The sequence below is a fragment of the Pinus tabuliformis genome, chromosome 7 (assembly GCF_031772625.1).
Source record: "Pinus tabuliformis cultivar Carrire ecotype Pingquan chromosome 7, CPIR1, whole genome shotgun sequence".
NCBI lineage: Eukaryota > Viridiplantae > Streptophyta > Pinopsida > Pinales > Pinaceae > Pinus > Pinus tabuliformis.
The window spans coordinates 1,475,292,000-1,475,436,178 of NC_142293.1; positions in this window are offsets into that span (position 1 = coordinate 1,475,292,000).

Consider the following 144,179-nt stretch of genomic DNA (forward strand, 5'->3'; position numbering starts at 1 on the left):
GCCTCGTTAAATTGTCTCCTTCGGTCAAAAACTGAATTTCCAAAAAGATGCATATTGTTTTTTTAATAACAAAAAAATATAAAAAAAGGGGGGTGGTGGCCACCAACCCCGCCACCCCCTTCGCTCATAACCAACGCATATAACATGTTTTGTGGAGGGGCAGGCCACGACCCCCGACCCCTCCCACAGAACCACCGTGCACCATTACATTAATGGGTGGTGGGCCAGCCCTTAGGGCACGAACCCAACCACACCCCCAAATAAAACACGACCAGTGGAGGTACGGTGGGCGGGCCACCCAAGGTGGGCCCGACACAACCAAGTGTATTTAAAAAAAAATCTTTTTATGTGTAAAAAAAGGAGGAGGCAGGGTTTGACCGCCCGACCTCCTCCCTATTAAACAGGCCCTCAACCAACACGCCACAATCGTCTTCTTGTTTAATCCACCACCCATTTTCTATTTAAATGCAGTTTGTTAGTGCGCCCAGGGAAGATGGACGAACCGAAAGTGGGCACAAATTTTGAGGCAGAGGAAGGAAGTACATGCCATTCGAGGAAAAATTTTGCAGGAGGGCCGAATTTTTACTTTGTCAGAATTTGACAAATTTTATATGGTTTCAGCACTTTTTGATGCCACGAACGCAATGGTGTTGTCTATTTCTCCATCAAAGTTCTGAATTTTTCGGCCATTTTTTAGTATGCAGGTGGAACCATGATTGCTGCAAAAACAGGGAGTGAAACCATGATCCTTGCAATTTTCCTGAGGAGGTAATTTTTCTCCATGTCGGAATATAGTCAAGTTTACAGTCGTTTTTCATGGTTTTCCACAGGGATCGCAATGGCAAGGTTAGATTCGCCTTTGGAGTTGTAGATTTCCAGTCCACCCATGGAGCAGAATCTTTAAGGAATCTAAGGGGAATCTAAAAGATTCGTTGAGCCCCAGATTCTTAATTTCTCGGAATTCAAAAATTGGACAGTTGATTTTGCATTATTCGACATCACAAATCTGATGGTACATTCAGATTTCTCATTTTCTGATTTCATTTTCCAACCATTTTTCTAAGTGGAGTGCAAGTGTCAACATCCGTGTGCGAGCAGTCATGCGATTGATGCTATGAGATCGATGGTTTGAATAGCTTCAACAGTTTGACATCCACTTCTTCAAATGGCCCTTGGTTGTGAGGTATATGTAGTGTTCATGTACTTCTTTTGCTATGCATTGTGCTGCACCGGTCCTTGATTTATATTTGATGTGGGATCCTGTTTCTTACTCATTTTCATGATTCCTTCTTGATGTGATGCGAAATCATCTGTGTGATGTACTTATTGTCATGTTGTGTTTTGAGATCCCTTTGTGGTATGTTGATGGGATACTCATGTGTCGCCATGCGCGTTTGCTTTGAGATCCCTTTTATGCCATGTTGGCGAGATGCTCATTGTGCATGAGTTTTGTGTCATACTGATAGGAGTCTTTTGACTGAGAGTTCCTGTAGTGGAACATCTTTTGGTGCCACTCATGCATGAGGGCATTTTCCTAGTATGATAACAACATCACCTTTTATGTACATCATTACTATTGATAGCACTTAATGAAGTAGCCTACACCATCTTGACACCGAGGCCTGAAGACGTAGTCCCTCCTAGATGAACTCTGTTATCAACGCTTATGTTTTTATGTTGTTGATGATTGACATGTTCCTCTTCTTTATAGCATGCACATGTATTCATTTATGTTCTTTTAAAAATGTAATTTAACACATCACAAAAGTAAAAGGTCTTAGAAGGGTCCTTCGTCACACCTGGACCTGGATCAAGTGGTATCAGAGCGGGCTTTGCATTGATGTGAATTGCAGCGTGAACAATGGAATGTGCAACAACAGAGGATGAAAGAGCGATGTACGAGACCATGTTCAACATTTCCAAAAGGGTGGAAATAATGTATGAAACTCTACAGAAAGAGATAGAGGAAAAGGAGCGGTTGCAGCGTTAGTTGCGAGCCACGGAAAAGGCCCTGGAAGAACTGAAGCACAATAACCAAAACCTTCAAACAAAGAACACTAAATTGAAGATGCTTCTACATGAAGGGAAAGAGGAAAAACAAAGTTTGCTACGATAGCTGCAAGCAAAGGACGAGGCCTTGGAAAAGCTGCAACATGACCCATGTGAGGTAAAATGTAATCCTCTGAATTCATGTATGTGTCTTGATGATGATTTCGCTGTTTTTGAAAATCATACCACATGAATTGGCTCCAAACTGTTGAAGAAAATGGGGTATGAAGGAAAAGGCTTGGGCGTTAATGGCCAAGGCATTGTCAACCCCATCAAAGTAGAAGAATTACCCCATCAGGCAGGACTTGGATATGTCAGAAAGGAAGTTGGGGAATGTGCCGAGACAGCTAACAAACCAACAACAACAGATAATGAGAAGCTCTCATCAGTTCTTTCCAAATCAACAGAGGAGGTAAAAGATGTTGATTTCCTTTCGGTTTCGTATTCACATAGTATGCTTTCTGTTGGAGATGTAGAGATCCCAATTACAGGGACAAACATGAGGCTCCTTACCAGGATGAGGCGTGAGGAGGAAAAAGAACTTGGTGTTAATAACCAAGGCATAACTCAACCATTAGAGGTTATGCAGAGACCTCAATTTGCAGGCTCAAGATACACCAAAGGAGAATGCTTGTAGGTGTCAGATTCTTCTGAGACATTGTCGAAATCGTCGAGGAAAGAGAATGATGGGAACACATCCCAATCATCCCATGGTATCACCCTATGCAGAGAAAGAGCTAAGGTGAGATCTCATCACCATAATGACACGAGAGATAGCAAGGAAAGTTATAACCACTCTCGACATTTGAATGTTTATTTTGATTATGATCATGTTGTTAATGATGAACATAAAACATGGCATCGAAAGACATGTACCTTTTACGGATTACATATCCACACATTTTCTAAGTGTTGGAAAAGAATGGCATCACACAAAAGGATGAAGTGTGAAAGACCCTCTCAACAATAGGTAAAGAAACATGTTAAGCAGATCTGGAGGAAGAAGACCTATTGCAGTCATTGCGACAGAAATGGCCATCAAAGAGCCACTTGTTGGAGGCTCCATCCAAAGCAGCGCCTTAAAGACAAAGCGTCAGTGCATGAACCAGGTGAAACAATTGTTCGACAAGCAAAACCACCACAGGGGGATGACCCATTCATAGTGATAAGTGAAAAATGGTTTCTAGACATGTTGTCATTTCATGGTCATGCTTTTGTGAATCATTTGTTGCATTTTAAAATGTAAAAGTGATGATGTGTTTTCCATCACTTGTTCAGCAACAATGATGTTTGGTCTTATTTTGTGTTGCATGATAAACTTTGAAAGTGATGTCGTGTTTCCATCACTTGTCAAGACAATGGTGTTTGGCCTTATGATTGTAAATCATATGTTGCAGTGATGATGTGTTTTCCATCACTTGTTGAAGCAACAATGATATGTTGGCCTTATTGCTGTAGCTGGGGTATTATGTCCATCTTGATGTAAACTTGATCACCGAGTATGTGTTTTAACTCGTGGCAAGTATGGGATGCTTGGGTCATTAGTTGGTCATGAAATTCAAGCATGTAATTTGCAAAACAATATACTAAAAGTTGCATAGATTGCAGGTGTCAGCTCATCTCTTAAGGCTTCGAAGAACAAAGGTGAAGGAGATGGAAGTGAGACCTTTTAGGACGCTTGTGGGGAGGATTGATCCAGGTGGCTATAGAGACACACACAGGACAAAGAGGACTCTGGAAATATCAAAAATAAAAGTGTTTGGATTATGCTCGAACCAGGACCGTAGATCTCGTCGTTCTGATCACGACAGTGTGAACGGTTTGTCAATCCGAGTTCGGATGAAGGAGATAGAGGTAGTCAAAGTTGGGTTGACTTTTGTTGACTGGGCAGGCTTAAGGAGGCTGCAATTTCGACCTTTTCTGGTAGACGGAATCCGACCAACTTTGGCCAGATTTCGGGCAAAATCACGGCCTCGTTAAATTGTCTCCTTCAGTCAAAAACCGAATTTCCAAAAAGTTGCATATTGTTTTCTTAATAAAAAAAAAAATATAAAAAAAAGGGGGGGTGGGGGCCACCAACCCCGCCACCCCCTCCACTCATAACCAATGCATATAACATGTTTTGTGGAGGGGCGGGCCACGACCCCCGGCCCCTCCCATGGAACCACCGCGCACCGTTACATTAATGGGTGGTGGGCCGGCCCTTGGGGCACGGACCCAACCACACCCCCAAATAAAACATGACCAATGGAGGTATGGTGGGTAGGCCACCCAAGGCGGGCCCGACCCAACCAAATTTATTTAAAAAAAAATCTTGTTATGTGTAAAAAAAGGAGGAGGCGGGGTTTGACCACCCGACCTCCTCCCTATTAAACAGGCCCTCAACCAATGCACCACAACCGTCTTCTTGTTTAATCCGCCACCCATTTTCTATTTAAATGCAGTTTGTTAGTGTGCCCGGGGCAGATGGAGGAACCAGGAGCGGGCATGAATTTTGAGGCAGAGGAAGGCAGTACATGCCATTCGAGGCAAAATTTTGCAGGAGGGCCGAATTTTCACTTTGTCAAAATTTGACAAATTTTATATGGTTTCAGCACTTCTCGACGCCACAAATGCAATGGAGTTGTCCATTTCTCCATCAAAGTTCTGCATTTTTTGGCCATTTTTCAATATGTAGGTGGAACCATGATTGCTGCAAAAACAGGGAGTGGAACCATGATCCTTGCAATTTTCCTGAGGAGGTAATTTTTCTCCATGTCGAAATATAGTCAAATTTACAGTCGTTTTTCATGGTTTTCCGCAGGGATCGCAATGGTGAGGTCAAATTCACCTTTGGAGTTGCAGATTTCCAATCCACCCATGGAGTAGCATCTTTGAGGAATCTAGGGGGAATCTAAAAGATTCCTTGAGCCCCAGATTCTTAATTTCTCGGAATTCAAAAATTGGACAGTCGATTTTGCACTATTGGACGTCACAAATCTGATGGTACATTTAGATTTCTCATTTCTCATTTCATTTTCCAGCCACTTTTCTAAGTGGAGTACAAGTGTCAACATCCATGTGCGAGCAGTGATGCGATTGATGCTGTGAGATCGATGGTCCAAACAGCGTCAACAATTTGACATCCGCTTCTTCAGATGGCACTTGGTTGTGAGGTATATGTAGTGTTCATGTACTTCTTTTGCTATGCATTGTACTGCACAGTTCCTTGATTGATGTTTGATGTGGGATCCTGTTTCTTACTCATTTTCATGATTTCTGCTTGATGTGATGCGAAATCATATGTGTGATGTACTTATTGTCATGTTGTGTTTTGAGATCCCTTTGTGGTATGTTGATGGGATACTCGTGTGTCGCCATGCATGTTTGCTTTGAGATCCCTTTTATGCCATGTTGGTGGGATGCTCATCATGCATGAGTTTTGTGTCATACTGATAGGAGTCTTTTGACTGAGAGTTCCTGTAGTGGAACATATTTTGGTGCCACTCGTGTGTGAGGGAATTTTCCTAGTATGATAATGACATCACCTTTTATGTACATCATTACTATTGACAGCACTTAATGCAGTGGTCTACACCATCTTGACACCAAGGCCCAGAGACGTAGTCCCTCTTGGATGAACTCTGTTATCAATACTTATATTTTTATGTTGCTGATGATTGACATGTTCCTCTTCTTTATAGCATGCACATGTATTCATTTATGTTCTTTTAAAAATGCAATTTAACACATCACGAAAGTAAAAGGTCTTGGAAGGGTCCTTCGTCACACCCGGACCTAGATCATATACGAAATTATAATTCATCGAATGACCAAGCAAATCAAATCCAAATTAGATGGGAAATTTTTTTTTATTGACTATGATGTCTTAGGCCCCCATTCCAAGTGGAATCACTCAAAAATATCTCTCTTAACCCATGCTAAAAAATAGAAAGACATTACTAGTCGAAAATCTAGAAATTCGAGAACTAGTGAGCTAGTAAATCTAAAAAATGCCTAACCTAATTAAGTGCAAATGAAGTGGGGGAATTTTTTTTATGAAATAGAATGTTTTTTTGATCTAATGCAAGTGGAAAAAACTAGATTGAATCTCGTTAGCATGCTCTAAAAAATAGCAGAAATTTACTGTTCTTTGCCACAAAGGAGTTCCAGAAATCTAGATTTGGGAATAAGAAAGCTAATCCAAGTAGCTCAATGATTACTATGACCTTCCAAAGATTTTACAAGGATGAAATTATGCTTGTGATCCTACAAAAGAACTTACATTAACCATTTAACTCAATCCTACAACAAGAAATCATTAATACTAAATGCAGAAGTAGAAGGAAATAAAAAAAAGAGATGCATGTGAATAAGAAGTGAAAAGAAGGAAAGAAAATTATACAAAAGGGCTCTGAGGCTCCTAGGATGGCCAAGCCCAAGGAAACTCAGAGACCTATGGAGGAGAACAAGATTTAGAAGTTGAACATGACACCAATCTTCATTATTTTCATCAATACAATTACATCCTTGCAAGAAAATACAATGGAGCTGCAGAAATATGAGTTCTCTCCACAAAGAGACTAATGAAAATCTCCCCCTAGAGGCAAATTCGACTTGGTACTTATACAAAATGATTAGGAATCATTCCCCATGAATGGAGGAAGCTTTCCCCACCAAAATCCCTTGATTAGTGGATCTGGTCCCCAATACTAGGAATCTACATTAAATGGCAGGAAACACATTCCTAGATTTTCTCAATCATTAGAGTTCCATAATAAGGGCCATAATTCCATAATATCTTGTTGATTTATTATTTATTATTGATCTTCTTGTAGTAGGGAGCAAGTCCCTAAATTATCTCCTCCCCCAGATCTTCATAATCTACCTAATATTCTCATAATATTCCACAAAAATAAATAATATTAGGCACAAATATGCAATTATTCATAAACCTTCCTAATGAATATATTAAAGTTAAAAATACATTATCTAATGCAAGAAGAGAGGTTTAATACGCCGAAGGATGGTTAGATGGACCTTAATTTATGTTTAATTTATAAGCATGGGCCTTGATTTATGTCTAATTTAGAGGCCCATCATACCCCTATTGAAAGTGTTGCTTATCCTCTCAGCAACTTAGTGACCTCATTGTGCCTCATCCATGGCCCTGGTGGCCTCTCTCATTTGCATTAAGAATATTGGCTGTAAGTTCTACAAGGACAAGCCCAAAAACATAATTGTGCAAAGAAAAATCATTGTTTCTTGAGACCATTAGCTTGCATTCTTCCCCTCATTCAAGATGGGTTCTTGAATATTTTTCAGTTTAGCAAGGTCTTCCACATCCTTATCAACCTTCTGCTACCTTGTTCCACCATTTGGGCACCACTGAAACCTTCAAAATGTCTCTAGATGAGAACTAGGACATCCTATAGTAATTCCTATCAAAACTACAAGAAACCTACAGGTAACCGTTTTTGAGCATAAATGATATTCTGAGCCTAGGAAAGGCCCTCAACTTGACTCCCATGCATTTTCCCCATTTTTAGGCCTTGGACAAAAGATAGAAAGAGATTGGAGACCTTTTGGAAAACATATTTTCATGACTACAGTGTGAGTTTTGTTTTGATGGTGAATGCCTCATTTTCTTTTGTTGCCTTCTTCTTCTCTCTTGTGGCCTAGATGATTGCCTAATGGTCTTGGAGTTCTCTGTTTTGATTAGGTCTATCTTAAGCTCTGCCATCTTGGGGGTTAACATAATTTGTTCATTTCTTCCTTCTTATAGTAACATTTTTCCTTCTTGTAGTAGTCATTCCTCCTCTTTCAGGGTCTTCTAACTGTATGGGAGTGATGAGAAATGATGAAGAGGGATTGGATGATGATGCTAGGGCTCAAAGGGAGTAGTGTAGGTTTGTGAAAATGGAGAGGATGCTCTGTTTGTTTTTTTTTTAAGAATGAAATGGGATGGATGAATGATGAATAGATAGTGAATATGAAGTGGATGGAGGGCTTGGAGTGCTGTGGTGACTTGGCCTTTGCAAAAATTTATTCTTTTAACTGTTGTCCTCATTCCTTGAAATCATCACCCTTCATAATTTGACTTTTCAACATTGCATGAGTGAAGGAGTGAGCTGCAATTAACTAGTTGAAGGTGGCTAAGACTGCTAACCCATCCTTAGCTTATAAAACCTCATCTCTCATGCATTGACAACAAATTTCTAACTATAATATGCTCAAGAGAAGAGGTTAAGAATATTGCATACCTGTACCTACCTGATGGTTGTTGGAGAGACATCCATGCTGCTGTTGAGTTGATGTTGATATGTAGGTGTTGGGGGACCTATATCAACCTTCCTAAAGAATATCTGACCCATTTCTTCATCATATTTCCTCTTGTATATTCTTCTCGGCCTTCCTATAGATGTTCTTTGTTGGAGAGTGAAGTCCTTGCTTGTATTTGTTGCATGTGTTTTTCTCTTCTTTTTTTCTCTAATGTTTTTCCTTGATGTGCAAGTACTCGATGGTGATGCTGATGATCCTGATGCTGCTGTTAAGATCTGGAGGAGCTTATTTGACCTCTGGATCTCCATGTTGAAGCTGACTGCAACCTATGATTTTTTGTTTTGTGGGACAGGATGCTACAAGATTTCCTACAGGATGTCTTGTAGCTGCCTCTCCCTCAAAAATTTTAATCATTTCTTCACTTCTGGAGCATGAGGATGGTTGGCATGGGTAGAGAAGGGGTCTAGGGATTGGTGAATGAGAGGTATAGCTTTCAGGTGTTGTCCCCTTGTTCTCTGTCTTCATCCTCTTTTGTCTGTTTTTTTTTTTAAACTATAAGTTTTTTGAAACTGACTTTATTGGATGAATGCAGGGGTGATCATGGTGGAGAGAGGCATGGTGATGAGTTGGTGAGGTAGAAATTTAATTTTTTGACATAAGCAAGTCATCCCCTTGCTCTAGGGTTACTTTTTTTGGGATTCCCAAGCCACTGTAATTCCTACAGGATCATCCTATAGGTTTTCAAGGAATCTTGTAGGTTTACAGGGAATCTTGTAGAAAACACAGAACCCTTGCAAACTGAGCTAAATGAGTAGAAAAATGGAGGGAATGATGGAATGATGAAGGATGTGGAATGGAGAAATGAAAACATGAACTGTATAGGTCCCCTTTGATCCTCTCTTGTTGCTTTGATCCTCCTCTTGCTGACCTGCAAACAATATTTTCAAAATTTAGGGCAACCTCTTGTAGCAGACTTATTTTGTCCATATCTCCCAAACGGTAGAATGGATTGCCTTGAAACTTTCTGAGAATGTTTCTATCATCATTATGCACCTCCCCATAAAAAAAAATAGGTCAATGGTGTTAGAGTCGGTCTAGTCAGTCCTCCGTCAGAGATCAAAACTCTTTATGCATTTCATTTTTAGGTGTCCCGCTCCATTCACTCAGCTGCATTCCGCTAGGGGCATGCCATGATCTGACGGATAAGGTCATGCTAGTCATCTCCCCTCATGTCTGGCTCCTACTAGCTTAGGTCTTGTGTCAATAATCACCAAAGTCCATGACAGTCAAGGTCTGGTCCTTCAACGGACAAAGGTCATTTTTGCTCATTTGGTCTAGGAATTAAACAATTTGGTATTTAATATGTCCAGTAAAGCCATGCAGGCTAGAGTGATGACCTTGCAAAGTAATGATCTGCAGAGTTTCATCGTCATATTGATAAACTTCGACTGTTCTTCAAAACTCTGTTTTGAAGAAAAGTCAAACGGTGCTATTTGTGACAAAATTTTCAAAAGGGTCGACAGTTGATTTCTTCAGGTGCATTCATGGTTTCCGTGGCCAAATGCTCTATCATGCAATCCCTGCAAAAAGTGTCGAAAATTTCATCATTTGAGCCAAAATTCAGAGAAAAAGTGAAAATCAGGGTTGTATTAAAGTCAGTGAAAAAGTGTCAAACAGGACATTAGAAAAGTGGGTTTTTTGAAAAATAAAATTTAAAACATGACCTCCAAGCCTATATACACAAGTTTCCATCATAAATCCAAGTCATTGTGCAATCAAAGAGCTTAGAGAAGCATTGCAAGGTCGTGGAGTGTGAAATCGCGCGATTTGGAGCAGTTGGAGGAAGTTTCAGGGTGCGCGGCGCACACAGGCAGGGGCGTGGCGCACACACAGGGCGCGGCGCACACAGAGCCCGCCCGCAGTGTTAATTTCTAACCAGCGTGGCGCACAGAGACAAAGCACCCAGAACGTGCCAAAACTCCCTCAAATCTTTGGTGAAGCCCCTCTAATTGCAAGGTAGGCTCTCAAACTCACTTGTTCATCAAATTGGATAAAGATATGGTGGTTTTTATGCCCATGATTGAAATGAAACAAAACTCTTAAAGCAACCACAAAAAGACACCAAGAAACCATCTTGCTAGGGTTGTGCCATTGTGTTGTTGCTGCCAAGGTTTTATTTTCCCTACCCTACCCCTGTTCCTTATTCCCTTATGCCATTTTTCCTATTATCACTACCCTAAACACTACCAAATCCTACTACCTTTCCCCTCCTCCTATTGCTCAATAAAAACCCCAAACCCTAACCTATCAAAATACCCAAAATCCCTAAACAAAATTCTCCCTATAACCCCTATTCCCATTACATTACTCCCCTCCTAATACTCCCTTGTTTCATTGTTCCCCTTGGTGGCAGATATCACAAACAACACCCAACTTCACCATCATCAAAGGGGCAGCCTAAAATACAGTTTATAAACAACAGTCATGGCATCTGAGGGTTCATTAGAGTATGAGGTGGAAACTCATAGTGATACAGCTTCAGGAGAACAGGCTCCCAGGAGACATCATAGGAGTGGCAAACATGTTAGGGATGAGCCAAACACCTTCACTGAGTTGCAGGCATGCCCTCTTGCTATGTCATGTTTCTAGCACCTAGCATGTTTTGAATTTTGTCAAAGGGTGGCAAATGTTAGAGTTCATCATGAGTTGGCCCGTCTTTTTGTGCTTCACTTACATGGAGGTTAGTCTACCTTGGCCGGGGTCACCTTCAAATTGACACTCGAAACTATCTCAGTGGCAACGGGCATACCAAATGTTGGAGAACAGTGGCATAAGAAGAAGAAGGTAGATAGGCATCATTATGAGCCTTACATTAAGGCCAGTTGTTTGAGGCAGCTCACGAGAGTTTTCCCATTCAGATTTTTGAGAGATGAGTATGCTCCGCTCATGAAATTGATCATGAAATACTTCAGTTGTGAGGGGAGGTTTTCTCGCCTTTATACCTATCACATCAGGTTGCTCATGCACTTTACCAGGGTGCGGATGATGAACCTCCCATTTTTCATTTGCAGGAACATAGAGAGGATGAAAAATTTCATGCAGCATAAGACCCCTCGGCAGCAGCTCAACAGTGTTTATCACTTTGCTCTTATCCGGATTTTGGTGGATCATCAGTTGGGATTGCAGGGTATTGCTTGGGAAGACTTCATCTCCTGTGACTTCTTCAGCGCTCCACAGGTAGTATCAGAGGCAGAACATGAGATAGGTGGTCCTTCACATCAGTATGAGCGCCATGAGACTGCTACTATGCCAGTATTCATCACCTATCAGAGAGGTAGTAGACATTTGTTTGCGGCGGCAAAGCGAGTGTTATCTCCACCCGGGGTGGAAGGGGCCTCACTTCCTACATCGACGACTCAGGATCAGGACAGAGGTAAGGAGCCAGTGCAAGAGGAAGGGCCATCAGGTGAACGAGAGACCGAATTCGTTCTCCTCCATGATGATGAGACAGATACAAAACCAACAAATGCAAAGCTTACAGAGATCATCCAGGAGCAGCAATCAATGATTGAGGCCTTATCCCTTGACTTGGAGAGGGCTAAGTGGAACATGAAATACCTGGAGCAGAGGAACAAATAGCTAGAGGATCAGCGGGCAATCGTGGAGCTACAAAACATTCGTGAGCATCGCCAAGCTGCACAAAGAAGAAGATTTGAGCTCACGTCATTGGAGCAAGAGATCAATGAGGATTGGGAGGCCAATCTCGAGAGAATCAACATGCATTTGGAGAGGCTGCTAGACAAGGCCAATCAAGACCTTGCCTTACTGAGACACATGGCTTTCCATTACAGGGCATGAAACATGAGTGCAAAGGCCCGAATAAGGAGCTTGAAGGCAAAATTGAGCAAAGCAACAAAAGAGGCAAAAGAGGCAAAAGAACAAGATCGGCTTTGAATCTTGGCTGAGGATTCTTTGGCATAGCATAACACCCCATAGAGAACCTCCAGCCCAAATTTCAAGGAATTTGTGGAAATTTTGGTCACATGACAAATTTTTGGGCAAAACACAAGTTTTTTCTCCCTGTGGCGTGGTGCTAAAAATCGGGAGCTCCAAATGAAGAATGGTTTGCATTTTTGGATTCAGCATGGAAAATCACAACTACTGGTGCTTGGACAAGAAATTTGGGCAAGATCTGAGTCTCCAGGAGGTCAAAAACACCCAAAAAATGGCCTCTCTACCCCTTTTTTGACACACAGGAAGCAGTCTTGGGAGAATGAAGATTTGGAGGGGCAAATGAGCACCAAATTCAGAAATTCCAGTTGGGTTAGAAAGTAGATAGGACAGGCTTTCCAACAATCTCACGTGGACACATTTTGGACACCTTCAAGTGCCCCAAAACAGGCCCCAAAGTAGCATGGCGCACAGAGAAAATGGCGCGGCGCACATAGGGAAAATTGCCAAATTTGCTTCCGTTTGCGAAATTTCGATTCGCGACTTCTCTAAGTGGGGCCGCTCATCTACACTTTGGTTTTTTGGCACCTAAGGTGACATTTAAAGTATTTTTTCCCCAGATTGGCTTCTATCCAAGTGGCGAAGGAAGGCAAACGGTCACCCAAGCCATTTGTCATGTTTGTAACGCTGCACCTGTAGCTGATGGTTGGCTCTTCATCTCCATTTTGTAATGATTCGAGTAACTCCCCAACCCTTGGGTGTTCTATCTCTTCATGGCACATTCTATATATTGTATACAAGCTATTTGCAAAGGGTTGGTTGGCTTGTAACTTCTGGGAGACTATGGGAAAGAAACTCTGTTTCTTCACTGTATATTTTTGACAGAGAATTAATGAAAGGCAGCGGCTCTGTTTCATGAGATTCTTGTGGTTGTGAGTGTAGCAAATGTGTCTCTTATGTTTTCATATGTATTTCATTATGTTTCATAATTCAATTCATGTTCATTTCCAGTGAAATTTTCTGAGTGAGATTAGGTAGAATTCAATTTTATTGCTCTGCCTGTGGGAAAATTTCATGTTCAGTGTTCTTCTTCTGTTGAAAAGGATTCATGTTTCCTATGCCCTTTTCACACTCCTCAGCAATCTCTCCGTTCCATGTTATCCCAAACTAAATTGCTACACTTTCCGCCTGCCTTGCCTCACGAAGTAATCTGTGCCTTTGTATTAAATTCTCTGTTCATTGCTGTCCGTTGGTCCCATACCATCCCAGAAGCTCGGTCATTCATAAAAATTGTTTCTCGTATCCTTATTCACTTACTAGCCTAAGATCAATATTCCACTGTAAGTCATCTCAGACCGTTTTTTGCTTATCTATTCACTGAGCGTGACTCGGAGAGAGCCCTCTCCTATTCTGGTAGGGCTAGCTACCAGACTGAGCGTGGTTTGTGGTTACCTTGAATTTTTCCTTCCTTCCTTCAGCCTAGGGCAGATTTAGGTGCTAACATAGTGGTGACTCCACTGGGGAAACAAAACTGAAATCAAATCCCCTTGTTTCATAATAATTCTAAGCTTGAGCTTAGGATTGGAAAGGCTGAGTAAGTTGGTTGTGTCCTGTGATTTTTCTCAATAGCACGCTGGCTTCGAGACGATATACCAGAGCCAATCCAGACCCAGATCCTCCTCATATTTACGAAAATCCCAATTTGATTCCAAGACTCCTTCGTCAAGAAAGCACCATAACTCCCGTGTTCAAGTCTCATTCATGTCCTGATATTTTTGAGTATCTTGAAGAGCTTGAGTTTGACGAATGGTTTGAAATATCATTGTTTGAGTCTAAGTCCGAAAGGGCTGTTGATTATACTGTCCCCAATCCTCAATTTCTTGTAGATCTAGAAATAGAAAGAGCTAACCGATTAATTGATAATTATATTGCGGCACAGCCTCAAACTCCAATTGCCAGCCCCTTACAAACTGTGCACACTCCTCCAACACCTCCAAGGCCAAATCCACCAAGAGTGATGGCTGCCCGTTTCGCACCCCTTGTTCTGCCCCAAGTTCTAGATGATATGCCCTCATATTATCAAAGCAAAATCCCGTTTTTTGATGGCACTCCTAACAGCATTACTGCTCAACAGCATGTAGATAAAATGGCAGACTTCTATGAACTTCATGAGATAGATGCGGAGAATGTGGCAATGAGACTCTTTGTACAGACATTTGCAGGTGAAGTGAGGAAATGGTTCAGAGGTTTGCTAGCAGCACGTATCACTACCTTGGCTGAACTACAAAGACAATTTTTAAACCGATGGGAAGTGAAAAAGAATCCCCTTCAAATTCTGGCTGAATATGAGCAAATCAAACGAAACGTTGGTGAGTCGGTCCAAGATTATTGTGTTAGATTCAATGCAGTTTACAACGAAATTCCAGATCATCTAAAGCCACCCATGGGACTAGCTATGATGAAATTTTTGGATGGTTTTGATGCTGACATGGCCTACCAATTAAGAGAGAGAGAACTGGCCACAATGGAAGACATGCAGAAAATTGCGGTCAGCGTTGAAGCAAATATGTTGTCCAAGAGAGCTAGAGCGAAAGCATAAAAGAAAGTCACGGTTAAGGAAGAGTCTTCTTCAATGGATCAATTACTCAAAAAGGTAGAGCAGATGCTTGAAAGGGTGAAGCTCGACAAGCCTGAGCCACAAGTTAGGAATCCTAACTTCTGTGGCCAGCAACAGCCACAATATAGAATAAGACAGAGAGATCAGCGAACCCAAGAGCAGGCAGCACAACAGCCAGTACAGACACCTTTGCAGCAGAATTTTGTGCATGGACTGGAGTCAGATGAGGACGGGAATGTAATAGGTGAAGAAAACCACCTCTTTACTCCAGATGAGCTGCCTACTTACATTACCGAAGAAGAAGAGTGTGCGGTGAGTTCAGCTGCGCACAAAGATGCAGATTTCATTCTAGCTAGTGACACTGTTTTACAAGAAGAATCAGAGGAATATCAAAGGGGGTATATGAATGCTCTGTCCGCACAACAGCAACGATATTCACTTAGAAACAGAGATGTGCCGGCCAAACCAATTCAGAAAAAGAAGGAGGTTGAAACAGCAAAGAATGATTCATCAGCTACACAAAAGAAAGGAAAGGAGGCGGTTTGTTCGGAGAGCAGTAAATCAAAATCAGCAGAACAATCACAGTAGCAAGTTGCAGCGAAAGAAAAGGAAAAGAAGGAAATCCTAGTCAAAGAAGTAGAGAAGATTCCTGCTTTTAACTTGGAGAATGAGATTTCTAAGTTAAAAGTATCCATCCCCTTGACCGAAATAATGAAGAACAATAGTTATAGAGGACAAATATCTAAGATGTTGAATTTGGACCCAATGTCCGACATGGTGAATGTTGAAGACGATCAGCCTGAAATGATTTATGGGCCAACATCAAATGGTGAGTCTCCTGATAGCGATGTGCCACCCTTTTATATCAGTTTAAGATTGCATGATTTTGTGTTACATAATGCCATGTTCGATTTCGGAGCCTCTCACAATCTCATGCCCAAGGCTATCATGGATAAGCTCGGTCTGGACATCACCCGACAATACCACGATCTCTATTCATTTGATTCCAGCAGAGTAAGATGTATAGGACTCATCAAAGACTTGGTTGTGAGTTTGGATCAGCTTCCCATGAAAAATGTTTTGATGGATGTGGTGGTAGCAGATATTCCTCCAAGGTTTGGGATGCTTCTTTCCAGGTCTTGGGTAGCGAAATTGAAAGGGACACTACAACTAGATTTCTCCTATGCAACGATTCCGGTGTTTGGACAAATGAGGAAATTATATCGGGAACAAAAAATGAAATATATGATCACCAGTAAGGAGAAACCAATAAATCATCCAATTAACTATGTACATACAGATTTAGAGTCTTTTGTTTTGTATTCAGATAGTTTAAATGATATAGATAGTCAGTTAGTAGAAGCAGATGATATTCCGGAAATAACAGAAAATTTCAGAGAAATTTTAAAGAAAGAAGGACAAGAACAGCAGAACAATGTTGGGCAATCAGCTGAAAGTAATGGATAGCAAGCAGACAAGGCACAACAAATAGATTTCCAGCACTTGCAAGAGGATGAAGAAGGTTTGTGGACCATGGATTTTGATGGAGCAGTGGGAAATGATGGCGCTGGAATTGGAATTTGGGTACGCAGTCCTTTCTCCGCCCCAAACAAAGTGCCTAGCAGTGTGAGGGTTTGCTCTTACAAGTTGGCTTTTGAGTGTTCAAACAATGAAGCTGAATATGAAGCTATGATTGCTGGCCTGAAGATTTTAAAAAAGCTGAACGCTAAAAGGATTTCGGTATATGGCGACTCCGAATTGGTAATAAAGCAGGTCAGAGGCGAGTATCAAGAAAAGCATCCTAGGATGCGGGCCTACCGTAATGCAGTTCTAGACATCCTAAAATTATTTTCAGAATACACCTTGACATGTGTGCCTCGTATACAAAATAGTATTGCTGACACTCTTGCCAAGGCAGCAAGTAGTTTGAAGATCCCAGTGAATTCCAGCAATAAATTTGAAATCCATGTCAAGCATCCTCCAACCATTCCAGACAATCAGAGATATTGGCAAGTGTTTCAAGACGATGAGGAGATTAAGGATTTTTTGCAAAACAAAGGCAAGTTCAAAGAAACCTCGATTGATGTAGAAAATGACGGTGGTAAAGGGAATGGTACAGATGAAGTGCAGATCAATGAAATGGACGTGTTGCAGCTGAAGAATAACATTATTCTTAAAGGCTTGATACCTTTAGAAGAACTTTTTGATCAAGATGATGTAGCCTGCAAGCCAACATTGCAGCCAATAGAGAAGGGTGTAGAAGAGGTCAACATCGGAACAGCTGCCAATCCTAAGTTGGTAAAATTATCTAAAGCATTGCCGCCAAAGATCAAGGACAAATACATCAGTTTGATGGCTTCATTTGCAGATGTGTTTGCTTGGGACTATTCTGATTTAAAGACATATGACACCAATATAATTCAGCACACTATACCCATCAAGCCCAATCAAAAACCATTCAGACAGAAGCTGAGAAGGATAAATCCAAAGTTGCTGCCATCTATTGAAAAGGAGGTAAATAGGCTGTATAAGTCAGGTATCATTGTGCCCATCAGATTTTCAGATTGGATCTCTAACTTGGTGCCCGTACTGTTAGGATATTCCGACACATAGGAAATAGTTAAGTACAACTTGGTCTAGTATAGAGTTAGGTATAGAGTTAGGTAAAGTGTGTTTCTTTACTATGTACATTTTGTAACTTACAATCTGACGGTCACGATATGTAGTGATCCGACGGTTCATTCTCTCCTCGGTATTACCGACACTTGATCCGTGGCTTAACACCCAATTGGTCCATAATCTCTATTTAAAGAGCATGGAGGGTCATTTGTAGGTTAACTATTCATGAGAGAAGCTTATGTAAATTTTCATTCTTTTATTAATAAATTGCCTGAAGTGGCCGCGTTGGCTCAGGCCATGGACTGTTTCCCTCTTTGAGGGTTTTAACCATGTCAAAAGTACTGGTGTATTGATCTGCGATCTGTTTGTGAGCGGTGTCCTTTGGTGTTCTGTCTGAGGAACTTACCCTGTAAATTCCTACATGGTATCAGAGCTATTTGAGGGCCGCGTCCGTTGGTGATCCAAATCTGAAGCTGGTAGAACTGCATCCGACTGCCGTTTCCTAGATCTACTATTTTTGACTGCTTTCGGGCCGAGAGGACTACTCTGTTGTGTTGGGAGCATTTTTTCGAGTGAGGAACCCCTTTCGTTTCACACGAAAAGATTTCCGGTAGCCCTAGCTGCATCATTTTTAAGATTTGGAGGTATACAGTGTTTATTTGTAGTTTACAGTTATTTTCTCTCTGTTTATTTCGGTTTCGGTTTATTTAGCTTTTTTTTATTACCAGATCTGAACCTTTCATTTCTACGTATGCTCTTTGCCCTGCGACTCTGTGCGATTTGGGCAAATCAAAAACAGAAAGGTAGGATTTTTCTCATGCGTATGCTCTTTTCCGCTGCGCCTTAGTGTGATCTCGGAAAATCAGAAACATTGAGGAAAATATTTAGTTTCCAGCTAAAGCTAACTTCGAGCCGCAAGGTTCGTTTTTGAAAATATTTAGTTTTCAGCTAAAGCTAACTTCGAGTCGCAATGTTCGGTTTTTGTATGTCCGTGTTGGGTTTTGTGTTTTTGTTTTGTAGGAAAAAAAAGAGCTTTCTCAAAGCAAGCACGCAACCCAAAGCATCAACCCCCCCCCCCCCCCCCCCCCTCTCTCTCTCAAACTTTTTGTGGGGGCGGATTTTTCATTTCTGCACATTCCCGCACTTTGTCGGCGACTTCATCAAATTTTCTTCAAAAGCCATAACTTCTTCATCCGGAAGCCGTTTTCAGAACCGTTTTTTTTTAAACAGCCTAATTTTTCGAGCTCTTTCCATTGGTACACTTAGTTTCAGCGTCTATAGCTTTAGTTTTTTTTTTTTTTAAAATGGAAAGTCCATGCCAAGTTATTCTTGACAGCACCAACTACTTCCAATGGTGCTCCTACATTGTGGATTTACTTAGAAGTAAAGGTCTTTACAGAATAGCCACAGGCCAAGAGACCAAACCGAAAGATGAAGACAAGGCAGCTAAATGGGAAAATAGGCAATACCAAGCACGTGGGTTGATAGGGATGTCTATTTCTCCAGATCTTAGATTCCATATTGCAGAACTTGATACTCCTGATGAAGCAATGAAACAGATTACTAAAGTCTTTGGAATAAAAAATGAACTTAAAGCCCATCAACTTGAAAATGAATTGCTTACATTGGGCCCCAATAATTTTTCTTGCATTGAAGATTTTTTGTCGAAGTTCAAGACCCTTAGACTTCTCTTGGAAGGTGTTAAGGTTAAGAAAGAAGATAGTAGCCTTATCTACTCCATTCTTACTAAGTTGGGACCAGCCTATTCTATGTTTGTTTCCACCTTCCATTCTACAAGAGAAGCCTTCATTTCTCAAGGACAAGCCTACAAGTCCCCTTCCTTTGATTCCTTTTGTGATTCTTTAATAAGAGAACAAGAAAAACTCTTACACCTTGGTCTTCTTCATCTTGGAAACTCTTCTAAGAAAGCGTTAGCCGCCCAGCAACAACCAAATTCAAAGAATCCTAAGAAGTCATATCCTAAAAGGAATGGTCCTAAACCAAACAAGGGTCCTAAGCAATTTCCGCCTCAAAATGAAAAATCATTTCAACAAAATGATAACACAAATAAAAACAAATGGAAGAAGACTGATAGACATTGCAACTTTTGTAATCGAGATGGCCACTTAGAATCCAAATGCTTTAAGAAGATGGAAGCCTTGGAAGCAGCAATGAAGAAGCATAACATCCATTTGGAGCAATCTTCAACTTCAACTTCATCTTCAGGAATGGCACTTTCTGCATGTGGTTGTCAAGCATCTCGGTCTGGCTATGCACTAAATGTATCTTCTTCTTCTCATTCTCATGAGTGGCTCATTGATTCTGGAGCTTCTTATCACATGGCCAAAAACAAAGCCATGTTTTCTTCTTTAAATGATTGTAACACCAAAAATATATATGTTGGTGATGATAGATCTCTTAGTGTTGTAGGGACTGGAATTGTTCATCTAGACAATGGTCAGTTTAATGATGTATTATGTGTTCCAACCTTATCTTACAACCTTCTATCTGTATATCAGATAACCCATTCAGGTGAAGGTAAAATTGTTGAATTTTCACCTCACGATGTTGTAATTAAGGACCTAAGAGATCCTAGACAGATTTTAGCTACTGGCATTGTTGATGATTCTACAAGGTTGTATAAGTTTCACAACTTTGGGTCATTAAATCTTCCCTCAGTATTTGTTGCTCATAATGATGAAGTGAGCAAACTTTGGCATGAGCGATTTGGTCACTTAAACTATTGCTCTCTTCAGAATCTATGTAAAGAAAATATGGTGACAGGCCTTCGAATGGTATCTTGCAGAGATGGTGTTTGTTCCGGATGTGTACTCGGAAAACATCATCGGGACAGTTTTGAAAAACGTGCCTCTTGGCACGCCTCAGCCCCTTTATAGCTCGTGCATAGTGATTTATGTGGTCCACTTCCAATTGCTTCATTCTCTGGCTACAAGTATTTCTTAACTTTCATTGATGATTTCTCCAGACGCACTTGGGTATACTTCTTAAAACTCAAGAGTGAAGTATTTAACATGTTCTTGGCCTTTAAGGCCTTTGTTGAAAAACAATCTGGACATCAAATTCTTAAGCTAAGATCTGATAATGGCGGAGAATATGTTAAAAACACATTCATCAACTTTTGCACTGAGAATGGAATTCAAATGCAACATACTGTTCCATATACTCCACAACAAAATGGTGTAGCTGAAAGGAAGAATCACACCTTAAAGGAAATGGCTAATTGTATGCTTCAATCTAAAGGACTTAGTCTTAATTATTGGGCAGAAGCAATTAACTGTGCAAATTACATAATAAATCGCACTCCTACTAAGGTTTTAAAGAATATCACTCCAGAAGAAGCATGGAGCTCAATCAAACCAGATGTAAGTCACTTTCGTGTTTTTGGAAGTGAAGCATGGGCCCATATTCCAGATGAGAAACATAAAGCTTTAGAACCTAAGAGTGAAAAATGTATTTTTGTTGGATATTCTGAAGATGTCAAAGGATATAGACTTATTCCACTTAAGTCCAAAAATGTTATCATTAGAAGAGATGTAAATTTTGATGAAAATATATCGGCCGGCGAGTCTAGTTCGGCAGATGTGCCACTTCTCCCTATCTCTTCTACTTTTAAAAATATTTCTTCTTCAGATGATGAAAGCGAGGATGAAAATCCTCCCCCACCTTCTCAGGATCCTCCTTTAGCTCGTCAGCTTCCAAAATGGGTCCGTGCTACTCGGGATGCAGCAGGTGATCTTGCCGATGATCCTACAGATCAGCGACGTACACGTTTTCAGTTCGAGAGAGCCTCTTCTTTACTGGCTCAAGCTTCAGTGAATTATGATCCTGACACCTTTGCAGAAGCTTCAGGCCATCCAGATTGGGAAGCAGTTATGAATGAAGAATATCATTCATTATTGGCAAATGATACATGGGATCTTGTTCCTCTACCAAAGGGACGAAAACTTGTTAGATGCAAATGGGTTTACAGAACCAAGTATGGACCAGATGGGAAAGTTGATAAACATAAAGCTCGTCTTGTTGCTAAGGGTTTTTCACAAGTTGAAGGCATTGACTATACTGAAACCTTCTCCCCTGTTGCCAAAATGAACTCTATCCGCCTTGTTCTTTCCCTTGCTGCCTCTTTCAAATGGGAAGTCCATCAGATGGATGTTAAATCCGCCTTCTTGCATGGGGACTTGCATGAAGAAATCTATATGGAACAACCTATTGGCTTTATACAAACAGACTCCAGCCTTGTATGTCGTCTTAAGAAATCCCTTTATGGTCTCAAGCAAGCTCCTCGAGCTTGGTATGCCAAAATGGATAACTTTCTTTTAGAATCTGGCTTTTCTAGGTGTCATTCTGACAATACTGTCTACACCAAGAAAGTGGGCAAGTCTCTTATCATTCTTTTTCTTTATGTTGATGATCTTATGCTGACTGGTAGTGATCCCAACCTTATAAACCATGTGAAGTCTAGCCTTAAAAGGAAGTTTGAAATGACAGACTTAGGACACTTACATTATTTTCTCGGTCTTCAAGTCTTGCAATCCAAGGAAGGTATTTCCCTTTCCCAATCCAAGTATGCCTGTGATATTCTACGCCATTTTCACATGGAAGACTATAAACCAGCCCCTTCTCCCTTTCAGTCTGGAGTCAAACTTTCAGTCACTTGTACTTCTCTTGAAGTTGATGCTACCCTATACATACGAAAGAAGACAGGTGAGATCTGCTTGTGCATTGATTTCAGAAATCTCAATAAAGTTTCATTGAAGGACAACTATCCACTGCCCAAGATGGACCATATACTTCAGCGAGTAGTGGGGGCATCTCGTATGTCACTACTTGATGGTTATTCCGGATATAACCAAATTTCTGTCCATGAGGATGACCGAGACAAGACAGCATTCACCACTCCATGGGGAACCTTTCATTACGCCAAAATGCCTTTCGGTTTAAAGAATGCAGGTGCCACATTTCAGCGTGCAATGGACTTGGCTTTTGCAAATGAGAAGGATGTCTTTTTGGTGGTGTACCTGGATGATTTGATAGTGTTTTCCAAATCTGATGAAGAACACATGCACCATCTAAAAACTGTCTTTCAAAAGTGCAGAAAATATGGCTTGTCGCTGAATCCAAAGAAGAGCTTGTTCGCCATGGAGGAAGGCAAATTACTCGGGCATATTATCTCAAAAGATGGCATTCGTATTGACCTAGCACATGTGCAAGCAATTCAGCAAATTGATCTGCCCCAGAATAAAAAAGAGATACAATCGTTCAATGGTAAGATGAATTTTCTGCGTCGCTTTGTGCCTAATCTTGCTGAACACTTAAGAGAGATGACCAACATGCTCAAGAAGGACAGCCAAGTGAAATGGACAGAGGAGGCTGTAAAATCTTTCAATTTGGTCAAATTGGCCCTTTCTTCAGCTCCAGTTCTAGTCAGCCCGGACTACACTCAGGATTTCATATTGTTTTCATTTGCTTCGGAGCACACTATGGCAGCAGTATTATTGCAGAAAAGAGATGATCACGAAAGACCCATAGCATTCTTTAGCAGGGCTATAAGAGATGCAGCTTTAAAGTACAACATCATTGAGAAGCAAGCCCTGGCACTGGTGAAGGCATTGAAGGATTTCCGGGTATATATTCTACATTCTCATATTCTGGCCTATGTTCCTAACGCTGCTGTAAAAGATGTTCTAGTGCAGACCGATCCGGAAGGAAGAAGAGGCAAATGGATTGCAGCCCTGCTGGAATATGATGTGGAAATAAAGCCCACAAAGCTGGTCAAAGGACAGGGGTTGGCGAAGTTAATGGCCGAATCAAACTTGCATGCCTTGGACATAAATCTGATCGCTGCTATGTCCGATGAGAACGAGGAAATATCATCCATTCAGGTATCTGAAATGTTTGCTCTGTCCCCATGGTATTCAGATATAATATATGTGCTAAAAAATCTATCACCACCGCCCGGCATGACTAGAAATAAAGTGAGAACACTCAAGTTGAAGGCTGCCAAGTTTTGCATTCTAAATTTTGCGCTGTATTGGAAAGATCTCGGTGGCATTTTGTTAAATTTTTTGGTGGAAGAGGAGGCAAAGAAAGTCATGGAGGATTTCCACAGAGGAGAGTGTGGTGGTCACCTTTTTTGGAAGTCAACAACAAATAAAATTTTGAGAGCAGGGTACTATTGGCCTACATTGTTTGCTGATGTGTACAAGATGGTCAAGCGCTGTCATAAATGTCAGATTTTCGAAGGAAAACAGAAATTACAGCCTTTGCCACTTAAGCCTATTGAGGTGAGCGCTCCTTTCCAGCAGTGGGGGTTGGATTTCATTGGTGAAATTCATCCCGCTTCTTCCGGTCAGCATAGATGGATCCTCACAGCGACAGATTATTTCACAAAATGGATTGAGGCAACTCCCACCAGACAAGCTACAGATGTGGTAATCATTTCATTTCTTGAAAATAACATCTTGTCTCGCTTTGGTTGTCCGAATAAGTTAATCACCGATAATGCAGCAACTTTCAAATCAAAAAGGATGGTAGAATTTTGTCATAAATATCATATCATTTTGGGTCACTCAACTGCCTATCATCCACAAGGCAATGGATTGGCAGAGTCTTCGAACAAATCATTGGTCAACATCATTAAAAAGCTACTGGAAATAAATAAAAAGAGCTGGAATAAGAGGTTGGTCCATGCGCTTTGGGCAGATCGGATCAGTCAGAAAAAATCCATTGGTATGTCACCGTTTGAGCTTGTTTATGGAGTTGATACAATATTTCCTACCTCTCTCGCTGCCCCGGTAGTCAAACTTCTTCAGGAGGTCGGCAGTGAAGAAGATCCCATGCAGAGAAGGTTGAATCAAATGGTCCACTTGCAACAAACAAGAGAAGAAGTTTTCAAGAACACATCCAAATTGCAGGAGAAGATAAAGAAAATTTATGACAGAAAAGCAAAGGCAGATAAATTTCAGTTGGATGATGTGGTGCTGAAGTGGGATGCAAGGAATGAAGAGAAAGGTAAGCACGAAAGTTCGAGAATCTTTGGAAAGGTCCTTTCAAGATTGCAGCATATAGGGGTCATAATGCCTTTCTTCTGAAGGAAATGAATGGGGAAGATTGTCCAGGAGGGCTGATCAATGGTCGACTACTCAAGCGGTACCACTATTGAGTTATTAACGCTGCTTCCACTATCATTGTAAATACCATTTTTATTTCAGTTTGGTTTCAGTCTGTCAAGTTAGTTTTTGAGTCATTTCAATGTCAAGTTTGAGTCAATTTTTGGTCATTTTAATTTCATAAATGAGTCAGAGTCCTGTGTTGTTAGTCGAAATGATGACTCCATAGCCCAATGGACAAAAGGCACTGTCTAGCTCCTCCAGAGATCTGCTATTCTTGGCACCTCCAAGGAGCTACCATCCCCCATTGGAGCCAATGTTAGAGTCGGTCTGGTCAGTCCTCCGTCAGAGATCAAAACTCTTTATGCATTTCATTTTTAGGTGTCCCGCTCCATTCACTCAGCTGCATTCCGCTAGGGGCATGCCATGATCTGACGGAGAAGGTCATGCTAGTCATCTCCCCTCATGTCTGGCTCCTGCTGGCTTAGGTCTTGTGTCAATAATCACCAAAGTCCATGACAGTCAAGGTCTGGTCCTTCAACGGACAAAGGTCATTTTTGGTCATTTGGTCTAGGAATTAAACAATTTGGTCTTTAATATGTCCAGTAAAGCCATGCAGGCTAGAGTGATGACCTTGCAAAGTAATGATCCGCAGAGTTTCATCGTCATATTGATAAACTTCGACTGTTCTTCAAAACTCTGTTTTGAAGAAAAGTCAAACAGTGCTATTTGTGAACAAAATTTCAAAAGGGTCGACAGTTGATTTCTTCAGGTGCATTCATGGTTTCCGTGGCCAAATGCTCTATCATGCAATCCTTGCAAAAAGTGTCGAAAATTTCATCATTTGAGCCAAAATTCAGAGAAAAAGTGAAAATCAGGGTTGTATTAAAGTCAGTGAAAAAGTGTCAAACAGGACATTAGAAAAGTGGGTTTTTTGAAAAAGCAAATTTAAAACATGACCTCCAAGCCTATATACACAAGTTTCCATCATCAATCCAAGTCATTGTGCAATCAAAGAGCTTAGAGAAGCATTGCAAGGTCGCGGAGTGTGAAATCGCGCGATTTGGAGCAGTTGGAGGAAGTTTCAGGGTGCGCGACGCACACAGAGCCCGCCCACAGTGTTAATTTCTAACCAGCGTGGTGCACAGAGACAAAGCACCCAAAACGTGCCAAAACTCCCTCAAATCTTTGGTGAAGCCCCTCTAATTGCAAGGTAGGCTCTCAAACTCACTTGTTCATCAAATTGGATAAAGATATGGTGGTTTTTATGCCCATGATTGAAATGAAACAAAACTCTTAAAGCAACCAAAAAAAGACACCAAGAAACCATCTTGCTAGGGTTGTGCCATTGTGTTGTTGCTGCCAAGGTTTTATTTTCCCTACCCTACCCCTGTTCCTTATTCCCTTATGCCATTTTTCCTATTATCACTACCCTAAACACTACCAAATCCTACTACCTTTCCCCTCCTCCTATTGCTCAATAAAAACCCCAAACCCTACCTTATTAAAACCCCAAACCCTAACCTATCAAAATACCCAAAATCCCTACAAATCCCTAAACAAAATTCTCCCTATAACCCCTATTCCCATTACATTACTCCCCTCCTAATACTCCCTTGTTTCATTGTTCCCCTTGGTGGCAGATATCACAAACAACACCCAGCTTCACCATCATCAAAGGGGCAGCCTAAAATACAGTTTATAAACAACAGTCATGGCATCTGAGGGTTCATCAGAGCATGAGGTGGAAACTCATAGTGATACAGCTTCAGGAGAACAGGCTCCCAGGAAACATCATAGGAGTGGCAAACATGTTAGCGATGAGCCAAACACCCCCACTGAATTGAAGGCATGCCTTCTTGCTATGTCATGTTTCTAGCACCTAGCATGTTTTGAATTTTGTCAAAGGGTGGCAAATGTTAGAGTTCATCATGAGTTGGCCCGTCTTTTTGTGCTTCACTTACATGGAGGTTAGTCTACCTTGGCCGGGGTCACCTTCACATTGACACCCGAAACTATCTCAGTGGCAACATGCATACCAAATGTTGGAGAACAGTGGCATAAGAAGAAGGTAGATACGCATCATTATGAGCCTTACATTAAGGCCAATTGTTTGAGGTAGCTCACGAGAGTTTTCCCATTCAGATTTTTGAGAGATGAGTATGCTGCTCTCATGAAATTGATCATGAAATACTTCAGTTGTGAGGGGAGGTTTTCTCGCCTTTATACCTATCACATCAGGTTGCTCATGCACTTTACCAGGGTGCGGATGATGAACCTCCCATTTTTCATTTGTGGGAACATAGAGAGGATGAAAAATTTCATGCAGCATAAGACCCCTCGGCAGCAGCTCAACAGTGTTTATCACTTTGCTCTTATCCAGATTTTGGTGGATCATCAGTTGGGATTGCAGGGTATTGCTTGGGAAGACTTCATCTCACGTGACTTCTTCAGTGCTCCATAGGTAGTATCAGAGGCAGAACATGAGATAGGTGGTCCTTCACATCAGTATGAGCGCCATGAGACTGCTACTATGCCAGTATTCATCACCTATCAGAGAGGCAATATACATTTGTTTACGGTGACAAAGCGAGTGTTATCTCCACCCGGGGTGGAAGGGGCCTCGCTTCCTACATCGACGACTTAGGATCAGGACAAAGGTAAGGAGCAAGTGCAAGAGGAAGGGCCATCAGGTGAACGAGAGACCGAATTTGTTCTCCTCCATGATGATGAGACAGATACAGAACCAACAAATGCAGAGCTTACAGAGATCATCCAGGAGCAGCAATCAGTAATTGAGGCCTTATCCCTTGACTTGGAGAGGGATAAGTGGAACATGAAATACCTGGAGAAGAGGAAAAAATAGCTGGAGGATCAGCGGGCGATCGTGGAGCTACAAAACATTCGTGAGTATCGCCAAGCTGCACAAAGAAGAAGAGTTGAGCTCACGTCATTGGAGCAATAGATCAATGAGGATCGGGAGGCCAATATCGAGAGAATCAACATGCATTTGGAGAGGCTGCTAGATAAGGCCGATCAGGACCTTGCCTTACTGAGACACATGGCTTTCCATTACAGGGCACGAAACATGAGTGCAAAGGCCCGAATAAGGAGCTTGAAGGCAAAATTGAGCAAAGCAACAAAAGAGGCAAAAGAGCAAGATCGGCTTCGAATCTTGGCTGAGGCTTCTTTGGCATAGCATAGCACCCCATAGAGAACCTCCAGCCCAAATTTCAAGGAATTTGGGGAAATTTTGGTCACATGACAAATTTTTGGGCAAAACACAGGTTTTTTCTCCCTGTGGCGCAGCGCTAAAAATCGGGAGCTCCAAATGAAGAATGGTTTGCATTTTTGGATTCAGCATGGAAAATCACGACTACTGGTGCTTGGACAAGAAATTTGGGCAAGATCTGAGTCTCCAGGAGGTCAAAAACACCCAAACAATGGCCTCTCTGCCCCTTTTTTGACATATAGGAAGCAGTCTTGGGAGAATGAGGATTTGGAGGGGCAAATGAGCACCAAATTCAGAAATTCTAGTTGGGTTAGAAAGTAGACAGGGCAGGCTTTCCAACAAGCCCACTTGGGCACATTTTAGACACCTGCAAGTGCTCCAAAATAGGCCCCAAAGTAGCACGGCGCACACAGGAAAAATTGCCAAATTTGCTTCCGTTTCGCAACATTTCGATTCGCGACTTCTCCAAGTGGGCCCGCTCATCTACACTTCGGTTTTTTGGCACCTAAGGCGGCATTTAAAGTATTTTTTCCCCAGATTGGCTTCTATCCAAGTGGCGAAGGAAGGCAAATGGTCACCCAAGCCATTTGTCATGTTTGTAGCGCTGCACCTATAGCTGATGGTTGGCTCTTCATCTCCATTTTGTAATGATTTGAGTAACTCCCCAACCCTTGGGTGTTCTATCTCTTCATGCCACATTCTATATATTGTATGCAAGCTATATATTGTATTCTATATTGGTTGGCTTGTAACTTCTGGGAGACTGTGGGAAAGAAACTCTGTTTCTTCACTGTATATTTTTGACAGAGAATTAATGAAAGGCAGCGGCTCTGTTTCATGAGATTCTTGTGGTTGTGAGTGTAGCATATGTGTCTCTTATGTTTTCATATGTATTTCGTTATGTTTCATAATTCAATTCATGTTCATTTCCAGTGAAATTTTCTGAGTGAGATTAGGTAGAATTCAATTTTATTGCTCTACCTGTGGGAAAATTTCATGTTCAGTGTTATTCTTCTGTTGAAAAGGATTCATGTTTCCTATGCCCTTTTCACACTCCTTAGCAATCTCTCTGTTTCGCGTTATCTCAAACTAAATTGCTACACTTTCCGCCTGACTTGCCTCACGAAGTAATCTGTGCCTTTGTATTAAATTCTCTGTTCATTGTTGTCCGTTGGTCCCATACCATCCCAGAATCTCGGTCATTCATAAAAATTGTTTCTCGTATCCTTATTCACTTACTAGCCTAAGATCAATATTCCACTGTAAGTCATCTCAAACCATTTTTTGCTTATCTATTCACTGAGTGTGACTCGGAGAGAGCCCTCTCCTGTTTTGATAGGGCTAGCTACCAGACTGAGCGTGGTTTGTGGTTACCCTAAATTTTGCCTTCCTTCAGCCTAGGGCAGATTTAGGTGCTAACAAATGGATGAATGGATCTCGAGAAAAACTAAAAATGGCTGAAGTTGATGGAGGCCGATTTCTTGAAAATTGGGCACTGGAATTTTTTGAAATTACTTGGCCATGTTATCATCATCCATATGCATCTCCCATGAAACAAAATTTTAAATGGATGCACGGATATCGAGAAAATGCAAAAATGGCTCTAGGTGATAGAGGCTGATTTCTCGAAAACTGTGCGTTGGAATTTGTTGAAATTGCTAGAGCATGTTACCATCATCCATATGCATCTCCCCCCAAAACAACTTGGCAAATGGATGCATGGTTTTCAAGTTATGGAAAAAAATAAATTCTTCTCTATGTATTTTTGTTTCCTGTAGTAAAACAAAGCGTCCCTGTAGCTTTTTAGGGCAACAAGCAAATTGAATGGGAAAATATTGAGAATTATGGGTGGATGATGAAAATAGATGAGGGTGATGGATTGGCATGGTCTTGTTGGAGCATTTGATTAAAGGAGGAGAAAGTCAAAATTTGACTTATTTTGATTAGGTTTGACCAATTTTTTCTTTTGGTACCAACTTGTTTTTTCTTTTTCTTTTTTGCTTGCAGATGTTGGAGTGCTCCTACATTCATCAAAGAGATACATGGAGGAAGGTTTTATTATTTTTCCCTTTTTTTCTTCTAGGCCTACTAGCCGCCTCAAGGAGGTTTTCAACCAGTAGGTCTGCCTAGGCGCCTCGAACGAGGTTTTCACCTAGGATATTTTCTTTTTTCTCTTTTATCCTTTTTTCCAACCCATTGACCACCTCATGGAGGTTTTCAATCAATGAGCCAATCTGAGGCACCTCCAAGGAGGTTTTCACCTGAGATTTTTTTTTTTTTTTTCTTCTACCCTACCTACTTGAAAAACAAAATCACTTTCAAGTATAAGAATACTTCCAATGGAGCCATGTGCACATCAAGATGACATACAAAATGATGTGGAAGTTTGAAATGTATGCTTTGACATGTACCTAGATTTGAGTGATCAAATGCTTTGACTTTGATGATATCAAGCACAATTGAAGAAGAGAGTATTGTTGCAACTTAGTGACTGTCTGGAACCATATTTCAATATAGTTGTGATGCCTTTGGTCCACTTGCTGATTTGGATCATCTTGGATGTCTTCTTCTACCATGACCTTCAATTGTTCCTCTTTTTGCTGATTGATCTCTTGAATACATGGAGGATTTGATAGTAACCATGAGGGAGCTTTCTCAATCTCTGATTTTGATGTCTTCTCTTCATCAAGTGCAGCCCATGATTCTTTGATCTTCTCTTTCGAATCTTCTTTTTCTGGATGTGGTCCTTCAATGATATCAAGATAATCTCTTTTTTGCAATACTCTTCCTGAGCTATGGTGAATACCATTGATCTCAAGAGGAGATGTTTGGAAGTGTTGTACCTCAACATTGTAAGTGGGTTGATCTACTTCAATGTGTGGGTTTGGAAATGGTGGTACAGGTAGTTGAGTGGGAGTGGATATTTGAGATGGATGTGGTTGGGATTGGGGTTGTGGTGAAGGTGAATTGTAAGGATAACATGGAGTTTGGTATGGAGGATATTGAGGAAAATACTGAGGATATTGTGGATGGCTCCCATAAGTTCCTTGCCAACCTTGTTGCCAAGATTGGTTTTGGGGTTGAGATGGCCAATGTTGCCAAGGAAAGGGTGTGTTTCAATTACTTTGAGGTGGATATACATAACCTTGGAATTGTGAATTAGGCTTTTGCATCATACTAATTTGACTAGACTGCCATGGTCCTCTTGGAGCTACATAACATAGTTGCATTGGTAATTGACTTGCTCCATTGTCCTCTTGGTGAACTTCCTTCAACCTTGGTAATGAGGAGCAACATTTAACATCATGTGATTCTGCATGGACAACACAAACATCTTCTTTTTGCTCATTTTGTATTCTTAACATTTCTACTTGTTCGGTTAGATTGCTAAGAATTTATGTTTTAAAGTCATCAAACAAATTTCCAAGTTTATCTTGACTTACCGATCTTGATGTTGATTGACTTACTCTTTCCCTTCCTCTTGATACCTCTACTCATGAGATTAAGGAGATCAATCCATTCATCCCTAATTGTTCTAAGTAAGAGGGTTTTTAGTGTGTTAGATCCTAGATGATGTAGTTTTACCCTCTTAACATTATACATGAACCTCTCTTTAGATCCTCTAGACTCTCATCTTATTTTTGATTCATTTTAAAGATTTCTTCTTTAATATCACGATCTTTATATTTTTCTAGAAATATCTTTTGTATATCATTCCATGATCTTATTGAATTAGTCCCTACAATCATGAACCATTTAAGAACTTTATCCTTCAATGTTGTTGGAAACAATCTCAGTTTTTGAGTTTTTAATAAGTAACCATAAGATCTACAAATAATTTCAAATTTAAAGAGAAAGGTTTATGGATCCTCTGACCTTAGACCATGAAATTTTGGAAGAAAATATGGAGGGATGTTCTTCATGTGCACACTACCATCAGTATCTTGAATGGGAAATCTGAGAGGATCTTCCTCATTGTCATTGTATCCATCCATTTCTTCTATATTCTTTGCCATCTTCTTCTTCTACCTGCAAAAGTGAATGGTGTTGTGGCTCTTACTGCACCATGTGATCAAATGGGGGGTGGGTTGGTGTTGGATATATATATATATATATATATATATATATATATATATATATATATATGTTTAATGACTGAATGAAGACTATAATGAAATGCAATTTTATACTTTTGAAATTAAATATGCCTTATGCAAATATTTTTTTGTTTTTGCAAAAAGTAAAAAGAAATGAATCAACTAGGGAAGAAAACAATACATACTTTGACACCTCCGTAAAAACGGCACCAAAAAGTGATGAGCCTCGGTATTGCAGCAAGAATGTTGCAACTCCCAAGGCTACCGACTTTAATTATCAACCCGAGGTTCATACAAACTTAAGAGGTATCAGCACTATATCTGCAACATACAATGTGTCCTTCCTTTGCTGTCACGAGAGAAAATAAATGATGCCTATTCGTAGGAATGAAAGATTGAATTTAAAAATGCTTGTATAGTAACATGAAATCCTCTATCTACTTATTAACACACTTTGCTCGCAAAAGAACCCTATTTTAATCCTATTTGTGACATGTGATGTTTTAACTAATTTAAGCATGAAATATTATCTAGATAGTACTAACTATTGTGTGCATGTGTCAATTTAAAAGAACTCATTTTTTAATCTTTTTGCTTTATAAATGCAAATGCTAATCTTTCCTTGATCTTTGGCAGGGGAGACAAGCGTGGAGGAAGAGGGATACAATGATTTTGATGGATTGGAGGTCAAGTAGGGGCCTAATCCTAGCTTCAATGATGATTTTTCTCAATTTGAGCTCAAAACAAGATTTCCTACAAGATGTTACAGGATTTCCTATAGGATCCCCTGATTTACTACATGATGTTACAAATTTACCATACAAAATTATAATTCATCAAATGACCAAGAAAATCAAATCCAAATTAGATGGGACAATTTTATTATTGACTAGGATGTCTTAGGTCCACATTCCAAGTGGAATCACTCAAAAATGCCTCTGTTAACCCATGCTAAAAAATAGAAAGACATTACTAGTCGAAAATCTAGAAATTCGAGAACTAGTGAGCTAGTAAATCTAAAAAATTCCTAACCAAATTAAATGCAAATGAAGTGGGGTAATTTTTTTTATGAACTAGAATTTTTTTTTTGATGTAATGCAAGTCGAACCAACTCGATTGAATCTCGTTATCATGCTCTAAAAAATAGCATAAATTTACTATTCTTTGCCACAAAGGAGTTCCATAAATCTAGATTTGGGAATAAGAAAGCTAATCCAAGTAGCTCAATGATTACTATGACCTTCTGTTGTGGCCAGCAACACCCCCCCTAGTTCATTTAAGTATCAACCAAGATACTTAAATGAATGGGGACCCTTAGTTAATTTTTAGGAAAAGCAAGAGTTTCTTTTTGAGGTTACAATCATATGCTTAGGAAAAGCCTCTTGGATATTTTAAGCCTAAGTTTATGATGAAAAGAAAATCTTTAAAGTCGCGTTGCAAAAGGATAGGAAATACCTTCATTTCTCTTTGAAAAATCGATATGCGCATGACCCTCGTGTTAACAATAACATCGCATCGCAACAAAGTAGTGCCCATAAAGAAAAACTTAAAGATTCACCGATCTGCGATAACGCCGATCGCTAGATCGCATATCGCAGAAATGAGTCGGCTAGATTTGGCAAACATCAAATTTCTGCGATCTGCGATGTTGCGATCGCTGCGATGCTACATCCTTGCGATTTGCGATGATGCGATTAGCGATCGCGCGATATGCGAGGTTACGTCAGCAAATCATAAATCACTTCAGTACAAATCCTCCGGGCGCGCCATTCAAAGAAAAGCCACTTACCATAATCTGACCCGAAATCATGCGCTTTTAATGATAGTAAATGAATTAGTTGTCAGTTATTAAATGGATTAAAGACGCGTGCCTTGGTAGAGATTTACTTCACGTAAGGTGGCATATTTGATTTATCTGCTGCATTTAAAACTCTCCCATCACCTTTCTGGATCAGTCATTTCCATTTCACTTGTAATCTGCAGGAACGAAGAGCTAAGATGACTCAGACACAAACGCAGAGAGAAATGGGAAAGAAAAATAAAGCTCAAAGCTCCGAAGCAAAGGAGAAGACTAAGGAGATGGCGCCTCTATATACAGACACAGCCTGTAACAGAGATGCGGGGATATCAACATGGGAAAGCATGTACAGGCTGCTAGAAGAGGAAAAACCTAGAATAATGAAGGTTGCTGCTGTCGCGGGTGCACCACGCTCTTCTGAGGCGTCCTTAGAGGACCTAGCATGTTCATTCCTTCACAGAATAGCGGCAAGACCCAAAATTCTACCATATACAGACATAATCAAGTGGATACTGGATGATACAGACTTGAACAACAGACAATTCAAAGTTCATGGACATGGGCTCATCGGATCGTTTGTTGCGCAAGATTTGAAGCTTATGTATCATCTTCCAGAACCACAAGCGACCTATAACGCACAATTTGTTAAGAAGTTCGCAGCGGAGAATCCAGATCTATCAGACACCACTAAAGAATGGTCTAGAAGAGATGAGCTGCTAAAAAAGGATAAAAACGGTATGTACAGCACTGGTTCCCTCACCTCTCCATATTGTTTTGTTGCGGCCATGCTCTGTAGGTTATTTGGGATGCCGGATATCAACAAGTTTTCGTCCGAATGGCTACCATTAATTGATGCTGCCATAAACGCCGACATTATAGATTGGGCCAAAATTCTTTCTGATAATCTATACACAGCTGTTATCAATTACCGGTCTAAAAGATCCTTGTCTCAAAGGGTCTATCCTCCTTTTTATCTGTCTGCATATATTATGGATTCTGTTTGTCTCGTGTCTAAATTCCCTACTATGGGTTGGAAATGGACTACCCAAGACCCATTGCCCATCCATGTTTATCATAAGGTATTATGGGATTCCCAGTTTGCCCCTCACTTTTACCAGATTTTCCATGGGCTTATTTTTCCCCTATATAAAATAATGTATGATAAAGACCCCCCACTCTGGAAAGAAAGATTTGTTTGATGATCTGTTTCAGAATAAGAGTTCGCTCCAAGAAATTTTGCGGGAAGCTCAGTCGAGGTTGTCTCCAGGTGACCTCCAAAAATTCACGTTATACAGAGAAAGAAGGCTGGCCAGTATTCTTCTCGAGAAGCTGCGACTACCTGGTAGAGAACCAACTCCAAGCATCAGCCTCAGTGAAAACTCTAGCACTTCCAGATCTAAGTCCAACGCTGTGCAAGAAGTATCTGAGCATCCTGAAGAGTCTGTTTACGACCAAGAAAAAAATGAAGAAACAACCAAAGATACAACTCAGTCAAGTGCAATGTCTCAACAGCAAGTTATCGCCTCCCCACCAAGAAATCTCCCCCCTCCTGTCATCGAAACACCACTTGTCACAACAGAGCTAGATAAAGAGTGGGAAGCCTTCAATGAATTGATCAATCTTGAAGGGCAAGCCCCGAAAACACCTGTGAATAATACACAGGTGGTGCAAGAAGTGGTTTCGACCATTAGTAGTGCCGCAGAAGCAGAACACCTTCCTATCGCTCCACCTTCAGAGCTTCTACTTAATGTAGAAGAAATTACCCCACTGGATGTATTCTATAGTCCCCAACACAAAGCAGTTGTAAGGAGACAGAGAAAGAAAAGAAAACTAGAGAATACACTGTCGCAAGATGCTGAACATTTGGACGTCTTATGGAAAGACCTCAATAATAATCCGACTGAAAATCTCACGAAGCTGTCTCAGATTGCAGGTGCATATGCTTCTGCAACTATTGACAAGGCCTCGGAAGTTCAGCAACTATTGAAGGAACAAGAAAATCATATACAACTACTACAACAACAGTTGCAACAAGCCAACACTAACATTAAAGCTTCCAGACAGCTCGAGAAACTACAGGAAGACTTTCAACAAATGCAGGTAGGCTATCAAAGGAGTCTCGAAGAGAAAGAAAAACAATTGTAGACTTTATAAGAAATGCATAAAGATGAGCCCAAGCTGGCAGAATTCATTTCAGAATCTATTGGCTTGAACGAGCAACTACTGCAGCAACAGGAAGAGTTGGGACGTAAAATATCACAGTGGAGTCACTATTGTGAGCTGAGCAACAAAATCACCAGTCAAGTGGTGGACTTGCGGAGTGACTATGATCAGAATGACAAGAAGGTGATAGAATATTTGATTTGGCAAGATAATGATGAAGGCAAAAGGGCAGGTGCACCCAGGATAAATGAAAATCATAAGGAGTTGCTCTTTAATAAATGGGACGATCAGATCAAGCAGGCGGAGCAAGCAGCAGAGACAGTGGCAACTCAGGCAAGTATTCTTATCGACTGTGTAAATGAGAATTTACACAGGGCCAATTTAATTTCAAAGACCACCCCGGGATACCTACCAAATAAGTCACAACTGGAAACAGAATGGAGGCAGAAAGCGCAGGCAAAAGGGAAAGCAATCCAAGCATTGGCCAGGTTGAATTGGGAATGTTACTGGACGTACTTGGTTAAACCGCACAGCCAATGGATGACAGTGAAATGCATTACAAACGCAGCCGAAAAGTTAGCGCCAGCTCTCGTAGATGCCGTTTTCGCAGCCCAGCTCAGCGCAGAAATCAGTCATCCGACTCTTCTCAAGCCTATGCTGAACACTTGCAACTTTAAGGACCAAGTTCATAAGTGACTTCATTTAGAATGTTGTTTTTTTTCCTTCAACTAGATTAGAAAAAGGACGGTCGTTTGAAAACCGCATCCTAAATTTTGTAATAATACTATTATTAGAATTAGGAAGTAGTATTTTAACCCTTCTCATTGCATTGGAGAAGGGTCCAGAAATTTGTCAAAAACTTGTCCTCGGAACATGCACTTCTGCACCCTCAGAGGAGGTTTTGATAAATGGATGGATCGAGATTTATTTATGTTTGCATTTTAATGTCTGCTACTGATGTTGCACTTCTGTACTCTTAGTAGATATTAGAACAAGTAGAGATAAATCGTTATTGCTTGAAGTTTGTGAGTGAAATCAGTCATAAATGGTACTTTTATCTCTTGACCAATTTCTGCTTATATTCTTAGAGTGATATGCAGTTTTAGTTGTTTTATATGTTAATGTATGAATGTGTGGGTTACCATTTGGCACTTCTGTACGGTGGAATCATTTATTTGTGCTTGACACATGAATAACTTATTATGCGATATGCTGTTCACAATTGTTTTGCCTAACTTTTTATGCAGAATGGTTTATCTTAATTGATTTATATTCTTATGATAGCTAAATGATCTTTATTACCAGTTATTGTTCAAAATCTTTTTAGATCGCATAATAGAAGAAATATACCCCGGGTTAGCGTAGATTAGATGTGTTGTTTTCATTAGATTACAATAGCATAGAGTCAGTTTAGGAGTTAGAATTGAATTAGCTCTAAAATTACTTCTAGATCAGCATCATCAAACTCTACACACACACACACCCCTTACATTGGGAAACTGGTCCCATTATCCCCAGTCGGACCCGCTATACCAAACGGACAAGGAGCTGCCAACCAAGTTCCGGACCGGGTGGGTATCCCCCTTGTTGTTGACCCGATTTCCGGGCCCTCAACATATTTGGCGCTAGAAGGAGGGCCTGAAACATAGTGTCTGTTGGAACGATTTTCAATTGTAAAATTGGAATCAGGATGGCTGCTCATAAAATTCCCATTTGGAGTTGCATCCAAGTTCCTACCTCTTCCAACACTCCACCAGATGTGGTAAGACTCTTGTCTCAGGTAAAATTCAACGGTAAGAATAATTCTTCTGCCTTTAATCATGCCCTTCAGTTTATTCAAAAAGTTTCAGGTTCTGATATTTAGAGAATTGATGAAGGCGTTTTGTGCAGGATTTTTACTCTTACATTCACAGCGGAAGCTAGAAAATGGCGTAGAACCCTCCCAGTTGCATCAATTCACAGCTGGGACCAATTCGTCAAGACTTTCATTTTGGAATTTGATTGTTATGACTACGACCGGGTATATGATGAAATTGATTATCTACGGAAGCAAGATGAACCCGTAAGGGATTTTAATATGCGATTTCATCTTAAATGTCTAAAGTATGATCTTGAGAGTGAGCTCACGGATGAAGAATCTTCAGATTATGATGAGTATTCCCTACCTCCTATGTCTGATCAAGCAGAAATTAGTTCAACCTTTGTTTCATTTTCTTCTAATATGAATGAGGATTCCAAGTTGAATACACAAATCATCCATAATGAAGAAAATCTACAAAGCCTAGGAGTCATGCATGCTCTAATGCAAGAAGACAAAAACGAGAATGCTGAAGGAGAAACTACCTTGGAACCAGGAGATGACTCTGATACAAGGTCAGACAATATCATTACAAACCAACAAATGCAGATGCCAAGGTTAGAACAGCAAACTATTTCTCTTTCAAAAAGTGTCAGCACACAAAGGTATGATCTAAAACCCGATGTCTATGATGAATCTGATGAACAAAGTTTTTTCCATGATGTTTTCAAATGCATTGTTCCAGATTCGCATTTTTCTCTTTATCCCGATGTTTTTAGTGATGATAATTTCTCCCCTCTCAATATTAAAGATATCTCAAAAAACACAGAGGGTTATTCAAATGACTCATCATTAGGTTTTCAAGATAAAGAGACAGCTTTAGCACATCCTTTGACCAATGTCAAACAAGAGCCGCTTGACCTCCCTTGTCTGAAAATATATAATGAAAAAGAGAAGCCTAGGGAGATCTGTAAAATCATTTGTGATAGTTACTTTGACAACGATGATGTTGTTGAGTTATCCCAAGTAACTCAACTAGGTTCAGATAATGAGAAACATCCTAAATCAGAAATCATATCAGTCGACCCTCATTTCAAAGTAAAAGATCAGTTGCATGATTTTACTATCCAAGACGATACCCCGATCTATGATTCATATCATGAGGAAAGCTCCATACCTGTTCGCAATCATAACTCATCTCCTGATTCACAAGACCTGGCCAGTTCTTGTGAGGAGCAAGATGTTACAAGTAAATCCCAGTTGTGCTGTAACACTATCTGTACAAATAGTCATTCCTTTCTTTCTCACTTGCACTCATTTTGTACAAAATCGGATTTCGTTTTAAATTTTCAAACTTTTGATAGACTATGTTTTAGCGATTTATATATGGGAACTTTCATTTCAAACGAAATCGCTAAAAGCTCAGCGTTAACAAACAGTAGGTTACAAGCCATTGAAACTAAAAAATCATCTTCACAACCTGGCTTGTTATCCTTCCTATTACGAGATCATCAATTCATAACAGAAATTCATCCTAATTTTTATGATCCAATAGGTATCCAGTTGGAAAGAAGTTCTCATGAGAAAGGAAAATCAGACATAATTCCAGCTGAGGTTATATATTCTTATTCCACAGCCAACATTTACGGTCCAAGGAAAATTTGGTTCTTTACACTGATGTTTGGAAGTTTCATACGGCTAGGAATAAAAATGAATAGATGGTTCCATTGGAAATATCATTTCACATAGTTTATTTTCTATATATAGCTAGAATAGGAGTAGGAGTAATTTAGCTAAGTTATTAGGTTTGCTTTTGATAATTGATAGGCAAAATTATACCTATTCTGTACATAACCCTAGGGAATGTCTACCTCTCATTGCATTAAATATTTTTCTCCATAATGACATTTGCTTTGGTTAACGGCATTTGACATTTACTAAAGACACCTTTTCTCTGTCAAAGATTTTGAACTTCTACTTCTATGAACAACAAATCTTTTAGAAACTTGATCTTTATTATCAATAGAACTTTAACCCAGATATGATGATAGTTTCAACTCCAAGAAATTTGAAGAAAGCTATCTCAGTGAAGAATTTGTTTTAGGTCAGCACAATGAAAGGTATCAATAATAAAATAAAGATTCTCTGTAGAAACAGCCATAACCAAACAACTCTATCATTGTCGTCCAGATCTTTCTTAAGGAAAGAAAATTTGACTTCCTCCCTACTAAAGGAAAATGCAACATTCAGAGGAACAATCCAAAAAGACTCTATATCTCAAAGAATAAGAGGTCTCATCACGAGCCGGCTTATCATGATCACAGATATTATAACTTGCTGACTTTGCCAAAACTGTCTATCAAAACAGGGCAATGACTCAAGATTGTTGCAATCAAAAGACAAGGGGTCTCATCACGAGCCAGCTTGTTCAGCAAAAGTGTAAATCAAGTGAATGATTGTGTCATAATTTGGCCACCAAACCAAGACATTGTTCTTTAGAGAATAAAAAAGGAAAAAGTGTCAAAAAGGGTTTTTCTCTGAAAAAGTTGTAAATAACCTTAAGCAGGATAAAGGATCATTGCTGGGTAATAGGTAACCCTGTCGAGGCTATGGACGCCTGCTGGCAGCAGAGGCTCTACCTGCGACAAAGGAGCATATTTAAAGGAGGCTGTTACATAGGGAAGACTTTATTTTTTATTTTACAAAACCAAGTAATGACTGATTTAAATGCAAGGACAAACTGAGGATGCAAGTAATTGAAATAGAAAGGGGTTGAAACAAAACATCATTGACAGTTTGAAGTATCATTTGCTTTATCTTTTTATAATAAAGTTCAAGTTTTCTGGAAAAAAAAATTTCAGGAGTTTGAAAGCGTCAATAGAAAATCAGAGATAACTGGTTCTCCCAAGTGAATCGCCAATTGTTGTGGCCAGCAACACCCCCCCTAGTTCATTTAAGTATCAACCAAGATACTTAAATGAATGGGGACCCTTAGTTAATTTTTAGGAAAAGCAAGAGTTTCTTTTTGAGGTTACAATCATATGCTTAGGAAAAGCCTCTTGGATATTTTAAGCCTAAGTTTATGATGAAAAGAAAATCTTTAAAGTCGCGTTGCAAAAGGATAGGAAATACCTTCATTTCTCTTTGAAAAATCGATATGCGCACGACCCTCGTGTTAACAATAACATCGCATCACAACAAAGTAGTGCCCATAAAGAAAAACTTAAAGATTCACCGATCTGCGATAACGTCGATCGCTAGATCGCATATCGTAGAAATGAGTCGGCTAGATTTGGCAAACATCAAATTTCTGCGATCTGCGATGTTGCGATCGCTGCGATGTTGCGATCGCTGCGATGCTACATCCTTGCGATTTGCGATGATGCGATTAGCGATCGCGCGATATGCGAGGTTACGTCAGCAAATCATAAATCACTTCAGTACGAATCCTCCGGGTGCGCCATTCAAAGAAAAGCCACTTACCATAATCTGACCCGAAATCATGCGCTTTTAATGATAGTAAATGAATTAGTTGTCAGTTATTAAATGGATTAAAGACGCGTGCCTTGGTAGAGATTTACTTCACGTAAGGTGGCATATTTGATTTATCTGCTGCATTTAAAACTCTCCCATCACCTTTCTGGATCAGTCATTTCCATTTCACTCGTAATCTGCAGGAACGAAGAGCTAAGACGACTCAGACACAAACACAAAGAGAAATGGGAAAGAAAAATAAAGCTCAAAGCTCCGAAGCAAAGGAGAAGACTAAGGAGATGGCGCCTCTATATACAGACACAGCCTGTAACAGAGATGCAGGGATATCAACATGGGAAAGCATGTACAGGCTGCTAGAAGAGGAAAAACCTAGAATAATGAAGGTTGCTGCTGTCGCGGGTGCACCACGCTCTTCTGAGGCGTCCTTAGAGGACCTAGCATGTTCATTCCTTCACAGAATAGCGGCAAGACCCAAAATTCTACCATATACAGACATGATCAAGTGGATACTGGATGATGCAGACTTGAACAACAGACAATTCAAAGTTCATGGACATGGGCTCATCGGATCGTTTGCTGCGCAAGATTTGAAGCTTATGTATCATCTTCCAGAACCGCAAGCGACCTATAACGCACAATTTGTTAAGAAGTTCGCGGCGGAGAATCCAGATCTATCAGACACCACTAAAGAATGGTCTAGAAGAGACGAGCCGCTAAAAAAGGATAAAAATGGTATGTACAGCACTGGTTCCCTCACCTCTCCATATTGTTTTGCTGCGGCCATGCTCTGTAGGTTATTTGGGATGCCGGATATCAACAAGTTTTCGTCCGAATGGCTACCATTAATTGATGCTGCCACAAACGCCGACATTATAGATTGGGCCAAAATTCTTTCTGATAATCTATACACAGCTGTTATCAATTACCGGTCTAAAAGATCCTTGTCTCAAAGGGTCTATCCTCCTTTTTATCTGTCTGCATATATTATGGATTCTGTTTGTCTTGTATCTAAATTCCCTACTATGGGTTGGAAATGGACTACCCAAGACCCATTGCCCATCCATGTTTATCATAAGGTATTATGGGATTCCCAGTTTGCCCCTCACTTTTACCAGATTTTCCATGGGCTTATTTTGCCCCTATATAGAATAATGTATGATAAAGACCTCCCACTCTGGAAAGAAAGATTTGTTTGATGATCTGTTTCAGAATAAGAGTTCGCTCCAAGAAATTTTGCGGGAAGCTCAGTCGAGGTTGTCTCCAGGTGACCTCCAAAAATTCACGTTATACAGAGAAAGAAGGTTGGCCAGTATTCCGCTCAAGAAGCTGCGACTGCCTGCTAGAGAACCAACTCCAAGCATCAACCTCAGTGAAAACTCTAGCACTTCCAGATCTAAGTCCAACGCCGTGCAAGAAGTATCTGAGCATCCTGAAGAGTCTGTTTACGACCAAGAAAAAAATGAAGAAACAACCAAAGATACAGCTCAGTCAAGTGCAATGTCTCAACAGCAAGTTATCGCCTCCCCACCAAGAAATCTCCCCCCTCCTGTCATCGAAACACCACATGTCACAACAGAGCTAGATAAAGAGTGGGAAACCTTCAATGAATTGATCAATCTTGAAGGGCAAGCCCCAAAAACACCTGTGAATAATACACAGGTGGTGAAAGAAGTGGTTTCGACCATAGTCAGTAGTGCCGCAGAAGCAGAACACCTTCCTATCGCTCCACCTTCAGAGCTTCTACTTAACGTAGAAGAAATTCCCCCACTGGATGTATTCTATAGTCCCCAACATAAAGCAGTTGTAAGGAGACAGAGAAAGAAAAGAAAACTAGAGAATACACTGTCGCAAGATGCTGAACATTTGGACGTCTTATGGAAAGACCCCAATAATAATCCGACTGAAAATCTCACGAAGCTGTCTCAGATTGCAGGAGCATATGCTTCTGCAACTATTGACAAGGCCTCGGAAGTTCAGCAACTATTGAAGGAACAAGAAAATCATATACAACTACTACAACAACAGTTGCAACAAGCCAATGCTAACACTGAAGCTTCCAGACAGCTCGAGAAACTACAGGAAGACTTTCAACAAATGCAGGTAGGCTATCAAAGGAGTCTCGAAGAGAAAGAAAAACAATTGCAGACTTTACAAGAAATGCATAAAGATGAGCCCAAGCTGGCAGAATTCATTTCAGAATCTATTGGCTTGAACGAGCAACTACTGCAGCAACAGGAAGAGTTGGGACGTAAAATATCACAGTGGAGTCACTATTGTGAGCTGAGCGACAAAATCACCAGTCAAGTGGTGGACTTGCGGAGTGACTATGATCAGAATGACAAGAAGGTGACAGAATATTTGATTTGGCAAGATAATGATGAAGGCAAAAGGGCAGGTGCACCCAGGATAAATGAAAATTATAAGGAGTTGCTCTTTAATAAATGGGACGATCAGATCAAGCAGGCGGAGCAAGCAGCAGAGACAGCGGTAACTCAGGCAAGTATTCTTATCGACTGTGTAAATGAGAATTTACACAGGGCCAATTTAATTGCAGAGACCACCCCGGGATACCTACCAAATAAGTCACAACTGGAAACAGAATGGAGGCAGAAAGCACAGGCAAAAGGGAAAGCAATCCAAGCATTGGCCAGGTTGAATTGGGAATGTTACTGGACGTACTTGGTTAAACCGCACAGCCAATGGATGACGGTGAAATGCATTACAAATGCAGCCGAAAAGTTAGCGCCAGCTCTCGTAGATGCCGTTTTCATAGCCCAGCTCAGCGCAGAAATCAGTCAGCCGACTCTTCTCAAGCCTATGCTGAACACTTGCAACTTTAAGGACCAAGTTCATAAGTGACTTCATTTAGAATGTTGTTTTTTTTCCTTCAACTAGATTAGAAAAAGGACGGTCGTTTGAAAACCGCATCCTAAATTTTGTAATAATACTATTATTAGAATTAGGAAGTAGTATTTTAACCCTTCTCATTGCATTGGAGAAGGGTCCAGAAATTTGTCAAAAACTTGTCCTCGGAACATGCACTTCTGCACCCTCAGAGGAGGTTTTGATAAATGGATGGATCGAGATTTATTTATGTTTGCATTTTAATGTCTGCTACTGATGTTGCACTTCTGTACTCTTAGTAGATATTAGAACAAGTAGAGATAAATCGTTATTGCTTGAAGTTTGTGAGTGAAATCAGTCATAAATGGTACTTTTATCTCTTGACCAATTTCTGCTTATATTCTTAGAGTGATATGCAGTTTTAGTTGTTTTATATGTTAATGTATGAATGTGTGGGTTACCATTTGGCACTTCTGTACGGTGGAATCATTTATTTGTGCTTGACATATGAATAACTTATTATGCGATATGCTGTTCACAACTGTTTTGCCTAACTTTTTATGCAGAATGGTTTATCTTAATTGATTTATATTCTTATGATAGCTGAATGATATTTATTACCAGTTATTGTTCGAAATCTTTTTAGATCGCATAATAGAAGAAATATACCCCGGGTTAGCGTGCATTAGATATGTTGTTTTCATTAGATTACAATAGCATAGAGTCAGTTTAGGAGTTAGAATTGAATTAGCTCTAAAATTACTTCTAGATGAGCATCATCAAACTCTACACACACACACACCCCTTACATTGGGAAACTGGTCCCATTATCCCCAGTCGGACCCGCTATACCAAACGGACAAGGAGCTGCCAACCAAGTTCCGGACCGGGTGGGTATCCCCCTTGTTGTTGACCTGATTTCCGGGCCCTCAACACCTTCCAAAGATTTTACAAGGATGAAATGATGCTTGTGATCCTAAAAAAGAACTTACATTAACCATTTAACTCAATCCCACAACAAGAAATCATTAATACTAAATGCATAAGTAGAAGGAAGTAAAAACAAGAGATGCATGTGAATGAGAAGTGAAAAGAATGAAAGAAAATTATAAAAAAGGGATTTAAGGCTCCTGGGATGGCCAAGCCCAAGCAAAATCAGAGACATACGGAGGAGAACAAGATTTAGAAGTTGAACATGACACCAATCTTCATTATTTTCATCAATAGAATTACATCCCTGCAAGAAAATACAATGGAGCTGTAGAAATACGAGTTCTATCCACAAGGAGACTAATGAAAATATCCCCCTAGAGGAAAATTCGAATTGGTTCTTATACAAAATTATTATGAATCATTCCCCCTGAATGGAGGAAGATTCCCCACCAAATTTCCTTGATTAGTGGATCTGGTCCCCAATACTAGGAATCTGCTTTAAATAGCCGGGAACACATTCCTAGATTTTCTTAATCATTGGAATTCCACAATAAGTGCCATAATTCCATAATATCTTGTTGATTTATTATTTATTATTGATCCTCATGTAGTAGGGAGCAAGTCCCCAAATTATCTCCTCCTCCAAATCTTCATAATCTACCCAATAATCTCATAATATTCCACAAAAATAAATAATATTAGGCACAAATATGCAATTATTCATAAACCTTCATAATGAATATATTAAAGTTAAAAATACATTATCTAATGCAAGAAGAGAGGTTTAATATGCCGAAGGATGGTTAGATGGACCTTAATTTATGTTTAATTTATAGGCATGAGCTTTAATTTATGTCTAATTTAGAGGCCCATCAATTATGCTAAAAAATGAAAGTCATCAAAATGGTGTGGAACATGAACGACCACGTAGTTCTCATCATCTTGAATCTAACCTAACTCGTTTTGTGTGAAACAGATTCCGTATGACTCTAGAAATGAGTTTTTTCCACTTTGTCAAACATGCGAATTTTCAAAAAAATGGACAGCCTAGTCAGCAGTCCGTACTACTGATGTGGTGCTAATTGGGAAGGTGAGGTGGCAGTTTGACTTGGTCAAAGTCCCCTCGGCAGATGGGGTGCTGACAAGTGGTATTGTAATGTTGGTTGAACTTTTTGTGTTTTTTATTGGTTGGTGAAGTGACCAACTTTGGGCTGACACGTGGCCCAGCCGGACGCCACCACATGGCAGCTTGGGAAGCCACAAAAAGTTTGTTATCGACCAGGTGGAGGCAGTGGGGATCGAACCGCCGACCTCCCAACACATAACAAACACTAATGCCAATACACCATTACTGCAAATCTTAACCTACAAGGGTGGCACATATATTTAAAGTTAATGCCGCTAGGATTGGGGGGTTGGGCGGACTTAACCACCCCCCATGTGAACATTGGCGTGACCACCAGCATAACTACCACAAACCACCGTCGTTGCCTGACTGCCAACATCTAATGGCTAGGGTCTCTGCCACATGTGAACGCCTTCGTTAAACCGCTAGCATCTTATGTAACCACTAGAAGGAGGGGGCTAGCGCCGGGGGCTAGCCCCTGGGCGCATGATCCCCCCTCGCCATATGACCATTCTTTTGGTTTTTAGGCCTAGGCGGCTAAATTAACCATCCAAAAAATCTGCCCAAATTTCCGTGGATTCGGTGGCCTGTTAGCAGAAAATAGGGCAAAAAGAGACGTAGCCTGGGAGGGGTGAACTCCTTCATCATGTTCCAGTGGTGATGTGTTTTTGGTGATGTTCTGTACATTTTGATGATGTTGTTCAGTCTCTTATTTATGTTAAAATTTCTCATAAAATTAACATAAAAATTCATTTTTCACTTGTGAAACTCATGAATCCTTAAGCACATGAATAACATTTTGTTTCTAATCTGAGGAGGATCTTAGCACAACAAACTAATATTCTTAATCAGATCATTTTGGTATCAAAGCACTAGGTTTTCTTTGTGCAAGAAGGATTTAACTATTTGCAAGTTTATGTCATGCTTACAAGGTTAAAACTCAAAAGAGGAGAAGGGAAGTTGGTTGGAAGCCCTGAAGTTGGGTCAAGGGGAAGGAGGGCAAGGTTGCCACAATCTCCAACACTAGTTCATCCTCAAGTTGCAGTTGAGACTCCAGAGAGCATGTCTCATGAAGGAGAACCTACAAACATGATAGAAGATGAGAAGGTCTTCAGGAAGGCTTTCTTTGATATGACAGAGATGGTGAAGGTCCTCTATGAAGAGAGGAATACCAGGTTGTAGGGTGAAAGCTCCAAACCTCCCAAAGGAGAAGGTTCTTCAGGAGGAGGTAATGGAAATGGAGATAAACCTCCACCCTCTCCACCATCTTCTTCATCTTCTTCTTCACATGCATCTCCACCCTCTTCCACTAACACAACCCTTACTCATACTCATCAACATACCTCAAAAGGAATTGGTAAATCACACTTACTAAAACTTGATGTTAAATTTGAGATGCCTGTGTATAATGGTGAAATGAATGTATGGAAGCTTGATAATTGGATTCGTTAGTTGGAGGTCTATTGCAGAATTAGAACCTTGAAGAGGATGAAATAAAGATTCAGTTAGCTTCCTTGAGAATGGAGGGTGCATCACTAGTATGGTGGGAATCAAAGACACAAGAGGAGATTAAAAAACACGGTAAGATCTCAATTTCTTGGTCTGATTTCATTGCTGCAATTAAAAGACACTTCTACCCTCTAGCTTATATGCAGAAATCCATCATGAATTGGCATAACTTTAGACAACTTAAGGGTCAAAGTGTGCAAGATTACACCCAAGCATTCAGAAAAAGATCTCTAATGTTAGGTGTATATTTGCAATCACAAGACACATTGCTAAAGTACATAGGGGGTTTACACAGTTACCTTAGGCATACTATCTTAATGTTTAATCTTAATAATCTAGATGATGTGTGTGTGCAAGCCACTCATCTTGAGGCAAGAGGGAAAACACTCCAAAAGAAGGTAGTAAAAAGCCATTTAAGAGTAAAGGAAAAGAAAAGGGTTTCAAAGGGAAGGGAAAAAAAAATGCATCTATCAAAAAAGAAGGTGAGAAATTAACATGCAAACATTATTCCAAAAAGGGTCATGATGAAGCTCATTGTTGGAAGCTTCATCCCGAAATGAAACCAAAAAAAATCAACAACAAGGGAAAACAAAAGACAATTGCAACCACTCAACAGGATTTGGGATCTGATTTGGGTGATGAAACTAAAATTACAACCATGGGTATAAAAGGAAAAGAATCCATTGCTAGCACTAGTACTTCAAATTCACACAATGAAACTCCAAATGAAAAGAAGAGGATAGAACTTTTTCACATAAGGGTGATCTCAAAACATAGCAAGATTGATACACTTTTCAATAGTGGCTCTCAAGCCAATCTTATCTCTGAAAACATTGTCAAAAGTTTAAACTTGGAAACCATTCCACATCATAAACCATATCCACTTGGATGGGTGTGTGACAATGCATAATTGTAGGTTACTAGAAAGTGTAAACCGAAATTCATCGTTACTGCAAATTTCATAGATAAAGTGGAGCTTGATGTTGTGCCATTAGACATATGTGGCATAGTTTTGGGTAGCCCATACCTCTATGATAGAAAAGATATCTTCCATAGACATGAAAAAAAATACCATTTGTTCAAAGATGGAGTAGAATATATTGTGAGATCTCATAGCAAGAAACTAAATATTTCACTTGTTAATGCGAGGCAGATGAAAAGACTATTGAATTCAAGCAAGAATTTTGTGTGTCTAATGATTAAACCTATTAGAGCCTAGACTGACCTCAGGCTGAAGGGAGGCAATCCTAGGATAACCATAAACCACGCTTAACCTGGTAGCTAGTCCTACCAGGTCGGGAGAGGGCTCTCTCCTTGTTAATCTCAGTTGAGATGACTGGATCAAATATGGATTTTAGGCTAGGTATAGTAGCTCTAGGGTTTTTGGTTGATTTTGATGGTTTTGTTGCTGGATCAAATGGAGCAGGTAGCTTTGGGTCTGAGAAATCAAGTCAGGAATGCAGGGTGTTCTATGGGGCGAGGTAGGTAGGTGTTTTGGCACTTGAAATTGAGTGAGATGGTAGGTCTAATACTGGTGAGGAGCTGAGGAGGGCATGCAAAGCTCATGAGTCCTCTTCAAACAGTAGAAAACATCAAAAACTAAATGGATTCCCAAGGCAAAGCACTGTAACCAATGTATTCTACCTATCTATCTTGATTTCATTTAGTTTAGAAGAATGAATTAGATTTTGGCACACATAACACATGGGGAAAACTAATGACAGAAAAAGAAACTACGCAAAAACACATTACCACAAGAATCCCACAAAAATAGCTGCAAATCCTTGTTTATTTCATTACCAAACTGCTGTAAAGATGTACAATATAGCTCAGAGCATCCAAGAGAGTCCAACCCTTGCTAATGACTAAAAAAATACATAATATAGACATCAAACCACCTATGCTAGCCATCAGGGGTCGAATCCAAGAGATAAGGAACTGTTACAACCATTTCCAAACAAGGAACAGGAATATAGGTAGTGGAACAGCTTGCCTCTATAAGCATGGAAACTGATTCATTGACCCCCAAACCACCTCAAAATAATGAATCTACCCTCTAAGGCCATTTCACAATTAAATTTACACATCATGGCATTAATTACAATCATAAATTCATCCATGAAGAGAGAAAAAGTCAAATTGCAGAGAAACTGGGCGAAAACTGGATTTTTTGGGCAAACTAGCTATATGCGTAGCGCCACTGGCCAAGTGCGTAGCGCCGCTTCACAGCCACTTTTGGAGGCCTTTCCCTTAGCAAAATTGAGCCCAAGATAGTTCATTGGAAAGGTCTTCCTATCTAGTTTTTGGAACATATTGAATTTTTTCATTTGGATGTCATTTGCCCCCTCAAAAGTGAAATCTCCCAAGGCTACTTCTGTGTTTCCAAAAAGACGCAGAGAGGTCATTGTTTGATAGTTTTTTGACCTTTTGGTGGCCAAGTTTTGCTCCAAAATTGTTGAGATTTTCTGCGTTTGATGTTCGCATCATGCTAAATCCAAATATGTAAGCCATTTCTTCAAAAAGTCCTCCAGTGAAAAGCGTAGCGCCGGTGGCGCTACACACCTAGGGCAAATTTTTGTGTTGGAAAATTTCAAAATGACAAAATGACAAAAACTTATCAAAACTTGCCCAGATTTGGCACAAGGCACCACCATTAGTTGCTTTGATGGGCTAGTGAGGCTTCAACAAAGATCTTCAATTTTTCTTGCTCCTTTTTGCTCCTTAAGGCCTTCCTCAACCTAGCCTTAAGCTTCCTCATCCTTATGTTGCATATTTCGTTTTGAGTCATAAAATGATATGACATGTGCCAAAGCATTCTATTGTCCCTATTGGCCTTTTTGATCAGTCCTTCAAGATGCAATTTTACCCTCTCAAGCCGAGTTTCCCGGTCATGTTCAAATCTCTTGCTTAATGGGAGTCAAAGAGACAAGGTCCTCTTTGTCATTTTGCCTCTTCAGTTTCAACATTTCAAGCTCCATTAGGATTTGCTTACCCTCCAACTGTTTGTTCTCTTTCTTGTCCATCATCTATATCATCCTCGTGCATCTTCTCTTCACCTTTGCTTTGCTGCTTATGTCTCTCCATGGAACTATCACTGAGTGTCTCTTCCTCATAGTCATATTCACTGTCTCTTTCCATTGTTTTTATAGCTGTGAACACTTGTGATGAATGAAGAGATAGGGTGGATGAAATATGAGTATGAAGAGATTTTATGGATGAGTAAGTGAGGGTGAATGGGAGTGTGAATGAGATTTAGGGAGTGAGTAGGGTTTGGGAATAGTGTAGGGTTTAGGGATGTATGTAGGAGTAAGTATGTAGGGTTTTGGGGAGAAAGTATAGGGTTTGGGAAATTTATATGTAAGAATGGGATTTGGGAAGAATATATGAAGGAATGGTATTTAGGAAACAATAGAAAAAAGGATTGGATAGGAAAACAAATGAGAGAGTGAGCTTGTCAAATTTATAATATAGTTTGTGAATTTTATGGGACAGTTTGAGTCAAAACTAGGGTTTTAACTTTATGAGTGAAAACATCACCAAAACTTGATACAAAACCTTTTTCAACAAGAAGGATTGATTTATTTACTTGCCAAGAGGTAAATTGAGAGACTTGAAGTAAATTGAGTGATTTTGGAGCATTTTGGGGCTTGGCTGCCAGGTGCGTAGCGCTCGTTCAAATTAACACTGAGGAAGTCTGCCAGGTGCATAGCGCCTGCCAAGTGCATAGTGCCTTTTTTCAGGACACTTTTGAAGGCCTTTCCGGTGTCCAAATTGGGCATGTGATAGCTTTTTGGAAATATTGGTGAGTCTACTTTCCAGAACATCTTGAAGTTTTCAATTTGGAGTTCATTTGCCCTGTCAAAAGTCCAATCTCCCAAGACTAGTCAAAATGTGCAGAATGAGGCTGCCAAAATGCAGAGTGTTGTTGCAGTCAACTTTTGAAGGTCTTACTCAACTCCAAATTGAGCTCATGATAGCTCATTGGAAATATATTTGTGTCTAGTTATCATTTGACTCATCAAGCAAGTCATTTGGTCATTCCATCTAGGAGAAAAATTGATTTTACCAAGGTCACTCCAGAGGTGCATCAACCCTCCTGAGGAAAATGATGTTTTCGACATTTCTCCCAAACCATGAAACCTGTGTAAAAACTGAAAGAGGTTTTTCTTCTTGGGTCAATTATGGACAAAAAACTCTCTCACTTTTGTCAAATTCATCTTTTCTTTCTCAGAAACATAGTTTGAAGAAAAACCGTCCCTTATGTGTGGTGAATGGCTTGTTCCTTGGAATGACTTCGCGACAAATGATGGAGACCTAATGTTTGATGATATGAAATGGCCTCATACCTTCTGATATCCCTTATGCCTCCTCTTCTCAGATATCTTTGATCCCATAGCCAACCCTAGCTCAGTGGGAGAGGAATTTAGGGTTTTAGTGCTTGTTTCTCTTTTGCTTTTGCAGGTGAATTGGTGCTCATGATGACTTGATTTTTTGCAGTGGCAAGTACTTGGAAATATCACCGGGTGACCAGGAGTAGCATGGAACCATTTATTACATATGAGAATAATAAAATTACATCAAATTTAAACATGAAATACAAATGCTTTGTTTTCACCTCAAAACTAGTTTTGAGGTGAGAACTTTATTAAGCTTACAAATTAAGAATTATAGCTTCCTGGTCATTATTTTCATCCTCATGTGTTTGCTGACCATTATTAGCAATAATCACTGAATTTTGAACATGGTGAAAACCCTAAGACCTATTGAGACCAAACCCTATGTAATTGATGGAATGAATTGCAAAATGAACATGAATCATGACTGAAAAGTATGGAAGTAGATCAGCAAATACTTACCATGAGGGAAAAACTGAGGCAAACCCTACCATTAGTGGATCCATCACCTAATGGAATACAACCTCATTAGAATGAGACTCCTACTATGAAATGAAAAAGAGCAGATTTTGATCACTGATGGCAGTGTGAAGACACTGACACTAACAAAACCCAATAATGATGTTGATAATGAAGCTTTTAAAGGTTGTGATTCAAAATTGAAATCTGAATTGGTTGATGTAGTTAACCAATATGATGAGATGTTTCAAGAACCAAAAGGATTACCTCCCAAGAGAGGAATCCAACATGAGATACAATTGCAACAGGATTGACCTCTTCCTAACATTGGCATGTATAGGATGTCAGTGATGGAAAGTGCAAAAATTAAGAAGGAAATTCAAGATTTGTTAGCTAAATGGATCATTAGGCCATCTTCTTTGCCATGTGGTTCACCTATTGTCTTGGTGCCAAAGAAGGATGGAACATGGCGCATGTGTGTGGACTTCCGTGCATTGAACAAAATTATGGTAAAGAACCATTAGCCACTCCCTAGAATAGATGATTTACTTGATCAATTGAAAGATGCAAATTATTTTACTAAGTTGGACTTAAGGAATGGCTAGCATCAATTTAGAAGACAACATTCAAAACTGTCAAACCAGGCAGTAACTACTCAAAACAAATCCATTCATGTTATTCCTTTAGGTTGGTATTTATTATATACATGAGGGAGATTGTTCACTTCAGCTCCCGATGACTGTTCATACATTGATTATATTTATTCACCCAATCCTGATGATTAGGTTTTGACATTCCCCCCCTTAATTTGAAGGGATGTTGGTGAGTCCAAGCATCATTTTGAATCGTTCAAGCTTTTCTCTTCCAAGTGCTTTGGTGAAGATGTCGACAATTTGCTCATTAGTGGAACAATGATGAAGATGGATTGTTTTGGCCTCAACATGAAGTCGAATCAGATGATATTTGGTATTGATGTGCTTCGTTCGATCATGGAACTTTGGGTTCTTGGCCAAATTTATTGCAGAGGTATTGTCAATCATGAGTGGAGTTGATTGTACTTGTTTTACCTGCAAATCTTCAAGAATTTTCCTGAGCCACACAATTTATTTTGTTGCTTTAGCTGCTGCCACGTATTCTGCTTCTATTGTGTAATTTGCTAGAACTGATTGTTTGTGTGATCTGCAGGAGACAGCTCCTAATCCAAGACTCATAGCATATCCTGAAGTAGATACCCCAGTTTCTTTGTCTCCATCGAAGTCTGAATCAGAGTATCCAATCAAACTGAAGTCGTCCACTTGTGTGTATTTGATTCCAAAGTCTTGAGTTCCCTTCAAGTACCTTAGAACTCTTTTTTGTAGTAGACCAATGTCCCTCACAAGGCTTTTGCATAAACCTGTAGAGGATTCCAACAGCAAACAAAATGTCTGGTCTAGTAGTAGTTAGGTAGTTGAGACTTCCTACAAGCTATCTATACTTTGTTGCATCCTCAAATTCTTTTCCTTCAATAGATGTGAGCTTTAAGTTTTGTTCCATTGGAGTAGTAAGAGGATTGCATTTTGTCATGCCAAACCTGTTCAATAGATCTCCCATGTATTTCTTTTGAGAAAGAAATATGGACTTCGGATGTTGGGTTACTTCAATATCAAGATAGTAATGAACATAGCCCAAATCAGTCATTTCAAAACTTTTCCCCAATTCCTTCTTTATGGATGCAATGTAGCTTTCATTGTTCCCTGTCATCAAAAGATCATCTACATATACCACAAGATATTAATGTTTGAAATTGAGTTTCAGAAGATGCTCAGTTAGTTTTTCATACCAAGCTCGCGGTGCTTGTTTGAGGCTATACAAGGACTTCACAAGTTTGCATACTTTATGTTCATGTCCTTTCACAGCAATCCTTCAGGTTGGGACATAAAAAAATTCTCTTTTAGATCTCCATTCGAGAAAGCAGTTTTTACATCCATTTTATGGACTTTCCAACCGTTCTGAGCTGCTAGGGCAAAGAGTGTCCGGATGGTAGCCCATTTTGTTGTGGGGGCAAAAGTCTCCTCATAATCAACCCCTTCCTTCTGTGCAAAACCTTTTTCCACAAGCCTAGCTTTGTGCTTGTCATGTGAGCCATCAGCTTTATACTTGTTCTTGTAGACCCACTTGCAGCCAATTGGTTTGGTTCCTAATGGAGGATCAGCCATCTTCCAAGTGCCGTTCTTTATGAGGGCATCATACTCCTTTTGCATCGCTTCTTTCCATTCATCATGAGAAGCAGCTTCTTTGAAGGAAGTTGGTTCAAAATCTGTAGACAAGTTCAATTCACAATCATAAGAAACATCCATATCAACAGGTGAATTAGAGTCATCTACATCACCTCCATTTTGCTGGTTTGAATTTCTAGTTCCCGCCTTTCCAACCTCATCAGGATGAACACTTTCAAGTGTCTTTGTCAGCCACTTTGGGGGACCTTTCTCAGGTGGTCCAGGCTGCTCTGTTGATTGAGTTGGGACTGAATCAAGATTGAGTCTCCCAATTCTATCAATCACATCACTTGAAGCATCATCCGTTGTTGGAGTTTCATGCGGGGGAGAGAGTTCTTCAGAAGAAGATTCCACCTGTTGATCTAGTATAGGAATCCCCCCTTCAAGATGTGGAATTTGATTATCAAATTCTTGAAATGATTTTGCATTTGCGAATCTATCCAAGCGATCAAGTTGCCGCTCAACAACATTGTCAGTTTTGGATGATTCAAGAAAAATTACATCTCTAGATACAACAAACGTTTTATTGACTTCATCATAGAGACAGTTTGAATACCCCAGTAAGATACACTTACGACTTCTTGCACCAAGTTTGTTTCTATGTACCTTTGGTATCAAGGCATAACAGGTGGAACCAAAGACCCTGAGATGCTTTACCGAAGGAACATGTCCATACCACATTTCATATGGAGTCTTGTTTCTAATAGCATTAGATGGACATCTATTCTTTATATATGCAGCACATAGAACAACATCAGCCCAAAGCATTATCTTTACATTTTTGAAGAAGAGCATGGATCGTACCATATTTAAGATTGTCCTATTCATTCTTTCAGCTACACCATTCTATTGGGGATTATAAGGTATAGTTGTTTGATGTTTGATCTACATGATGCTTGTCTTGAAGAATAATCCTCTTCGACCACCTCTTCCTCTTGAAGAATATTGAGCATGATGCTTTTCTTTATGAGCAAGGCACACAACCTCTTTAGAAGATTCAGGGGCCGTCTTCTTTCCAAAAGCTTTCTCTCTTTCAGCAAATTTTTTCACAAGAGAGTCAAAGTTAATGTCTTTAAGATTTCCATTTGCTTTCAATGACTCAAGATATTTGGAGTAAGTCGGATAAAGTGCCTTGAGAAAAGCAATAAAAGGAATATCCAAATCAATTTTTGTGGCTTGGATATCATGCATTATAGACTTTACTTTGGATGCAAGAGCAAGAGGATCATTATTTTGCAATTCAAGAGTGAAGAGTTTAATCATGAGTTGAACAACTTCAAGTGCAAAATGTGAGTCATAGAGTTCTTTAAGCTTTTGTAAGGCTTCGAAAGTAGTTGAAAATGGCATAATATGTTGACTCACCTCTTCACTTATAGACGCTGCAATTAATGCATAGGCTTTGTTGTTCTTATTTTCCCAAATGGCGAGCTCTTTGTCTGATGTAGGCTGTTCTGGCTGTTTGTCTCCGTCTCCAATGCACACTCCTTTCCACAACTCATTGAAAATGAAGGCGTGTTTTATCATATGGGATCACTCAGGATAGTTCTCTTTGCCAGTGAGAACTATTCCCACAATGGATATGATTGAATGCATACTGTAACAAAAACTTATGCTGCAAAATATTACTCTTAATGGGAAAAAAATATAATTCTGATATGACTGGACATAAAATTCAATCGGACAACAAATGTCAATACCCAAGACTGTAAATACACAAAATTGTACAGCGAATTCAACACTTCATGCCACAGTGCTTTGACCCACGTCCTCATTTTAAAAAACTCTATTCAACACATGGCATTCAATGATTTTTATATGCCAAAAATCCTTCAACGCATGCATAAGTGGGGCAACATATGGTGATCAAAGCGTTCAATATATGGTCAAACCAGAGATCAATGTAATACACCAAGACTGTGTATTAAGGCAGTGTAAATACAACAGACTTCAATATATATGGGCAGTGTTCAACATATGGGCAGCGTTCAACATATGGGCAGCGTTCAATGTACAACACCAAGACTATAATACACCAAGACTGTGTATTAAGGCAGCATAAATACAATAGACTTCAATATATATGGGCAGCGTTCAATATAAACAATGGTATTACGTATTACAAACCAGCAACATCATAAACAATGGTATCATTCCAGCAACTCGAATCAAAATTCCAGGATAAGAACACGTAGGTATTTAATACTAGCATTGGGCTATGCTTTGAAGCCACTGGTCCAAGAATGAAAACAAGCAGAATGAGTGCAACGAGTGCAGAAAATTGTGTGCCCCAGTTATATTAGATTTCTAAACCCATTCCTCAGTGCAGACGTAGACCTCTTATACATCTTTCAAAATATTCTCAATGGAGCGATAGTTATTACCATTATAATTACAAAACCCCTTCCAACTGTTTGTAAAAGGAATCAATGTGCAGGAGAATTGTTTAATTGAAACCATGCGAGCATCTCATAGCACCTATTGAAACGCTGGAGAGAATGCATTCTGGTAACACATATGCGTACGCGATAGCTAGAGACGAGATGCAGTCGGACAGTCAAAAGACTCTAAGAACCACGACTTGTCCCCTCAAAAGAAAATTCTTCTAACACCCAAAACTCCTTCTAGAGGACGTAGATAATGCAGCGTTTAGACAGTGGCAGCGACTGTGGAGGGGGCAGGTCGGAATATATGGAATATGGCAGACAATGGTTATGCGCAGAAGCCACGCAGTGGGTAACACAGAGCGCAGAATGGTGCAGACAATAATTATGGTAGACAGAGAGCGCAGTAGACAGACTCCATAGGGGGACAGACTGCAAGAAAATGGCAGAAGGGAGTTACAACTAATTTCGGGAGTTGGCTCTGATACCATGTCAGACCAGGCAGTAACTCCTCAAAACAAATCAATTCATGTTATTCCTTTAGGTTGGTCTTTATTATATACATGAGGGAGACTGTTCACTTCATCTCCCGATGACTGTTCATATCTCTTATTATTTATTTACATTGATTATATTTATTCATCGAATCCTGATGATTAGGTGTCAACAAAAACAAAACAAGGTTTGTTTGAATGGCTAGTTATGCCTTTTGGTTTATGTAATGCTCTTGCTACATTCATGCATGTGATGAATGATGTGTTGAGGCCATTTCTTGATGAGTTTGTTATAGTATACTTAGATGACATCTTAATTTTCAGTAAATCTCGTGATGAACATGTCATGCATGTAAGAAAATTACTTGATGTCTTGAAGAAAGAACAATTGTATCTTAAGATGTCAAAGTGTGAGTTTGGAAAAACTTCTTTAGTTTACTTGGGTCATATTGTTGGAGGAGGTGAGTTGAAAATAGATCCCTCCAAGGTTGATGTCATTTTGAATTGGCCAAGGCCCAAGATAGTTACTAAGGTAAGAAGTTTTTTGGGAGCAACCCAATATTGGAGGAAATTCATTGCTAACTTTTCTTCTATAACAGCTCCTTTGCATGCATTGACAAGTGTGAAAAAGGTTTTTCAATGGGGAGGCAAGCAACAAAAGGCCTTTGATGCATTGAAGGAAAATATCATTTCAGCTCCAGCACTTGCACTTCCAAACTTGAGACATTCATTTGATATTTAGACTGATGCTAGTGACTACGCCATGGGTGCAGTACTCATGCAACATGGTAAGCCTATCTGTTTTCATTCGGAAACTTTTAATGCTAAATTGATTAACTATCCTACATATGACAAGGAATTTTATGCATTGGTGCAAAGTGTGAAAAAGTGGAAACACTACTTGATGGGTAAGGAAACAATCATTCACATTGATCATCAACCATTGCAAATTATACTTGTAATCTCAATCAAAGTTGTAGCAATCAAGGCACTTCCGATGGATGGGTTTTCTTCAAAAATTCCACTAGGTAATCAGGTATAAGAAAGGTACCTACAATAAAGTTGTTGATATGCTTTATAGGCCTATTGTTAGTGCAGCTACTTTACTCAAGCATAATTATGTTTTGCGTGTAATTTATATTGAGCAATATGCATTAGACAATGACTTTCAAGATATTTATGCAAGCTTGAGTCAAGGTAACCAAGTAGAGGAATTGGATTATCATTTGCATGATAACTTATTGTACCATCTTGGCAAGCTTTGTATTCCATAGGGAGAAAGAGTTAACATCATAAGAGAGGCACATACTTCTCTTATTGTTGGTCATTTCAGTGTAAGTAAGACGGTGACACATCTACAGAGGTATTATTATTGGCCTCGTATGCTTGAAAGTGTGTCATGTTTTATTAAAGGATGTTCATTATGTGCAATCAGTAAGCCTAGCAATAGGAAGTTAGGATTGTACACACCACTTCTGGTTCCTTCACGACCGTGGGAGAGTGTTTCTATGGATTTTGTAGGAGGTCTTCCATTGTCAAAAAGAGGTCATGATTATTTGTATGTAGTTGTGGATAGGTTCAGAAAAATGTGTATTTTGATGCCATGTAAAAAGAAAGTTACAGCTGAACAGACTACTCAGTTATTCTTTCAGAATGTATGGGTGCATTTTGGATTGCCCACATCCATTTTTAGTGATCGAGATTCTCGCTTTGTTGGGAATTTTTGGTCAAGCTTGTGGGGATTTCTGGACACCAAGTTGAAACATAGTACAACATTTCATCCGCAAATAGATGGTCAAACAGAGGTGGTGAACAGGACAATTAATCATCTTCTTCGTGGGTATTGTAGTGAGCATCCTAAGTTTCGGGATGAAAATTTGCACTATATTCAACATGCTTACAATTGGGCCAAGCACTCTTCAACTCAAACATCACCATTTGAGGCATGTTTGGGATACTTGCCTAAATCTCCTTTGGATTTCTTTTTTGGCAAAGATGTTACATTGATGGTCATAGTGACATAGATAAAGCAAGAAAGTTCATTGAAAAAATCCAATTGGTACACCAAAGAGTTCAAGAACAGCTTGAAAAGAGCCAAAGAAAGGCAAAGAAAGGCATGAAAAGCATCATGTAGATCACAAGTTCCAATTCGATGATGAAGTTTGGCTACACATTAGTAAAGAGAGGCTCCAAGAAGAAGGTTGTTATGCTCCTATACCAATAGGTGTCATATTTCATGATTGACTGGCTAAAATCCCTAATATGTTCATCCTTTCCTGCTGGAAAGGTTTTCCATATTTTGAAAAAATCAAAAAATTAAAAAATGTAAAGAGGGTATGCCCTAAAAGAAAGATCAAAGGGAAAAAAGAATGAAATGGTCAAAAAATGAAAGAAATGAACCCCAAATCAAATAGACCAGGAAAGTGTGCAAGTCCAAAACGCCACTACTATTCTGTTTTTGCAATAATCTGATGGTGTGCAGCTTGTTGATTTATGCCACTAATGATGAATGGCCAAACAACTTAATCTTGGCTAGTTCATGTTTCAATTTCCTGTTTTAGAGATAGAGAATAAAATCTGTCCAAACTGTTTAAACTTGGTAGATAAGTAGATAGGTAGAGAAGGAAAGGAGCTCAACTGTTCAATCTGATCCCTTGGAAGAAATAAGTGCAGATTTAGATAGGCTTATCATGTAAAGAAAAGAAAAATTGAAAAGGGGTTGCCAGTTCAAATACACCCAAAGAAAAGGAAGAAAAAATGCTAGGCAAAGTAAGCAGGGTAGGTAGATGGTGTTGCAAAAGCGTTCTTGTGATTGATTTTGTTTCCAAAAGGTGTTAATCTTATCTCTATCACAAATTGCATGACAGACATTTTGAAGCAGCTCAAGCAAGGCATAGAGGCATGACTAACTTCCCTTCACACTTCTTTCCCAAAATCATTTACTAATCTCCCCCAAAGGTATTAAGATCTGCTTAAGATCCTTGAGCCACTCATTCAGTTTCAAGGTAAATGTCTAAGTAAAAATTCGTTTTACTTGGAGAGTATTCATGTTTCTCATATAAATGCTATGTTTCCTTTTTGGCCTAAGTTGTTAACCATATGACTCAGCGTTATCCTTTTGACATTCACTTTTCATATTAACTCTAACCCTATTTTCTATAAATCCCATGTAAATTATTCCCATCCCCGTATTGTGTATATATCACATAAAAACCCCCAATATGTAATATCCTGCCCTAGGTCGAAATACGACTATAGTCTTAACATAATAGGGGATTAATAGATCCATTCGGGATTTGTTAATAACCCGCCCCCGCGCCATCCAAAGGGTTAATTAACGACTGGTTAATTAATAACCTGACTTAAACAAACCCCGCCAACCAATAAGCACAACCCCGATATATTTAATTAACGTTTATTATATATCGGGCCCCGCACATTAACCATCTGCCATATCCCAATGCCGTCGACCATTAGATCTGGGCCCGCTCATCCAACGGCCCACGATCATATCGCGAGCCCCTCCGCCGCCGATGTTTAAAGTGCGGGGAACTGTGGTATTGCCGCCCGTACCTTGGACGCGTGGCGCACTCTCGTCGTGCTCGCTGCCTCTCTGCCCAAAACCACTCTGGCCCATAATCGGTGCGGGGTGAAACCACTTTCCGCCCTCCCGCTGACCCCCCCCCCCACTAACGTCAGGACCACGTCACCTCCACGTCACCCTTCCGTACCCCCCGCTACACGACAAAGTGTCCCATCCCGATGACGTCATTTGTCAATAAACGCCAAAAAATCCCGCCAAAGACAAAATTTTGTTAATACCACGATGAAATGTCATTTTCATTCATATTTTCTGTGAACGGTTTTCATGTAAGCTACGTCCAGACAACTGCACAAGCATCCAGTCTGCCACCTGACCAAGAAAATCTCAGCTACCTGCTCTGCAGCTCGTTGATCAACCTGCGAAGTACATGGTTTGGCTCTAAAAACAGGTATTTACCCCAATTCACTTTCCAAACACGTAATTTTGTTTTTTCCCCCATGAATTCTACCCAGGAGAGCCAAGTTCAAGAAATTTAGCATGTTCCTCTTATACAGACACACCATAACCACTACTGTTTTGCCCATTTTGCTACAGAAGCCCGACCTCCAGTTTAAAAATACAAGAACCACATATGGAAGCTCCCGTGGCCCTGAATGTGGCGCCCCTCAATGCACCTCATAAAGACCAGGATTGGTTACCCTTGGCTGATAGAGATTTTCAAATTAAAGAGTTATCTGGTGATATGAACCATCTCCAAGCATTTTGCCGAATTAGGAATAGTCATCTGAGCAACTCTGATATCTTTGGAATATGGGAATCCAATCTTCCCAGGTATTACCTTCCCTCAGTCAATGTGTTCCCAGATATTATTCACCAATGCTGTGCCAACTATGACCCTGTCAGTAAAGTAGTTATGACCCCATCACAAACTGTTCTCTTCTACATAATTGCTGAATCTATCAATGAGATGTTACACTTCCATCCCACTCAGCCCCTTGCTCCTCTTTCCATGGGATTTTTGCTTGAGCAAGGCTCTCAATTGCCCAATTCAGAAATAACCCGGATTGCTCAATTATTCATGAAACCAGATTGCCAGCCCCAAGGCCCACCTCCCTATGTGCATTCCTAGTTCACTGAAACAGGCAGGCTTATTCTTGACATGATATCTTTTATCTTGGGATTCAAAACCAGTGAATTTGTTGATGAGACCATCTTAGTTATGTTGTCAATGTTTACTCCAGGACAGCCCCTTGCTGTCAAATATGATTATGCCTCTTTCATTGCCAATAAAATCAATGAGCAATTCATAAATCTGGACAGAGAAGGAGTCTTCAAGTACACCTCATTCATATATCACCTTCTGCTATATTATCAGCCAAACAGCTTTTCATTTCCCATCAGGAAATTGGATTCCAAAGGAGAGCGGAGGTTTGTAATCTTTTGGACCTCGGTCTTCCACAATCTCTGTGAATCCCCTTATAGCTACTATGAATTCATTGACTTGTTTGTACTTCCAACCTCCACTCTATTGATAGGAGCTCCTCCTCCTAGGCTCTCTGGTTATTTTACAGCTTTCCAAAAAATACAGAATAGGTGACTGGTACCTCTACCATAATCATACGGAAATCAGAATATATGGCTGTGAACTGTGCCCTTACAAGCTGCCCAAATATGTGCCCATGACACTGTTTGCACTGGAGTATTTCAGGCAACTTATCAATGCAAATTTAACCCACTTTTGCAATGTAAAGAAAAAGGCTCAGCTGAGAATAAGAAACCAGTTAGGCCCTTTTATCATTAACAAGAGGGAGGCATGGGAAGATGCTGATAAGATATTAGGGGAAGACCTTAAATTGAAGAAAAGTTTCTTGTGGGTGCCATATGACCCAAATAGCTTTATAAGTGACAGAAAAGTAAGAAACAGACTATCGGCTTATATACATCATAGGATCCTTGAAATTGAACAATTTGCTAATCAGGATGAGTGGGTAGAGGGTACATTAATAGAAGAGATTACTGAACAAGAAAAAATGGAAAAAGCTATGAAATATCTTGAAAAGACCCTTGACCTAGACTCTTTTGGACAGGTATCTTTCAAGCTGCCTCAGCAAACCGGAGTCGGTACATCCTCTGCTGGAACTTCACAGCGGCCTGTACAAAAGACCAACACACTAGTTACAGGGTCTTCTAAGGGCAAGGAAGTAGCAGACACGGAGCAGCAAGCAATGACTGATCAACAGGGGAAAATTCCTCCAGTCCAAACCAAAGCAGCAGAGATTCCTGCATTACAGACTCCTCTAAATGAGGAAAGAGGCAAGAAAAGAGATAGGGAAGAAGCCACACCTATCAGTGGGCCTGCAGAACAACCAGGGGAAAAAAGGCAAAGACTGAATCCTTTGTCTGAAGAGGAAATCATTGAAGAAACAATAGAAAGTCTAAGAGGAGAGAGGGTAACCAGCCAACAGACTTCTCCAGTGATAGAAACATCAACTAGCTCACATAGGCAGGAGCTAGAAAGGCAACATAGTGTGGAAGTTTCATCCACTAGGCCACCAGGCAAGCAGACCTCTGACATCAAAAGAACATTCACAGAGATAAAGGCCAGGAACGATCCACTAAGGCTTCAAATTTACAACCAGTATCTTAAGATGGCCCCCACAAAGCAGCAAAGATTAATGTCAGCATATGACATAAAAGAAGGAAAGATGATAATGAGTTATTTCAAGCCCAAGGTGCAGCAACCACAATCAGCAGCTGATTACATCAGGACAAATCTGGAGGTCTTGGCCAAGGACATTCATCCCTTGGACCAGATTGAGCTGCATAAACAGACTGGAGAGATGGTATACTCCACGCTAGCTGATAAAGCTATGTTAGCTCATAAATTGCAAAACTCCTTGAATAATACCTCTGCTCAGTTAGATTTGGAGAAAGCTTCTTCTCTAGCAAAGGACAACAGGATCAAATCCTTGGAAGAAATTATCATTGAACTGGGACATGATCCCAAAGATGCCAAAGGCATAAAGGCATTGATGAAGAAGAAAGAAGAGGACATTGCTGCCCTCAGAAAATAGCTAAAACTGCCTCCTTCTATGCATCCACAAATTGTAGAAGTTGTACAACAGAAATCTGAAGAGGACATGATGGACTTGCTCATGAGACTAAATGAGAGATTGAGTGAGACAGAGCAGGCATTGGAGAAAGCTCTACAAGAAAAGCAGGGAGAGTCGACCTCCCAGCCACCTGAAGTAGCTCCAACAATCACTACTACCCCCTCCACACTTATAACAACATTGCCTCCCACTGTCCCGGCATCAACAACAGAGGTCATCATAGGAGAAACATCAGTAGAAGCAGCACCAGGCAGTAGTACAGGCATGAGCACAGAGCAATTAATAAAAGCCATGGAGGAATTGAAACTCCAAGTGTCAGAGCTGAAGCAAGTAAAAGAAAAATTGGCAAAAGTTGAACAGAGTTATGATAAATCCAAGATGAATGTGGCAAAGAAAACAAGGGAGATCAAAACATTGGAGAACAAGGTGAGAGCATTAGAAAAGGATCTCTATTTGAATAAAACTCTAGCAGAAAACAGAGGAATTTTGTGGACCAACATCACTCAATCCCTTAGTGATGTGTGGAGGTCTATCCAAACCATTTATGAGCAGATTGACTTGATAAGAGTGGCCCAAGTGGAGATTCAAAAAACAAGAGCTTTATTGGGACAGATGCCTGAGCAAGCTAACTGGCTAATACATTTTTTGAACACCAAGACCAATGAAGAACTGGAAGCACTGGAAATTAGAGACAAAACAGGCACCATTCTATACATCAAGAGAGTTCTAACCATGAGAACTCTAATGAAAAATTTGGAAAGAAGATGCTAGGACATGCAAGTAGAAATTAATTCTTTCACAGAAAAGTTTACAGTCTTGCATCAAAAAGGTTTGCCAAGTCCTTTGGGAAGTAATGATCGTCTGATGAAACACAAAGACTATGTACATAAATTGAATACATATGTTGTTGATCAAGTTAATACATCATCAAGTACTTCAGGAGAGAAGGCACTTCCCTCTGGCCAAGCCCTATACGACAGCCTGGAAAATTTATTCTACATAGAGCACGAGGTGAAGCATCTGTTCACCATCCCACCTAATTTCTTCAGATACACAGAGGCTGACGAAACTTTAAGGAAGCTTCAGAGACATAAATTACCAGGACCGGAGTGGTGGCAAAGTATGTTAGAGATCCTATAAACTTATCTTTGGTCAATTGAAAATTTTGGACCATCTACTATAATGCGGAGAATAGAAATGAATCAGAGTCATGCGGGTCAAAGCGCATCACATCAGGGTCAAAGAAAGTCTGGCCAAGGCAGAATAACCAGCACAGAGTATCAGTAGAAGACGGCCGTGAACCAACTTGCAGCACCTACCTCCAGTACATCTCATAAAGACAAAACAGCCAGCACAACATCAATTTATTACATCAATTTATTGTTCCCCTGTTTTCGAGACCGTTTGTCTCTATCTTTGTAAAACGCATTAATCATCATCATATATTATCTTCTTTAGATATTTTGTAAGATATTTGATATTTTTGTACAAATAACCCCCCCAGACGAAGTATTTGGTGTTGGTTGGTGGATGGGTGTTCATAGTCTTTGGCTGTAATACTGAAGTTTTCTGGAATAAAAGGTTGTTAGAACCATTTTTGTCTGGCTTACTAAATGAGGGATTGATGTTGAGGACCATGTTACAGAATTCTTGAATCATCTTATGGATCAATAAGTCCCTTCTGACTTGTGTTTCGAAGTTTCTATGTTTATTATATCATCTATGTTTCATGATCTCAATAATAAAGAGAAAGAATAATTCAGAATTTGCTTGACTGTACTCTGTCTTCAGTCTTTGTTATTTTCTATGTTTTCTTCAGAATTAGAATAAACAGTGAATTCTTAATTGCTCCTGTTTCCCCTGATTCTCCATCTTGACTATTTGCTAAGGAATTCTTAATTTCTCCTTAACAGTAGTCAGCCATTTTCCCTCTGTCAACATGATGAAGGATTCTTAATTGCCCTTCACCCATTGACTCCATTCCATCTGATTTCAGCCTATGAATTGTCCCATATTTGAGTACCTTGCTCTGTGATACCTCCTCTGATAAGAAACCTAATCCAGGAAGCTATCCTTCTTTGACTCCATCATGCCCAATGGACTGAAACTCTACAGCTTTACCTCACTGATTCTACTAAATCTCCACCCTTCCAACTAAGCTAAAAAAAACCCGTGCACTTCATAGCTAGCCTAATATACCTCAAAACAAAGCTAAATTATAAAGAGAGAACCCTCTCTGGATGCAGATTGGCTAGAATTTGTATCTAAAAGATTGGTCTGTGGTTACCTCGACCGTATTCCCTTTCTTACAACTTTGGGGAACAACCTGAGTGATAACAAAGGTAAAAAGCTAAAACCAATTAGATATGGTTCATTCAGAATTTTGGAAAAGATTGGTAACAATGCCTTCAGGTTGGATTTGCCTTCATATATGAAAATTTATGTTGTTGTTAATGTTGAGAACTTAAGGTTGTATGAGCCTCCTTTGATTGAAGATCAAGGAGAGAATATTCAAATTCCATCTATTTAATACTTTTCTCTAGAATTCCTTGATGAGCTTCAGCAAGACACTATACTTGACAGAAGAACAAGGACATCGAAAAGAGGAAGTGTTGACTATCTTCGAGTGGGGCTGAAGGGAACACATCCTTCAAAATCCAAATGGATATAGATTTTAAAGGTGAGGGAATTGCACCCTCACTTGTAGGACAACTAAAAGTGATATTTTGGGCCAAAAGGCTTCCATTGGGGAGGAATGTTCAGGCGCTCAGAATTATGCTTAAAAATCAAAGTCATCATAATGGTGTGGAACCTAAATGGTCACGTAGTGTTCGTCATCTTGAATCTGACACGACTTATTTCACGCAAAATGGACTTCGCATGACCCCAGAAATGAGTTCTGTCCACTTTGTCAAACAAACGAATTTTCAAAAAAATGGAAAACCTAGTCAATAGTCCATACTGTTGACGTGGCAATAACTAGGCAGGTGAGGTGGCAATTTGACTTGGTCAAATTCCCCTCAGTGAATGGGGTGCTCACAAGTGGCATTGTAACGTTGGTTGAAATTTTGACCTTTTTTATTGGTTGGTGAAGTGGCCAACCATGGCTGACACGTGGCCCAGCTGGAAGTCACCACGTGGTAGCCCGGGAGGCCACCAAAAGTTTTTTATCGACCAGGCAGAGGCAACGGGGGTCGAACTGTCGACCTCCCAACACACAACAAACACCAATGCCAATACACCATCACCGCAAATCTTAACCTATAAGGGCGGCACATATATTTAAAGTTAATGCTGCTAGGATTGGGGGGGTTGGGCGGACTTAACCGCCCCCCATGTGAATGTCAGTGTGACTTCCAGCTTAAACACCACCACTGACCGTCGTTGCCTGACCACCAACCTCTAACCGCTAGGGTCTCCGCCACATGTGAACACCTTCATTAAACTGCTAGTGTCTTATGTAACCGCCGGAAGGAGGGGGCTAGCCCTTGGGCGCATGACCCCCCATATGACCATTCTTTTGGTTTTTAGGCCTCGGCGGCTAAATTAACCGTCTGATAAATCCGCCCGAATTTCGGCGGATTTGGTGGCCCGTTAGTGGAAAATGGGAAAAAATTGTAGGATGATGCCGGATTTTGGGCAATTTGTGGAGCGAATAGTGGAGAAACTAGGAGAGGTCATAACTTCTCCAGTTTTCAACCAAATTGGATGTAAAAAGAGGCTAGGTAGCCATTTTTGGACATTCTGGACTCATTGGAGCAGGTTTTAGAAGCATTTGAGTATTGTAAACACATATTTTTACACATTTGAGCATAATAGAGAAGCCCAATCCATTGGAAGCTGGACCAAGGAGATGTATCCCAGGAGGGGTGAGCTCCTTCATCATGTTCCTATTGTGATGTGTTTTTGGTAATGTTTTGTACATTTTTATGTTGTTGTTAAATATCTTATTTATGTTAAAATTTCTCATAAAATTAACATAAAAACTCATTTTTCAATTGCAAAACTCATGAATCCTTAAGCACATGAATAGCATATTTTTTCTAATCTGAGGAGGATATTAGCACAACAAACTAATATTCTTAATCAGATCAAATTGATAACACATTATGAGGATACAAAGAGAAATACCTTCTTTAGCCAATTGATAAACCTCAAATAAAAGGGTTCAATGGGAAACCACATTGAGGACTTCCAAAGATTGAATATCAAGGTAATTGATATTCCAGAGGAGCATTTGATTGATGTATTCTTAGGGACTTTAAAGGATAACATCCAACATGAGGTTTTCTTTTGGGAACCTAATTCATTGGAGAATGCATCAGGCTAGCAAGAAAAGTTGAAAGAAAAATTATGGCAACAAGGAGGTCTAGCACTAAAAACTATAAAGATGGAAGTGTTGTCGCTCCTAGCCTCCCAAAACCTACAAGGTTAACATCACAAAAACTGGAGGAAAAAAGAGAAAAATAGATTTGTTACAGTTGTGATAGAAAATAGATTATGTTGGCATTATAGTATTGGCATTGATGTCAATAGGAACTTAGCACTATTTGTCTTGTCATGATTTCAACCTGGATCATGTCACACTCTTTGTGATTGGAAAAAAAGTTGCAGGAGGATGTGCAGGTACCTAACAAGGTTGAGTTTTATGTTGATGTATTGATGCTTGAAGAAAACATGTTTGGAGGATTTGTCATGATTATCATAGACTTGACATGGGTTTACAGAGAATCTACAGGTTCAAGAGATGCTTGAAGACATGGATGAACAAGTTTCAGAAGTCTCGAAGTTGAATAGATGGCAAAAAGGAGGATTGGAAGGGGTAACACATATAACATGAGCATAACATGCATTATAACACTGGTTATCAATGTTCTAGGTTGCATTATAACACACTTCCCGAAAGGAGGACCTATGTTACACCTTGTATGTGGTTTCTCCTAAATTATATGCGCACTTAAGATATTTCCAAGGGCATATACTTTGGTTTTTTCACTTGGTAATTGGTTAAAGAATTGAGGAAGTATTCTAAAATATGGTTAAATTTGTATAGATCTATCATTCAAAGAAGATCATGGAGTATTAAGTCAAGGAGGAGAAATGTTAAAAATATCGGGCCAATTCATGAGTGTATGAATAGAGAGTTGTTGACCTCCGTACTCCTTTGTAATTATTGTCTTAATCACTCCTAAAAATTATGTATTGGAGTATGCTTTGAAAAATTTGGTTGGTTATGTTTTTGCTGGAGTGAATGTGAGAGAAGAGAAGGGTGTGTAGGTTGTGAGGGACATTATGTAGAAGATCTAAACCAATTTGCAGGAGTTTCAAAAGGTAGTTGAAGCATGTTTTAGTCAGCATCTTGAGCAGAGAGCAAGGAGATGGAGTAATGATTGATTGAAGATAATTTAGTATATGGATTGTTGCTAGTGAATTCATAAGATTATTGTTTATATGTAGTGCTTTTTTTTGGACAAATTTTATATTTTGCAGATGGCTGATGTATTGTTGTTGAGCTATGAATTTCTCCTTGGAGCCCAGTTTTAAAATGAATGAAAGCGTGGCTCTAAGAGTTTGAGGAGGTGGTGGCCTCCATTTAGTAGTTGTTGAAAAATATAAGGGTGGTGGATCCTTGCTAGTGCTGGCCAACAAAACAGTATATTTGGAGTAGCATCTCCATCTAGTGGTGGCTGGATAGTCCAGTGTTGGTTGGGCGAGGCGTATTGGGAGTAGTGGCTTCTAGTAAGTGGTGGCCTACAAAGTCGTGTGAGTAGAGACTTCCTAGCCGGTGGTGGCTAAAAATATTTTTCATAGGGGTAGTGGCTCCTAGCTGGTGGTGGCCAACTGAAAGATGTAAAAGAATTTATTCATATAATAATAAGAGAAAGCAAAGCAACATAGAAGTAGTGGGTGGTTTTTCTCCCCTTGAGGGTTTCCATTAGAAATGATTGGTCAGTCATGTGTGAATGTTTTTTTTTTTTTGATACTATGATATCTCCTTATGTGTTTCAGATTGTGAATGGTTAAAATGTTAATCAATTCACGAAAAAATTATAAGTTTTATCGCTACTGATTCACACCCCCCCTCCCACCAATAGTGATATACATTTCTAACACACCAAAGGTCATAATTGTGTTGAGAATAAATTATTTTACATAGATTGTGGAGAGGAGGAAGAAAAAGGAAAAGAAGAAAATACACACTAGGAACCAACCCCAAGGGTTGAAAAAGTAGAAATGAATCCGACCAGATATTGCAATGCATTGGCACGAATTACCACTCCTTAAAATCTCAATATAGAAGGATATATCAAGAAGAAAAAGGCAATAGTATTGATTGATTCGGGTAGTACCCATAATTTTATTTAATGTAAGATAGACAAAGATTTGAATTTCTTTCTATATCCAACACCAGAGTGTCAAGTGATGGTTGCAGATGGAGGAACTATAAAATTCTTAGGAAAGTGTCATAATATCAATTGGTGGGCTCCAGTATTGCAGCAAAATTCTGCAACTCCTGTGACTCCCTTCTTTACTTTTATCAACTCGGTAGTTCGTAACAAACTTGGAAGCGACGACACTATATGCACAAGTACTAGCTATTGCCGCAGCTGTCATTGGATCAGCTGGCACAAGTCTGCTAGGAGCTTAAGCCAACTTCTATGAGCTCTGAGAAGAATCTTTTAATGGTGATGGATGAAAGCTAACTCAAAGGAAGCTAGTCTACTTGCAAAAAGAAGCTGAAAGTGAAAAAGGAATGCAAACCCTAGAAAACCCTAGTTCTGCAGACTAACCCTACCAGTGCAAGGAAAAAGATGAAAGCAGCAAAAATGGATGCCATTGAATTCTAGAAATGTAGAATGCATGTGAATAAGCTACTCTTGCAGTGAAATCTGAAAGGGAATGTCTTTTTGTATTTTTGAGTAATCTTGTAGAATTATTATGCATGTGCTTAACTGTTTTGACTGTGCAGAGGTTGTTTGATGGAAGGAAATGGTGAGGGCGCTTGCAGGAGGTTGGGAAGGTGAGAAGAGGGCCTAAGGGGTCCCTAACACCCTTCCAGAGAGTTTCACAGTGATCGGATCTCGAAAAACTGCTCTCGTGATCTTCTACAGGAAGTCTGCAGGGGTTCTACAGGATGTTCTATAGGATGTTCCGAAAGGAGATTTTGGAGGGTTGATGGTGGAAGAAAGGTGGAGAAGTGGAAATGGAGGTTGGATGAGGGTGTGAAGAGGTTTAGAACCTGGCAGGTGAAGCTGAGAAGTGATGAGGATGGTTGGATTTGTTCAAGGAGGGGTAGAGCAATGTTGCACAAAAATATGGAAATTAGGTCAAAGTGAGAAAGTGTGGCAAACGAAAGGCAAGAATCCGAGTTAGAGGATGGAACAGGTTGCGCTGATGGAGGAAGGGTAAGCAGGGAGGTTTCTTAGGTGTTCTGCACACTACTTCTTGAAACTGACCAAACAAAGATCATGCAAACCAAGTATCTAGCTATTCTAACCTAATTTGACCTAGGAACTAGCAATCAAGATGAACAGAAATCCCTTGGTAGAAAATCATGTGAAACAACTTATGAAAACCAAGCAAGAATGAATTTAAGCATGTAATCACATCTGGTATCAACTTTTACAATGAGAAACTAACACTAGCAATTTCATGAAGAAGCAAGAACAATGTTTTTGTGGCAGCAAGGACACTGTGGTCTCAGCTCATGGTCCCGAGGAGGGAGAGGTGAGATCCAAGGTTGCTTGATGGCCTTTTTCGAAGATATTTTCTGCTATCAACCTATCACATCACTCTGAAACATGAAAGTTTTTTCAATCATCAAAACTGACCTAGATAACCAAGCAAGATTTTAATCTACTAACAGAAACTATTTTATGAAGACAGTAAAGAAAAAAATATAATAGTACATGGAGGAGATCCTGGCACTTGGGTTGGGCCCAACCCCAAGAGTTACAGGCTCCTAAAAGAAGCTCAAAACTGATGCAACATAAAACTGGTTTCCATTACTCAAAAAACAACCATGTCCAAAATGTGTTACAGCAGAAGCTCCAAAATGGGCTCAGACATAAAGCAACACTATAGTGCGAAATGCAAATGTTCAACAACTAACCTACGAAGGCTGGAAGCCTTCCTACTTATGCACTACAAGGACCTCTAGCAGTCCTCCTTAATTGAAGGGGCTTGGCTGCTCAAAACTGCAGTACTCAACCACTTCATAAAAGCTGCTCGGCTGCCTTTGGAAATCAACTTTGGTGGGTTGCTGAACTCCAAGATGATGGTGGAGAACTCGAGGAAGGGGTCATTTAGTGCAGGAGACACCCTTCCTATGAATCCTCAGCCTTGTCCCCTCGTGTTTGGCTGTTAAATGGTCCATAAATGCTTGACCTTGGTCCAAAAATTGTCCAAAAATATGCTACAAACACGTATTAGCCTTCATGGTCAAGTGACTATTCTCATTCATTCAATTAACATAAACATATTTCAAAAGCATACATAAACTATGAAGAATGGTGGATAAATGGAGAACAATAGGCAAAATGAGCCCAATAAGTTACCCATTTTTGGGGCTCATCATCACCCCCCTGCTAAATGGGTTGCTCATCCTCTGAGCAACTAATCTAGCTCATCATCCTTGATAGCTTTGACTACCTCCCTCATGTCCCAGGCCTCCGAGGTGATGTCTTCTTCCTGGTCATGAAATCCTGCTTTTCTTTCCACTTCCTCCCACTGCCTGTTTTCTTCTTCTTCCTTAACTCCTTCCAGCAATCCCAAAAGCAAGGGAGGACTGAACTTTAGGCCGATCCAATTGGCCTGCAGATTTTGCATTGACTGTTTATAGAGGGGTACCCTTGCCAAGGCCTCCCTCATCCTAGTTGGAGAGTGGTATTCTCTTATTTTCAAACTGTGGGGTAGTGTGTTCCACCTCCTTGTGCAAGCATGAATGCAGTTATCCCCCAACAATCTTTCCATGTCCTCAAAGTGGGAAATAGCTTGAGCCTGTCGTTCAATGTAATCTGGTAAAACCTGAGGGTTATTGGCCAGGTGCTGATGGGCATGTATTAAAGCTGATGTATCCTTTGGTTCTGCCCTGATCATGAGTGGTTCAATCAGCTCCCTGTTCATAATATCCTGAATCTCTGTTGCCCTCTTTTCCTCATGATTTAACCAGGAGGCCATGGCCATAAGTTGCACATCTCCCAATGTAGCATTGAGGTCCCAAAGAGTCACGTTTGGAGGGGCCAAGTTGTGTAAATAGAATTCAGATAACTTAGCCTTATCCTCTACTGAGCTGCTGTCACACAAGGTCATGAATTGATGGTAGCTTTGAAATGGAATGGTGCCCCTTTGGGCCAAGGTGTTAATCTGGAACTGCAACCACTGATCTTTAAGATATAGGGCATATGACTTGGCAGGTTGCCTACACTGCAAGGCCTCTACTGCCCAGCTAGCCATGCAGGCCAGTTGGGCTTCCTTTTCTTGTACCTGTTGCTTTAGAGACTGTATTTCCTCAGCTGCCTGTGACTCCTTCTCCTGTAGCTGTTTTGTTAGCGCCTCAACCTCGGCCTGCAGCCCGTCCACTTTCTGCTGTTCATCAGAGGTTTCTTTTTCTGCTGAAGGCTTTTCCTATTGCTGTTGTTCTCCTAGAATGGAGGGCCTGTCATCCTTATGAATTCCCTATAGTTGTAGCTGCTGTTTTAGCAGCTTGTTCTCTTCTTGTAGTTTGGCCCTCTGACTGCTTTCCACATGCTTCACCATGGCCAATTCTCTCCTTGACTCCCTGAGTTGTTCTTCTAGGGGGCCTATGTCCACCACACCCTTGGACTTGGCAATCCTCATCCAAGTGTGAGTCCTAATTCTTTCTTCTTCCAGTGCAAAGAAGAGTGGCACCACAAATTTCTGGGGAATTATTTTCCTGGCTTCTAACAGGTTATAGTATGAGTCCAAGCTGGGCTGAGGGCTTGGTTCCAATATTTCCTCTGTCTTTTCTTCCTCCTGTGATTGTCTGGCCGCCTTTTCCTCCAATTTCTCAGTCGCTTTTAGCTTAGCCCGAGTTTCCTGTAGAGATTTCTCAGCTTCCTGTAGAGTCGTCTTTGAGTCCATTGTCTTCATTCTCTCTCTCCAGGTGGAAGTTTTTGGGCTTCCTCATTCATAGGTGACGGATATCTTTGAGGGAGACCCTTCTTTTGGTTTAGGTGTTGTGTCCTCAATGATAATTGGCTCCTTTGACTGCGGCTAGGGTCTGCCTACTTTGATCCGTGTGCTCCTTCTTGCTTTAAAGTACATGGAGGTTTTCCTCTTTCGCTTCCCTTTTTGTTTTGGAGGTGTTTTTAAGGCGGCAAGCACAGCTGCTGCCTCTCTTGCCAATATTTCAGGTGATTTCCCCCTTTGCTGTTCTTTTTCCATGCTTCTTGTAGAAGTCCCTATGTCAACTGTTTCTGCCTGTATTGCAGCCATTTCAGGATTTGTCTTTCCCTTTTGTTTTGGTGTGACTGCTTTGGCTGTGATAGCCTTCACTTGGGATGTTTCTGCCTTCTCTGCTCTCCTCTACAGTCTCTTTTCCCTTGGGGTTTGTGTTGTTGTTCCTTGCTCTATTTTAGGCTCAGCAATTTGGCCCTCTCCCCCTTTTTCTTTATGTCCTTGTTGTGCTTGAATGTCCTGTGTTCTTTCATCATTGGTTTTCTTACCTTCTTCAGTGTGTTCTCCCTCCTCACTGCTGGATGAGGTGATGTCTTCGGCCAGGATTCCAATATCGTCATCCCGAGACATGTTTTGGAAGATTTCCCAAGATATGGGGATAGTGTAGGTATGCAAGGAATCTTCCACTAATAGCTTAATGAGCCCATGATGGGCCAGCTGATCTGGGGTCCCTTCATTCAATTTTGTACCACATTCAATTAGTGACTAAAGAAGAAAATAGGGAATGCTCAGCTTCTGGGCTGGAGGTGCATCAATCCCATGCCTTAGTTCACACAACAACCTGAAATGGTATCCATAGACAATGCTAAACCTCCCCTCACATGTAATGTACTTCATAATTTGAAAACTGACCTCACTCCAGAGAGGAGGCAAGCTGGTTCTTCTAACCCCGTTTTTGTCTTCTACAGGATGTTCCTCTGGTAGGAAGAATGTTTTCTTGGCAACCTGGCCCAATGACCTCTCTTCTTTGCTCCAAGGGAGCCCTAATGGCAGACCAGTAACACGACTGATGAGCTCAGGGGTAAGTTCTAGGGTCAAACCCCTAAAACTTACTATGGCCTGTGTCTTTGATTGAGGTCTCAGGGACATAAAAAATTCCTCTGTTATCTCCTCGTCATGACCCCGAATTCTGTCAAAAAATGTCATCCAATTGGCCCGGGTGAAAAGATCCACCACCTCAGGATGCTTGTGCAGTTTGCTGGTGTCCGAGGGTTCTTTCCTTATGAATCCCCCTGGCATGGTGAGAGTGTTTTTCTTTTTGCTTTGATCAGAAAAAGGAATGCTGCTTATGGTTTTCCCTCTTAACTCAAGAAGGGATTTCTCGGGTATCAATATTAATTAACAACTATTCCCTGGTTTTCAAGACTGCCATTGCCCAGAACATGGCTGCCTGTTTATGAAAGGGAGAGTTTCGTTTCTACAGACAGAGTATAGAGCTCAATTTTCCTTCCCAACACATATACAGATATTCAAATTCAAAATTTCATACACAGGCTGACCTCCACAGTTGCATATCTTTCTACAGGAGAATTTAAAAAAAAAATAGGAACGTGGAGGAGAATTTGGATGCAAAAACAACTGAGAAACCCAGTGCAACACACAGGCAAATGTTTTCTTCCAATCCCCAGGCAGATTTTTCTTTGGTTCCCCACTCTGATATCATTCAATTCACCACCTTTTCAAATCACACCATGCATAAAGAGTTTTCGAGCCTACCTCCCTTGGAGCTCCAAATTCGATGAAGAAAAATCCCAGGTTTCCTTGCTCCGGAAGGCTGTGCAGGGTTTCCTGTAGAACCCTTCCTGTAGAAGACTCCCCGGTTCCTGTAGAATATCTCTGTGCCTCTGCGCAAGCCCGATACGTGGGAGATTCTTGGAAACAGGTAGAAAAATCGGTGGTGGGCGACTGGTTAACAGTTTCTGGAGCGGAGGACACGTACTTCAGTCGAGGACGTTGCAAGTGCAAATGAACAGAGGGTGGTGTGAGTTTCAGCCGAGCATATTTTAACTGCGACGCAATTTGTGGTGAGGGGGTGAGGTGGCTGGACCGAACTGTTGATCCAACGTCACGGCCATAATTTCTCTGCGTGTCTCTGGCTACCATCACCTCCCCTCTGCCATTAACCGCCGCTGCCACTGCCAGTCCCGACGATTTCTCTCTGAGTGGACACTCCACACGTGTTGGCTGCGCGTCTTGTCGGAAATTTGAATGTAACTAAGTTTGTTCGGATCCCACGAGGCTATGTTAACTGGCCGAGGGTGGCCAGTTGACTGGCCACTGATCCCATTCTATCCAACCACTTCCATAGGCATGCAGCTTTTTAAAATATAGTTTATGTAATTGACGAATGAGTTTAGACACTTACCTGTGTGGTCACGGCCGCGTTATGCAGATTTCGAGTCTCTGAACCATTTCTTCGTTTGCTGCTGCTTCCTGCATAGGTTTTGGAACCCAATCCTTCAATCGTTGACGCTGCATGCACGTGTTTCGGAATTCATTCCATTGGTTGCTGTCATTGCATGCTCAGGTGTTGCTTGGTTTCGGCTGCTGATGATGTTTCCGCATTCAAGATGAGCTCTTTGCATGTCTCCTTTGCTATTTTTCAGCTGTCCTCGTCTCTAGAGTGTGTCTTCCAGAGGGATCAGCTACTACAGGATTCCTGTAGGATGTCCTGTAGCTGCTTCTCCTCCTGGGATGCAAGCTAAACGAGCAGGGCTATACTGCTGACGAGGGATTCGGCTAATGAGGAGTCCAGATGGGGATTTGATAGGTAGGGAGAGTGAAACACCACTGCTAGATTTGTCACTCAAAGTTCTTGCTGGCAGTATGAGGAAAACAAGGGTTTTTTATTATATTTTGTTTTTCACTGTGCAGGCATAAATATCAGAATGGGTGCAATGGAGGTGTGAAGAGATGAAACAGGGTGATGTATGACGATGGATGTAAATAGGGGTGGTTGCAGACTTAATAAGCAGATTCCAATCTTCGGATTCCCACCCACGATCAATTTTTGTCTGTTTGGAGGTTCTACAGGATCTTCCTGTAGAAGATATAGAACTTCCTGTAGAAGGTGAAATCTTAGCCTGAATGCGATCAAATCCTAGGAAAGGGGAGTGGTCATGGAGGAGGTGTGTATGAGGGATGTTTGCAGTCTGGTATTGACCTCTGTCCTTGTTTTGTGTGCCCCCCTAAACCTACAATGTCTTCCCTACAACCTACAATTATTCAACAGAAATTAGGCCTGTTTCCCCATTTTTTTTTTCATTTTTTTTTTTATATTTTGGGTGAGACAGCTGGGGCGCCTCTAGGAGGTTTTCACCCTCACTGTCTGCCCCGGGTGCCTCTAAGAGGTTTTCACCCAAGGATCTTTTTATTCTTTTCTGTTTTTTCTTTTTTCTGTTTTTTTTTTTTTTTTTATCAAGGTGTGGGTGGAGTAGAGACAAGGCCCTGCTCCACTACCAGCACTGACTTATCCAGAGTTTCAATGAACTCCTGCTTGGAAAGGGGCTTCCTGTAGATTTTCAATCGGTGCCCGTTGACGAGCATGGGGATGGCTTCTTCATCAATGGTCCTGATAAGGACTGAACCATTGTCGTTGCATTTCTCCACTGCATATGGTCCTAGCCACCTTGTCCTCAGCTTCCCCTTGAAATCCTTGTATCTTGAGTCATATAACAACACCCAATCTCCTGGCTGAAATTGCTTTTCGTTAAGGTGCCGGTCATGCCATATCTTTCTCTGGAGTTGAACTACTTCTGAGTGGAGGAGGGCCTGCATTCTCTGTTCATCTAATCCGTTCAGTTGTAGTAACCTTTCCTGTTGCGCATGGCTGAGATCCAGGTCCAGCTGAGCTGCCAACCTTAATGTGTTGTATTCGAACTCTATGGACAACAGAGCCTTCTTCCCATAGACCAGCTCATAAGGTGTGAAAGCTGTTGTGGTTTTCCAAGTGGTGTTGTAGGCCCAGGTGGCCTCAACCAAGCAGTCTGCCCAATCCTTTCTGCTGCTGCTTACCACCTTAGTCAAAATTTCTTCTAGAGCCCTATTAGTGACTTCCACCTGCCCATTTGCTTGTGGATGATAAGGGGTGGAAGTTCTGTGCTTGATCTTGTGATGAGTGAGCAGGTATTCAATCAGGTTAGAGGTGAACTGACTTCCTTGATCTGTGACTAATTCTCTTGGGTAGCCAAATTTGTAGAAGATATTTTCCCTTAAAAACTCAACCACTTTTTCTTTTGTCGCTGCCTTGATTGCCTTTGTTTCTGCCCACTTTGTCAGGTAGTCTGTGCACACAATGATGTAAGACTTTTGCTTTGAAGGAGGGTTGATAGGACCCACAAAATCCATGCCCCACTTCTCAAATGGCTCGAAAGTCACTTGAGGTTGGAGGGGCATTTCATCCCTCGGAGTCGGTTTCCCCATCCTTTGACATCGGTCACATTGGCTGATGTATCTTCTGACATCTTGATGAAGAGTGGGCCAATAGTAGCCTGCCTGTAGAATTTTGAAGGCAGTCCTTTTTGCTGCGAAGTGGCCTCCACAGGGTCCATCGTGACAGGTTAGGAGAATGTCAAAAACTTCCTCCTCCCTAACACAACGAGTCAGGATCTGATCTGGACCGAGTTTGAACAAGTTGCCCCTAATCCAAGTAAAGGGGCCGCTTTTCGTCATAATTTTGCTCTTTTCTTTCGAGGATAGGTGTGGAGGGAACTGTGCTGAGACCAAGTAGTTCGCTATATCAGCAAACCGTGGAGAGAGTACTGAAATAGCAAATAGGTGTTCATCTAGCATCTGGTCATCCACCATCCCTTCTTCATCTACAGGCAAATCTAATCTAGACAAAAAATCAGCAACAACATTTTCCTTTCCTGGCTTGTCAACAATGGTTAAGTCAAATTGCTGCAATAAAAGTAACCATCTAATGATACGAGCATTCACATCAGGTTTATTCATCAAATACCTTATCGCAGCATGATCAATGTGTACAAATGTTTGATAACCAGTGATGTAGTGTCTGAACTTATTTAGGGAATGGACTACAGCTAGGAGCTCTTTCTCGGTCACAGTATAGTTTAATTCTGCCTTGGACAGGTTTTTGCTGACAAAGTATATGGCATATGGTAGCTTCTCTTCAATTTGTCCTAAAGCTACCCCTATGGCTTTGTTCGAGGCATCCGTGTGGATGTGGAAAGGTAGGGCCCAGTTTGGACCTCTCAGGATTGGGGCAGTTACCAGTTTATCTTTTAACTCATCCAGAGCCTCTTGGCAGTTGTCAGTCCATTTAAATTCAACATCTTTCCCCAAAAGACCAAACAATGGCGAGGCTAGCTTACTAAAGTCTTTGATGAATCTTCTATAGTATCCTGCTAAGCCTAGAAAACTCCGAACATCTCTTACCTTCTGAGGAGGTGGAACCTTTTGGATGATAGCAATTTTGTTAGGATCCACCTGTAATCCTTGCTGAGAGATTGTATGGCCTAGCACGGTCCCTTCAGTCATCAGGAATTCACATTTTTCAGGACTGAGGGACAGGTTCATCTCAATACACTTGGTTAAAACTTTTCCCAGGTTATTCAATGCTTCTTGGAAGTTGGACCCATAAGGGGTAAAGTCATCCATATAGATTTCTACCGAATCATGAACCAGCTCAACAAATATGCTTAGTACTGCTCTCTGGAAAGTGGCAGGAGCATTGCATAGCCCAAAGGGAAGGACCCGGTAGGCAAAGGTTCCCCATGGACAAGTGAAGGTGGTCTTATCTTGGTCTTCCGGGCTGATTTGGATCTGATTATACCCGTTGAACCCATCTAGGAAAGAAAAGAACTTCTTCCCTGCCAGCCCATCTAGCACTTGATCTATGAAAGGCAAAGGGAAATGGTCCTTCTTGGTGGCTTTGTTAAGTTCTCGATAATCTACACAGATTCTCCACTTCCCATTTTTCTTGGGCACAAGCACTAGAGGAGAAACCCATTCGCTGTTTGAGATGGGGTAGATGAATCCTGCATCCAACAACTTTTGCAATTCTTCTTTAATGATGTCCTTAAGGGCTGGATTCATTCTCCTCTGAGGCTGCCTGACTGGTTTACAATCCTCTTTAATGTAAATGTGATGGGTACAGACCGACGGATGGACTCCTTTCATTTCCTTATAGCTCCAAGCGAAAGCCTCCAAATGGTGGTTCAATAAGCTACATAGCTCCTTCTCCTGAGAGGGAGATAAGGATGAGCTGATCTTCAAGGTTATTTCAGGGCCAAATTCCACATTCTTAACTCTGGGAGAGGTCAGATCAGCCACACAGAGGTCCACTAAAGTGCGGGATTGGGTACTTTCCACCAACTTCTCTAATGGCAGCACACCGGGAGGTGGATTTTGAATCAACTTCTCAATTAGGTCGTCCTCAGTTTGAGGACCTCCCCGGGTGGCTTCCATTGTGCACACTAGTGCAGAGTAGACTTCATCCTCATCTTCCTCCTCCAACCAGAGAGGTAAGTCATGTTCTAGCAGAGGTTGGGCAGGAGGGTATAGGACTAGCTGTTTGGACATAAGCCCATTATTGATGGTCATGTTCCCAGCTCGACAACTGATGTAAGCATCCGTAGTAGCTAACCAAGGCCTTCCCAAAATGAGGGGGTATCCAATGAGTTTTGCCTTTGGCTGAAGGACCAAAAAGTCCACAGGGTACTCCCAAGAGTCAACAGAGACCAGGACATCCTCCACAATCCCTTCGGGAGTCACGGTGGAGCGGTTTGCTAACTGCAGTACTGTCGAGGTCTTTCTTAAGGAACTCTGGAGGTTGAGTTTGAGCATAGTGTCCCTGGTCATCACATTGATGGCAGCCCCTAGATCGATCAGGGTGTGGGGGATTATGGTGCCATTGATGTGGACATCTACTACAGGACTCCCAAGATCCAAATATTTTGGACAGATTATTTGCCCCAACATTAGATCGAACAGTTTTCCTATGACATTGATAGTCGGGGCATCTCTCTTGCACCTGCCTGGGTGCCTGAAACACTTCTCCTTGATCAATTTGTTGTAGATTGGTACATCTTTTATGGCCTGGAGAAGTGGAATTTTCACACACAACTGTTTAAGTTCTCCCAGAAGTTCAGTCTCCTCTGGGTTTGGTTGTGTGGCTACTGTTAGTCTCTCAGGAAAGGGTGGAATGGCTTTGGGTTCACTTTCCTGTTTCCCTTCCTCATCCTCCAGGGGAGGAGGGTGGCGATCTGGAAGGACCTTTCCAGATCGTAGGTTGATTTCCTAAATCTCCACAGCATAGGTAGGGCATGTTGTCTCTCCAGTGTATACCTGCTGGGCCTGTCTATTGTTGGGGTTCGGGTTCGGTTGAGCAGGCATCTGGGGTTGTCTTGGAGGAGCAGGAGGTAATGGTTGTGGTTGAGCAGGAGGTGGAGGCAAAATAGCAGGAGGAGAGTTGTATTGGGGCCTCCACCCCGGTTGAGGTGCATTCCACTGAGGTTGTGGCTGAACATGAGAGTGAAACGAATGAGCAGCAGGTTGAGTATGGTATTGAGATGGATAAGACCAAGGAGGAGGTGCGGACCAGGAAGGATGAGCAGGGGGGCCCCAAGAAGGCATGTGAGCGGATTGGTTGGGGTTGTAATAGGTTTGGGATGTTCCTTGCATCCCCTGCTGGTAAGGTCTGGATCCATGCGACCTCCTTTGGTTAACGAAGTAGAGTGGCTCAGTGGCCCCTTCAGAGCCTTGGTACATGGCTTTAAGTCCGGGTAAGGTTGGGCACTGGTTTGTGGGGTGGTCTTCCTCACAAACGAAACATACCTCCACTGAGTGCAATGGACACTCATTCTTAGGATGCTTCCTTGTACACCTGGGACAAAAGATGGCCAAAGCCTTCTCAGCTTCCTCTTTCTTCTGTTGGATTCAGAAGGTATCCAGTTGCATGGCAATGGTCTGTCTCATCTCACTTTTGAGGTCTTCCATCTGATTTGCAAACTCATGCTTGGAGAAGGTGGCACTAGCTGAAAGTGGATTCCCCCTACCTCTTTTCCGCGTTTCCCTAGATTGGTTTCTAAACATAGTCTTTATGTCCTCATAAGGTAGTTGGTAGATGTCTCCTCCAGCTAGCAGATGGAGGGTATCTAGAAGATCTTCAGGGACTCCTCGGAGCAGGACCAGCTTCATAGATTCAGGGTCCAGTGTGCACTTGGCCCTTTTATAACTAAGTTGGAACCTTTCTTCATAGTCTTCTAAAGACTCATCAATTCCCATGGTCATCTGAAATATCTCTCCCTTCATTTCCTTTGACCTACAATAGTCCCAGTATTTGTTGTTAAAGGCTTTCTGCATCTGAGCCGAAGTTGTGATACTGTTTCCAGGTAACCCCATGAACCAGCGTAGTGCTGCATCCTTGAGGGTAGAGGGAAAGAGTTTCAACTTTTGCTCGTCTTCTGCATAGTCATAAGTTTGACAAAGGACAACAAACTCAAACAAGAAGGTATCAAGGTCTTCAGTGGTCAATCCATGGAAATGAGGTAAGGCTGAGGGACTTATGTTTTTCATTTTCATGTCCCTGTTGGTCTCTCGGATGGGAAAGGCACCTTCTATTCTCTCCTCATCTTCTCTACTGTTTCTGTTTTCAGCCATGGTCTCAAGAGGAATGTTTTCTTGCTCTTCTTCTATTATAGGATCTTCGTATATCTCTGGAGGTTCACCTATAGGTTCTTCTGGATCACTACCACCGAAGAAGAGAGAAGGGTGACTCAGTGATGTGGTGGGGGTGTTGGGTAAGAATTTCCCTGTATTGTCTCTGTTCCTATGAGGCATGAAATGGAATATTTTTGGTGGAGTTTTGGCGTTTTTTCTGCTTGTACCTGCAAAACTGAAAGCGATTGAACTGCAACTAACTAAAATCTATCTTGTTGAAATGAAAATGCGGAATTGAAATGAAAGCAGGAAAGGACTAATCTATTTTGCTGAAATGAAATTGCAGGAATGAAATGCTAGGCTACGCTTGCAGAATTGAAATTGCGGAATTGAAATGCTAATCTATGCTTGCAGAATTGAAATTGCAGAATTGAAATGCTAATCTATGAAGGTGGGAAATATCTAATCGACGCTTGCTGAAATGAAATGAAAGCAAGAAATGTCTAATCTACTTTTGCAGAAATGAAATTGCAGAATGGAAATGAAACAACTACTCTATTCTTGCTGAAATAAACTACTTAGCAGAAGGTTGTAGTAGAAAATAGAAGAAAAGCAGCAATCACCAATACTCTGACGCTTCCCCGACAACGGCACCAAAAAGATGGTGGGCTCCAGTATTGCAGCAATAATGCTGCAACTCCTGGGACTCCCTTCTTTACTTTTATCAACCCGGTAGTTCGTAACAAACTTGGAAGCGACGGTGCTATATGCACAAGTACTAGCTCTTGCCGCAGCTATCACTGGATTAGCTGGCACAAGTCCGCTAGGAGCTTAAGCCAACTTCTATGAGCTTTGAGAAGAAGCTTTTAATGGTGATGGATGAAAGCTAACTCAAAGGAAGCTAGTCTACTTGCAGAAAGAAGCTGAAAGTGAAAAAGGAATGCAAACCCTAGCAAACCCTAGTTCTATAGACTAACCCTACCGGTGCAAGGAAAAAGATGAAAGCAGCGGAAATGGATGCCATTGACTTCTAGAAATGTAGAATGCATGTGACTAAGCTACTCTTGCAGTGAAATCTGAAAAGGAATGTCTTTTTGTATTTTTGAGTAATCTTGTAGAATTATTATGCATGTGCTTAACTGTTTTGACTATGCAGAGGTTGATTGATGGAAGGAAATGGTGAGGGCGCTTGCAGGAGGTTGGGAAGGTGAGAAGAGGGCCTAAGGGGTCCCTAACACCCTTCCAAAGAGTTTCACAGTGATCAGATCTCGAAAAACCGCTCTCGTGATCTTCTACAGGAAGTCTGCAGGGGTTCTACAGGATGTTCCGAAAGGAGATTTTGGAGGGTTGATGGTGGAAGAAAGGTGGAGAAGTGGAAATGGAGGTTGGATGAGGGTGTGAAGAGGTTTAGAACCTAGCAGGTGAAGCTGAGAAGTGATGAGGATGGTTGGATTTGTTCAAGGAGGGGTAGAGCAATGTTGCACAAAAATATGGAAATTAGGTCAAAGTGAGAAAGTGTGGCAAACGAAAGGCAAGAATCTGAGTTAGAGGATGGAACAGGTTGCGTTGATGGAGGAAGGGTAAGCAGGGAGGTTTCTCAGGTGTTCTGTACACTACTTCTTGAAACTGACCAAACAAAGATCATGCAAACCGAGTATCTAGCTATTCTAACCTAATTTGACCTAGGAACTAGCAATCAAGATGAATAGAAATCCCTTGGTAGAAAATCATGTGAAACAACTTATGAAAACCAAGCAAGAATGAATTTAAGCATGTAATCACATATGGTATCAACTTTTACAAATGAGAAACTAACACTAGCAATTGCATGAAGAAGCAAGAACAGTGTTTTTGTGGCAGCAAGGACACCGTGGTCTCAGCTCATGGTCCCGAGGAGGGAGAGGTGAGATCCAAGGTTGCTTGATGGTCTTTTCCAAAGATCTTTTCTGTTATCAACCTATCACATCACTCTGAAACATGAAATCTTTTTCAATCATCAAAACTGACCTAGATAACCAAGCAAGATTTTAATCTACTAACAGAAACTATTTTATGAAGACAATAAAGAAAAACATATAACAGTACATGGAGGAGGTCCTGGCACTTGGGTTGGACCCAACCCCAAGAGCTACAGGCTCCTAAAAGAAGCTCAGAACTGATGCAACATAAAATTGGTTTCCATTACTCAAAAATCAACCATGTCCAAAATGTGTTACAGCAGAAGCTCCAAAATAGGCTCAGAAATAAAGCAGCAGTATAGTGCGAAATGCAAATGTTCAACAACTAACCTACGAAGGCTGGAAGCCTTCCTACTTATGCACTACGAGGACCTCCAGCAGTCCTCCTTAATTCAAGGGGCTTGGTTGCTCAAAACTGCAGTACTCAACCACTTCATAAAAGCTGCTCGGCTGCTTTTGGAAATCAACTTTGGTGGGCTGCTGAACTCCGAGCTGATGGTGGAGAACACGAGGAAGGGGTCATTTAGTGCAGGATACACCCTTCCTACGAATCCTCAGCCTTGTCCCCTCGTATTTGACTGTCAAATGGTCCATAAATGCTTGACCTTGGTCCAAAAGTTGTCCAAAAATATGCAACAAACACATATTAGCCTTCATGGTCAAGTGACTATTCTCATTCATTCAATTAACATAAACATACTTCAAAAGCATACATAAACTATGAAGAATGGTGGATAAATGGAGAACAATAGGCAAAATGAGCCCAATAAGTTACCCATTTTTGGGGCTCATCACTAACCATGGGGGAATATGTATTGAATAGCTCAATGCTTTCAATTCCAATGGGTGGTGTTGATGTTGTATTAGGAGTTCAATGATTACAATCTTTTGGGATGATAACTTTTAATTTTTAACAACTTTTCTCAATTTTTTTTGGGAAGGGAAAGAAATTGAGCTAAGGGTATCGCAAGGGAACCTAGGAAGATAAACAACTCTAATGGCATGAAAAATCTTTTGAATAAGGAACAATGAGGGGTAATTGCACAATTATGCTCACTAGATGTTCAAACATCTAAGTCATCCATTTCTCCATATCTCCAAAGAGTCCTTGACAATCATTCCAAGGTATTTGAGACTCTCAAAGGTCTCCCACCTATTCGCGATCATGATCATGCTATTCACTTGATTCTAGGAAGTGTTCCTCCAAACATTAGACCTTACAAATATCCCTATGCCCAAAAGAGTGAAATTGAATGTATGGTTGTAGAAATGCTAGAGGTAGGTATAATTCAACCTAGCCAAATTTATTTCTCTTATAAATTAGTATTGGTGCATAAGAAGGATGGATCATGGTGTATGTATCGAGATTATAGAGACCTCAACAAGCTCACTATTAAAGATAAATTTCACATTCTTGTAATTGATGAATTGTTAGATGAACTACATGTAGCAATTTACTTCACCAGGCTAGATCTTTATTCATGATACCATCAAATTAGAATGAAGACATAAGACATATGAAAACAACATTTATAAATCATGAAGGTCATTATGAATTTTTTGTCATGCCTTTTGGCCTTACTAATGCACCTTCCACATTTCAAGATTTGATGAATTCCACTTTCAAACCCTCCCTTAGAAAATATGTATTAGTATTTTTTGATGATATACTAATCTACAAGAAGTATTGGAAATATCATGTTCAACATGTTGCTAAGGTGCTCAAACTATTTGAGGAGAAACAATTGTAAGCAAAACCCTCCAAATGCTTCTTTGGGGTATAGGAAGTGGAATATTTGGGTCATATTATATCTCATGAGGGTGTTAAGGTAGACCCTAACAAAATTAAATCCATCAAGGAACGGAAAATACCCACAACCTTAACAATAAATGTAGATAAACCAGATGACCAAGTAGAAGATTGGGGAGAAGAAGCAACTCCTGAAAAAGTCCTAGTAAGTCACTGGTATCTAGGAGGAACTGATGGACCATCATACAATAATGATTCTGGGGAGCTAGTAAACATAGATGAATCAATGGGTTGGCTCCCAGTAGGAATTTCTGACATAGTTCTTTCTGGTGAATAAAAAGGAATACGCGGCGGTGATAAATTTTGACCTAAAAAAATAAAAATGGAAGAATACCAAGGGTTAGGTCAGAAAGGAGAGAAAGGAACTCTTGGGTCAAAAAATTCAGTACCGATAAGTGAAGAATGAGGTGTTTTTGTCTCTTTGTTTTTGATAATATATTCAATGATAATTAACCTAGGAGGTAAATCAGTCATAATAATCAGCTTCATTCGAGGTGAAGGTGGCTCAGGAATAGGATTTATAACAACTGAAGGTAATTCAAGTTGAGAAACTTCAGAATCAAATTCTTCTATGTTTGGTTCAGTTAGTTCGGTATCCAAAACTTCACCAGTATCAGATTCAGTTTGAACTACTTCGGTAATCTCTAGGATAGAGTGAACTAAGCCTAATTATATATATTTTGTTGGATTCACTTCAGTTTCTACTGTCTCAGATTGTAAAATTGTTGATGTTTCAGGTTCTTCTGAGGCTTTTGATCCTGTTGACTTTGAACTTTCAGTTTTTATCTTTTCCAATTGACTAGGTGTGTATTCAAGAGGTTTACCTTGCATTCTACATGATTGCCTTAGTGATTCAACTTGGATGAAAATTGATCATAAAGTCTAACAATATTCACAATCCAATCCTAAGGTCTCTAAAAAGTAAAAACAAACAATTTCACACATGCTAAAAAAATCTAAGGATTCAAACCATGCAAACGAGATTTTCAAAATGAAATCACTAGTTGGTGATGAAATCCAACGTCGCAGAACTAAAACTAAAAAGTGGCCATTGATAGAGTGAGTGGAACTAGTTACACTGACAACCTACTTAATGAAACATTCTGGTGCAAGTAAATTCACTTATGCCATCTCGAATGAAGATTACCCTCCAAAAAGTCCAGGTGAGTCTAGTCAACATCTGTTCTGGGTACAATAGGACCTTCCCTCTGTCGTCACCTCAGGTAATATCCCTAAGATTATTGTCTCTGAGGTCACCAACTACAACAATTCAACCTGGGGGGACAATCGCAGATTGGACGTACACGTAAGGGAAAAGTATCAAAGCTCAATCCCCTTGAAAGCTCCTCAAAATGGTTAATTGAAGTTTACTTTTAAGTGACCCCAAGTACCTTTCGAAACCATTTATAATACATGTAAATCACTATACCATATCCAATGAAGTGGGTGCGATTACCTCACTAGGTCAGATATGATTTCATGCTTGACTCCTTTGTAAGGGGAGCTTCCCAGAGCATAATTGTAATAACTGTATTTATCTTCCCATCACAAGATTTTAATCTTTGTCTATAGCTTTGGAAAGTTTACTCACTTCCCTATTCCAAATCCCTACAATCTAATCTATTGTTGGTGGAAAGGAGCCCTAAGAATAAAAAATTTCTAGATTGATTTTAATAGTTATTATTTACTCAAAGGTAATGGATGTGAAACTTGATGAAATTATGACTTGACGCAAATCCTAATGCAGTCGAAAATGATAATATAATATTTTGTTTCAATGAAAATCCATCTAAAGTAAGAAAAGAGTTCTTTCAATATTTCAACTGGAATGTAAACAAAGACTCTAAATCCCACTATAATCTTTTCCTAAGATGTAGATATTCAATTTCAAATCAGCCGAATATTGAAAATAATTTCAGCTTTTCACTTTGCCCAGTAACACAAGAAAACAAGAAATCTCTCGTTTCATACAATCACTCAGAAATTTGAAAATGAAACAAGAAACCAATAATGAATAAAAGGGAAATTTCTTTAATTGAATGTTATGAATTCACTTGCAGCAAAAGTACGGTTCATGAACACTTCAGCAGCAGAAGGAAAAATGATTTCCAATTTCGAAACTAGTACAAGAAGTATTTTTCACAAACAATACCTAATCTTGCAAATCATTGATTTTGACACATAAATAAAACTTTCGTAAAAGAGAAAACTGGACTCAAGACCTAATGTAATCGACAAAAGAAAGATAGTCAATCAACAAGACAAGACTAATAGATCTCTCTTTTGATAGATCGACCATTCATTGGATAAGACCCTACCCTAATTTGAAAAAACAAGACAATCACAAGCAATTCTCTTCATAACACTCAACCAGACTGACAAACATTCACAGGAGGTTCAACAAGTGTAAAACAACAAGAAAAAACCAAAAGTTTGGATTTAAAGAGGATATAACTAAGTTTTTAAAAAATTCCAGGTATGTGCATAGGCTCTGGACTAAACTAGTGTGAAAAAGCTTTTTTGTTGAAAGGGAAATGTGCAGAAGTGTGCATTGTGCCTAAAGTCTAAGTGCGCACAGTGGGAAAATTCAGAAAAAATAAAAAAATAAATCAAATCTAGCCCAAAATCATATTTTCTAAAATTTCCAAACACTCAAGGAAGGCTTGTGCAGCAGATTAAAAAGGTCAAACAAGGGAAACTAATAGAGATTGAAACGATCTCCCCAATGGAGTCACCAATTTGTTATGTGGATTTATCCCTCTTACAAACAAGAGCGACATCCCTAGACTTCAAAGAACCCTAGTAACAAACAAACATGAACTGCTACCTTTGTTTAGACTCTGATTGACTGAAAGAAAATACAATGACAGAGGCCTCTTACCAATTTAACGAAATGATTGATGAAGTCCTCTTCAAAGATTTTGACCATTGACTCCTCGATTCTTTAGAGATCCTCTCGTCATTCCCCACAACTTATCCATAATGTCCTGAAGAGATCTGCATAGCCAGAGACAAACAAGAGATCAAAGCATCCATCATATAACCAAAGAGATAAATGGACTAATTAACCAATTATATATCATAAACTCATCAATATATAATCACAATATATGTAGGTTATCAAGGAATCCTACAAATTAGATCAATAAAGATGTAATTGAGAAAGAATAATTTCTTTTATAGTAATAAACTAGAGAAAAATCCTTACAACCATATTGCCTTGATGTTGCAAGTCCTTTCTACAATCTCCAACCCTCTCCCTTGCAAGAATAACCTTCCAACCTAATCTCAACAAAATAAACCTACTTCCAACAATCCTCCTTCAATCTTGACACTTGTGGTAGCTTTATAGGCTAAGAATTGGAAGTTTGGGATCCATTATCCAAGGGATGAGATCCACTAATAGTGGGATAGAGGATCCACAAAGGAAGGGGAGTTACTCCATGATGGGAGGGATCAGGACTGAATAGGCACCTATTCAAAGCTTGTTGGTTGGGATAAATTCTACCAACAATTATTCTAGACTTTAATTTTTATTTTTACATGTGTTAAGTCATGTTTGCAGGTAACAGTGCAAGACAATGCTTACTTATGTGCATATTTTAATGTTCTTCTCTGCGTATGTGAAGAAATCAACTAGGGAACTGTGAAGGTAGCCAAAAACATGGTTTTGTACCATGGGATCTAGGAACTCCACTTTATTTAGGATGATTTAGATTCCAACTTTGTAGGGGCATGCCTTTGGGACACATTTGTGGATAGCGAAAGATCCATATTGACGATCATTTGCCTAATGTGACAAAATGACTTGTAATAGATTTCCCCCTAAAACACAAGGTTAGAAGAGATATTTTGATGACTGAAGTGCTTGATCATGTTAAGGTTTGGGTTAGAGACTATATTCGAAGACTTGAAACAATAAAAAAAAAAGTTGTAATGCAATATATAATATCATCGTTGAGGTAGGCATTCCCATACTTATAACATAAATGTCTCAAAGTACATTACATAAATACATCTGAAGATCCATGTCAATAGATGACATAGTATGGATGAAGCCATCAATGGATCCATATTCACAATCATGAATATTTAATAACTCCACGCAGCCTGGATGGATGAAACTAGATCTAGGGTCTTGATCTCCATCTTTCGATTCGTAGTACGAATCTAGCCATGCGAGTGAATGTCTCATAGTCGAACATGGTAGAAACCACTTGATTATTGGTCAATGATGTGAACCATTAACAAGTGCAAGAGAAACCACCAATAATGAAAATGGATCTCAAGGTACTTCCAGTACAATCTATGAAGTGTGAATAGATGTGTTGATGTCAAACACTCATATAATCATTCAATTGAAGGTCAATGATGAGAACCTATCATCGAAGGCGAGAAACCTGCCATTAAGGCATGCAAACCTTGAAATACTGAAGGTTTCTAGATCAACTTCCTAGACAATGCACTGATGTTGACAGGAAGTGACCCATCGTAGGAGGGCCTACGACATTAAACTCATGTCAATTTTTGAAGAACAAAAATTTAGAGTAATCCATGATTGACTCAGGGATGGTCGAAGCAACTCAGGGCTATGACTGGAAAACTAATTTGACTAAGGTTGAACTTCTCTTGAACATATCAGAGACATGACATGATGACTTGGCAACATTTGACTAAAAAATAAAACCCAAACCAACTAAAGAATTTCATTGAGGTATGGCCAACTGAGTAGCAAATGGATTTCCCAACTCGAACACGAAAGTGACAGAGTGTCATGTTCAAGAGAAACATACTGCCTTTTACAAATACAAATCAAAGATTATTTCTCACTGCCCCCCACCATTACTGGCAAGTACCTCTTTATTTTTTACAAGCTTGAGGAGGATACCATCTATTTTTCCTATAAGCTCATCCTTCAGGTGAGTCCCCCAAAGTATTTTTAACGAACCCTAAGAAGGAGTGGTTCAGACTCGTCATGGTTAACGAGTCTTGTACTGTTTAGATTTTACACGTCCATTAAAGGGGTAACTCGATGTCATTTTCATGTTTAAAGAGTTTGAAAATACACAAAAAGAAAACTCAATCAATTCTTTCAACATAAATTTTTAACGAGCTCGAAGAAAGAAAAGCTTAGTGTTTTTCAATTTAGGGAGTCAAGAGAAAAACATAAGTAAACTCCACAGTGTTCTTTTTCATAATTTTAGTTCCTCAAGCCTGAAAAGGGACAAAATAATGCAGGAGAGAACTCTATTGACCATGATTAGTCAACATATACCATTTTCGTAAATAGTCTGGTTTAGTCTGTAAAAAGGGAAACTTATACTGAATAGACGATTTTTTATTTACTTTGAGTTCGAACAATCAAGTACTCGGCAATCTTTTCATTTATAAGGAGTCTGAAAAGGGTGTAAAGAGAACTCCAGGGTTTCTCTTTTTTGTAAGTTTTAATGAGTTTGAAAAAATGATAAAAATATACTCAATACCAAAATGATCTATTTTCATAAATAACCTGTGATCTGCACACTTAAACTCTAAATATTATCTCTGCTAAAAAATAAAGTGAAAAACATTATAAAATTGGATTTTAAAAAGTCAATAGGAAAAAATAATATTTAAATAGGCCTAAAAAACTTATAAAAATCCCAAAAAGTAATTTTTTTTTACCATTTGTGTTTTTAACCTTTTGAGAGTGATAGAGGTCATTTTTACTAGAAACTTCAGAAGCTGATTCTGGACAAACTGTTGGGCGAAATCGTGAGTCATCTTCTCCAGGTAGATTATCTCTCCAAGCTCTTCATTTTCATGTCTTTTATTTAGAATTTCATTATAGATTTTTATTTTTTGGGGAGGGTTTTCAAAATAATTTTCACCCTCGATGTGCACAGGTCACCCTTATCGAGCCTGCACACATTGACTAGTTTTTTAACACTATGTGTACAGTTTCTAAGGAAGAAACCACACACATGCGCATTGTTCATAATAGTCGGTTGTGCACAACGCTCATAAAAAATAAAATGGAAAACACATAAATTCTTTGCTAATTTTCTCCATGATTGCTTCTAATGATATTTTATGTTTATTTGCAGGCTTTTGAACTTCAAATATGAAATGGAGAGAACGTGAGCATGAAGATAAAGACATAGCAGCTCTAAATCATCCAACAACCATACAAGCCTTGACAAATTGTGGCATGTACAATTTTTTCATGGTTCTGGGAATGAAGGCCCAGTTAGACTTGCTAGAATGGATGGCGGGCAAGTGGAACATTCAAGAAGAATGTTTCATAATCGGAAACCATATACTTGTCATTGATGCTAATGACATTTACTTCCTGAGTGGATTTCCATGTCATGGGGTGGAAATCAATCTATATGGGCATAGGTGAGGTGGCGAAACAAATGCCACCTATTTGCTACAACATTGTACTTGAGGGGTTGTTCTCAAAGATGGCAGGATTGACATCAAGACCATAGCACAACTTCCTTTGAAAGTTATCGGGTTCACTATTGCACGGCTATGTGGTAGTGCAACTTTACATTTGCTCATGAAGGCTCAGATGCAAACCATTGTAGAGTGTTTGCAACCTACCATATTTAACTGGAGTGAGGTTGTAGTTTCCAATCTAAAGGGGAAACTAACTAGGGTCAGAATAGGTAAACTAAAAAACTTTGGGTATGGTTCCCTCGTTATTTCATTTTCTTTGGAGTGGATTCCTCTTCTGGCTCCACAGGTAGCTATAGAGAGAGGAGGACCTCGTGACCCTCACATGCTGAAATGGGTTACACTTATGGCACGCCATGGAGGTGGCGAAGGACCAATGATCAGATATACTCTAGAGTTCTTTGAGTGGATGGAAAATCAAATCATTATGATTGGCTCATGATAAAACGACATTGCACGAACTATCTTGCACAATAATGGACCAATACGACTAGGCACTCCGATTTTGTGTCGCTGAAGTTGCAATGGAAGTTGATCGACCATGATCTCATTAATCCCATGTGTCATTCCTTCCATGTGGCACTCCACCTCTGATAGGATCTCTGCTACATCTGGATCTCGTAGCGCATCTCCTTCTACCGCAGCAACCTCTACTGGTCCCATTACCTCCTCCTGTGGTTGTCTCTCTGTGTGACGAAGATATGTAGCACCACTGGTTGAATAGGTCCAATGTCTGCATGAAAACATCAAATAGTTTAGTCTTAGGAACATTAAAAAAAAACACAAAAAATTGTAAAAATTTCAAAAACTTAATGGTCGAAGTATCTTACTTGAAGCATCCCATTGCTCACCCTCAAGCAACTTGAGCTTAGGATCATCACAAAAATCCATCCATGCGTAAGGATAATCATCAATGATGATGAACTTCCTGCATAGCCACCCAAAGAAGGCTGGTGAAAAGTTGATCACTAATGGGCCTGCATGTCGGCTCATATGGTCTATCCACCTCCTCATCCATGGGGTCCTCAGATCGATGGGCTCAAGTACAATCTACTGAGGCTGCAGTAGTGGCACCTGATCTAGAGAAAAAGAGACTAAGATTGCACCATAACCAAAGTTCTTCAACTTCCCCTCCTTTGCTTTAGTAAGTTGTTCCTTCAAATTTACCAAGACACCCTCACTCCAGTTGAATACTATCGGCTCTAGACATTCTATCCCATACTGCATGTAAGATCTTCTTGCTACATGTAGTGTCAAGCTACTTTCCAATCTTGCAATAATGAACAAGATTGTTCTCAAAGGTAATTGGGTTACATCCTTTATGTTGATCTTCCCATCTCTAGTAGGAAGAGCTTGAGGTCTGCAATAGGTAGTGATATAGTCTTTCACCGTCTCGCCACCACTTCTTCCACCTAGAAGAGAGATGGGGGCACCTTGCTTTGACAATCCTGTCAGAAAGTAAATATCCTCTACCTGTATCTTGAGAAGGTTCTCCCCAAACCTAAACGCATATGCCTGAATGTCCCATGAATGGACAAGGTATTTTAACAACTCCATTTGTTGCCTCATACTAGGAAGCCAGAATAATTTCAATAACCCACAATTTTTTAGTGCCTGGATTACAATAGGGTCATTTTCCACATTCAAATCTTGTTCCTCATGTTCTCTTTCTCACTAGATGAATGCCATTTTGTGCTAATCAGTACTTGAAACATCAACAAGGGATCCCTTAGGATCTTTCCCATGCAAAAAACTTGATAAAATTTGAGGCAAAACTGACAAACAACTTAGGAAAATGTACCCACGACACCCCAGCAGTGTCTCTTAGATCATTGCACCTCTGCCTGTAGTGTTCCCCTGCCTAGGTGCAATGCAATTTTCAACATGGGGGAGGGGGGGTGCATTTCTCCCATCCATTTTTTATGAACTCCGTGGGCCTCAAAAGCTTAAATTTTTTGCATGAAATCACAAAAATTTACCATAGAAAGCTAGAGAAAGTTCTCAGTTCCTACCCGAAAGCGACGACACTTGAAATGGTTCCTTGGATTGACCACAATTAGCTGCAGAAGATCGAGGGAAAAAATGGCTCCAAATACTCACTGTTGAAGGTAAAATGTGAAATGGTAAAAATGACAAGTCAGTTTGAATATTTATGGTCATTTTCTCATTATTTTATTCACTTTTAGTGTTTTGACCTAGATATTCTTCATTTTTACTATGAAATAGGTATGTTTAATCCTTCTTGTGGTGTTTTTAGCAGTTCTACAGCTGTTAGCAGGTTTTCATTATGTTTTGAATAGGTTACTTTGACCATATAGTATACTTTTATCTCTTTTTCGGGCTCTTTAAACCTACGAAAAAGGAACCCCCCTGGAGTCCTCTTTCAGCTCTTTTCATACTCCCAAAATATGAAAATATTTTCGAGCACTTGTCTTTTTGAACTCATAAAAGTAAATGAAAAGTTGTCTAATCAGTATAATTTTAACCCATTTCTAGACTAAAATAGACTAATTATAAAAAAGGAATACCTTAGTCGAACATGGCTAAGAGGTTCTCTTGGGTATTGTTTTCTACCTTTTTGAACCTAAGGGACTACCTACAAAAAGGGACATATGGAGTTTTCTTTTTCGCCTCTTTTTCAAACTCTCTAAACATGAAAAATGTGTCAAGTTTTACCTTTGTTGGACTTGTTAAAACATCAAACAATGATGGACTCATCCATTATAACAAGGCCGAACAACTCCTTCTTTGGGTTCATTAAATATATTTTGAGGGATTCATCCGAAGGATGAAATTATCTATCAAGCATATGTTATCCTCCTCAATATTTAAAAAAAATAAAGAGGTATTGACCAGTATGATTAGGGAAATGGGGAAAACAAGGTATTCGATTTTTCTAATGGCAGTGAGCCACTCTTGAACATGACACTCTTCCACTTCATCTCCATGTCTATTAGGTTGGGTAATTTACTTGTCTTTTGGTTATCAGACCATTTTCAGAGCCTCCATCTTGGTTTTGGGTGAATTATGCCAACTCCATTTAGTGTCAATGGTGTGTTCAACAGAAATCATTCAGTTGATCTCCACTACAATAATATTAAGCCTCCATTTCATGTTTTCCTTAGCTGATCCAATTCCATATTAGCAACATTCTAATCATTTTGTCTCAATCATCATACCCATTTCACGTCGTTGATGGGGGATACATCAAAGCTCTCCTGCGACGGTTCAGTTCCTATTGACATCAACACATCATTCAGGAAGTTGACTTAGAAACATCCCTTTGGTACCTTAGTGCTTGCATAAATCAACGAAAAGTTTCCTCGCTCTTGGTGATACGTGTTGGGCCGTGAATACGACCACTTTTTAAACACTTATTTTATCCATTTTTACTCTTCTTTATCATGTCATTTATTATAATTTATTATATAAATCTATTTTATAATGATTTATGCTTCTATGGATGAATATTATTTATTCTCCTTTATTTCTAATAAATTGATGATTATGCATGATTTTATCAATGATAGTTTTAATAAATTGGTTGTAACATTATTCACCATTTTTAGCCTCCAAGATAATTTTGAGATTGAAGATTTGATCATTAAAAGTGCCAACTCAGAAATTCATTGGAATAAGAAGTGACAGTTTTGCGGTTGAGATTTTGAGCAAATGAAGAAGAATATGGAAAATCTGGAACATGGGTTTTGTCTAGAACGGACCAAATTAACTTATAAGAGAACAGTTTGCCCAAATTCGACTTGTATTGAGAGAAACGCAGGGTTCTTTGAGCATGATTTTCTCAGATTTGGCGTGTGGCCGTTTTCCAAATCTCAGCTGCAAAGCCAAATTCGCCTTGCTCTTGTTGAAAGATAGATGGAACTATATTTTCTTGTTGATCAATTGGTTGGAAACAATCCAATTTTGTAATAGAAATCATGTTGTAATTATCTTTGTTGTAACTGCTCTCTGATCTCTCTATTTAAATGAAAACAAAGATCAAAGATGGATATGGAAAAATGAGGGAGAATTGAGGATTCAGAATTGGAGATTCAAGAATGATGATGGGATAGGATAGAATAGGAGGAAAAGGAGATTGTTGCATTGCCATTGTGATCTTCAAAGCTTCAGCTGTTGTAATGATTTCATAGTTTGATGATTAATATATGATTTGGGAGTTGCTATTCATTCTTCTCGTCTGAAGTAGCCCAGCAGCATCCGCTGGTGGCTAAGGGCCTAACCTCTGGTGGATTGTGCTGCTGTTGTATATTATATCTGTAGTTCATGCGTGGTTTTCATTATCAGTTTTGTTCGGTAATCTGATGTGTTTTGTTATTTTACATCACGGTTATGTTATATTCGATTTATGTTCAACTGAGTAATATCGTTCTCGATGCCAGGAATGTCATATTGATTCATCTTGACTTGGTAACACATTGCTGTTCTTTTAATCATTGATATAACATTGTTGATCCTTACAGAATGTTATTGCTGTTCAATTACAGCGTAACCGTGTTGTGACCTTCATAAGTTGGTATTACTATATTCGTCTATGGTTTACACTTAATCGCGATTGTTGTTCAATTGACATTGCTATTCCATTACGAATTACAATCGTTCTTGTTTATAACCGAGATTGATATTTGTGGTATCGAAGTCAGATTACTGTTTCTCTTAATATTAAGGTGTGTCGTGTGTATTTTGGTTCACTATACATTTATATTTGATCTTAAATGTTGTTCTATATTTCATTTCTAATTAGTTGATATTCTATTTCCGTTTGCTATCTGATTTATCCTTCGAGTAAAGGTAGTTATCTGATTTCTGTAGGATACACTTGCTGCACTTATTTTTGTAGATTAAGGTGGTGTTTTTTATAAGAATTAGTTGTCGTTACATTTCCTAGTTGTTGTTTCATTTCCTGTTATTCGCATTATCTTTGCTTTGGTGTGAAGAATGATCTGAAACTATAGTGGGCATTGACATTTGTTGTCTAGTTCCCAGATTGATGATCTGTTCCTTGATTATTTTCAGCTACATCAGTTTACAAAGGGATGAGTTACTGTTACTGTACCCTTGACTGATCATTTGCTGTAGTTTTCTGAATGCATGATTTAAGTCTTAAAGTGCTTTGCTGTAAGTAGATCTCATTTTGAGCATCCGTTTACTCTTGTATTTTGAGCACTGTACTACATCTTTCATAACATTACTCTTGAGTAAATAGCCGCCTCAGACTGAGTACACTCTTGAAATAAAAAGTCATCCCTGGGTTGACAATTAATGTGAAGATAATTAGGAGTTAAAAATACACCTTTTTATTGCTCAACATTTTGGCGCCGTTGCCGGGGAGAGTGTAGCCATTTTTAAAGAGTAGTGTGCATCTTATGAGTGCCTGTTAGGAAAGAATTGGGTATTAAAAACGGAAGGTAAAAACCTACGTATGGAGCATGTAGAAGCCTTGCTCCCCCGCCCACTTTCCAACAGATTTGTTAAAGAACTTAGGGTAGAAATAAATGTTTGAATTTTTGTGTGAATGATTAAAAAAAAAAAAAATAGAAACTTTGAAAAACAAATCTCATGATTTCACTTAAGTGGTGATGTAAGCACCACCCATTTCACTAACCAATTGACAGGAACATTTGAAGGAGCCTCAAATAAATACATGAAGAACATCTTCTATTATGGTAATAAATGGCTCACATTTCTACTTTTGAATTTCCTATCAAAGATCTAGGAGGAGTGACACAAATGCACATAATTCCCCCATCTTCTCTACCAAATTTTCATGGTTTAGCAAATGAAGATCCAGATACATTCTTATTTGAGTTCGAAATACTTTGTAGAGGATATGATTATTGTACTAATGATCAAAGATTGAAAGTGTTTCCTCTTACTCTAAAAGGAGCAGCTCTCCAATGGTTCATGAGCCTAGGTGGGAACTGCATCCAAACATGGGAGGACATGAAGAACATATTCTTGAAGAAGTACCAAGACTATTGCAAGGCCGATGAAGATATTTTCAATATGATACAAGGGGAAGATGAAAGCTTGGAGGACTATGTAGATCGATTTCAATACAACCTTCAAAAATCAAAACATAAGCATTTGGAAAAAGAGATCTTGAAAACACTCCTTCTTAAAGGGATCAAAGATGAATTTTTAGAACTCTTAAATCTGATAGGAAAAGGTGATGTTTTCAGTTGTCATATGATGATGTTTGTGAGTTGTGCATAAGGTATTCAAGAGGAATCTCCAAGGCTGGTAAGAATTCTAGAGATGTTTGTTCTTTCTTTTCCAAATCTGCTACAAGAATAGGAGACATAAGAGCTGAAATCAATGCTTTATTTGAAAATTTTAAAGTTGATTTTATTAGCTCTCTAAATGCAAAATTGGATGTTTTGCAGGTTCATAAAAACCAAGAATTTGATGAAGTGTTTTTCACTCATGACCGAAAGGAGCATACCATAGATGGTTGTTCTTCCTTATCTAATTTGGAAGTGGCATATCAAAGAGATGGGGAAGTTGCAACAAGGTCAATAGGTATGGTTCAAAACACTTCCTCTTCATTCTCTTACTTGCATAATCCATTATGGAATACTAATGTGTTAGGGCAGCCATGTCAATTTCAATATAACCACCAATCTTGTCTACAAGTTGGGCATGGTTCACCTTATGATTGCATGACTACTCTCCCTCATCTTGTAGCACAAACATATTCTCCATATTTTTTACTAGCTCTTCCACAACATCCTGCTTGCATATCAAATTCATCCACTCAACCCAACCAACCACATCATCACAATGCTCCATTCCTTACACATTTTCCTGCTCAACTAATTCCACACCCTCACCATAATAAACCAGTACAACATGCTTACAATGTTGAACTGAAAAATTTACCCACTCTTCCCACCCATTCTATCTCACATGCACCATTAGAGAAAACTTACAATGAGATTCAGAATGTTTCAAATTCAAAAATTGTAGAAGCTATGGAAGAAAATGAGGTTTCTTTTAGTTTGCATCAACAAGCCATTTTAAAAACTTAAGAACTCCATCATATGATGGCTATGGGAAATCAAGAAAGTAACGGACACATTGAAGATTGGTTTCATTCCATCATTTCTTTGCAACATCACTCTATGCTTCAACAATTTTTGATACCATTTTTTCAAGGGAAGTTGGCTTCTCATACCCTAATATTCATTAATATGCATTTTTCAAATTTGGGTATGTGTATACGTGAAGCCTTATTTATAAAATGGTTCCACTGGAAATACTCTTATACATAAACATATTCGATTCTCAAAGAAGAGTAGGATAGTGGAGAAAATAAAATAAATAAAGAAATAAAACAAACACATTTTTTTATTTTTGTAAAAATAGTTGTTTCTTTGTTACAACACGCTGTCGAAATCAACATCGGTGATAAATGTTTCAATTCATTTGTGTATGTAGATGAATTATAATGGAAATAATAGTTCTACAAACACTCATATTTACTTTTATCACCGATTTGAAAAAATGCTTGAATATCATTTTTTTTGGCTTGCGGGCTTAATGAAATTTCTGGAAAAATAGTCGGGACAATCATGTTTTGAGGGACTAAAAGGGAATATTTTTAAAACCTATTTCTATCCTAAGTATCTCTTGATATCTAATTTCCAACCCAATTTGAATCACTCAATTTGGATTTGAAACGAAAAAAGTTAAAACCAAAACATTGACAAGGTGTCTAGCAGGCAGCTCAGGAACAGAGTTGGGACAGTCGGTTTTTAGAGGCCTAAATGAATGAATTTTTAAAACCTATTTCAATGGTAGATTCTCCTATGAATTTGGTTTACAAGGCAATTGGAATCACTCAATTTCGATATCGTATGGGGAAGTTATGATCAAAATACTGACTGTCTATCGTAAATCAGCACTCTTAAAACTCTGTTTTTCTACCTGTTCCTTAGAGTATTTGACCTATCAATTCTTCTTGTCTTCAAAATCTGTTTCTATTGGAGATAAATAAATTAATCTACTTTCATTTCCAATTTGAATCATTCGAATTTGACATCAAACAAAAAATTTATGCTTGAAATATCAACTGTTGGTCTAAGTTGGATAATCGAAAATGACTTTGTTATGCAAGTTGTTCTAACTAAAATTGACATATCATATCATTGAATCTTTAAACCCTATTTCTATTGAAGATAAACCTTTGAATTAGCTCTCATATGGCTTTGGAATCACTCAATTTCGATGAAAAACAAAGAAGTTGTGATTAAAACACTGTTGGTTAGTATGGTCGACCATTGTTCTCCCGCAGATGACAAATAACTTTTACTTTGTTATGTTCTCAGTGGATTTGTTATACAGAGTAAATACTTGTTGTTTTTTGCATAATTCTTGGATTAGGAAAGCCCGATCACCTCTCTTTCTCCATGATTTAATGTTTTATTGCAGGTAGACACTCGTTTTTTGCAGGTCTTGGGAAAATAAAGAAGGTCAATTTATGGACGAGTGATTTTTGAAATAAATTTTATGAAACAAAGGAATTTCATCCAACTCATTAACCAACGAATTCATAATAGAACAAATGAAGAATTGATTTCAATTTGAAGATTCTTGTCTTATCACTGCTGCCAAAACATTTTTCAAAGAGATCATATCATAGCTGTTGTAACTTAATTTATTTATTTACATACTGTTTTTAAATAAAATGTTGTTTCTTTTTTATTTCTCTTATATTTTGTGTTTCAGGTGTTGCTTCATTCAAACTGTAACCCATCATCAATATCAATACAGTGAAAAACTAATTCATTCTTTGCATGCTTTCATTTTATGATTGTCCATTTTGTTGTTCCTTTTCGAAATGGAACAACACTTCTGCACTTTCACGTTTTGCTGTTCCTTTTCGAATGGAACAGCACTTCTGCACTTTCACGTTTTGCTGTTCCTTTTCAAATGGAACAGCACTTCTGCACTTTCACGCTTTGATGTTCCTTTTCGGAATGGAAGAACACTTCTGCACTTTCACGTTTTGCTGTTCCTTTTCGAATGGAACAACACTTCTGCACTTTCATGTTTTGTTGTTCCTTTTCAAAATGAAACATCACTTCTGCACTTTCACGTTTTGTTGTTCCTTTTCGAATGGAACAACACTTCTGCACTTTCACGTTTTTCTGTTCCTTTTCGAATGGAACAACACTTCTGCACTTTCACATTTTTGCTGTTCCTTTCCGAAGGAACAACACTTTCACATTTTTGCTGTTCGCATTTTTTTGTTCCTCTTCAGGAACAACACTTTTTCACATGCATTTTTTTGCTGTTCCCTACAGGGAACAACACTTTTTCGTGTGTATTTTTGCTTTTTGGTGTGCATTTCCTTTGCTGTTCCCTACACAGAACACCACTTTTTGAGTGTTTTTGCTGTTCCTTAAAAAAAAAGCAACACTTTGGGAATATTTTCGAGAGAAATCCTTTCTTCCTCTTGTGGGATTATTCCTAGTTCATCTCAACCACATTTTACTGATTCCCTTTCATGGCATGAAGTACACTACTTTTATGAGGACAAGAATTATGGATTCTTTTGAAGTGAGTTAATATCATTCACGTCTTGATCTTTAACGGGACAACTCCTTGATGATAGATTATTTTCAAAATGACACAATTATTTATATACTACTTTACTGCATTGTTTTCTGCTGTACATGATACTGATTGATCATCTTAATACCATGTTGGTTCCACCCTTCCTGGTTATAATCTTCTCTGTCTGTAATAAATAAGATTATGGGTATATTTTATTCTATTGACATGTTCAACTTCTTCCACCATCCCTACTCTTAAGGAGTCCTGAGCCTCCCTATTTTTATCATAAAAATGTGTAATAACAACAAAATTTTGTTCGCAGATGGAGGATAGGGGGTCTCATTACGAGCCAACCTACTATGTTCATGAGGCTGTAACAAAGTGACATTCCCATTATGGCCACCACACCAGGGTTATGATCCATTGGATAGCCAAATTATCCTTGGAACAGGAGGTCAAATCACGAGTCGGCCTGATCACTTTTGCTACATCCTAGTGAATGGCAGTGTGGTTATCTGGTTACCATGACAACACACTGATCTCTTCTGTAGAATAGCATTGGAACTCTCTATTTATAAATTGAGGATCCTAGCTCATATGGGTTAAAAAGCAACCCTGCCGAGACTATAGACGCCTGCTGGCAGCAGAGGCTCTGCTTATGGTATTGAAGTTATATCTTATCGTCAATTATTACTATAATACCCTTTTCTTATTTTTTCTTTTTATCAGAGAAGTTATTTCCTTAATTTTTTCCCTATTTTGAACCTTTACGCATGAGAAATTGTTTTCAAATCAATCGCATCATTTTCAGCTAGAATACCGTCAGCAAAGTATCTTTTTGGCATATTGCTGTCCTTTTTCTCTTTTTCATAACTTATCATCAATCCAAAGCGTCCTATCTCTTATTCATAACTATCTTTACACACTCTGCTCTCATTATAACCATAACTCTCGCTGTCCTATCATTGATATGTGTACTCTGCTTCATTTACTGCTGTATTGTTCATTCCCTTGCCTTGTCGTCAGCATAACACCTTTCATAGGCTTTATGGTCATGAAATCCCTTTTCCAATTGAAGGGGGAATGTATGTATTATGGGATTGCATGCGATATGATTACTGCACTCCGCCATAACTTGTTGATTTGATAAAATATCCAAATGAAATTTTTGCATGCATCTTAATCTGTTGCTATTCAAAACTAACACTATGGATTCAAGAACATTGTATGCAAAATAGTGATTTGTTTACAGGAAAACAACAAGTATGAGTGGAACTCTATTCGCAGCATGACCACACTATTTCAACTAAGATAAGAGGCTCGTGAACGTGAACAATTCTTCAGACATGATGTGCTTGCCTGGATTCCACCTTTTGCATCACTTTCAACACCAACTCTGTCTACATCAGCTCCAACAAATTCCAGTCCATACATGTCATTCTACATTTTTTTTCGGAGGTAAAACTTGAGGTAAAATAGCATAGTTTTCTGATTTATTACAAATTTAGGAGAATTTCATGAAAATCCATTTTGAGCATTATTTATCATCTTTCAGTCCACATCTGTACCACTTCCCATTTTTCAACAGCATATCATCTTTCAGTTTGGGGGAGTGTTGCTTTCATTCATTTCTTTTTTATGACCATGTCGTTCATATTCTTTATCATCCATTAATATTCTTATTCATTCTCAACACCTCCCTTATTCCATGTTGTTTTACACCAAGCATAGACTTCAACAGATAGTAGCAACCACCCCTATTTGTTTTCTAGCATCGCATGAGGGCATGCTAATTTTTCAGAGAGGGGAAAGAATTGCTATGCATGATGGATGTTTTCTACTTTCTTTCTCATTTAAGGCATACAATTTTAGTGCAGAAATTGATTTCCACATATTTTTAAAACTATGAACTCAATTCTTGTGATTTCTGAAAAACACAGACATATTATTAAAATACACATACCCAGATAATTTCAAGATAAATTGGTTCATAAAATTTCGGAAATCATGCACTATCACCTACAACCATTTTGTTTATATCTCATGATCCGTGCATCAAAACGATCTGGTTTTTGGATCATAGAGGCATTCATATATTACAAATCTACTTGCAACAATTTCAACAAAAGCTGGTTTGTAGTTTTTGGGAAAATGGTTGATGAAGGTTGATGTCACTTATATCATATTTTGCTACAACTTCATTGTTATGCCTTCATCAAGATTGCTAAAATTGAATATTTATTAATTGAAGAAGAATTCATTTGTTCTATGAGCTGAGATGAACAAATTTTTTATTGCTTGGTTAACACATGGGTTTTGTCTTTGAGTTGCATGAGGACATGCAATATATTCAGTTTTTTGTTGCATGAGGACATGCAATATATTCGGTGTGGGGGTATGTTGGGCCGTGAATACGACCACTTTTTAAACACTTATTTTATCCATTTTTACTCTTCTTTATCATGTCATTTATTATAATTTATTATATAAATCCATTTTATAATGATTTATGCTTCTATGGATGAATATTATTTATTCTCCTTTATTTCTAATAAATTGATGATTATGCATGATTTTATCAATGATAGTTTTAATAAATTGGTTGTAACATTATTCACCATTTTTAGCCTCCAAGATAATTTTCAAATTGAAGATTTGATCATTAAAAGTGCCAACTCAGAAATTCGCTGGAATAAGAAGTGACAATTTTGTGGTTGAGATTCTGAGCAAATGAAGAAGAATCTAGAAAATCTGGAACATGGGTTTTGTCCAGAACGGACCAAATTAATTTTAATCAAAAGACGGTTTGCCCAAATTCGACTTGTATTGAGAAAAACATAGGGTTCTTTGAGCACGATTTTCTCAGATTTGCTGTGTGGCCGTTTTCCAAATCTCAGCTGCAAAGCCAAATTCGCCTTGCTCTTGTTGAAAGATAGATGGAACTATATTTTCTTGTTGATCAATTGGTTGGAAACAATCCAATTTTGTAATAGAAATCATGTTGTAATTATCTTTGTTGTAACTGCTCTATGATCTCTCTATTTAAATGAAAATAGAGATCAGAGCTAGGGATGGAAAAATGAGGGAGAATTGAGGATTCAGAATTGGAGATTCAAGAATGATGATGGGATAGGATAGAATAGGAAGAAAAGGAGATTGTTGCATTTCCATTGTGATCTTCAAAGCTTCAGCTGTTGTAATGATTTCATAGTTTGATGATTAATATATGATTTGGGAGTCGCTGTTCATTCTTCTCGTCTGAAGTAGCCTAGCAGCATCCGCTGGTGGCTAAGGGCCCAGCCTCTGGTGGATTGTGCTACTGCTATATATTATATCTATAGTTCATGCGTGGTTTTCATTATCAATTTTGTTTGGTAATCTGATGTGTTTTGTTATTTTACATCACGGTTCTGTTATATTCGATTTATGTTCAACTGAGTAATATCATTCTCGATGCCAGGAATGTCGTATTGATTCATCTTGACTTGGTAATGCATTGCTGTTCTTTTAATCATTGATATAATGTTGCTGATCCTTACAGAATGTTATTGCTGTTCAATTACAGCGTAACCGTGTTGTGACCTTCATAAGTTGGTATTACTATATTCATCTATGGTTTACACTTAATCGCGATTGGTGTTCCACTGACATTGTTGTTCCATTATGAATTACAATCGTTCTTGTTTATAACCGAGATTGATATTTGTGGTATCGAAGTCAGATTACTGTTTCTCTTAATATTAAGGTGTGTCGTGTGTATTTTGGTTCACTGCACTTTTATATTTGATCTTAAATGCTGTTCTATATTTCATTTCTAATTAGTTGCCATTCTATTTCCGTTTGCTATTTGATTTATCCTTAGAGTAAAGGTTGTTATCTGATTTCTGTAGGATACACTTGTTGCACTTATTTTTGTAGATTAAGGTGGTGTTTTTTATAAGAATTAGTTGTCGTTACATTTCCTAGTTGTTGTTTCATTTCTTGTTATTCGCATTATCTTTGCTTTGGTGTGAAGAACGATCTGAAACTTTAGTGGGCATTGACATTTGTTGTCTAGTTCCCATATTGATGATTTGTTCCTTGATTATCTTCAGCTACATCAGTTTACAAAGGGATGAGTTACTGTTAATGTACCCTTGACTGATCATTTTCCGTAGTTTTCTAAATGCATGATTTAAGTCTTAAAGTGCTTTGCTGTAAGTAGATCTCATTTTGAGCATCCGTTTACTCTTGTATTTTGAGCACTGTACTACATCTTTCATAACATTACTCTTGAGTAAATAGCCGCCTCAGACTGAGTACACTCTTGAAATAAAAAGTCGTCCATGGGTTGACAATTAATGTCAAGATAATTAGGAGTTAAAAATACACCTTTTTATTGCTCGACAACAGGTTTACATCATTGGCCTTCGACCGAAAGATTCTGTGTGGTGTTCGACATCAACTCATTTATTAACACCATATGGATTGTACTTGAGTACCTTGAGAGCCATTAACATTGTTGGTGGTTTCTCTCACATCTGTTAACGGCTTACATCATTGGCCGATAATCAGACGGCATTTATCATGTTCGACTCTACCTCATTGATTCACATGGTTAGACTCGTACATTGATTGGTCGTGTGAATGAGATAGAATACCCTGAATCTAGTTTCATCCATCTGAGCTTCGATTTCAAGATTATACAAAGATCACAATGTATGATGGTCGTGATCATATTTACAGTCATCTAGTCATGGGTCCACCAGTTGAATATTTGTATGTGTTATTTGATCATTGTACATGTTATGTTCACTTATGAGCCAAGTATGGGTATGGCCCCCCTCAACAAACAAATATTTCATGTTGTAAATGTATTGTAATAGATGAATGTCGTCAATTGTCCTTGATCCCTACTTGTCACAAGGTAAAGCACTTTAGTCATCAGTCATCATCTCTGACTTTGTGATTTAGAGGGCATTCTGTTATAGGCCATTTTGTCACATTCGATCAGTGAGCATCCTAATGGGATCAATCAACATCATATTACCCCTTGTCACCATATTGCACAAATCCCTAAGCATGTACCTTTCATTTCCAAAATGTTGGAAATAATACTGAGAGGGGGGGGTGAATCAATATTAACAATTTAACAATATTTCATTTCCATAAACATATTTATATACGCTACTTCTGTTAATGAAACTTGCGTGTATATGCAGCTGTGTTTAGAGCAACCAGCTATAACTTGCAAACTTATAATTTAGTTAGTTGATTTTTAATCTGTGTATCAGAACCATATAACCAGTAATCAAGTGAAGTAAATAGAACAGGCAATCACACACATGAACACATGATACAAGGTGGAAACCCAATGTAGGTGAAAACCACTTGCTACAATTGTCTCTATCTTTCTTTAATAAGAAACTTCTTTTTACAAATTTTGTACTGGTTCAGCCTTATACCAGTACACAGGCTTATACCTACAGAACTTATCCTTCTTCAAGTGCTCAGGTTCCTCCTTGATTCAGATTCAGCTATAACCCAATGACCAGTATTCTAGATCTTGCTCTTCATTAGATATTCAATACTTGAGTGCATTTTGCCTAATGATCTCCTCCTCCTTTTATAGTCTTAGGCCTTACTCAATACCATGGTCCAAAACCACTTAGAATCAATACCTTGGACCAAATACCTGTGGTCAACACTTCGGACAAGATACCTTGGACCAATACCATGGTTCAGAATACCGAGGACCAAATATCATGGACCAAAACCAAGTTTTCCAAGATGTATGCGCCTTTCCTTGCGTGAAAGTGCGTGTATACGCATACACGCCTTTTGGTCGGCGAACCCACATGTATACATGGTTTGGTCAAGTAGAACCTGCGTATATCTCTCTTTCCTTCATTCTGTGAGCCTGAACTTTGATCTATCATCTGAGTGAGTTCCCATCAAGGACAACACCTGTGTCATAGCGCCAAACCTACGCCATAATGCCAACACCAAACTTTGAGCCACAAACTACTTCATCTGAGCTAGCTTTAGGACCAACACTCCATGTAAGCCTACTAGGGTGCATTCACCAGCAGGTTGCTCCACTGTAGCCTACGTTGGTCACTAACAGGTTGCTCCCCTTTTCACCTGCATTGTGTAGAAATTCTCACTATAGATTAACCTGATTATGAAATATAACTAAAGCAAAATACTTAATCTACTTCTACAACCAAACTTGCGGAAGCTGAATCAATTTGAGCAAGATAAAGTGGAACACATATAGTAGAGAAGAAGAATCAATACACATGAAACACAAAAAATACTCAGGGGAAAGCCTTAGCTAAAAACCCCACTATATGTATTATCATACGAGGTGGAAATACATCAAGATTACACAAAGCTTTAGCTCTCACAACTATCCAGCTCTCAGTACAATCCTCTTGGATGTTCACAGGCAATCAAGGCTTCTCACAAACCTTCTCCTCAGCCCTCCAAGCCTCCTATTTCCTTGCGTTGTTTCTCCTGGGTGATCCTACTGTTACCAAGTGTAACACTGATCACTCACACTGATCTCACACCCTGTAAAACTGCGCAATCCTCAAGGAACCTTATTCCTTCTGCATGGATGAGTTTCCTTTATAGGAAAACTCATGCAACTGATAGTAACCTGTCCTTGACATTTAGCTCAATTGGGTCTTTCTCTGAATAGACATGCATGAGTTTCTGATGAGAGAATCTTCAATTATCTGGAGTACACTAGTTGGATGCATGCATGCATTAACTGACTAAACTCACAATTAGTTCCTCAAACAGTTTGGAACTAATTTAACTAGACTTAACTCAGTAAACTGAGCTAACTAATTACAACTCAATCTTATCTTCTTAATTAAGGGATAATCTCCTTAATTTAAGGAATAACTATTGCATGACTTCACAAAGACTTCTAGCTTGAATTTCTCCAACTAATTAATTCAAGATGAATTAATTAATTATTTTTCAAGCAGCTGGTTAGACTAAATTTGAATTTGAATTCTCAATTTTAATTCAAGGACAAATCAAAATTGAAATAATCTGAATGCTGTTTTTAGCATTTCTTGTTGCTATTTTCAACACTCCATCTCAACAAGAAAGGAATTCAACTCGATTCCGATCCTGAACATTTGGAATGTTCTGCATGCAACACTTCTCTCAAGTGTTGTTGCTCCAGCAACTCCAGAAACAAAAAAACATCCAACCTGAATCAATATGATGCATCTGTCATCAAAGTCTCTGATTGCTATTGCCTCTGTCAACTAAAAACTCTGCACTTCTACTGACTCAACCTTTTTGCACTGTTGTCAATCCTTCTCTGCGCTCTTAAGTATCTGACTGCTCTAGCCTCTGTCACTTTGATCTCTGACTGCATCAATCCCACTGATTCCCCCTGCTACTATTTACTTTGGGCTCCTGTAGTAAGGTACGATCCATGAGATAAAATCTCTCAATGGACCCTACCCAATTTCAGCTTTCTTGGGACTATCACTTCACATTGCCCCACCTCACACCTGGAGGTATGGCTGCATGTGATCCCTCTACTGACTCTAATTGTGGCTCCTCCACAATTTTCTAAGACTTCTTCTAGGACTGCATATTGAGAGGTAATTTACGCTCCCTCTCAACCACTAAGTCTCTAACATTTTCCTTGCTCCTCAAGGCTTTGCATGCATCTTGAACCTCAAGAGCATACAGGTTCTGTACCCGTGAACCGATCTATTTCACCTGTCCCGTGGTGATGTGTTTAAGGAAAACCTTTCCCTTACTGAAGACAACATCGTAGCCTTTGTCCTCCAACATCGTGATTGATACCAAGTTCTTCATCAATCAAGGCACATACTTCACATATGTCAAGGTGATAAGAGCTCCATGCTCCCTTTGAAAAGCAACTGTGCCCACTCCTAAAACACTGTACCTTTCATCGTCACCCATCTCTATGAGTATCTTGAGGTCTTTCTCCTCCAAGGTACTGAATAAACTTTTATCACCAGTCATGTGGAATAAGGCTCCACTATCAAGAAACCAACCACAACCCATCATCGAAGACACCATGCATGCGATGAGGGTGAAGTCCATCTCGAACTGAGAGGCTAATGCCTCACCATTCAATCCATCCGTCGATCCCTTCTTGGACTTCTTCGATGGGCAATTAGTCACATAATGACCCATCTCATGACAATCAAAGCATATCACTTTAGACTTGTCAACCTTCTTCCCTCAATGAGAAGAATTCGATTTGGGATGAGAATCCTTCTCCTTCCCTTTCCTTGCCTTACTCACTAAGGCCAGATTTTCTTCATCCTCCTTGGTTGAAGAACCATCTCGTGTGCTCCTCCTGATCTCCTCCTGCATGAGATCCGACCATAGTCATTCCCAATTCGGCAGTTTCTCCCTTCCATTCACAGAGTCCCAGTAGCTATGCCAAATCTTTGGAAGGCCGAGGAGAGAAAGGCTCACCATATCATCATCGACAGTAGTTATTCCCACACTTCTAAGCTCATCTCTACATGTGGTGAGCTTGTTCAGATATGTGGAAATAGTATCACCGTTCTCCATCTTGATTCTTCGAAGCTTGTCCTTGAGCGCCAATTTCCTTTGGTCGCTACTATTCTGATAGATGTCCTTCAATGTCTTCCACATTGAAAATGGAGTCTCCTTCCCATGCAGACTTGAGACAATATGGTCTCGAACTCCCTCAAGGATGATCTATCTCGCGCTCACCACACACTTCTTCCATTCAGCCAATTCTTGTGCATTAGCTACAGTTGGCTTGGGGATTTCTTGATCAATGAAATCCTTCAAACCATTGTCTTCTAATATAGCCTCCATGCGATCTTTCCATGCTATGTAATTCGAGTTGCCATCCAAGGCATACTCAAGTCTCAAGCCATAGAATGCCATTGACCAACCTGAAGTATGAGATGAATTCGATTTGTACCTACAATCCCAAACTTCAAACTTCGAATTCTCTTCTTCGTACACTATTCATATCTTTGATCACCTTTGCTCTGATACCATGTAGAAATTCTCACTGTAGATTAACCTGATTATGCAATATAACTAAAGCAAAACTCACAGAGAGACAACACAATGTTCAACATGTTCAACATGTTCAACCAACATATTCAGAGATATCAGGTAATAACCATATCTTAAAGTGATTTTTTAATGTCAATAAGTTCAATTATGAATGTTTGTTTTTTAACTTTTACATTGCCTAAAAAAAAAAAAAAAACTTATATAGGATTATTTGGCAGATTTCACACCACAACATACAAACACCATGATCCAACTTTCAATGGCAGAGAGTGTCATACATGAGGATCTTGTACTAGAAGAGAAGCACAAGGAAACCATTCCAACAATATTGACTACGACACGAGGTAAAGAAAACTCTAATGCTATTTTTATTAATGAATAATAACAAAAAATATCAATTTAACATTTCTTTCTTGTTACAGTTGATGATCCCCCCCTCCTGCGGCAGTCTTGACAATGTCATGAGTACACAATTAGGCCGTAAAAAATAAATAAAAATAAAAATGAATTATTGTACTAGTTATATCATTAGAAACATCACATACCATATTCTGAAAACATATTTTTGATGAAAAAAATTGAGATGAAGTATTGTGTGTCCTTGATTAATGAATGAATGTTATATGTTAATGAATAATTTCTATATGTTTCTTTATGTACACGACCTTATTTCATATTATGTAAACATATTTTTTATGATAAAATTTATTGAGATGAAATATTTTGTGGATTTAGAATGAATGAATGCATGTTTGTTATTTGTTTTTTTATGTATCTTAATGTCTTGCTTTCAACTATTTCCTATATAGTAGATAGATTGGGTACTAAGGAATTGAGAGTGATGTGAGGGGGGGAGGGGCCATGAGAGATTCCAACTTCATGTGGTTCACCCTATCTAGTAGAGAATAAATTAGGATTTGGATAATACTGGAGCAAAACACCCTTGATCCAACAAAGAAACAACAAATTCAATGTTAACTTCGTTGCTTCTTCGTCGAGTGGAGGGAGGTTTGCTCTAAGTTTAAACTACTCCAACAATTTATTCTCGAAACTAAGAGGAGCTCATTCAAGTATTCCTGCACTCAAGGCCTTTTAATTATTATTTATTCATTTAATTAAATTTGATATTTGGTGAAATTTAATCTAAGTTTTCCTCATTTGTCTCAAGAATATGTGTAGGACAACTAGTATCAATTCAGATGTTGAAGTGGAACAACTATCTGAATAAAATAGTTCAAAATGGTAATAGTTTAGGTGAGACAACAAACTTTGTTTGGTATTTGTGTTGCATGTCTTGGCAAAGTGGGAGTTACATAAAGGTTTGTAAGAAATAAGAAACTTTTCCATGAAAAAATTCATGTAGTATTTGTCTTTCTTTGACCATTGTGTTTGTATTTCAGTGAAAGACTACAAACTCTCATTTTTCATGCAGGGAAGTAGGGGAAACCCTTACTCTATTAATTTTACATAAGGCACTGGTATGATTTTTCTTTTCTTTTATTAATTATTCATATTGTCTAACTTTTCCTCCTTCCTTTGTTTTGTAGGTACTTTCATTCGTATATTTGGATTTGAAATATTAACTAGGGTTGGATTCATATACATGAAAAAATTTCATCCAAGTATTGCTCAACTTTAGCCCACCAAGTACTTGGCTACCAGGTGCGTGATTTAGTTTTGCATTACATTTTATTTCAAACAATTTTTTATTTCTACATTGAAAATATTCCAAGACCATAGACCCAACTTCTCTTCTTATCAACTTCAAATGAGACTTCCAAGACCATAGACCCAAATACCAACACACCATGATCATATCAGCCACCCAACCAAGAGATCTGCTTCATCAAAGTCAACTGTTATCTTCTGCTCCTTTAGAATTGTGGAGACCCTAGAGAATTCACACTTCAAAGGAGAGTGACATCCTTTTACTTTCTCGCTAGACTTCTTGCCTCTTCTTAAGCCTCTTTGCATTCCTTCCTTGCTTTAGAACAAATAAAAAAATATGTGGTTCAATTTCTCACCAATTGAGGTCAAATTTCATCATATTTATAGTCTTCTTATGGGTTGGACGTGTCACTTCAAGGCCAACTTGAAGGGTTGGCAAACTTGATCAGTTGGTGGACTCTAAGACACTTTTTACAAAAAATAAATCTCTTTTTATTTTTACAAGAGCCCCAAAGGGTCCACGACATCTTGACTTTGACTTTGACTCCAAATGAAATCCCTAGAGAACACAATGGGTGCTAGACCTATTAACTATTGACCCAAGCATGAAACCCATGCTTTAATAAGTCAATATTTTACAATAATTTTTTTTTTCTTTCTTTTGATAATACATAATTACATCATGACACAAAAAATAATTATGAAGATCGAAACTAGTTACAATTTCCAACACTCCCTCTTAACTAGGGAGGTATTCATAATTATCCAACTAGTACAAGGAAAATACTCCATTTGAAAAGTTCTTATAAGAAGAGAATCAACATACACAATGCTATAGGGATACCCTAACTACCAAGGTATCCTCACATCAAAGATCCAAGTGTCAATGACACTAATACAAAGAATCCAACTAAGGGATTCCAGTGCCATACACTCTTCAAGGATCTAAGACACTATCGAGACTAAGGTGTTATCTAGGCATCTACCACTATAGGTACCATCAGGCTTCAACCCTAACACCAACCCATAGGGATCTAGGTATCATATCCAAGGTTGGAGCTCCACAAGACCAATGATACCCTCCCTCACCGGGATCCAGACATCATCAACAGGTCAGCCAAGATGTCCTCCCAAGTACCATCACTGGTAGTTTCATGGTACTTCATCTCTCCCTCTAAACCAAAACAAAGACTAACTTTCTAGGAAGAGATCAACACATCCACCAATCTGAGCATGCTCCTAAAACTAACTTCTTGTGGAATAGATTACATCAGCTACTTGTTCATTTGTTGGTGCATACTGTAGCTTCATGACCCCAACCATCATTCAACTTCCAATGTACATGTTCTTGTATGCTAGCATAATCTTCAGGGTCTTCAACTATTCTGATGCTGCTTTAGGTTATCACAATATCCAAATACATTTCTATGGAAGCTTCCTTCTTCAATTTCTCTGGCAACACCAAACTTAGCCAAAGCACTTTACAAAACATCCAATTCACAACTTCATCAATCACGAATACAACTTACGAATAACCATCTATAGTTCTCTAGCCTTTCTTCGATCTTCATTCTTTCTTCATAGTCTCTATTATAGCTATCACGACATGTCCTCCCTATGAACTGGAGAGATATACACTTTCTTTATCCAAGCTTATTCTTTACTAGGGGAAAAATTCATCAACTTTAGCTACACAGGCTCTTTCTTTTGCATCATCACATCATCGAAGAATTTCAACCTTCCAGAACATCATTCCTTCTATCCTTACTTGGCAACAAGGTCATCAACAATGTATATTTTAATGTTACCAAGATTCTTATAGTTGCCTCTTTCTATCATGCTAAATACTTTCATCAGTATATCATATAAGGTAGGCTTACCTATTTACAACTTTGACAATTATGTACCCGATCATATGATGGAGACCTGGTATAAACTTTATAACCTCAAAGATACCTTGAGTTGCTTTTTCTACATTCGTTGATAGGATTCCCTATCACCATGACAATATGAGTCTACTTTTATCAGAGTGCCCAAGGATCCAACTTGATTACCAAGTTATCATTCCCTCCATTCACCATGCTCATTATTTCCAAGGAGGCATCATTAAGTACAATAGTTGATTTGCTTCTTCTTCCTTCTCATCTTTCTATACATGCAATTCTTTAATAACAAATACAACCAAGCCAAGTATACAAGTACAAGTGCATGAAAACATGGTTGTCACTCTAGGGTTTTCAATAAATATTAGAGAGGGATAATTCTAGGGTTTCAGATTCAAACCCTAAATTTCATGATATTTCCTTTTGAAACATCAATCCTAGGGTTTGAGTCTCAAATCTAATTCTACTCTTTCTAGGATTTTCCATTTACCCTAGACTACCTACAAACCCTAAAAACCAAAATCTAGGGTTTCTTATGAGGGAACAAATATATTATGGTTAGGGTTTCTCTCTTGACTAGGGTTTCTAAGTATCAAAAAGGATTTTTTTTACAAAAATTAATGACCTTTATGAAGACTACAAACCCTTAGAAGTCAAGAGCAAGGTTTTCTATCAAATTAGGGTTAGGGTTTTCTTACTTGATAAGGGTTTTCTACTTCATTAAACATCATCTAGGGTTTTGTAATCCCTAGATTCCAAAGATGAAGTCTACAAACCTTATGATCAAAACATCCATTGAAAAATCCCAACATAATAAAAAAAAACCTTTCAACTATGCAAATGGACATACCTTATGACTACATACTTTAGTCAACCATGATTGTTGGAATCCTAACTTATTTAACTTCCATAACTATCTCAGTCTTTACATCAATTTTCATCTTACTTTGGCTTTGTATCTAGGTGCTCAACTTTACTGTGTATTTCATTTCTAAAAATACTTGCCCTCTCTCTGGTAGGCTTCCTTTAAGCCTTGGTTCTCATCTCACATGGCTTGGATTCAATGAACAAGGCTTATTAATTTCATATGATTCTAAGGTATTGAGCTCCAAATACCCTGATCTTAGGGGCATCTTGTCGTATAAGTCAAATTTTATAAGTCCCACTTTTGGAGCCTAACTGGGTGAGACATGCAAGGAAATTTAAGAGTGTTCACCGATGACTACAATGGATGTCTAGTGCCAATTTTTAGGTACAAAGTTATTCTCAGTGTAATATGGGATATTGAGAGAGAGCTTGATCTGTTATACATTCTTTTAATTTCCATAATACAATTGACACTCATGCTATGCTTTTGGAATTTATTATGTTCTACTCAATGTTGTGAGAGAGAAAAAAGTTAGAGGCTGAAATTATCTGGATGGTGGGGCTAAACAACAACATCCTTTACATTTTCTCTCTCCCTTTCTTCAATAAGCTTATAATATACCTTTCCAGAGAAAATTATAAGATGTTGAATTCCCTCCACCAGATTCTACTCCTAGTAGGGTCCCTCCCCCATTGGTTTCCAACACTTCTCCCTATCCTCCTCCTAGAAGTTCATTTAGTCAGAGAAGGCACAAGGCATTTATAGATAATATGTTTAGGATTGCCACAAATTTACACATTTATAATGTATAAGAAGGTAGTATATCGCAAGCTAAGAGCATCTGTGATGGTCATTTGGCTTCACTGAAAGTAGAGGAAGTAGGTGAACTGATAATATTATATTTAGTTTTTCAATTTCTCTTTTTATGATGATTGGGATTTATTTTAGGGCTCATTTCCCTTGTTTTTTATGCTATGCTTTTTTTTATGATGTTAATTATGAAGTTCAGAGCTAACCCTGAGCTTTTTCATGCTTTCATTGAATAACAACTTGATTTAACATATTTAGATCAAAAAGCATGACAAATACCTTCCTATAGATATCTCAAATGCCTTGCAAGTACATTCATTCGTTATTGGTTTCATATCTATGTGTGGAAAAGTACATCCAATCCCTCAAGCCTCATTGTTATTTCAGGAAGTTATTAACCTTAAGCTGCTATGTTGAATAACTATTCTCTAGAATAATCTAGTCTCTTTATATCAATATGAATGGATCTTCTCACTAGACCAAATCAAAATTTAGTAATGTATGATTTTGGATTTGAGTTGCATATACCTCAATGCTTTATCAAAAACCACATTTTTAGTTTCACTTGGGAGGTTTTATGATAGTTTCTCATATAGAGTATATATCTTTTTTCCCGTGGAAAAGTCATAATTTTATTCATAAGACAAAATTACATTTTGTAGATGTTGAAGAGCATATGCAGATGTTCTATTTCGGCTTTCATCGAAACCAAAAAGATGTAAAAAAAAAAAAAAAAAGATTGAAATAGCTATTGTTTTCTCCGTTTCTTCTTCTCCACCTTTCGCTATCCTCCCGTATTGGGGGTAGCTGTTACAGTGGATAGCTGATTTTCTATTGTAGTTGTGGGAGAATCCTTGTCCGACTCTGATCCTTCTGATCCATGAGCTCTCTTATTGTCGGGTATTTCCTTTCCTGTTAGCTGGGAACCTTGTTGCTGCATGGGGTTTTTGGGGGCTTCCTCTTCTTTTTGTGTGTTGTCCTGAACTATTTGTTCGTCTTCTTCTACATTGTTTTCTGCATTCTTTGTTGTGTCTTCTTCCTTCACCAATGGCTCTGTATATTGCCATCCTTTCGATTTCTGTTGTTGCTAATTGTTCCTATTGGGAATATTTCTTGTTTGTGGGCATGCACTAAGCAAGTGGCTTGTTTGTAGGCATCCATGACATTGGAACACTGTGTTTTCATAATCCAAAGGTTGAATCCATTGTGTATTTTTGAAGTTCAGTATAATACTTTTTGGCAGTCCTTGACTGAGATCTACTTCGATACATATTCTAGCAAAAGTAAATATTCCCTTTATGAGTCTCTCCTTGTCAGTCTTTATGAATTTACCCAAGGTATTCCCGATAGCTATTAAAACCTGGTGGTGCCAGAAATGTAATGGGAGGTTGTGCAACCTAACTGATGAGCCCCAATTTTTGGTAACAATTTGGGCTCATTTGGCCTACTTACCTTGCTCAACCCTTCATTTTTTTATCACTTATGCATCATTTCTTAGTATATTCGTGTTATTTGTAGGAAGAAGGGCAGTCATTATGCCTATGTGGCTAATACATGATGATTTCAGGTTTTTTGACACTAAATGGAGCAAAGACCACGCAGATGGAGACAAGGAGACAGCCAAGGTGGCATTGCGGGTTTGTAGGAAGGTTGTCCACAACCTTGAATAACCTTCCTCGTGATCTCCACCCTAACTTCGAGCTCCAACAGCTATCACCACCGAGCTAGAAGGCAACGAACGGATTCTACAGGAACAGCAGTTTACTTTTAGTTGGACAGCCAAGCCCCACTAATTGAGGAGGCCAGCTTGGCCCTCATCATGTATAAATATTGAGGCTGTAGCCTTCGATAAAGACTCTTGAACCTTTGTTGTAGATTTGGAATCACGAGCTGTAGCTCTGTTTTTGCTCTTTGTAAGCCAATTTTGGCATGTTGTTAGACTCATGATTATGATCTTTTAATAAAAGGCAGGCAGATTTGGATTCAATTCTGAGTTCTTAGAGGAGCTATAGCTCTCAGGTTAGGGCCCAACCTGAGAGCAATAGACCTCCTTTTCTTTGTATTGTTACTTGTCTTTCCTTTCATCATTTCATTTCTTTTTCTTGACATGCATTTGAAAAACACAGTCTGCTGATTCAATTTTCTTGATGTGATTAAGTAGGATTAGTTTATGGATAAAGTGCTTTCAGCAGCTTAGATCAGAGTAGGAGGATTAGACTTCATCAGAGCTCCAAGAAAAGGTTGATCGTGCACTCACTGCCACCTCTGTTTAGAGATTGGGGGTGTAGACCGTGCCAACCACCAAAAAACCGCAGTCTTATATGTTCATGCAAGCTTTAAAGTCATATTTCCATTGGTAGAAGTATCCATGCAGCTAGATCTTGAGCAATAACCCCTTGTTTCAGCTCCATGCACGATTTCTCTCTTAACTTACATCGCTGTTCTTTGATTTTTAATAAAACAGATAGAATAGGATGATGAATTCTCGGTTTTGTGCAAGACAGAGGTGATTTGTTTCATTTACACTGCGCAGCACCACTTCAACACTTCCTTATCCTCCTCAGTCGTCCCTAAGCCATCTCCTTACCTCGCAGCTAGATCCTTTGCCCACCAACTCTTCTATTATCCACGTTGCCTCATCTTTTCAGCCTTCCATTGCCTCTACCCTTCTATCGACCAACCAGCTTTATACACTCTCTCCCCATCTCATCTCTCTGTCCCTGAGCCATCACAAGCTCCCCTTTCATCTTACCTATCCACCCATACAACTCCTTCACTCCTCCATCACCCAAAACTCCGACTGCAGAACATCCTGTAGAAGTTAGCAGACTTCCTGTAGAAATCCCGAGCTTCCTGTAGGATCCCCTACAGACATCCTGTAGAAGCCTGCAAACACGGTTGCCAAGCACCTGAACGTTGTGAACTTCTGTGGAATGATGTTAGGGATCCCCTGGAACCTCTCAGAGTCCTCCTGACCTTTCCCAAGCCTTCCTCCCCTTTGAACTATCCCTGCACAGTCAAGACCCAGTAAGAAGCACAATCATAATAACTCCAACCACTTGAGCAAAAATACAAAAAAACATGTTCTCTTCAATGGAAGTAGTTTAAATTCATGCATCTCATATCACTAGAAGTAATGGCATCATTGTTAGGAGTTGCATTCCCATCATTGCATTGTAAGGATTAAGCTGGTCAGATTAGGGTTTACTAGGGTTTCCATGTTTGGTTGGCTTTCAGTTCATTCTTGCAAAGTAGGTTAATTTCCTTTGAGATAGCCTTCGTTCATCATTTAGAAAGCTTCTTCTGAGAACATATAGAAGTTGGCTTGAGCCCTAGCGGACTTGTGCCAGCTGACCAAGTGACAGCTGCGACAAGAGCTAGTACTTGTGCATACAGCACCGTCGCTTCCAAGTTTGTTACGAACTACCGGGTTGATAAAATTAGAGAAGGAAGCTCCAGGAGTTGTAGCATTATTGCTACAATACTGGAGCCCACCATCTTTTTGGCGCCGTTGCCGGGGAAGCGTCAGAGTATTAGTAATTGTTGCTTTTCTTCTGTTTTCTTACTCTCGCCTTCTGCCAAGTAGTTTATTTCATTTCCATTCTGCAAAAGTAGCATAGACATTTCCTGCTTTCATAGATTAGCATTTCAATTCCGCAATTTCAATTTTGCAAGCATAGATTAGCCTTTCAATTCTGCAAGCGTAGACTAGCATTTCCATTCCTGCAATTCCATTTGAGCAAAGTAGATTAGTTCTTTCCTGCTTTCATTTCAATTCTGCATTTTATTTCAGCAAGATAGTTAGTTGTAGATCAATCTGTTTCAGTTTTGCAGGTACCCAAGAAAAAAACAAAAGCAATCAAAAAAAGTCTTTCCATTTCATGCCTCGTAGGAATCGAGATAAAACAGGCAAATTCCTACCCAACACCCCCACCACATCACTGAGTCACCCTTCTCTCTTCTTCGGTGACAGTGATCCAGAAGAACCTATAGGTGAACCTCCTGAGATATACGAAGATCCTATAGCAGAAGAAGAATTAGAGACCATCCCATCTGAAGCTATGGCTGACAATAGAGGAGAAGATGAGAGAATAGAAGGTGCCTTCCCCATCCGAGAAACCAATGGAGACATGAAAATGAAAAACATTAGTCCCTCCGCTCTACCTCACTTCCATGGACTGACTACTGAAGATCCTGATACCTTCCTGTTTGAGTTTGCTGTCCTTTGTAGAACCTATGACTATACTGAAGATGAGCAGAAGCTGAAACTCTTCCCTTCAACTCTTAAGGATGCAGCATTACGCTGGTTCATGGGCTTACCTGGGAATAGTATCACCACTTGGGCTCAGATGCAGCAAGCTTTCAATACCAAGTACCGGGACTACTGTAGGTCCAAGGAAACCAAGGGAGAGATCTTTCGGATGACCATGGGAAATGATGAGTCCTTAGAGGATTATGAGGAGAGGTTCCAACTTAGCTATAAGCGGGCCAGGTGCACACTTGACCCTGAATCCCTCAAGTTGGTCCTGCTCCGAGGAGTCCCTGAAGACCTCTTAGATACCCTTCACATGTTAGCTGGGGGAGATATTTACCAACTGCCTTATGAGGACATCAAGACTGTGTTTAGAAACCACTCCAGGGCAGCCCGGAAACGAGGTAGAGGAAACCTCCTCTCAGCTGGTATCCCTTTCTCCAAGCATGAGTTTGCAAATCAATTAGAAGATCTTAAGAGTGAGGTGAGACAGACCATTGCCATGCAACTGGACACATTCAGGATCCAGCAGAAGAAGGAAGAAGCTGAGAGGGCCTTGGCTATCTTCTGCCCTAGATGTACAAGGAGACACCCTAAGAACGAATGCCCATTGCATTCGGTTGAAGTGTGCTTCGTTTGTGAGGAGGACCATCCCACAAATCAATGTCCAACCTTACCTGGGCTTAAAGCCATGTACCAAGGGACAGAAGCTCCCACTGAACCTCTCTATTTCCTCAACCAAAGGAGGCCACAAGGACCTAGACCTTACCAGCAGGGGATGCAAGGGGCACCCCAAGCTTATTACAGCCCCAACCAATCGACTCCTATGCCTTCCTGGGGTCCCCCTGCTCATCCTTCCTGGTCTATGCCTCCTCCATGGTCTTATCCACCTCAGTACCCTACTCAACCCACTACTCATTCATATCATTCACATGCCCAGCCACAGCCTCAGTGGAATGCACCTCAGTCGGGGTGGAGGCCCCAGTACAACACTCCTCCCGCCATTTTGCCTCCACCACCAGTTCAACCTCAACCATTACCTCCTGCTCCTCCAAGGCAACCTCAAATACCTGCTCAACCGAACCCGAACCCCAACAATAGACAGGCCCAGCAGGTATACACTGGGGAAACATCATGCCCTACCTATGCTGTGGAGATCCAGGAGATCAATCTTCGATCTGGAAAGACTCTTCCGGATCGCCAACCTCCTCCCCCAGAGGACGAGGAGGACAAACAGGAAAGTGAACCAAAGGCTATTCCACCCTTTCCTGAGAGACTAACAGCCACCACACAACCCAACCCAGAGGAGGATGAGCTTCTGGGAGAGCTCAAGCAGTTGTGTGTGAAAATACCACTTCTCCAAGCCATCAAGGATGTGCCAATATACAACAAACTGGTTAAGGAAAAGTGTTTCAAACACCCAGGCAGGCGAAAGAGAGATGCTTCAACCATCAATGTCTTAGGACAACTGTCTGACCTTATGTTAGGACAAGTCATCTGCCCAAAGTATCTAGATCCTGGGAGTCCTGTAGTAGATGTCCACATCAATGGCACCATCATACCTCACACCTTGATTGATTTGGGGGCTGCCATTAATGTGATGACCAGGGATACCATGCTCAAACTCAATCTTCAGGGTTCCTTGAGGAAGACCTCGACAGTCCTGCAACTAGCAGATCGCTCCACCGTGACTCCCGAAGGGATTGTGGAGGATGTCTTGGTCTCTGTCGACTCTTGGGAATACCCTGCAGATTTCTTGGTTCTGCAACCCAAGGCAAAGCTTACTGGATATCCTCTTATTTTGGGAAGGCCTTGGTTAGCCACTGCAGATGCTTACATAAGTTGCCGTGCAGGAAACATGACCATCAAAAATGGTCCTATGTCCAAGCAGCTAGTCCTATACCCTCCTGCCCAACCCTCCTTAGAGCATGACTTACCACTGTGGTTGGAGGAAGGAGAAGAGGATGAGGTGTACTCAGCACCTTTGTGCACCCTAGATACCACTAGAAGAGACCCCCCAACCGAGGATGACTTGATTGAGACTTTGATCCAGAATCCACCTTCCAGTGCACTATCCTTAGAGAAATTGGTGGAGGATGCCCAAGCCAGCACCTTAGTGGACCTTTGTGCCACCAACCCTGTCACTCCCAGAGTCAAGAATGTGGAGTTCGGCCCTGAGAGAACGTTAAAGATCAGCTCCTCCCTATCTCCTTCCCAGGAAAAGGAGCTGTGTAGCCTGTTGGCCAGCCATCTAGATGCTTTTGCTTGGAGCTATAAGGAGATGAAAGGAGTCCATCCTTCGGTCTGTACCCATCACATATACATCAAAGAGGATTGTAAGCCGGTTAGGCAACCTCAGAGGAGAATGAATCCAGCCCTTAAGGACATTGTCAAGGAAGAATTGCAAAAACTGTTGGATGCCGGATTCATTTACCCCATCTCAGATAGTGAATGGGTGTCCCCTCTGGTGTTGGTTCCCAAGAAAAATGGGAAATGGAGAATCTGTGTGGACTACCGAGAACTGAACAAAGCTACCAAGAAAGACCATTTCCCTCTACCTTTCATAGATCAAGTGTTGGATGGACTGGCAGGAAAGAAGTTCTTCTCTTTCCTGGATGGGTTTAGCGGGTACAACCAAATCCAAATCAGCCCGGAAGACCAAGATAAGACCACCTTCACTTGTCCTTGGGGTACCTTTGCCTACCGAGTTCTTCCCTTTGGGCTATGCAATGCTCCTGCTACCTTCCAGAGAGCTGTCTTGAGCATCTTCTCGGAGCTGGTCCATGATGCGGTGGAAATCTATATGGATGACTTCACTCCTTATGGGTCCAACTTCCAGGAAGCATTGTCCAATCTGGGAAAGGTCCTAACCAAATGCATTGAGATGAACCTGTCCCTTAGTCCTGAAAAATGTGAATTCCTGATGACTGAAGGGACCGTGCTAGGCCATACCATTTCTTGCCAGGGTTACAAGTGGATCCTAACAAAATTGCTCTCATCAAGAAGGTTCCACCTCCCCAAAAGGTAAGGGATGTTCGGAGTTTCTTAGGATTAGCAGGGTATTACAGGAGATTCATTAAAGACTTCAGCAAGCTAGCCTCGCCATTGTTTGGCCTGTTGGCAAAAGATGTGGAGTTTAAATGGACTGACGATTGTCAGAGGGCTTTGAATGAATTAAAGGACAAGTTGGTGTCAGCCCCAATCTTGAGAGGTCCAAACTGGGCCCTACCTTTCCACATCCACACTGATGCCTCGAACAAAGCCATAGGGACAGCTTTAGGACAAGTTGAACAAAAACTTCCATATGCCATTTACTTTGTTAGCAAAAACTTGTCCAAAGCCGAACTGAATTACACTGTAACCGAGAAAGAATTCTTGGCTGTGGTCCATGCACTGAACAAGTTCCGACATTATATTACTGGCTATCAAACCTTTGTACATACGGATCATGCTGCAATTAGATATTTAATGAATAAACCAGATGTGAATGCTCGTATTATTAGATGGTTACTTTTGTTGCAGCAGTTTGATTTGACCATTGTTGACAAACCAGGTAAAGAAAATGTTGTTGCTGACTTTTTATCTAGATTGGATTTGTCTGCAGATGAGGATGGAACAGTGGATGACCAGATGCCCGATGAACATCTGTTTGCTATCTCAGTACTCTCTCCATGGTTTGCTGATATAGCAAACTACCTTGTTTCAGCACAGTTCCCTCCGCACCTATCTTCAAGAGAGAAGAGCAGAATCATCAGAAAAAGTGCCTCATTTACTTGGATCGGGGGCAATCTGTTCAAGCTTGGCCCTGATCAGATCTTAAGGCGTTGTGTAAGGGAGGAGGAAGTCTTTGATATCCTCCTCACCTGTCATGATGGGCCTTGTGGAGGACATTTTGCAGCAAAGAGGACTGCCTTCAAAATCCTGCAGGCGGGCTACTATTGGCCCACACTTCATCAAGATGTCAGAAGGTATATCAGCCAATGTGACCAATGCCAAAGAATGGGGAAACCGACTCAAAGGGATGAGATGCCTCTCCAACCTCAAGTGACTCTTGAGCCATTTGAGAAGTGGGGTATGGATTTTGTGGGTCCAATCAACCCTCCTTCGAGGCAAAGGTCTTACATCATTGTGTGCACTGACTACCTGACAAAGTGGGCAGAGACTAAAGCAATCAAAGCAGCAACAGAAGAAAAGGTGGCCGAGTTCTTAAGAGAAAACATCTTCTACAAGTTTGGCTACCCAAGAGAGCTGGTCACCGATCAAGGGAGCCAGTTCACATCCAACCTAATTGAAGACCTACTAGCTCATCACAAAATCAAGCATAGGACTTCCACCCCCTATCATCCACAGGCAAATGGGCAAGTGGAAGTCACCAACAGAGCATTGGAAGGGATTTTGACTAAGGTGGTGAGCAGCAGTAGGAAAGATTGGGCAGATCGCCTGGTTGAGGCCACATGGGCTTACAACACCACCTGGAAGACCACCACCGGCTTCACACCTTATGAGCTGGTCTATGGGAAGAAAGCTTTGTTGTCCATTGAATTTGAATACAACACTTTGAGGATGGCAGCTCAGCTGGACCTAGATCTCAGCCATGCACAACAAGAAAGGTTATTGCAGCTGAATGGACTGGACGAGCACCGGATGCAGGCCCTCCTTCACTCAGAAGTGGTTCAACTTCAGAGAAAGGTGTGGCATGACCAACACCTCAATGACAAGCAATTCCAGCCAGGAGATTGGGCACTGTTGTATGACTCCAGGTACAAAGATTTCAAGGGGAAGCTGAGAACCAGATGGCTGGGACCATATGCAGTGGAAAAATGTCATGACAATGGATCTGTTCTTATTCGAACCATTGATGAGGAAGCCATCCCCATGCTTGTCAATGGGCATCGATTGAAGATCTACAGGAAACCTCTCTCAAGACAAGAGTTCATCAAAACTATGGAGAAGTCAGTGTTGGTCATAGAGAAGGGTTCTGCCTCTGCTTTGGGCATACCCTGAAAGATCTAAAATAAATAAATAAATAAATAAATAATAAAGATCCTTGGGTGAAAACCTTTCTGAGGCTCCCAAGGCAGGTGGTAGGGGTGAAAACCTCATTGAGGCGCCCCTATTGTCTTTCAAAAAAAAAAAAAAGAGATTTGAAAAAAGATCCTTGAGTGAAAACCTCTCTGAGGCGCTTAAGGCAGATGGCAAGGGTGAAAACCTCATTGAGGCGCCCCTGCTATCTTTCAAAAAAAAAAGAAAAAAAGAAAAAAAGAAAAAACAATAAGCAAAAAAGGCGAGGACAGCAAGTTTATAATGTGAAATTGCATGCAGGTTGCAGGTGTTCTATGAAGGAGAGGAGGTCTTTCAACTCAAAGCCAAGGATCCTTATCATGCTGCCAGGAGACCTCACCAGCACCTCCTCCAAGAATACTCATTTTCTCCAAGGTATGTGCACAATTTCATCACGGCTTGAGTCTTCTACAGGAAGGTGCAGACTTTCTACAGGAAACGCAAACTTTCTACAGGAAGTTCTGTATTTCTACAGGAAACTTCCTGTAGAAGTTCGGGACGGCCCAGAATTCATTTTATGAGGAGATCTAACGACCAAGGATCGGTTTGGACGCATGCAAGCTACTGTTGTCACCCTTACACACTGCTGTCACCTCTTTCTACCATCCTTGTCGACATGCAATGAAGTTACCTGCACCATCAAAGCAGATCATTGAGTTATCAAGAGAAAGCAATTTTTAAGATGAAAAAAACGCTGAGATGTCATACCATATCCATCCCAGCCATCCATGAGCTCTGTGAGCGTGATCGTGGGGCCATTGCCTTCGTCGTGCAGCATGCACCCGAGGAGGAAAAACTGTTACAGGACATCCTGCAGGAGTCCCGTAACAGTTAAGCCCGCTAGAGTGTACACCATTCACAGCGCTTGCCATATGCAATGAAAACGCGGGCGCATGCAGCCGAAGCATCAAATCCATCGTCAGCGGCCTGTGAATATGAACCTCCGGGCCTGTGCAAATCCACCAGCAGCAAATAAATCCACTCATCATCGTCCAAGAACCGAAAAATCGTGTTGCGGCCGCACAGGTAAGTGCCTCGACCCTTTCTTCCGTCGAATTGCATGAATTTTACTTTGAAAATGTTTGCAAAGTGTGAAGTGAATGGGTTGAGCGGTTGTATGGCCATTCGACTGGCCACGTCGACCAGTTAATGGTCTAGTCGGATGTTTGGGTGGCGGTCGTGGCAAAAGAAACGGGCAGTACACACGTGAGAGCAATCCCGTCGGGAAAAACGAGTTTAACAGAAGAGACGGCGGCGGATCTGCGGGGAATGATGCGGCAGTAAGGGAACTCGCAGGCAAATGATGGGATGACGTCGTCCAACGGTCCGACAGGGACAACTCACCCCCGCGCCACGGATTCCGCCGATTCAAATCTAATCGGCTAGATTGCCACCCCATGCATTTATCATTCACCGTTTGAGACTCGAGTGATCATCCGGATCCCTCTGCAGCTCGATACTCCGAGTCTTTGGCCATCAGAACGCCTGTGAAGCAACACCAAGAGCGCAGACCCACTGCAGTATCCCCCGAAATCGCGCGCTGCTCCTACAGGAAAGCTGTTTCTACAGGAAGTCGGGTTCCTCACATCAAAAGGTGGCGGATTAAAAAGGTAAGCCTGAACTCTCCATGCAATTGGTTTTTGAGGGTGGCAGAATCGTCGTCTACAGTCTGGTCGTAGAAAATTGTTGCAAATGTTGTCTGCCGTGCATGAACTGTCGTCCTACAGGATGTCAGTGTAATTAAGCTGTGTTAAGGTCCTCAGAAGATAAGCTTCGTGAATTATATGCATGACAGAAGCGTAATTCTACGCTCTGTCCTAGTAGGCCAAATTTCTTCCGCATTCGCCACCTCTAGCTAAAGCAGCCGTTTTTCACCATGCCCAGTGGGTTCATCAGAAGGGAACCCACTGATTCAACAAAGTTAAGAGAAAATCCTGAGGTGGTGGAGCTCTTCACACAAGCACAATGGATATCCTTCTGTGACAAATTGCAGGGCTATGACGACGAAGTGGCATAAGAGTTTTTGCAAGCTCTGAGGCCGAAATCCAAAACATTGGCCACCGTTAACTTCAGGGGTTTAAGCCTCAAACTCACCCCACAATTCATCAGCCGAGTTACGGAGCTCCCAATGGGATTACCATGGGATAAAGAAGAAAGGAAATTGGGCCAACAGGCTAAGAAAGAATTCTTTCCACCAGAGGAGGAATTCTCAAAAGACAAAAATGGGGTTCGTAGAACCAGTTTACTGCCACCGTGGAATGAAGTTAGCCTGCAGATTATGAAGTACATCACCTGCGAAGGCCGTTTTAGCATTGTATACGGGTACCACTTTCGGTTACTCACTGAATTAAGGCACCAGATGGATCTACCTGTAGAAAACAAGCTCAGTCTCCCCTACTTTCTATTACAGTCTCTGATTGAGTGTGCCACCAAGTTGAAAGAAGGCACACCAGACCAGGTAGCCCACCATGGACTCATCAAACTCCTCGTGGAGGATGCGCTCCACACATACAAGGTTCCTCTCTCATGGGAAGCCTTCAGAAATTTGACAAAGGATGGGGAAATTAAGATGCTGACCGAAGAGCTCGGTTCATCTAGCAGTGAGGAGAAAGAGTCAGTGCCCGCGGGAAAGAAAGAAACAGGCCAGAAGACCACGACCATGGAGCAGAAGAAAAAGCAAGAGAAGAAATAAGAGACAAAGGGTGCCAAAGAGAAAGATGACACACCCATCTTGACAGCAAGAGAGAAAAGGTTGCAAGGCAGAGTGGACAAGGCTGAGAAGGTCCACATCAGCAAAAGTGCCTCGACAGCACCCGCAACCAAGTCAAAAAGCAAAACTCATGCAGCAAATCAAACCAAGGCGGTGACACTTGTTTCTACAGGAAAACCGAAACCGGCTTCTACAGGAAGCCCGAAATTAACCGAAAAAGGGTCTTCTACAGGAAGCCCGAAATTGACTAAAACAGGGCCTTCTACAGGAAGCCCCGAAAAAGTGAAACCCAAGGAGAAGAAAGCTGATATTCATGAAAGGGAGGCAGCAACTGTGCTGGCCGCCCTCACCACACCTCCTAAGCCAAAGGAGAAGAGAAAGAGGGAGACCCCTCTATATTTTAAAGCTTGAAGAAGTGTGAGGATAAAGATGGGCAAGCCACAGTCTCCATCCAGCAGCCCGATCATTATTGAAGATGCCCCTACTTCGCCCAAGGAAAGGTCCCCCTCGAGGATATCAGTCACCTATGAGAGGGGGAGCCCGAAGAAAACTACGTGGCAAGAAAAGTTAGACCAATTGACTGAAAAAGCTCGGCTACAGGATGCTGAAGATGCTCTACAGGAAACCTTAGCCAGGCTTAAAGAAACTGAGAGAATGGAAGGAGAAGCACCCTTATCACCACCAAGGGAGGGTGAAGTAGAGCCACCAAAGGAAGTGGAAAAAGAGCATATACCAGAGCCCAGCCCTCAGCCAAGTCTGAGTTCATATTACAACTTTTTAGAGGCTGGCAAAATTATACCTCAGAAATTTACTGTGCCACTGTTTTTTGCATTAGAGGAAGAAAGAGTCCGTACACACACGTGGATGAAAATAGCCAAGTCAAAGGGTGTGGCGGACATAGGTCCCTTACAGGAGCAGCTCAAGGAGGCCAGAAGTGAATTGTCCATGGCTAAACACGTGGCAAATTGCCAACGCGTGTTCCTACAGGAAGAAAACCAGAAGCTGAGATTGCAGCTACAGGAGCTGAGGGCAGGGACAGGTACATCCTCCAAGGACACCACAGGGGAACAGCAAGGCAAAAAGGAGCTGAACACCGGTCTTGGGGAGCCAACCACACTTCTACAGGAAGCAGAACAACAAGCACAAATTAAGGTGCAAGCTCTCAGAGAACAGCTGCAGCAGAAAGAAGCACAATTGGCCTGCATGGCCAGCTGGGCCATGGATGCTATCCAATGCAGGCAGCCAGCCAAATCTTATGGCTTGTACTTGAAAGACCAATGGCTGCAATTCCAAATCAATACCTTGGCGCAAAGAGGTATCTCTCAGCTCCAAGACCCGCAGCAATTCACTGAAGTTTGCAGTACTAGTTCATCAGAGGATAGGGCCAAATTAGCGGAGTTCTACCTCCATAATCTGGCCCTACCTAATGTAGTTTCATGGGATCCCAATACGGCCTTGGGAGATATGCAATTAATGGCCTTTGCCTCATGGCTGAACCATGAGGACAAAAGAGCAGCAGAAGCCAAAGCAATCATGAACCGAGAGCTGAACGAGCCATTGCTCATCATACCAGAACCAGGGGATCCAGTTGCACTAATCTCGGCACACCAACATTTGTCCACTGACCCTCAAGCTTCATTAAGATATATGGATCAACAGGCCCAAGCCATAGCTCATTTTTAGGACATGGAGAGACTGCTAGGAGACAACGCTGTCCAAGCATGCACACGCAGATGGAATACATTGGCACACAGTTTGAAAATCCGAGAGTACCATACCCCAACTTGGATGAGGGAAGCTCTGGTACGGGTAGCCCTCTATAAGAAATCCATGCAAAACCTCCAGGCCAGCTGGATTGGCCTTAAACTCAGCCCACCAATGCTGCTAGGATTAATGGAAGGCAGCACAGAGAAAGATGATAATGAACAGTGGGAGGAGGTAAACAGAAGGGCTGGGTTTCATATCAGCAAGGAGGACACTACTACAGAGGCTTGGGATGTAAGGGTAGCAGTAAAGGCAATGAAGGATGAAGAGTTGGACTAGTTGCTCAAGGATGAGCAAATATTTTAGCTGGGGGGTGATGATGAGCCCCAATTTTTGGTAACAATTTGGGCTCATTTGGCCTACTTACCTTGCTCAACCCTTCATTTTTTATCACTTATGCATCATTTCTTAGTATATTCGTGTTATTTGTAGGAAGAAGGGCAGTCATTATGCCTATGTGGCTAATACATGATGATTTCAGGTTTTTTGACACTAAATGGAGCAAAGACCACGTAGATGGAGACAAGGAGACAGCCAAGGTGGCATTGCGGGTTTGTAGGAAGGTTGTCCACAACCTTGAATAACCTTCCTCGTGATCTCCACCCTAACTCCGAGCTCCAACAGCTATCACCACCGAGCTAGAAGGCAGCCAACGGATTCTACAGGAACAGCAGTTTACTTTTAGTTGGACAGCCAAGCCCCACTAATTGAGGAGGCCAGCTTGGCCCTCATCATGTATAAATATTGAGGCTGTAGCCTTCGATAAAGACTCTTGAACCTTTGTTGTAGATTTGGAATCACGAGCTGTAGCTCTGTTTTTGCTCTTTGTAAGCCAATTTTGGCATGTTGTTAGACTCATGATTATGATCTTTTAATAAAAGGCAGGCAGATTTGGATTCAATTCTGAGTTCTTAGAGGAGCTATAGCTCTCAGGTTAGGGCCCAACCTGAGAGCAATAGACCTCCTTTTCTTTGTATTGTTACTTGTCTTTCCTTTCAGCATTTCATTTCTTTGCCTTGACATGCATTTGAAAAACACAGTCTGCTGATTCAATTTTCTTGATGTGATTAAGTAGGATTAGTTTATGGATAAAGTGCTTTCAGCAGCTTAGATCAGAGTAGGAGGATTAGACTTCATCAGAGCTCCAAGAAAAGGTTGATCGTGCACTCACTGCCACCTCTGTTTAGAGATTGGGGGTGTAGACCGTGCCAACCACCAAAAAACCGCAGTCTTATATGTTCATGCAAGCTTTAAAGTCATATTTCCATTGGTAGAAGTATCCATGCAGCTAGATCTTGAGCAATAACCCCTTGTTTCAGCTCCATGCACGATTTCTCTCTTAACTTACATCGCTGTTCTTTGATTTTTAATAAAACAGATAGAATAGGATGATGAATTCTCGGTTTTGTGCAAGACAGAGGTGATTTGTTTCATTTACACTGCGCAACACCACTTCAACACTTCCTTATCCTCCTTAGTCGTCCCTAAGCCATCTCCTTACCTCGCAGCTAGATCCTTTGCCCACCAACTCTTCTATTATCCACGTTTCCTCATCTTTTCAGCCTTCCATTGCCTCTACCCTTCTATCGACCCACCAGCTTTATACACTCTCTCCCCATCTCATCTCTCTGTCCCTGAGCCATCACAAGCTCCCCTTTCATCTTACCTATCCACCCATACAGCTCCTTCACTCCTCCATCACCCAAAACTCCGACTGCAGAACATCCTGTAGAAGTTAGCAGACTTCCTGTAGAAATCCCGAGCTTCCTGTAGGATCCCCTGCAGACATCCTGTAGAAGCCTGCAAACACGGTTGCCAAGCACCTGAACATTGTGAACTTATGTGGAATGATGTTAGGGATCCCCTGGAACCTCTCAGAGTCCTCTTGACCTTTCCCAAGCCTTCCTCCCCTTTGAACTATCCCTGCACAGTCAAGACCCAGTAAGAAGCACAATCATAATAACTCCTACCACTTGAGCAAAAATACAAAAAAAGCGTGTTCTCTTCAATGGAAGTAGTTTAAATTCATGCATCTCATATCACTAGAAGTAATGGCATCATTGTTAGGAGTTGCATTCCCATCATTGCATTGTAAGGATTAAGCTGGTCAGATTAGGGTTTACTAGGGTTTCCATGTTTGGTTGGCTTTCAATTCATTCTTGCAAAGTAGGTTAATTTCCTTTGAGATAGCCTTCGTTCATCATTTAGAAATCTTCTTCTGAGAACATATAGAAGTTGGCTTGAGCCCTAGCGGACTTGTGCCAGCTGACCAAGTGACAGCTGCGACAAGAGCTAGTACTTGTGCATACAGCACCGTCGCTTCCAAGCTTGTTACGAACTACCGGGTTGATAAAATTAGAGAAGGAAGCTCCAGGAGTTGTAGCATTATTGCTACAATACTGGAGCCCACCACTAACCCAAATTGGCATCTTTAATACCACCATTGTGTTGGCATCAAATTCTGGAAACCAAGGGGTGATGAAGAGTCCAACACTACCCTTGAACCATGGTCCCTCGTTTAGGATACTCTCCATTTCCTCTTTTATATTGAATCTTACTATGAAAAACCCCTTGGGGCATAAGTTGATTTCACATTCTTTTGTCTAGTATGTATGTAGCCATTGATGCAGTACATCAAATCTGGGCCAAAAACCATTAAAATGGAAAATGACTGCATTGGTATGTAGGTCTGAGTATATGGTATTTACCTCGGGTATAGCGATGGTGAGAGATGGGTTCTCAGGTTTTTGTTCTACTATGTAAGGCCCCGAGAGTTCAGAGGCAGCTGTAGGATTGATCTGTGCCTTCCCTTTGCCCTTGACTATGTCCTTGAATGTGCCTGTGTTCTTTGTGTTCTTTGACCCAGTTCCAGAACATCCGCCCCGCAGACGGAGATTGACGATGATGGTCGAATCCGAAGTAATATTGTAGGCCTGGAGGGTGTGATGGTCCTGCAATCTGTGTCCCATGTAGATCAGGTTTTGCTCGTGTGCAGGTATGCCAAGGAGACTCTGTATTCTGAATCTCAGATCCCAGATCCTGCATCCCTGCCAGAGCCTTAGGTAGTAGTGCCTGCCTTCCGGTGCTTTGAGAAAGATCTGTGTGAGATCCGTGATTTTAGGGTCCAATCTGCTCCGATCCGTTATCTCTTCATTTGTCACCTTGTTGTTCAGGCCCTCTACTGCACTTTGGGATTGTTGTATAGGCCAAGGTGTGGTCGCGGTGCTTGTTTGCCCCCAGATCTGGTTTTTCGGTAGGCTGTTCAACACTCTGTGTGCCTGATCTAATGGATCGTATGCAGATCTGAGGGTATTATCATTTGGATCTGTGGCTCTTTTGCTTCCAGATTCAGTGTTGTAATCCCCGTTGTTCCCATGACCCTATGCCTGAACTGACACAAGTATAGTGGTTGCAGGAACCCTCATTGTTCCTTTATATGTGCCTCATCCCTAATGTAGTTGCTGCCTCGGCTGTGTGCCGGATCTGAGAAATGGTGAGAGGAGGAATTTGGCTCGAAGCACGGTTCTCTGCTTTGAAAATTAGCCCGGATCCTCTGGAGAGGAGCCTTGCCTTCACCAGGAAGTTGTAGCTCGGGGGTAAACCTGTGACCTTGCAGTGGAATCCACTCATCGAGTCCCCGGCCCTTAGCCGAAGGCAGAACTAGTGCCACGGAAGCCATGGAAAAAGCTAGAATGGAGTCCCGGGAATGAAGAAAAAATCAGAAAAATCTAACAAATCATATGTCATGTCATGTGATCCGCTGATCTACTCAGCATCAAGTGTTTGGAGGCACAATTCTTCTTTCATAGAGTATATATCTTGTTTAACATGGGCTCTATTTTCTAGGATTGAAATAAGTTTTGTTTTTATTGAAACCTTAAGGTTTTGACCTTAACTACGCTTCTTATTATGTATGATATTTTACAGCTAATAGTAGGTTTCAAGCGATAGCATGGATAAATAACATGGTTGGATCTCTATATATTCCATGCAAGCCATCTGAGGAGGAGTTTCATCTTTTCTTGAGAAATGGGATCATTTTATGTAATCTTATCAACAAGGTTCAACCAAGAGCAGTGTCTAAGGTGGGATACCATTTCTTCCCATTATAATGTTCACATATTTTATGAAACCTATTATTGTCTTGAAATCCATCCTTTCTTTTTCTACCCTGTTAATTGACTTGGACTAGTTAGGAGGTCATTGCAAATCATGTTTAATCACTTCCTCCTGAAGGACGAACTTTATCTGCCTACCGATATTTTTAAAATGTTAGGATTTTTCTTGTAGCTACTGAAGAGATGAAGTTCCCTACTTTTGAAGCTTCTCATTTAGAGTAGGTGAGCATGCCAATCACGTTGATATTCATATGGATGCTTGCATTTCAATCTTTGATTTTAACAAGTTTTTGTTCTACCTTGTGAATCTTATTGTTTCTTTAGGAAAGCTTGCATCTCGGTTCTACGACAAATATTATTGATTGTATATTGGTGCTTAAGGCTTATTATGAATGGAAATAGTGTGGAGGAAATGGGTCTTATAAATATGCAAGTCCTTTGAGGTCCCCCATGGGTCAATGAAACACAGGAAATTCCTTTCAACACTCAACTCCTTGTGTGCGTATAAGGGGCTCTGAAACTTAGTCAAACCCATCAGTTAGAAACATGGATGATGGAGAAAAATGACTTGATGGCATATTTAAATCTAAAGGTTTGATTAATATGTGTGGTTATTGAGTTGATTTCATGCTCTGAATTTCTAGAAACTATTCATGCTTGAAAATTAAAAGTTCTTTGCTTTACTCATCCTTAACCACATGCTACAGTTGACAAACATAATGGGAACTTTATTAAAGAATTTTTTTAAATAAATGACAAGGAAAATGTTGATCATAACCTTGTTGAAGCCATATAAAGTGTTGGAAAACATTCAAATATCATACTTATTATTTTTCACTAATCCTAATCAAACATTCTAAATGCAACATATGGTTCAAAACCTTAGTCTTTTTTAGTCAAACATATTAGATATTAAAAATTTCTCTAAGCATATTGAACACTAGGTCCTAAAGAGTTCATTTTTTAACTCTTTGTTATTGTGCAGCAGGGCTTGATGCAAGCATTTATGAATCTTATCATTGCAATTTTTTACAGAGAATAGACAAGATAAATTTCCTCCATTGAGCATCAATTGTCCTTGATGCAAAATGAAATACAAATTATCTCAATGCACAATATCCATAGGTTTCATGAGTAATATCTATTATCTATATCCCTCATAGGGAAATGACTTAACACATTACCTGAAGTAAAAAACAATCAACCATAAATACATATGCTATAGAGATTCCATTAGGATGTGTTGATTTTCACTGAGTCCTCTCTTTGTTTGTGTTTAAGATCATAGTGAGAAGTGTTGTTCTCTAGTTTGATGGAAATTTTCATCTTATGTTAACTCTAATTTGCTTTGAAGATTCAGAAAATCCAAGATCAAGACAATCATTTCCTTTCAGATTCTCCAAACGAGAAAAATGGTGACTGTCAAAGTCAGGATCCACAACCTTTGCATACCAGTCAAGAACATCATATGCATTTGGAAGCACAAAGAAAAGAAGTCAAGGTGAGTAATATTTTAAATTTTCACTAAACACAATAAAATTTTGATGTTGTGGAGGCAAATCAGAAATGTAAACAAAATGTACTATAACAAGAAATAAATTCAATCGCCATTTGATTTAGTATAATGAAGAATTTCACATGTGATATGTAGAACATTTTCTTGCCAATCTAGGAAGATTATCCTACCATGTTTGCATTGCCTCTATTTCCATGAAGATGAGATAACCAACGTAGCTTGAAGCTTGATTACTAGTATCCCTTGTGAGCCTCATCCCAACATGTCCTTATTGTCCTAGAGTATGCTAGTAGGAAACATGTTAAAGAGTTATATCTTACATGTGTAGTCACAAAGTATGTAATGAGGGAGCACTAGTTTTTCTAAATTAGATTTTTCCCTGATATATATATATATATATTTTCTTCATCTCCAAGTTAAGAAATATGTTTTCAAAATTGGTACCAATTTTTGCATCTTTCTAAGTCCAATGTCCAAAGAAAACATTTATGTGAACACCAAGAAGACCAATGTCTAAACTTTGGGCCTATAGTCCCTACATTGAATTCTTTGTGACTTTCTCAAAAGTGGGATCTCCTATCAAGCAACTCAATAATCCAAACTCCAAGGTAAGAATGCCACAATTTTGGCCAAGCATTGAGAATTGGCACTAGGGGATTGTGCATTTTCTCCTTTCACTCTCAACATATTTAATCAAGCAGCTTATGAATCCAACTACGTTTCTCCTCCCACAGTTATCACCTCAATACAAGGAATTTTGATTGATACATGAAAATCCTTGCCACCATTGGCAACCTCCATCATTATAATGCAATGAGAACTCTCAAAGTTTTGGGCAAGATCCTAGCCAGTTACAATAAATATAGTAGAAAATATTGGATGTGTGAGCATTGAATCCTCCCATTGCACTAGCTAGTGTAGATCAAGTTATGTTCTTGAGCATGATAGCATCACACATCCCTGATTTTCAATGCCCTTCAATCCATTTCACAATGTGGGTTTATTGTCTGCACAGAAATTTCTGGAAACACTCATTAACATCCATTTCATGAAAATCATTTTGAAGTAAATCCAAAACATCCTTCACACCATTGGATACCATATTCATCTGCATAGCATCCTTAGTAAATCAAGAAAACCTCATGTACAGGTTCCTCCCTGCAATTGCACACCATATGCCTTACAACCTAGCAAATTTACTTGTGCTATTAAATATTGCAAACAAATTCTCATACTTATTGATATCTTCAATATAAAAATTGAGATTGGTAGCTCTCTTTAGGATTCAATGTCCTGGATATTTTACTTTCCATATTTTACCCATAAAAGAAGTGGGTTACTAACTTTGAATTCCTCTATCTAGCCTTATTTTCAAACATTCCTCAATCTTATCTCAATACTTAGTAAACATACCAAAATCCTTCCTCCTATTCTCATCCAAACCAACCCATTCATTGATCCATGCACCTGAAACTTCCTCATTTGTAGTGGATCCATGTAACAACTTGTATACATGCAACTCAAGGTTAACAAAAAGAGATGTGTCCATGCCATAAACTGATCCAAATGGACTCTTACTTGTGGCTCTTTTTCTTGTGATGATGTCTACCCAGAAACCATATTCAAGCTTACCATCCCAGTTGTGCTTGTTCTCTTTTGGGATTTTCTAGATAATCCTAATTAAATTTGTGTTACTGGCTTTCCCATGCCATTTCCCTATGGATACTAATTTGAAGAATTTTGACAAGAGAATGTTGATAACTAGCTATATTTAGAACAAAAATTAACCCACTCAATAGGTTAGAAAATAGATTTAACATTTGTAATCAACTTGAGAGGTACACTAAATATGGTAAGAATGTTCTCTTTCAAGATCCTTGAAATTATTTTTGGAATAGTTTCAATCCATTGAGGCAATTAATTTATAGTTGTAAATATCCACTTAAACCCAGTGCTTGAATTTTCATGTGTCTCACTAATAAATTCAAACCCCTCCTAACGAAACACACATGTTATGCACATGGATGGAGGTCAATAACAAAAAAATAGTTGGCCGACAATTGTTTGGGCACAGAGATTAGGCATTAGAGAAATGTGGGCACCCTCAAATTATTATTTTTTTAATGCGCAAAATCTTGTCAGATACTCGAAGGTATGTGGAAACCATCGAATATCTGACCCTTATCTGATGGGACAACTGTCAAATATTTGACGCTCTACCAAAGGAACAAAGCGTCGGAGATATAACACTCTCATCGCACAGACTTGTTATACCATCGATTATTCGATGTTAAACTGTCAAATGCTTCTGTTAAACTAGACTAAGAAATCATCGAATATCTGATGGAAAAGTGTCGCAATTTTTGACATCTAAGGTCATAGAACCATAAAACTCCCATCACACAAACTTATTTTAACGTCGATTATCTGACACTTCACCGTCAGACTTGCTACTCCATACTAAAGGAATGAAGCGTGGGATATATAACACTCTTGTTGCACAAACTTGTTCTATTGTCGATTATGCAACGCTAAATTTTCGAACACTCCCATCAGACTAGACCAACAAATCATCAAATATCCAATGAAAAAGTGTCACAATTTTTGGCATCTAGGGTAAAGGAACGAACCGCGGGTCCCATCGGACTAGAGTAATAAAGTGTCAAATATCTAGCTGATCTAAAATTATAATTGAAGGTTTCCCGTAAAATTTTGCAAGCTAGTTTATGTCTTATTTGCAATGAATCGATATTGAAAAAGAACATAAAATAAGTAAAATTTTGCAGATTTTAACAATGAAAAATAAACAATAAGTAGCAGCACAAAACAACAATTTGATGACGAAGTTCACCCCTCCTGGGCTATATCTCCGGGTCCATCTTCCAATGGTGTCCCTTTAAATTATATGCTCAAATGTGAAATTACATCAACATACAATGCTCAAATTGAAAAAATAACACTACCATTGTGTTTGGAACACCCAAAAACCCTTGTGTAGGCTTTTCTTGGGCTCAAAAAGTCTAAAAAATGGCCAAGTTAGGCCTCCTTCTCCATTTCTTTGCCAATTGTTCTGCAAATTTGTTCCTCTGTCAAAATTGGAAACGAAATTCATTTTTACAGATAGTCAGGCAAATTTTTAGCAATTACAAGTGGCGTGTTCGGCCCACAAAACGTTCCATGTAGGGTGCAATTTGTAGAACAATTAGTCAAACCTCATGCCCCTATTTCTCCACTTTCGGTTGGTTATATGACAACAATATGAATGTGAGGCATGGGCCATAGGCCACGTTCCCCACCATCCCCCACTCCTAGTCATGTGACATTTATTATGACTAGGGCTTCGGTGCGAGTAGGGTGCCACGCACTTGCCCCTCCTGAACCTTCCATTGGCAGTCATGTATACACAATAGAACCTTGGGTTGGGGCATGGATAGGGTGCCATGCACACTGTGCTCTCCGCATTACACCATCGTCATGTAACCATAATATGACTTGGGGCTTGGTTGGTCAGGCGAGCCTGCTGGCCCAACCCTCCCCCCAATGATGCCCCTAGTCAACCTTAAATACAATTATTTTACCATGTTATAACAAGAAACAATGTGGCACATTGTTCTAACTTTCATTTGGAAACACAAAGGTCAAGGGGTCGAACCTTGCAGAGGATCACTCAGCAATAACCAAAATTTTGGCCTCATATGAAGTGCTACGTGGCGCCCTATGATTGGGCCACATGTCACTCTGTGATTGGCCCAAACCAAATCACCTCCAACCAATAAAAATGTGCCACTTGCTTCTGTATGGATAGGCCACATGTCTTGTCCTGATTGGCTCCATACCCCATAGTCATCCTACTGAAGCCAACACCATGTCAGCATATGGACTGCCATGTGGCATCCATATGCTACCTAGTCATTTTTGCAAGTTGACTTTTTTTACTATTTGCTAAAAACTTCAGAATGTGATAACTTCATCATACGATGCTAGATTGAGGTGATTCAAGCATTGTTGGAATCAAAACGACGAGATCTACTATATGGTGCTAGTTTCTAGAGAATTTGAGCACTTTCATTTTTAGCATATTTTTGATCCCCTAGATCATTTCTTCCCCATTGGAAGCTTTTGGACCACCAAAAGTCTGTTTTTACTCAACAATTAAGTGTTTTTTGGACAACTCCCTCACTTTCTCGATCTTTATCCACCTTGTTTTGCTTGAATTGGTACCTTTGAGCCCCACTTGAAGATACTCCACATTGCCTTTGCGTGAACTCCTTATCCTCTTGTCAAGATATGAGTATTTATGTAACTCATTTAAATATTCAAGAGAAAAATCTTCTGTAGATGGAATATGAACATTCTCTTCTTGATCATCAATCATTGGAGGCTCATACAATCTCAAGTTTTCCACATTCACAACAAAATAAATTTGCATGTAAGGTGGAAATTCTAATTGGAAAGCATTGTTACCAATCTTCTCCAATATTTTGAAAGGGCCAAATCTGATTGGCTTGAGATATCTACCTTCACCTTGTATTCTTTCCTTACTAATGTACAACCAAACTTGATCTCCCACTTGGAAATCATGATCAACCTAATTCTTGTCATGTCTTGCTTTGTACTTGGCTTTTATTTTCTCTGGATATTCTTGTACCCTTTGATTCACTAGCTAAATTTGTTCAATTAAATGCTTGTCTTTGTCCACATCACTATGTCTATCTACTGCAATGTCTTTATCAAAGATGAAATCCAAAGGAGACTTTGGAAAATAACCCAAATAAGATTCAAATGGAGATACTTGTGTAGATGAATTCTTGGCATGATTGTGGGCATGTTGGATGTAATGCAAATGCTCATCCTGAAGTTTAGGATGCTTACCAAAATATCCTTGAAGGAGATGCACTACTATTCTGTTCACTACCTCTGTCTGGCTATCGGTTTGTGGATGAAATGCGGTGCTTTTCTTCAACATTGTGTCCACAATATCCCATAAATTTGACCAAAACTTCCCGAAAAATCAAGAATATCGTTCATAAATAATAGAAGTGTGTAACCCAAAATGAACCCATACATTTTGGAAGAAAATATTTGCGGTCTATTCAGCTGTAACCTGTTTCTTACATGGCATCAACACACACATTTTGTTGAAACGATCCACAACAACATATAGATAATCATGACCTTTCTTAGACATTGGTATTCCTCCAACAAAATCCATAGAAATACTTTCCCAAGGATGAGAAGGGATAGGAAGTGGAGTGTACAAACCCAATTTCCTATTACTTGGATTTCTAGTAGCACACATGGAACATCCTTTCACATATATTGAAATAGTTTCATTCATGCGAGGCCAATAACAATACCTTTGAATTTGAGCAATTGTTTTGCCTACACCAAAGTGGCCAACAATAAGAGAAGTGTGGGATTCCCTTATGACATTGACTCTTTCACCCTATGGAACACATAACTTGCCAAGATGATACAACAACTTGCTATGAACATGATAATCCAAATCTTCAACATGATTGCCTTGACTCAAAGTTGCATAAACATCTTTAAAATTGTCATGTTGAGCACACTATTCAATATAACTTTCATGCATGATTGAGTTATGCTTAAGAATAATAGATACATTAACAATAGGCCTTGATAACATATCTACAAATTTGTTGTATATACCTTTCTTAGGCCTTATTACCAAATGAAATTGTTATAGAAATCCCATCCACCTGAAATCTCTAGCTTGTTGTAGCTTGGTTTGTGATTGTAAATATTGCAAAGATTTATGGTCAGTATGAATAATTGTTTCTTTACCCATCAAATAATGCTTCCATTTATTCACACTTTGTACCAAAGAATACAACTCTTTATCATAAGTTGGATAGTTAATTACTACATTGGTAAAGGTTTCAGAATGATAACATATTGGCTTACCATGTTGCATCAAAACTGCTCCCATAGCATATTCGCTTGCATCAATTTGAATTTCAAATGGCTGCTTAAGATCTGGAAGTGCTAGAACTAGTGTTGTACTGATTTTCTCTTTCAAAGTGTTGAAGGATTTTTTTTGCTTGCCTCCCCATTGAAAGACATGTTTCACACTTGTCAAAGCATGTAATGGTGTTGCAATGAGTGAGAAGTTAGCGATAAATTTTCTCCAATATTGGGCTGCTCCCAAAAAGCTCCTAACTTCTATTACATTGTTGGGTTTAGGCCAATTCACAATAACATCAACTTTGGAGGGATCAATCTTCAATTCACCCCCTCCTAAAATATGACCCAAATAAACCAAAGAGGTTTTCCCAAATTCACATTTAGACATCTTCAAATACAAATTTTCCTTTTTCAAGACATCTAGAACTTGTTTCACATGCTTGACATGCTCTTCATGAGTCTTACTAAAAATTATATTATAATATAATTAGACTATGAAAAAATAATCAAGGAATGGTCGTAATACATCATTCATAACTCTCATGAATGTGGCAAGTGCATTGTAATGCCCAAACGACATAACTAACCATTCAAACAAACCTTGGTTTGTCTTGAAATAATTTTTCCAAATATCATCTTCAACAATCCTTATCTAATGATAACCATTTCTCAAATCTAACTTAGTAAAATAAGCAACTTCCTTTAACTGATCTAGCAAACCATCAATACAAGGAAGAGGATAGTGATCCTTTACCGTGATCTTGTTGAAAGCTTGGAAATCCACACACATGCGCCATGTACCATATTTCTTTGGAACCAATGCAATAGGATACCCATAAGGAGATGTGTTAGGCCTAATAATCCCTTTGTCAAGCAACTCTTGAATTTTCTTCTTGATCTATGCATTCTCCAAAACTGACATTCTATACATGCCAATATTTGGAAGTGGTGCATCCTGCTACAAGTGAATGTCATGTTGGATTCCTCTTTTTGGAGGTAACCCTTCAGGTTCCATAAACATCTTGTCATAATTGTTAACAAATTCAACCAATTATTACTTGAGTTTAGAATCACATCCTGTGAAAGCTTCATAGTCAATAGTATATTTAGCTTTAATCATCAACAACACACAATTCTTACTAGCATTTACAAGCCTTTTCGTCTGACCAACACTAACAAGAGATAAGTTCATCTTCTTGCGATGTGCTCTAACAGTATCCTCAACTCCATCTTTAAAAATATGATATTTTTTCTCATGACTATATAATATGCCTTTGACGTCATACAAGTATGGACTCCCTAAAAAAATTCTACAAATATCAAGTGGTGCAACATCAAGCTCTACCTCATCTATAAAATTAACAATGATGGCGAATTTGAGTTTACATTTTCTTGTCACTTGTAATTTGGCATCATCACATACCCAACCCAAAGGGTAAGGTTTAGTATGAGGTGTAGTTTCTAAATTAATTTTCTTGACAATTGCTTTAGAGATAAGATTGACTTGGGATCCACTATCAAACAATGTATCAACCTTTGTTGTTTTACAATGATCCTGATATAAAAAAGCTCACTTCTTTCTTTATCATTTTGAGATTCAATAGGCTTACTAGAAGAACTAGTATTTGCATTAGAAGCTATACATTTCATTCCCATGGCTATGATTTTGGTTTCATCACTT